General features: G+C 51.1%; 3 protein-coding genes, 1 long non-coding RNA gene and 1 pseudogene across 8 annotated transcripts; 4 read left to right on the top strand and 1 right to left on the bottom strand.

Annotated features, from left to right (window-relative positions):
* Positions 1–2,137: 2,137 nt before the first annotated feature.
* Positions 2,138–2,925, top strand: UBL4B (ubiquitin like 4B). Its single transcript, XM_012468005.2, has one exon. The coding sequence runs from the start codon at positions 2,368–2,370 to the stop codon at positions 2,923–2,925; it is 558 nt and encodes a 185-aa protein (XP_012323428.1). The 5' UTR covers positions 2,138–2,367.
* Positions 2,926–40,990: 38,065 nt separating this feature from the next.
* Positions 40,991–93,823, top strand: SLC6A17 (solute carrier family 6 member 17). Of its 2 annotated transcripts, none has more exons than XM_012468094.3 (12): positions 40,991–41,066; positions 57,698–58,070; positions 62,569–62,726; positions 64,895–65,021; positions 65,700–65,881; positions 67,926–68,036; positions 82,945–83,186; positions 83,461–83,653; positions 85,837–86,029; positions 86,801–86,960; positions 88,659–88,821; positions 89,308–93,823. In XM_012468094.3, the coding sequence occupies exons 2-12, from the start codon at positions 57,785–57,787 to the stop codon at positions 89,674–89,676; spliced, it is 2,184 nt and encodes a 727-aa protein (XP_012323517.2). In that variant the 5' UTR covers positions 40,991–41,066; positions 57,698–57,784; the 3' UTR covers positions 89,677–93,823. The 2 variants fall into 2 exon arrangements, with proteins under 2 accessions (XP_012323517.2, XP_012323518.2); XM_012468095.2 differs by lacking the exon at positions 40,991–41,066 and adding an exon at positions 42,731–42,773.
* On the top strand, positions 91,516–93,823 carry LOC110568502 (uncharacterized; annotated as a pseudogene).
* Positions 93,824–100,569: 6,746 nt separating this feature from the next.
* On the bottom strand, positions 100,570–104,447 carry LOC105727918 (uncharacterized). Its single transcript, XR_001109887.1, has 3 exons — positions 104,358–104,447; positions 101,255–101,315; positions 100,570–100,941 (listed from the first exon to the last, which is right to left on the bottom strand). It is a non-coding gene; the product is annotated as an uncharacterized LOC105727918 (long non-coding RNA).
* On the top strand, positions 102,389–126,106 carry KCNC4 (potassium voltage-gated channel subfamily C member 4). Of its 4 annotated transcripts, none has more exons than XM_012468096.2 (4): positions 102,389–104,262; positions 115,091–116,027; positions 118,074–118,277; positions 124,975–126,106. In XM_012468096.2, exons 1-4 carry the CDS (start codon positions 103,585–103,587, stop codon positions 125,034–125,036), a joined length of 1,881 nt encoding a protein of 626 aa, XP_012323519.1. In that variant the 5' UTR covers positions 102,389–103,584; the 3' UTR covers positions 125,037–126,106. The 4 variants fall into 4 exon arrangements, with proteins under 4 accessions (XP_012323519.1, XP_012323520.1, XP_012323521.1 ...); XM_012468097.2 differs by having other exon boundaries at positions 124,913–126,106; XM_012468098.2 differs by having other exon boundaries at positions 103,440–104,262; positions 124,293–126,106.
* The last annotated feature ends 14,854 nt before the right edge of the window (positions 126,107–140,960 follow it).

Below are 140,960 nucleotides of genomic sequence, written 5' to 3'. Positions count from 1 at the left end.
CCAAAAGCAGAGGAGACGAAACTGGATGGTGTTACTCAGAGGAGTCCACAACCTTGCTTTTATTTTGGGAAGATCCCCTTGGCTGTGGTATGAATGGACCCAGGGCGGTGGGACCGGTGGAGAACATGAACTAGGGGCTGGCGAGAGTTGACAGCCTGAACCGATGGGCAGTAGGGATGTGGAGGAGGAGGAGTGGGTTTCAGAGGCATTTTCAGGGAAGAGGGGAATAACAAGGGGGCTCACTTAGTGGGGGAAAGGAGAGGAGGAAGGAAGAGAGGAAGAGACAGAAGGTCAGGGAATTCCTGACTTGTGAGCTCTAGTTTCCCTATGGACTAGAATATGGGTCACCCAGCAAGAGTGAACATGGGACTGGGGTGGGAGGTGAGGACCAGCTGAGTTTGTGGCATCCATGGGTATTTTCATCAGCTGCCCTTGGCTTCCAGGTGCCCCTGATTCCAGGGGCAGAACTTGCAGCCACCTTAAGGGGGAGATCGGGGCTGGGTGCTGTGGGAGGGCAGGTCAGGAAAGTCTGAGGCTGTTGACAACAGCATCGTGCCGCTGTAGCTTCCAGGCGGGTGGAAAAGGAGAGAAGGTTAGGTGGGAGAGAGGGAGGGAGAGGGTGAGTGAGAAGAAAGTCACAGTCAAGCACAGAGCTGGTGAGAGTTGAGGGGATCCCTGACAAAATCAGCCCACCGACTGTGAGATGTTACCCAGGTCTTCTCCAAGGTTGCGTAATTCTAAAATGAGACAATACCTTCCTCCCAGGCTTAAATGTGACAACATATATAAAAGCCTTGACCTTGAAGGCCTTCAGCAATGTGTTGCACTGAAAACTGTCAAATGCAACAGAAGTTGCAGACCCAGAGGAGGCTCAGTCAGTGTCCTTTTTAATATTCACCTTTGAGCGGGGGGTGCCTGCTCAGGGCCTGGCCCACAGAAGGCACTGAGCAGAGGTTTGTTTAGGAGGCAACATGAGGTAACGGTGAAGACACGAGGGGCGCTGCCTGCTTGCTGTAGGATCAGCCGAGCCTCACTTTCTCTTGGCAGATGAAGATCATGGCAGTCCCTGCTTCGTAGGTTGAGAGGATTCAATGAGGCAGGGCTGAGACGCAGATGCTGTTGGTGATCCTGCCGTATCCCCTCAGCACCTCACATTCCCGAAGTTCCGATGGCTTCCCACTTTTCTCTGGTCACAGGTGCGTGCTGAGCACACCTGTGGACCAGAAGTGCCAAAGAGGTAGCACTTCCATTAGCCAAAGACAGAAGTCAGAGCATAAAGACACTGCTTTGGCTGGATGCGGTGGCTCATGCCTGTAATCTTAGCACTTTGAGAAGCCAAGGCAGGCAGATTGCTTGAGTCCAGGAGTTCGGGACCAGCCTGGGCAACATGGAGAAACCCCATCTCTACTAAAAATACAAAAATTAGCCAGGCATGGTGGCATGCACCTGTAGTCCCAGCTACTCAGGAGGCTGAGACAGGAGAATTACCTGAACCCAGGAAATGGAAGTTGCAGTGAACTGAGATGGTGCCACTGCACTCCAGCCTAGGTGACAGAGTGAGGCCCTGTCAAAAAAAAAAGAAAGAGAAAAAGACCCAGCTTATTTGCTTCACAGGTAATGCGACTCAAGTGTGTTCCATGCAGCCTCCCAGGCTCCCCAGCAGGATAAAATACCAGTTTCCCACAAGGGCAACCTGCTCATGAATGCACGTTTCGATTTCCCTCCCTTCTTCATCTCACTTCCTCACTCCCCTCCTGGTGCTTCCTGGGATCACCTCCTAATTGAGTACTTGTGCTCAAATTCCTGTCTCAGGGTCTACTGCTGGAATCCAATCCAAGAGAGCTTATAAAGTGCCTGACAGAAAGAGGGCACTTGATAAATGCTAGTCCGCTCACTAGTGTGAGCGTCACGAAGGCAGAAGGCATCCATTTGAATGTGACTGTCTCCCCAGGTCCAGGTGCTGGCACAGAGAGGGCACCTAATACATATGTGTGGAAGAAATCAATAGACATGCTCCTCCTGCCACCCTGTCCTTCCCAGCCCTCCCTTTCCCTAGTCGCACTCTCCTTTCTCCCAGTCCCACATTTTCTCTCCTGCTGCTCTTTTTGTCCTCTCCTGGAGGAAGGATGCTCTGGGCCCAAATATCCCTCTGCTGTCCCTAAAGTTCCACTCTGAAAAGGAGCCTTCCTGTAGAATTGTGACATCACTGTGCAGTAGCCAATAGCTGTCTGCCTAAGCTGGGTCCCTGGTCTCCTGGGACCACTAGCCCTCTGTTGACAGGGAGAAGCCAATATCTCCTGCAAGGACTCCTTAATCTTCAGGGCAGCTCCCAGAGCATGGACCCCTCCTGATTCCACGGTTAGCCTGATGTTCCTCACAGTCAAGCTGCTCCTGGGCCAGAGATGCAGTCTGAAGGTGTCAGGGCAAGAGAGTGTAGCCAGGCTGAAGAAACTGGTGTCCAAGCGGCTGGTGCCTGAGGAGCAGCAGCACCTGCTTTTCCACGGCCAGCTCCTGGAGGATGACAAGCGCCTCTCAGACTACTGCATCGGGCCCAATGCCTCTATCAATGTCATCATGAGGCCCGTGGAGAAGATGGCGCTAAAGGAGGCCCATCAGCCCCAGGCCCAGCCCCTGTGGCACTGGCTGGGACTGGTCCTAGCTAAACACTTTGAACCACAGGATGCCAAGGCCGTGCTGCAGCTGCTGAGGCAGGAGCACGAGGAGCGCCTGCAGAAGATAAGCCTGGAGGACCTGGAGCAGCTGGCCCAGTACCTCCTGGCAGAGGAGCAGCACGTGGAGCCAGGTGGAGAGAGGGAGCTCGAGGCCCAGGGACAGCCTCAGAGCTCCTGCAACGTGGAGGAGGAGGAGGAGGAGGAGGAGGAGGAGGAGGCAGCAGCCCCCGCAGCGGCAGCAGCTGATCAGTAAACAGGCAATCCTACCCATTTGCATGCTAAAATTCTTCCGGCCTCACCCTTCTGCGTTCCCTGGTGACTTTTCCTACTACTTCCTACTAATGTGGATGCATCCACACCCCTTTTCGAACCTTCGAAGCAGCTGGAGGGTTTTTGGATTCCTGTCCCCTTTTAGGCCTGGGATCTTCCCTCTGAAATGCAGAGTGACCCAACCCTCTTCACCATCCTTCCCCTAGAAGGGTTCTGATAACCGGAGGGCAGCCCCAAAGGCTGCAGTCCCCTTCTGTGCTGGCAGCTTTGCCCATGCACACCCAGCAGCTTCCCAGGCTGCCAGCGGCCCTGGCCCGAGTTCACCCTGGCTCTAGGCAGACCCTCTTTCTCCTTTGGAACAGAAAGACAGTGTGAGTTCATTTTCCTCCATCCTCAGACCATGATGCCCCTAGGCTCCCCAACAGCCAAGAGGAGAGGGATGTCAGGTAGCTGCCCCTTGCTTTCTGGGTCAGGCTGTCCCTGCTGTTTGCCCCCTTGTGCTTCCAGCATAAGGGACAGGCCCAGCAGAGGTGGGAGTGGGAGGAAAGCATCTACTGCGTGCCAGGCCTGGGGCCCTCAGGAAGACAGATATAGACCAAGAAATAGCAGTAAACTCAGCCTCGGCAGGAAAAGAGTTCAGCAAAGTCACACACTCCCTGTGGCCAGAGTGAACAGAGCCATGCCCCACACTCCCAGACTGATGAGTCAGTAGGTGTCACAGCTCCCATTACCTGCCCAGCACTGCCTAAGGCTCCCTGGAAGGAAAAGTGGTCTCTGTCAGTCAGGATTCTTGCCCTCACAGATCACACAGCCTAGACTCAGAGAACCAGTATACATGTGAAGAGTAAAGCAGCGACATGAAACTAGAGTCCAGTCTGTGTGACTGAATGCCCGGGGGCTTCACAGGGTCCTGGGTTCAGCACAGAAGGGCCAGCCCCTTGCAGACTATGAGAAAAGCCAGGCCCTTTACTCTGCTCCTGGAGTGAGAGTAGCCTTCGCCGAGGCTGCGGAGTCCCCACACTCTGCGTGTGGGTGGGAGGGAGCGCAGGCTGAGAGCCGTGGTCCTTCCTTCACTGCTGAAGCCCTGAAATGCTGTTATTGCAGAAGTTTGAGTCCTGAGTGATGGGGATGGAGGGAGGGTGTGAAGGAGAATGTCTTGAACGGAACAAGCAGGGCCTGCTTCCCTAGAAAGCATTCTGTCCTTGGCCTGCAGGCCCCCTCGTCCTCTCTTCCAGTCCAAGTCCAGCTGTGTGGGTAACATGCCTTTCCTGTCTGCTGTTCAGGTTTCCCACCTGTTACATGGGCATCCTTATAATAGCATCTACTTACCCCAGGGGTGTTTGTGAGGGTTAGAGGCAAAGACTGTCCAGCTGGGAGGGACGTCTTCTAGCGGTGGGCTCAGCAGCAGTGGAAAGCATTCTGTCCGTGGGAGCCTGCTTGGGAGTGCGCATTCCCTCACCTCCCAGAATAGGACAATCTCATTCAGCTTATGACCCAGCTTCTTTCCCGATGCCCCACGCTTGCCCCAGCCAAGAGAGGAAACCAGGGGCTCTGAGGAGATGAATGACCTCTTTCTGGGGCACCAAGGACCCAGCACGCACTGGCTGCAGCCAGCACTCCCAGGCTGGGGTTTAGGGGCCCCAGCCTGCTCCCTGGTTCCTGTCCTGGTCCTCCTCCTGGGCCCTGCACGTCCTCAGCAGGGGAGCCCTCTTGACAGCTCTGTGAGTGTTTTTGTGCTGGGGCTGTGCCATTTGCCAAGGGAGATGAGCCTATTATCTTTACATTAGCGGAACTAATAGCCCATTTCCCAGGAAATCCGCGAGCGATAAAAATAAGTGGGCTGTTTTATTCCTTTTGCTGAGAGAAGCTGGCATGAAGGACAGGGGAAGCCTTTGCTTCCTCTCTAGTTAGTGGGAGTGTCAGGGCTGGCTGAGAGCAGGCCAGGGGAGGCAGCCACCTCCACTTGTCTGTCCTCAGCGCTACAGGGGAGATGCCTCCAATCCCAAGCTGGGAAGAAGGAAAGTTGGTCTGCTCTTCCACGCGCCCCCCGACTACCCACCTCCCCCTTCCCAAGGGCTCTCCTGCCCGTGTCCCTCTCCTCAAAAGCTGAGCACAGGAGAGGATGCATTACCACTGGGAACTTAGCAGGAACTTGCATCTGTTTGTCACCACTCCCAGGAATAGTCTTACCCAGTGCTGTTTCTCACCGTGGGGTGACAGGCGTTGTTCCCTAAAGGAGGTTGTTATAGTTATCAGAGAACAGAAGGTGGGGGGCGTATCGAGAGGCTAGGGGCAGGATCAACCCCTAATACTGCAGCGACGGGTTTGGGTCCCATCTGTGTTGAGAACCCTAGCTCTAGGGCTGCCTGCCATGGGACCCCTCACTGCACCGAGTTTTGCCCTATATGAAACTGAAGCCTGTACCAGTGCCCCTGCTGAAGGCTCCCTATTTCTTCTCTGCTTCACTAACTGGGGGAAGGCACTCTTTCTAAACTTCAGCCTTGGGCAGATAACTCTTTCCCTTAACTCCCCACACCACCTCCCCCTACCACAAAAGGACATATGTGTCCCTACAGGTAACAACTTTGCTGGAGTCGGGGGCATTCAGGACAGCCTCCACAGCCGGTAGCCAGCTTTGTGTTTCTATCCACAGAGAAATCTGGCTCCTCATCTCAGCTCCTTCCTGGGTCACCTGCAAGCCAGCATTCCTCAGTCCACCGGCCCAATGCAAAACAGTCTTTCTGATGGAAATAGGCAGAGCGTCTGGTCCATGTGCTGTTTAGTCAGTCCTTTGCTCTTCAATCAATAAACATACATGGGCCTCTGTCTCAGTCTGTTTGTGTTGCTATAACAAAATACCTTAGACTGGGTAATTTACAAACAGAAATTTATTGTTCACAGTTCTGAAGGCTGGGGTTTCCAACAGGAGGGTGCCAGCAGACGTGGTGTCTGGTGAGGACCTGTTCCTTGTTGACAATGCCTGCTGTGTGTCCTCACATTGCAGAAGGACAAACACACTCCTTTCAATCTTTTTTTTTTTTCTTTGACAGGGTCTTACTCTGTCTCCCAGGCTGGAGTGCAGTGGCAGGATCTCAGCTCACTGCAGCCTTAACTTCCCAGGTTCCCACCTCAGCCTCCTGAGTAGCTGGGACTACAGGTGCACACCACCACACCCAGCTAATTTTTGTATTTTTTGTACAGATGGGGTTTCACCATGTGGCCCAGGCTGGTCTCGAACTCCTGGGCTCAAGTGATCTACCCACCTTAGCCTCCCAAAGTGCTGGGATTACAGGTGCCAGCCACCACACCTGGCCTTAATCTCCTTTACAAAGGTACTAATCCCATTCATGAGGATGAGCCCTTGTGATTTAATCACTTCCCCAAAGTTCCTACCTCTTAATACTATGACATTGGTGATTACGTTTCAACATGTGAATTTTGGGAGACACCAACATTCAGACCGCGGCATCCTACCATGTGTCAGGCTTTGTGCTGAGATTTAGGCCGGTAGACAAGGAGTTGTCTCCAGGACAGAGAGTAGTGCGCCCCCTGCTGTCTCTTGCAGCATGGTGCAGCAGAGGGGCTTGGGAAACTCCTGACGTCCTGCCTTGGCCTATGATTAGGATGCGGTGATGAGTTTGTAGGTAGCTGTGGTGCTTTTTATCACCAGTCTTGAAAGATAGGGCAGGCAGTGATGTGTCAGGATGAAGTCTTGCAGATGTGGAAGAAGCTTACAATGTTCCAGGGCTCCAGAAACCCCAGATGCCTGATTTTAGAAGCAAATCCAGTCCTCTCCTCTCCTTCCACTCTGACTTGCTCCCCTCCATCAGCCTTTGTTCAGGATTAAGTGAGATTTTAGTTATCATATAAAGCTTCCGACCATTTTAAACTGGGGAAGAGAGGCACGGGTAGAAGGAAGTGGAGGGAAAGGCTGCGTCTCCCCAGAAAAACAGCAGACTCCAGTTGAGGTGCCTGAGGGAAGACATGGCAACATTGTGTTGAGATGTGCACAGACAGGATGGGCAGGCTCTGGGCATCTCCCTTTTGTGCTGGGAGAGGTGCTGTTATAATGGGCAAGGACCAGGGGCAGAATATAAGCTTCTGGTTTTTTTTTTTTTTTTTTTTTGAGATAGGGTCTTGCTCTGTTGCCCAGGCTGGAGTGCAGTGGTGCAATCGTGGCTCACTGCAGCAGCCTTGAACTCTCAGGCTCAAGCAATTCTCCCACCTCAGCATCCTGAGTAGCTGGGATTACAGGTGTGCACTACCATGCCCAGATAATTTGTTTATTTTTCTTTTGTAGAGATGGTCTTGCCATGCTGACCAGGCTGATTTCAAACCCCTGGCCTCAAGCAATCCTCCTGTCTTGGCCTTCCAAAGTGTATCTCACAACCCAAAGTTGCGAGATACAGATGTGAGCCACTGCGCCCAGTTCAGTTTCTATTCCTATATCTGGGGCTTAGCTTGAACCCAACTTTGACTTTGCTAAATGAAAAATATTGACCATATTAAATAATAAATGCAATAAGCTCTCTTGGATGCAGTTCTAAAACTGTTGAATTCTTCATACTTTGGGCTGGCCCTGTTGGTGAGAGAATCACTGCAAATGTAAGTCCAGAGGTACTGAGTCTAGGTCTTCACATCAGGACTAATTTGACAAAAGCACCAGCCATAGAATGGAGTGATCAGGCAGTCCCCTGAACATACACTCTGTCATCCAGAGAGCCCCGTGTGGGAAGCCCTGCACTGGACACCATCACCATCACCAGTCTCAGCTCTACCATTTGTCTTGTGCCTTGGACAAGTCACTTCATATCTCTGGACCAGAGACTTCCTCATTTGCAAAATGGAAGAAGGGACCGGACTTGACCTCTAAAGTGCCTTCTGACACTAAGGTTCTGTAAGTCATGAACATGAGCTGCTGATGCCCCAGGCTGGGGTAAAGCAACAGGATCTGGCCCTCACGGGGGCACTGCGTATTTATTTTTGTACAAAAATAAATACATTTTTGTAATGAGATATGAAGCTCAAAATCACACTAAACATTATAGATATTATTTAGGGACACATACCTCAGAAAATATTAATAAATGTTTGGTAGGAAGGAAAATACAATCAAGGAAACTTTCACAAGGACTTCAGTTGTAAAGTTTATTGTGTCAAGTGGTGGGTACATGGGTGTTAGTTTTCAATTACTGTACAACAAACTACAGTCAGCCCTTAGTATACACAGGGGATTGGTTCCAGAACCACCGCCCCACCACATTATACCAAAATCCACACATATTCAGTGGGCCCTGAGGAACTCGGGTGTACATAAAGTCAGCCCTCTGTATACATGGGTTTTGCATTTTGTGAATATTGTATTCTTAATTTGCACTTGGTTGAAAAAAATCCATGTCTAAGCAGATCTACTCAGTTCAAACCCATGTTGTTCAAGGGTCAACTGCACTGCAAGTTTAGCAGTTTCAAACCACATGCATTATCGCACAGTTCAGCGCCATGTCTTACCTGAGTCCTCTACTTAGAATCTTAGGCTGCTGCCGTGAAGATATCGACTGGGCTGTGTTCTCCTCTGGAGGCTTGGCACGGGAGGAATTGGCTTCCAAATTCCTATGGTTGGCAGAATTGATTTTCTTGCAGTTGTGGGACCGAGGGCCTGGACTTCTTGCTGGATGTTGGTGGGAGGCACCCACAGTTCCTTGAGGCTGCCTGCAGTTCTTTGCCACGTGAGCTTTTCTAGCATGGCTGCTTGCCTTAGCAAGCCTGCAAGGAGAATCTCTAGAGTTAGCTGGTAAGGCCAAGTCACCTACAACGTAATGTAATCATGGGACTGACACCTCATTATGTTTGCCAGTTCTGCTAGTTAGAAGTGAGTCACAGGCCCTGCCCACATTCAGAGGGAGGGGATTATACAAAGGCTTGGATGCCAGCAAGTGCAGATCATGGGGCCCTCCTTATATTCTGTCCACTGCAGTAGCTGTTGGTTACGTCATTATGTAATTGTGTATGTACAAAACCATGAATCATAAACCAATTAAAGTGGTCTGCAGCCCAGGAGCTGTGGGAGGATGGCATAGATGAAGAGGGACTGCTCTCAGATGTGGCTCAGGTAGACTTCAAGGTGGCATCTGAGCTGGTGACAACCAAGTGACTTTTCCTGACACCCAGGGGCCCACATTTACACCTAGGCAGTTGTTACTTGGCTCAGCACGCCCAGCATATGACCTTGCTGGATGCCTCATGACACCCAGAGGCATAGGGACACACCCAAGGCACATATCCACAGACACACAGACAACCCCTCCCAACACCTCAGACCCGAAGCATGGGGTCTACTGTGGCAGAGTCGGGTTTGCCACAGTGAGCTTTAGGCTCGGCGGCACTTACGGTGTCAGTGGTCCAGACCTTGCCTTTTGGGTTTTAGGATGTTAGAGCCCCACTGACCCAACGTAGCCCAGGCAGCCCAGCCAGAAGATCTCACAGTGCAAATTCAAGGACAGAAAAGGAAGACTTTACAGAGCCAAGTTCAGGAACTGCCAGGGCTGCAGGAAGAGGTCACCTAGACCACCTTTGCCATCTTCAAGTGATGCATCATGTATTCAGGACAGGAGTGTTCATAAGAGCCTACAGGGGGTCCCCAAGCATATGGATACATGTGTGCACACCTTCGTGCAGTGGATGCCAGTGAGCTCTCAAGGGTATCTGCACATGCACATGAGCCCAGGTATGTCTGAGGGCAGAGACCACCTTCTCTGTGTGAACTCTCCGAGGTGGCATGTTTGCCTTCCTGATCCCTGCCCCAGTCTGGCTCACTCTCCCTGTGCTCTGGGCTGGATGTGGGTGCTGCTAGCCTGTGGCAGGGGAGTGGCCAGAGGACAGGCTGCCTTGGCTCCTGCTGCTGAGCTGGCTGTCACTCATGGAGGCGGCTGAGGTATGAACAGCTGCAAAGCCCAGTTCCTGGTGCCCTCTTGAGCGGATGGTGCTCCCTGCCGACTGCCTCACCCTACTCCCCTCTTGGGTCACCTTTCTCCTTTCTCTGTCTTTTTTGCTTTTCTTCTTGTACCTCTTCACTACCATTTCTCTCCTGTCCTCTCTAGCCACATTTGGGGCTAATTTGGCTGCGCTGTATAGCTATCTGGGTGCTTCCTTTCAGCTCTTTCTCTCTGCTCTTTATATATCACTTTCTACCCACCCCCCTCCACCTTTCTTTCTCCAATTTCCTTCATCCATCAGTAGCTTCCCTCCTGTTAAACACCATCACTACCATCACCACCACCACCATTACCACCAACAACACCACCATTACCATCACCACCACCACCATCACCATCACCACCACCATCACCACCACCACCATCACCACCACCACCAGCACTGTCAGCACAACCATCACCACCACCATCACCGCCACCATCACCATCACCACCACCACCAGCACCATCACCACCACCACCATCACCACCACCATCACCATCACCACCATCACCACCACCATCACCACCACCATCATCACCACCACCACCATTGTCACCATCACCACCACCACCACAATCACCACCACCACCACCATCACCACATCATCACCATCACCATCACCACCATCACCACCACAATCACCACCATCACCACCATCACCACCAACACCACCATCACCACAACCCTAACCACCATCACCATCACCAGCAGCATCAGCTCTTGTCCTTGTCCTCCTGTGTATCGTCTTTCTTTTATTTTCCCAGACTCACCTAGTGAGTAGGCATGTGCAGGGACTCAGAACCCGCTACCTTTGAGTACGTGTCTGACCCCCCAACCCCTGCTCATGTTCAGTACTAGTCCATAAGTATCCATAGTCAGCCCAGTGCTCCAGTACAATAAGAAATGGTCTTATTGCATGCATGCACCTATTTGCTGATATATACCCCAGAACAGACATGACGCATGCCCAGAGAAGGGTCACAGACACCTGCACACTCAGGGCAGCACCTACGCTGGGGGCGTCTGACCAGGCCACCTCTCACAGCCACAGCAGCCAGCAGGGTGGGTGCTGGTTTCCTCAACTTCCTTCCATGGCTCTGCCCCTGCCCGCCCAGCCCTCACTCTCTTGGCTCAGTTCCTGCAGTTCCTTCTGGTTCCTTCCCGGGGGTGCTGGGTGCTGTGTGGCTCTGCTGGGCTCCAGGGCTATAAATCCCCTTTGGAAGGGACTGTAACCTGAGAGGCCAGAAGGAAGCCTGAGCCCCCCGATGGCTCCTACCTGCCCCTCTGCTCTCTCCGACAGCATTTCCCATCACTGTGATTTAAGGGCTCCCTGGCAGCCTTTAGCAGTTCCCTCTGCCCTTGCAGGAGGGTGATAAATCTGAGGTAACTACTGTCGGTGGCTGGTCATAAACCCATCACAGCCTGCTGCAGAGGGGCCAGGCCTGCCTGCCGCAGCCCGGCAGAGTCTGCCTTGTCAGCCAGCTGCCTTTGGATCAGTCCCATGGCACCCGTGCCTGGGACATTATTTATGAGCCTCAGACCCCAGGATCAAAGTCACTGTCCATCAGAGAGGGCAGGGTGGAGGCCCTTGGAGCCGCCCTACTGGTCCTCCTCTCATCCGGACAACCTCAGGCTGCTGCTGCTACTTAACCTTGAATAGTAACACGTTAGACAAAGCCTCAGCACTCCTGGCTTCCCCTGAGCTCCCTTCCCCATCATCTCCAAGTGCACCCCCTCTTCTGTACCCATCAGGACAGGGAGTCTGGAGGAGCTTTGGTGACAGAGTTGGGGCCAGGGTTTCAGCTGGAGAGGGGCCTTTCCTGACCCACTGCTGCCCACCCCCCCTGCAGCCCAGCCTGGCTGGAAGGAAAGAAGCATTGGGCCCCCACTCCCCAGGATTTTGTCTAAGCAGCCTGTGGCTGACCTCACTGGGCAGGGAAGTTTGAGGAGGAGACCCTCATCCTAAACAAAAGAGGAGTGTTTCTCCAGGCTCCCACTCCCTGGGCAGCCTGATTTCCTGGGGCCGTTTTAGCTCCAGACCCTCCCTCATTTGTGCTGGGAAGATGGGAGCCCAGGAGGAGAAGGGGGCAAGGCGATGGCAGAGAACAGGGTTAGATCCGGAATCTGAAGACTTGGGAGTCAGTCTTAAGGTACACTTTCTACCTGTGCAACTTTGGGTGGGTCACTTGACTCTGACCCTCAGGGGTCTCATCCATACAGTGGGGATAATAGGGCCCTCTGAGTTGTAGGGTACTTAGAAGCACCTAGTGATGAGGTATGGGAAAGTGTTTTGTGAACCCTACGAGCTATGCAGAATTTAGCCTTATTTGTATCCCCCTCTTTCTCTACAAAGATCTCTATTGCAATCAACAGAATACACTTGCCAGTTTATACATAGAAAAATTTATTGCAGAGGTGGGTGGCTTACTGGGAGGGTCAAAGAACCAGGCTTGGACACTTAGCCAGAGCACTGCGACTAAGAGCAATGCCGGACACATGATGACCACCTTGCCGGCGGCTTGACCCTGTAGTTCCAGGGGTGAGAGCCCAAACCCCCAGCACGGGTTCTTAGGGGACTCCAGTGCCCCCAGTAGCACCCTGAAGAACCGTCTCTCCCCTGACTTTCTTCCACCCAGAGGTCACATGCAGGAGTGTCTGACTGGGAGCAGCCAGATTACAATGAACCTAGTTGAAAGGGAGTCCTGGAAATATAACTGCTAACTTTCCAACAAGCTGGAAAGGGGGTTGGGCTGTGGTAGTTGTGGAACAAATGACCCAGTTTCTTCATCCAATCAATTGCTATAGAAAGAAAGAAAAAAGAAAGAAAGAGACAGAGACAGAGAGAGAGAGAGAGAGAGAGAAGGGGGGGAATCTGTAGATTAAAAGAAACTGAACAGACGTATCAACTATTTGCAGTGCGTGGAGTTATTCCCATTGTGATTTGAACAAACTGTTTTAAAAAAGCAAGACAATCAGGGAAATCTGAACATTGATTCGACGTTTGACCGAATATTTGATGCTAGTAAATATTAGTATGCATTTTGAGGTGTGTAATGATAGTATTGTGGTTATGCTTTTAAAAAGTCATCTTTTAGAAATACACAGTGAAATATTTTTGGATGAAATGATACATAGAATTTGCTTCAGAATAATCTGGTGAAGTGGGACAGAGGCCGTTTCCGGAGCCATGGAGTGAGAGCATGATCACGTAGAAGCTGGGTACAAGGAGCGCGGGGTTGTTCATGCTACTCTCCTTTTGTGTGTGTTTCAAATGTTTGATAACACAAGATTTTGACAAGGTTTACCTGGGCGCCGCTCAGTCCGCTGAAGCCTGGCCTCTGACAGGTGCCATGCTGCACAGTCTCAGGCTCGTCAATAACTGTTTCATCACAGCAAGCCACCCACCACCGGCAGCCTGTCCTCTGATGCTGACCAGCTCCCTGATGCCTCAAAATGCAACGTGTTGGGAAAACCAGTCCCAGATTCTCATTTCCTCGAGGGGTTCTTGCTTGGAATCCCTTCTGGTATGAGTTACTGTTCCAAATTGGGGACAACAGATTTCACTCTGGCTGATTTAAGCAGAAAGGAATTTATTAGAGGATATTAGATAGAACCTTGGAGAGGGCCAAGATGCTACATGGCCTGGAAGAGCACAGTGAGGAGAAATATCCGAGTATCTCACAGGATGGATCTGGTGGAAATACTGCTCTGCTGCCCACTCCTCAGGGGTGACACGCTAGAAACCCCCACAGCTGGCCGGGGGGACTTACTCCCCTCGGCCTACCACTGCCTCCGATTTTTATTTTACTCTATAGCTCCTCTCTCCATCCCCTCCCCAGGCTCATGTGGGAATTATCTTGGTGAAACTGGGTCTCACATGGACCCTAGCTGCAAAGGAGTCTGGCAAATGTGGTTACACACTTTCCAGACTCTTTAGTGTGGGAAAACAAACTCTTTGTGTCTAAGACAGCTTTTTTCTTGGGTTTCCAGCTCCCAGCAGAGGGGCCTGCCCTCACCACTGGGCATTCTTTTGTTTTTGCCTGCCAAGGCTGAGGTCATTAAACACAGTCATTGTCGAGGCAGACATTCTGCCCCATGTCCTTAGCATGTAACATCTTCACAGGTGTAGTGCATACAAACAGCTCTCAAAACCTTTTCTCTTTTAGTCCTCTCAGTAAGCTTGAACAGTTGTCATTACCATCCCCACTTTATATTTAAGGAGATTGAAACTCAGAGAGGTTAAGTGAGTCCCCAAGGTCATAGAGCTGGCACATAGCAGATCCAGTATTCAAATCCTTTACTTCCCTACTCCGCACCCACACAGGGGGAACAACTAATTGCAATTTTAGTTTGTGGCTTGATCTTGCTTTTATAACTAATCATCCTTCCCCCATCTCAAGGCTGCAGCCAGTCATTTGTGCAGCCTTGTCGTATACCAGATTTTGGTGAGAGATGGCATAGAGCAGTTACGGCATAGGTCCTTGAGTCAGAATGCTGGGAGCACTTGTGAGCTGGGCTGACCTTGGGCATGTTACCTTAACCAAAGTAGCTAATAATAGTGGTGGTATGGTCTGTATATTTGACCTCACCAAACCTCATGTTGAAATTTGATTGCCAGAGTTGGAGATGGGGCCTAAAGGGAGTTGTTTGGGTCATCGGGATGGATCCTTCATGAATGGCTTGATGCCATCCTCATGGAAATGAATGAGTTCTCATTCTATTAGTTCCATGAGAACTGGTTGTTAAAAAGAGCTTGGCACCTTCCTTATCTCTTTGGTGATTTTGCTCTCTTGCTGTGCGATCTCTGCACATACCAGGCAGGGGTCCCGCCATGGCCATGAGTGGAAGTAGCTTGAGGCCCACACAGAAGTAAATGCCAGCAGCACCATGTTTCTTGTACAGCCTGCAGAATCATGAGCCACGTGAACCCAATTTTCTTTATAAACTCCCCAGCCTCAGGCATTCCCTGTATAGCAGCACAGACTGAGACAAGTAGCATCTATTGTTACCTTAGCGATTTATAGACAGGATCAAATGAATTATCACAAATGAAGAGCTTAGAACATAGTAAATGTGCAGTAAATTCTACTGTTGCTACTGTTTGGGGTGGTAGGGCCAAAAGCAGTAGTTGTTAATCACTCAAGGAAAGCTAAAGGGGATGTGTTGGAAGGGGTCCATGCTAGCTGGGACTGGAGCCATCCTTCCCTATGGGACCCAAGGGAGGTGACAGAGCCTTAAGACAATGGCTGCAGGGTACCCTGAGAAGGTTGACTCTCAGCAGAGACCCTTCCCCAAATTGGCCCAGAAACAGGGATTCCTCACCCTTCATGAACCATGAGAATTGGTCAATGATCATATCTGTGTAGACAGAATGTGCAGAGACCAGCAGACTCTCCTCTAAATGTTTTGCAACGTGGGAGACCCCAGAGTCTTTGCTTGCCTCTGATGGTGTGTGGGCAAGGAAGCTCTAACATGGGAAATTGAATTTCCCTCTGGACTGGTAGGATGCAGGCTTGGAGCACATTACACTTAATCTGGAGAAAGAAAGGAGACCTTTTAAACACCATATGTTGGAGAGCAAAATCTCTTACTCATGACACCCTATCTTGTTATCCAGAATGAAGTCCCAGCAGAAACAAAATTTAGGCAAAGATTGCCTTGGAAACCTAGGTGTCTATTCCTCTGGCCTTTTCTTAAGTACAGCCAGAAGCCAAAGCTCTTTTCTCTTCCCTCCCACTATCAGACCCACTCCCCACTGAGGACCTGATTGAGTCAGGTAAACACAGATTCAGATCCCAGCTCTGCCACTTACCAGCTGTGTGTGAGGTTAAGTCACCAGTAAAATGAAATAATTAAATTCCCTTCAAAGAGCTGTCATGAGGATGGTGCAAGACAATGGAACTCAAACGCTCTCTGCAAGCTATGCCTGCAGGTCGATGTGCAGTGTGGTAAAGTGCTTTTGTGCAGATTTAAGCCAGTGAGGTGTGTGAGGCCTTTGCAGTGTGTTAGCTTGGCCAGGCAAAATTACATTCCCCAGAATTCATTCTCTAGTGTGCTTCCAGATAGGGTGGGCCACAGGTGATAGTCTCTCATGAAAGTTGGAGGACAGAAGGAGGCAGGGCCATTTTGTCACATATACCCTTCTTTCTGTTATTCAGTCAAAGCTAATCTAGGTGCTGTTGTAAAGAGATTTTGCACATGTAACTACAGTCCCTAATCAGTTGACTTTAAATTAGGGAGATTATCCTGGGTGGACCTGACTCAATCAGTTGGAAGCCCTTTAAGAGAAGGCTTAGCCCTTCCCTGAGAGGGACTCATGCCTATGGGATTCAGACTGCCACGACTTTCCCTTCCTCACCACCTGTGCAGCCAGCTCCACACTTGCATTAGCCAATTTCCTGCAGCAAATCCATATACACTTCCTACCGGCTCTGCTTCTCTGTGGACCTTGGAGGGATAAGGGTGCCTCTCCTGGGACACAGAGTGGTAGGAGGTGTTGCAGAAGAAGGAATCAGGTGTGCCTGGTGGAAGAAGTCCTGTGGAAGCCCCTGCAGTGGTGCCAGAGGGATGCACAGGCTGTGGTAGGGCAAGCCCTGCCTCTGCCCACGTGTCTACAGTGTTTGTGGGGCCCTTGCTGTCTGTCTGCTGGCTTGGCACAAACACAGGGCCACATTATGGCATTTAAACAGTGGGTGAGACAGGCATCATTATCTCTGCTTTTCAGATAAAGAATCAGAGACTCAGAACTGAATGACTGGCCTGAAATCACTGGCTAATAGGTGGTGGAAGCAAGTCCTGGCTTACCCAAGGGGCCCTCACAGCCACCCTGCAGCAGCTTGTCTTGTTAGCTGCTTTAAAACTGCTCTGCACCTGTCTGCCAAGTGTCTCTCATGGGCCAGGCCTGAGCTGGGGATGGAGCTCTAATAATGTCGCCCAGATGCTTTCCCTGCCCTCCTGGGGCTTCTCGTCCAGGGATACCTCTCTGGGGGATGTATGGCTGTGTCAGGGCTGACACTGGACCTGCAGGAAGCCGCAGAGCTGGCTTTCCTAGCTGGTCCTGGTTGCCCTGAGCAGTACTCAGGCTCGCAGCCTTCAGATGAAGCCTCTGCAGAGGTAGGTGCTCTGGGCCTTGCAGGAAGAATGGAGCCTCCTGGCACCAGCAGGAACCAGGTGGCAGTCACCCAAGGTCCCCTGGGCCTTGTTAGAGGCACTGATGATGACTCCAGAAAGTGCTCTTACGAGGGAAGCCTTGAGGAAGAGGTGTGCAGGACCCGAGGGATTACCTTCCACCTTTCCCTGCACGCTGCCTCCAGCTAGGCACAGATGTGGGGAAACTGAGGCAGGTGGATCTTCAGCATCAACCAGAATGATGTGTCTCAACACACATCACAGCAAAACTGACAAGAAAGTATTCCCTGATCTGGGTGGTAAATTGCTTAGTTTTAAAACCTTAAAAGTCAGTCTATCTATTCTGGCTATCTGCATAAATCAAAGACTAGCTCCTGGCTTCTCCCTACTTACTATAGTATGTGTAGACCAGCCTCTTCCTCACTGATTCAGTAAATATTGTTTGAGGGTCCACCATGTGCATGCATCTCCGACCCAGGAACGGCCCCACACCCAGCTGAGGTGCTTGCTGAGGGCAAAGGGAGCATGGACTGGCCAGTGGGAGAGGTGGCCATAAGCCCCTGAGAGGGCCACATGGCCGGTTGTGGAAACAAGGACTGTATTTCCAGTTTTCACATGTATTTCCAGTAAGCACTTTTGTTGCCTTTCCCTCTCTCATTTCCTACTATTTAACATAAGCTGTCTTAACAGCAGTTAACCTTTTATCTCAGAACTTAAGTTACAGGATATTAAAGAGGGGAGTGCGAGTCAACCAGGAGAAGAATGAGTGTCAAACAGTTAAAGGTTCCTACTCTGATTCAGCTTACATTCTAGTCAGGGAGAGAAATAAAGAAACAAATAAAATATATAGGTATCGGTTAGTGATAAACGATAAAAAAAAGCAGGGAAGCGGGATGAGGAGCATGCACGTGCACGTGTGTGTGCATGTGTGTGTGCAAGTACAGGTGTGTGCATGTACGTGTGTGTGTGTAATTTCAAACAGGGTAGGTGGGCAGAGAAGACCTTTCTAGAGGTGACATTTGAGCAAAGGAGAGAGCAGGTGCCAAGGTCCTGGGGGAGTGGTGTTAGAGGAGACCTGCTGTGGCTGGAACAGGAAGAAGGAATCAGAGCACAGCCTGACATCAGTTGAGGGCTCACGGGGGCTGCACCACACAGGCTCATGCTGAGGACCTCGGTTTTTACCCCAAGTGAGATGAGGGGCAGGACAGGACCAGGACAGGACTTTGAGCTGAGGAGTGGCATGCTCTGACTTAGGTTTTCATTCTAACATCTTAGCTGCCCTGAAGCCTGACCTGCACATGGCCATCTAGACAAGGAGGATGTCCCCCTGGACACTCACATGGTACTGGCCACCTCCTGCTTCCCACCCAGACCTATTGTAGGAGTGTCAGAGGCCTGAGGTCTATGGCTTTGTGGATGAGTGGCCAGAGAAGGGGAGCGTGGGGGTGCCTCTGCTTCCTAGCCCAGGGCTCCAGCCCTTTGCTGGCTTTGTAAGGTTTTTGAAAGGCTGATGTGCAAATGAACCTTGTTTGATTTGATTCCATGAACATGAGTCAGGCCCTTCTTCTGGGCAGGGCTGAGCTGAACCCTGAGGTTGCAGAGATGACCAAGATGCCTCTCTACAAATAGGAGCCTTGTAGAAGGAGGCAGACCTGTCTGTGACACACCCACATGCAGTGTGAAGGGGCCCCTCTCATCAGAGGAGGGAGCAGCCAGGTGCTGGGGGTGGGGAGTGAGTGGGGGATTTCAACAGTGAACAACACGGGAGCTGGAGTGTTACAAAGAAAGGCTGGAAGGGCTGACCAGAAGGAGGGACACCACGAACAACACCCAGACATGAACGTGTGTGGAAGATAAGAGTCTCAACTTCAAATAGATGGGAAGTCAATCAAATGTTCCTTATTTTCTAAAACAGCTTAAATTCTCTCTCTCTCTTCTCCTCCCCCCCGCCCCCCCCCACCCCTTTTTCTTGAGACAGAGTCTCACTCTGTCACCCAGGCTGGAGTGCAGTGGTACAATCTCAGCTCACCGCAGCCTCCACCTCTCCGGTTCAAGTGATTCCCCTGCCTCAGCCTCTGGAGTTGCTGAGATTACAGGCATGTGCCACCACACCTGGCTAATTTTTGTATTTTAGTCGAGACGGGGTTTCCATTTTGGCCAGGCTGGTCTCCAACTCCTGGTCTCAAGTGATCCACCCACCTAGGCCTCCCAAAGTGCTGGGATTACAGGTGTGAGCCACCATGCCCAGCTGAAATTCTCTTTTGACTTTGTTGTGGCAGAGGAGTGAAAACTTAACTTTGGTAATTTGGGGTGGGGACATTTGCCTTTGCCATCGTCTGGTCCTGAAGGCCTGTTCTGGTTGTCTCGGAAAGCCCCATTCCCTGACTGGCCCCTGCAGCCTGTGGCTCCTCTGCTCCTCTGACCCCAGTCCTGGGGGATGCTGGGGCCTCTGAGAGCAAGCTGGAGGGGTCTGGTCTCTGAGAACCACATGCTGCAGGGGATTTGGCGGCCCTTCCTGACATCCACTGCTGTGACTCTCTGGGCCTTTTGGGTATCGTTTGGGAAGTCCTGTCCCCAGCACACTGTGTCCTAGCCAGATGCCCTGGGCAGGGGTGGGGGTGGGGAAGGGAGCATTGGACCAGCTGTAAGAAATTGCCCCATGGCCCCTGGTGTCCCTTCCTTCTCTAGGTGCTGGCCGCTCTCAGGAGTGTGTGTATGGTGGGAGCGGGGGAAGGGAGGGCGGTGTTTGCAGATGTTTTGGCCAAGGGAGCCTCTTAATGGGGCAGTGGGGACCCCGAGACCTCTCAGCGGGCATTCTAGAGGCTCCTCAGCTGCCCCTGCTGTTTGGAGACTCTAAAGAGCCGGGATTTATGTCCCGTCCCCGCTCCCACGCCTCTGGCTGGGGAGGGTGGCTCATTTTTCACGGGTGCCGCGTGACTTTCCAGACTGTATTTTCAGCCTCAGTTTGACGTCAGGCTCTCTCTCGGTCCCAAAGGATGGTCTTTGTACATTTCCAGGCCGCAGGCCGGAGCCTCCCACCCCTTTGGGCGTCTTGGGCGGTCCCTACGGCCACTTCCTGAAGCTCCCTGGGGGCGGGGGCGGGGCTGGGGGGCCGCTGGGTGAGGGAGGAGGGGAGGTAACGGTGGGGGTACAGGGCGATTGTCAGGAAGTCAGTCCAGCAGAGCCAGGCCCGCGTTGGGACGAGCGTGCGCGGTGTGCGGAGCCGGCAGGTGGGGGTGGTCCGGGCACAGGAGGCGGGCGGAGAGCAGGAGCCGCAGGGGGAGCCAGGCTGGCCAAGCTGGGAGGTGGGCACGTTTGTCTCTGGCAGCCGCCTGACACGCCCGGGAACAGGCTCTGCCCCAAGGCCTAAAATGAGGGGAGGGAAGATGAGGAAATGGGGGTGGGGAGGATGGAGAGGACGGAAGGGGCGGGGGCACGGTGGTGGGCGCGGTGTTGGTGGTGGGCGCCGTGCAGCAGCGTCCCTGTGTGTTCACTTCATTTAGTCCTCAAAACAACCTTGAAGCGGGCTGTGGTTGTCTCTTTTCACAGACAGAGAAAAATGGTTGCGGGGAGACCGCTCGTGGCCACCCCTCGGCTTTTGTTCAGCACTGAAGGGGCAGCGTCTGCTCTCAGAGTTGGGTGCCCAGGCGCGCCTGAACTTCATCACAGTGGCCCCAAAGTGGTGTCCATGGCTGTGTCTGGGTGTCTCCATCCTCATCCTGTCTGTGAACTAGCTCCGTCTGTGCCAGGCACCCCAAATACAGCCCGGAGACTTCAGTTCCAGTTTCTGCCCCAACACTTTCTGTGTGGCTCCAGGACAATCATTTACCTCTCTGGGCCTCGACTGCCTCATTGCTTTGTGCCTGATTAGGTGAGCAAGTCCTGAGCTGAGGAGATTTTCTCTGCAGCCCCCACACTTGGGCCTAGACCACATGCTGCTCCTCATCCCACACCTGCTCTCTGGTTAATGTCACCCTTGGCCCTTGGCAGTCCCCAAGGGCGCCACTTGACTGGCCTCTCGCTTCACCACCCTAGCCACCCCCCACCACCACCTGAAGCTCATCCTCTGGCTTAAAAAAAATCTCCTATTCACCCATGGAGTAAATTCATTACCTACCTCAGCAGGCAGTGGAGGGGATTAGGCAGGATGATGGACAGAAGGTATTGCACACCGTGCCCGGTGTTTGGTAGATGCTGAAGAAAGGCTAGTTCTTTATCTTATCAGTCCCTCTTTCTGCTATGAAAAGTATGAAGTGATCTGAAAATGTGAGTGTCAGCCTGGTACTTAATCCCAGCACTTTGCTAGGCCGAGGCGGGTGGATCACCTGAGGTCAGGAGTTTGAGAGACCAGTCTGACCAATATGGTGAAACCCTATCTCTACTAAAAACACAAAAATTAGCTGATCATGGTGGCGGGCGCCTGTAATCTCAGCTATTCAGGAGGCTGAGACAGGAGAATTGCTTGAACCTGGGAGGCGGAGGTTGCAGTGAGCCGAGATCATGCTACTATACTCCAGCCTGGGCAGACAGAGTGAGACTCCGTCTAAAAAAAGAAAGAACAAAAAGAAAGGAAAGAAAGACAGAAAGACAGAAGGACAGAAAGAAAGAAAGAAGAAAGAAAATGTGAGTGTCACTGTGATACAGCTGGATTCCTGAGTCTGCCTTCTCACCTCCCTACCCGTCATGTATCCCAATCCCCACCCCAGGGACTAGGGCTTTAAAACAGCCTATCACCCAGTCCCCATCACATGGCCTGGTGCCAGGCTCTCATGGCCCCCTGGGTGGTGGTATGCCAGAGTGGTTAAGCACAGAGGCTCCAACCCCAGTTCTGCCACTAACTAGCTGTGTGACCTGGACCAATTTGCTTAATCTCTGTGCTTCAGCCTCCTTATCTGTAAAATGGGGGTGATACTAGATACTATACTTCAGAGGCTTGTTATGAGAATTACATTAATTTATGTATGAAAAATAGTTAGAACAGTGCCTGGCCAAACAAAAAACAAAACAAACAAACAAAAAAACCAGAAAAAAGCATTCAACAAAATTAGCTTTTGTAATTATTGCCTAGAATATGATAATAACCTCCTAAATGGTGTCTTCCTGCTTCCAGTTTCGTCCCCTCTGAAACATTCTCCCCTCAGTGCCCAGATAACTTTCTCAGTTGTTCCTGGTTGCTCCTGTGCAGGACTGCCAGATAAAAGATAGGGAGGTCAGTTCACATTCAAACTTAACTGGAGGTCTGGTATTCCTATTTGCTAAATTTAGCAATTCTACACCCATGCTTAAAAATTGCCCCTGATTCTCCAATACCTTTAAAATAAAATCTAAGCTTTGTAGCATGATGTTCAAGCTCTCCATGATTCAAGCCCCTGCCCTCACCATTTAATCTCATCTCTTTATTTCTTATCACCCACAGCCCCCTCATCTTCTGCTTCAGCCACTTCCAACTGCCTTCCTGGAATCCCAGAGAATGAATTGGAGCATTTTGGGGCTAGGCAGACCATTTGCCACATTTTCAGCTAAGGCAGTTGGAGCCCAGAGAGGTTAAGGGCCTGCCCAATGCCACACAGCCAGTGGATAAAGTCTACAGTGCTCTTACCGGGACCTCAAACCTTCACTCTGAATCACCAAAAGCCGCTGTCAGGCCAGAGGAGGACCCTCTTGAAACAAACATATTAGCTTTGAAATCCCTGGCCTCAGGAGGACCAGCCATGTGCTTCTCATTTGGGGAATGGAGAGGAGGAGGCTGGATCTGCTGTCCTGAGCAGGTCCTGAGGCTGGATCTGCTGGCCTGGCAGGCTGGAATGCTCAAGAGGTTTTGAGGGGTCAGGAGAGATGACCCGGAAGTGTTCGGGACTCAGGTAAGGACACACCTAGAGTATAGGAGAGCGCTTCTGGGACTTGAGGCTGGAAAAGCAAGGCCCTATTTACAGACCTGTACTTGGTTCAGCCTGGAATGGAAACTTTTTTTTTTTTACTCCAGGCAGCTGAGAGTGAGGACTCGTTAGGCTGGGGACTCTGAAATGGGCAGGACAATCCTGACTGGCCCAGCTGCCTTGTGATGACCTCGGGGGCAAACACGGAGTGGAAGTCATCTTAATGGGAGTGGACACCTTTCCCACTAGGCACCTGGGAAGCAGGTCTCACCATTCTGCAGTCACCCCCAGCATAAAATATGAAGTGGAACAGCTTCCCTGCCAGATCCCTGGGAGGCTCTGGCTCCGTTACAGCAACTCGATGAAAATATCTCTGCTCAGTGCTGAGAATTTGGTCTTAGTAATTGACTTGTATAATGTCCAAAGACTGTGCATATAACTGGCCCAAAGTGATGCATCATCTTTAGCAAAAAGATTTATCATGAAATCTGCAGCAGCCTCCCGTTTGTCTGGAGCAGAAATAGGAACAACTCTCCTTGCCAGGAGTCATCCTTTGTCTTCAAAGCAAATTTCTCTATGGTTGGAAGCTTCCCGGGCCCAGGCTGAGGCCAATGGCCAACTCTCTGGCCAAGGTCCCAGAGTCCCAGCATCTCTATCTATCTCAGGAACCTCAGCCACAGGCAGCAGCTCTGCAGAAAGTGGAGCACTGGGTTTAAGAGTCCTGAGTTCTAGGACTGACTGCCACCAGCTGGCTTGTGACCTTGGACAAGTCACTTAATACTCCTGGGCTTTTCCTTCTCCATCTGTAAGATGGAATTTGTGATTTCTGCTTGAACTATCTCACAGGAGAAATGGATGAGGAATTACCCGTCACCCACTTTGCAGAGGGGCCCCATAGAATCATGGTTTAGAGTCTGGGCTTTGGGATCAGAAGGATCTAGGGTCAAATCCCAGCTCTGTTGTTTGGTTATATCACGTTAGACAAGTTTCGTAACCTGTTCAGAAAGTGGGGACACTCACAGTATCTACTTCAGAGCGTAGTAAGGAATAAAATGAAAGGATGCACGAGGAGCCCTTAGATTATGCTGATATGCACTCAGGTATTAGCTGGAGCTTTCACTGTGTACCCAGCTGCCAGGGAGCAAACAGGAAGGGAAGCCTGAGTGCAAATGTTTGTTGTTACAAGACAGCTCCATCACTACATGTCACTATTTAAACTGACTCTTTAGTAACTCTAGATGAGGAAACTGAGATTTAGAGAAGGTCAGGACTCACACAAGGTCACCCACCCAGTCAGTGGCAAAGGCAAGCTTTCCGTCCATTTTGAACTGACTCCAGGGGCTGTGCTTTTCCTGCCACGCCACACTGGCTTATAATGTAGCTGGAGAGAGTCAAGATGTTCATGTGAGTAACAGTAACAATGCAGAGTAGTGACGTGCAGCGTGTGTAAGCATGGGACTGGGGGACTTGGGCTTATTTTCCACTTTTGCCACCTTTTAGTTATGTAATCATGGACAAGTCACTTAGCCTCTCCAAGTCTTGTATATGTCAGGTTCTAAGCACAGTAAATGGTGTTCCATGTGACACTTCTCACTGTCGCTGTTAAAGGCAGGGTGTGCTATGTGCTGAAGGACGGTGCTGTGGCCACTCATAAGTGCTGGCAGAGTTGGCCTGTGGAAGATCACTCTGGGTTGGAGGTGATCAGGCAAGACAGGTAGGAATGACATTAAGTGGGACTTTGAAAGACAGAGGCTTTGGATGAGTGCAGCCAAGTGGGAGGACCTTCTGGGTAGAAGGGCGATGCACAGCAAGGCGCAAGGTATGAAGTCTTGGGAGAATTCGAGGTGAAGTGGAAGCTGGGAACCCATGAGGAAACGCTCCTATTCATCCGCCTAGTGTAATAGCAGCGACTGCCTTCAAAATCACTTCCTATGTGCCACTTTGTAATCATCATGTCTAATGTTCACAGCCATTCATCAGGGCAGGTGACATTATCCCCTTTTGCAAGATAAGCAATTGAGGCTCAGATAGACTAAAGAAGGTCCCCACAGCTGTGAGAGTAAGTGACATGGCCAGGACTGAGAGTCAGGTCTGTCTCTAAGGTGTTCCCTGTCTGCACCCACACCCTAAATACCAACCCCTCCCAGGCCCACCCAGATGACTTTGTGCTTCATTCAATGCCTGTTGTTACAAGCCAGGGGAGGGGCTTATAGAATTAGGCATTGTCTCAGGACTCCAGCAGCTTGCAGTTCTGGTAAACACACACAGCGTGGGTGCTCAGCTGGTTGGGAAGCACAGAGGAAGTGTGGCATTCACAAGGGCTGGCACAGCCTCCCTTATCAGACTAAGTGCTCTCGCCCTTCCAGATGGGACAAGCCGGTATGGACAGTCTACTCTGCTGGCAAACAGATGGTGGGGTGGGGGCAGGTGAGGCACTCTGCCCTCTGCTTCACCCCTGTCTTCTGCCCTTACCCCTAAGATCCACCAGGCTGGCATAAGTGAAGAAGGAGAGAGGCAGAGCCTCAGACTGGTACACTCTGGCTGCTACCAGACTCCAGCATGGGGGATTTTAACCTCCCTGAAGCCTGCTGGATCTCTGTCCCAAGACCAGGTGGTGACAGAGCTCACAACTGCTGCTGACGGTCTTCCGACCCCGTGATGATATCCGTTTCGTTCTTGGTCTCTTTCAGGAATATTTCAACGCAAGTGTTTCTTTGTCTTCTCTGAATCCATCTTCTCCTGGACCCTCACTGCCAGCTGCTTGCGTCCACGTGATTGAACCATGTGAATCAGCTATGCGGTTGGCAGCCGACCTATCTGAAGGCTTGGCCACCTCAGTCAAATATACTCTCTCCTACCCCGCCCACTCAATTCCTGCCCCACTCTCTGGTGCCCCTGAGAATGCTCCATCTCATCCTCCTGCCAAGGCTACTTCCTTCTCATCACCTCCTTCTGGAAGCCTTCCCCAACTCTGGTGGCCTGTCCTATTTCTAGACCTGACAACTCCCTGGAGCATAGCTTGTTGGTTAACAAGATTTCTACTTACTTATCCATATGTACGTAAGCATGGGAGGTCTGTGAAGGCAGGAAGCGTTCTTTTCCTGCCTCTTCATCTTATCCCCAACACCCAGCAAGGAAGGGTACAGGACTTGGTGATGTCTGAGGGATTCAGCAGGATGGAGGCAGATCTGAGAACTTCTGATCAAAAAGTAATTTCCATAGATTACCAAAGATGATGTCTAGATTTGCTCAATACTGCAAGGCCTCTCAGGATTCATAAGCCACTGTCTCCCACATTTATTAGCCGAGGGGCCAGGACTGATCCTTGGGCGTAGATGAAATGATCTGTTTTCACTCCCCTTGGAGAACCTCTGACTCCAGCTGTGTTGAATAACCTGGGTGCAAAGGTACCTAAAGTCCCACTATCAGAGTCACACTTAAATCTGTGGCCCACCACAGACCCCAGCCCAGAGGTGAGCCCCAGTTAGATGGAGAGGAATCTGACAATGACTCATAGCCTGGTTCTTGCCCCAGTTTTGCAACTGAGTTGCTGTGTGACCTTGGAAGAGTTAGTCCACCTTTCTGGGTCTTCCTTGTTTTCATCTGTACAAACAAGGGGAGTGGCCTAGAGGATTGTTACGGTGCTTTCCAGCTCTGAACCTTTGATTCTCTGGCAAGGATTTCTACTGCTTCTTGAATAAATATATTCCTCTCCTGACAGCCAGCCTGGGGAAATAGATAATTCTATCAGAGCACCCTTGCAGTAAACCTAGAGCTCTGCAGTCTCCCCCAAGACTGGAAACTTTATCTTTATTCATTGTTCATCCTCATTCTCCCTCTCCCCGGTCCTCCCTCCAGCCCTGCTTCACCACCCCACCCCCAATCCAGGACACAGCAACCTGCCATGAATGAAGAGTGGCTGGTCACATGTCCCGGTCACCATGGCGACGGATCCCCGCAGACGAGGTAGGCATAAAAGTCACATGAGAACCCCGGAAAACTGGCTGAGGTATTTATAGAAGCAGCGGCTGGTGTCTTTATGAAAATGGGTCTATTTTTGACTCTGGTACTGAAACCTCCATGCTGTCCCTGGGGCAAGGCAGGTTTGCATCTGATTCTCTCTCCTCAGGCTTAGTGGGGCAAACATTCCCTTCCCCTTCCTGTTGTCTCCCGGCTCAACCTCCCACCCCACTCCCAGCTGAAGCCGGTCCTGCCAGAGCTAACTCCCCTATTCTGTTTACATTGAATGATGCTTCCTTCCAGGCTGGAGTTTGGGGCCCCAGGATGTTGGGTGTGTTGGGAATTTGGGACACCCTTCTTCACCCTCCTCCCCAGGTACAAACTAGAGGAATGTCCTTGCTGCTCTCTGAATATTAGAGGGATACTGCTTTCCTCATAGCTTTTGCCATTTGCTTCTTCCTTAAGAGTTTGGAGGTCACTTGTAAAGGGAGGGGGGATATTTCTGAGTCTAAGCCACAGAAGGGTTCAGCCACCTCCGCCCTTCATGGGTGTGATAGTTGTGTTCCAGAAAGGTGTGCCAGCAGGAACTGTTGTTTATTGAGCACTCACTTCGTAAGTTATCTCATTTAATTTTCACCACACGCTATAACATAATGATACTGCCGCTATCCCCATTTTACAGATGAGGACAAGGACGCTCAGAGGCAGCGTGAGAACCCGGATCGTCCATTCTAAAGTCCCTGCTCTTCCCATGGTGCCCTGCCGTGGAGTGTGGCAGAGAGTGTGCCCAAAAGGAGAAGGCAGGACGGAAGGCTGATGCTGAGGACAGAGCCGCACACAGGGCCGTCTAGAGGACCAGGGAGAAATGCATTTTGTTACTTTCATGAGCAGGTAACACATGCACATAGTCAAGGAAAAAAATCAAACAAAATTAAAATAAGCCCAGTACTAAGTTTCCCTTCTCGGTGTCCCCTAGCCCGGTCCCCCTCTCAGAGGAAGTCACTGTGGCTGGTTTGGGGTATTCTCCTTCTAGAGATCTCATATGCATATAGGAGCAGATATGGATGTACTGAATATATATGGTACAGACATATGGCATGAAATTCAAAAGGCGGATGATGAAAAGTAATTCTTTCTCCCATGCCTGCCCCCACTCATGCAGTTCTTCACCCTAGAGGCAAGCACTAATGTTTCTTATGTACCATTCCAGAAGTATTCAACGCCTCTGTAAGTACATGTATCATATACAAATGGCCATACCCTCTCTACATTATTCTGCTGGGTTTTTTTTCACTTAACAATACCTCTTGGCTGAGCTCCGTGGCTCACGCCTGTAATCCCAGCTACTCAGAAGGCTGAGGCAGGTGAATTGCTTGAACCCAGGAGGTGGAAGTTGCAGTGAGCCAAGATCGCGCCACTACACTCCAGCCTGGGCGACAGAGCGAGACTGTGTCTCAAAAAAATAAATAAATAAATAAACATCTCTGATCCGGAGATGTTTCCGGATCAGAACCTATAGGGCAGACCTGTTCACTTTAATGGCTGCAAAGAATTTCATTGCTGGAGGTACCATAAATTATTTAAATGGTTTCTTGTTGACAGAGGTCTAATTGTTTCCACTTTTTTTTCTATTACAAACACCGCTGCCAGGAGTATCTTTAAATGAATGTCTTTAAACATTAAACACATGTGCAAAATGAGTATGTGACTTCATAATTTTGATAGATATGGCCAAATGGTCAATGGATATGTACCTTTATAATTTTAATAAATGTGGCCTAATTATCTTCCACAGAGATTGTTTAATTTAACTCTTCTCTAGTTAGGAACATGTGTGTTATTAACTTTTTCATTTGTTTTAATTATTTGCCAACATAATAGGTAAAAAGTGGAATCTCATTATTTTTCAATTTGCATTTCTCTGATTATGAATGAAATTGAACATCTTTTTACATGTGTAAGGGCCTTTATATTTCATTTTCTATGAGCTCTCTATTCATATCCTTTCCTATCTTTTTCTTACTGATTTTCAGGAGCTCTTTGTGCATTAAAGAAATCTCTCCCCTTTCTTTAACAACCACTCAATGAATATTTCTGAACACCTACTATGTGTCAAGACTGTTCTAGGTGCTGGTGATACGGCTTTCATCTAGTTTGCTTTCATCTTCAAACAAATGAACAGGAAACTGAATGGAATGCCAGATAGTGATACGTGATTTCAAGAGCAATAAAGCAGGATGAGGCAAAGGGAAAACCAGTGATGATGTCATATTTAGAGAGGTCTCACCACCCGTTTCACCCAACATGATTACAATTTTATCTGTGTTTTCTTTTTCCAGAGTATTTTTATGATTTTATTAAAAATAATTGGACTTGCAAAAAAACAAACTTTTTTGACACATAATAATTGTACATATTTCTGAGGTACATAGTGATGTTGTAATACATATAACGTATAGTGATCAGATCAGAGTAATTAGCATATCCATGATCTTAAACACTATTTCTTTGTGTTGGGAACATTCAATATCTTTCTTCTGGAGGTCTGAAATCATATAATATATTATTTTTAACTATAGCTAGAGTTTACTATAGTACTACAGATACTAGAGCTTATTTCTCCTATCTAGCTCCTATTCCTCCCTTCTCTCTACTCTTCCCAGTCTCTTTTGCAAAGAACAAAATTCTGACTTGGGTCATCCTTTCTATTGTATGTTTGCTTTCCTATTTCATTAATTTCTACATTGTCTTGATCATTTCCCTCCATTTCCTTTGGGTCTATTTTGTAGATCCTTCCCTGCGTTTTTGAGATGGTTGCTTGGTTCATTGATTTCAAACTTTCTTCTTCTCTATTTAAAGCTATAAATATCCCTCTACATACTGCTTTTGATGCATTTCTGTGGCTTAATTTTTTTCATTTATCAATATTGATACATGTACAATTTATTTTGGTGTGAAGAGTAAGATAAGGAGTCAAATTTACTTTTTTTCAGATAACCCAGTCAATATCATTGATTAAAAATCCATCTTTCATTGGCTGGGCGCTGTGGGTGGCTCATGCCTATAATCCCAGAACTTTGGGAGGCTGAGGCGGGTAGATCACGAGGTCAGGGGATCGAGACCATCCTGGCCAACATGGTGAAACCCCGTCTCTTAGGTGGGCCTGCTAGTGCACGCCTGTAGTCCCAGCTACTCAGGAGGCTGAGGTAGGGGAAATCACTTGAACCCAGGAGACGGAGGTTGCAGTGAGCTGAGATGACGCCACTGCACTCCAGCCTGGTGACAGAGCGAGACTCCATCTCAAAAAAAAATAAAAATAATAAAAATAAAAATCCATCTTTCCTCTACTCATTTAAAATATAATCTTTATCATATTCTAAGTGACTGTATCTGAATTTATTTCTGGACTGTGTCTTCTGCCTCATTCTATTTCTCGTGACTGAGTCCACACTAATTTATTTATTTTTGTTTGTTTATTTATTTTTGAGATGGGGTCTCACTCTGTCACCCAGGTTGGAGTGCAGTGGTGCCATCTCTGAGTCCACAGTAGTTTAGACTTGTAGCTTTGTAATGTGCTTCACCCTCTGGTAGGCTAATTCCTCACCTGACACCCACTAATTCTCCCCTTCCTGATTCCCCTGCTTCTTCATGGTTTCTTTCTCTGCATGAGTGTTCGTTTAACTAGCTCGTCTAGTTAAAAAGAAGAAAAGCTTTTGTTATTTTCACTGGGGTCATTTTAGAATTACGGATTAATTCTAAGTTAACACGCTTCTTATGTTTTGTCTCCCACTCTGAGAACATGGCATTTCTTTTCCTATGTTCACACCTTCTTTTGGATCTCTGAGTAGCATTTGGAAGCTTTCTTCACATCGATTTTCTACACATCTTTTAAAATTTATTCCTAAGTATTTTTCTTCTTTGTTGTTCTTGCTATTGTAACTGAAGCATTTTTTCTTATCTCTTATTTGCTGTTGTGTATCTGAAGGTATAGATATTTAATATGTTAATTTTGTATCCAACCATGTTACTAAATTATCTTGTATAAGTTTTTTAGTTGTAAATTGTTTTTTGTTTTTATTTTTATTTTTTGAGACAGAGTCTCACTCTGTGGCCCAGGCTGGAGTGCAGTGGTGCGATCTTAGCTCACTGCATTTCCATCTGTAGGCTTCAAGCAATTTTCGTGCCTCAGCCTGAATAGCTGGGATTACAGGCCGCACCACCACACCTGGCTAATTTATGTATTTTTAGTGGAGATGGGGTTTCACCATGTTGGCCAGATTGGTCTTGAACTCCTGACCTCAGGTGATCTGCCCACCTTAGCTTCCCAAGGTGCTGGGATTGCAGGTGTTAGCCATCGCACAGGCCAGTTGTAAACTATTTTTTAAATGAAACTTTCAGCCTTTAAGGGAAGAATGCACATTATATTTAAAACCCCCAGGGTAAATGGCTGTTTAAGGATTCAATGAACTGATAAATGTAAGTTGCTTAGAGTACTACTCTAAGTCTTAGAACACATCTTATGAGCTATCACTAATAGCAATAGTGATAATACTGCCTTCAATAAAAACAGTGATAATACAGAGTTTCATCTCATTTAATCTTTACTATGACCCCATGAGGTTAGAGGACAGATTTTATTTCCATTTGCCAAATAAAGATTCTGAAGGTTACACATAGTGATATGTCAAAAGTCACCTGTTAGGCCAGGCATGGTGGCTTATGCCTGTAATCCCAGCACTTTGGGAGGCCAAGGTGGGCGGATTGCTTGAGTCCAGCTGTTTGAGACCAGCCTGTACAACAAAGCAAAACCCCATCTCTATAAAAAATACAAAAAAATTGGCTGGGTGTGGTGGTGTGCACCTGTGGTCCCAGCTTCTTGGGAGGCTGAGGTGGGAGGATTGTTTGAATCTGGGGGGTGGAGGTTGCATTGAGCTAAGATCGAGCCCCTGAACTCCAGCCTGGACACAGAGTGAGAGTCTGTCTCAAAAAAAAAAAAAAAAAACAAGTCACCTGTCAAGGTAGTGCTTGGGTCAGAACCTGGGTTTTTCTCACTATATACATCACATTGTCTCGTGGAAAAGAAAGAGAGGTGAATCTTTTTGTAAAGTGAAGGGTCCCTTAGAATCACGCATTCCAAAGGTCGGCTTTGATTTCCACTCTGGATGTTCATACATAGGTATGTATAGCTAGGGGCATGCCTGCCCTGCTCAGTATGGATTCTATGGAGTCAGATTCTCCAGGGGGAATATTCTGTGCCTCTGAGCTCCAACAAGACAAAGAAGCACAGCTGCCTTGGGAGTTTGGGCAAGGGGGCCTGAACTCTGTTTGCGTGCACCTCTTGCTCCTGTGAAAAGTCATCCTGTCGTCTCCTTCCTCTTTGGGCATGGTGGTTCAGAGGCTTCTCTGAGTCATGATGGAGGAAGAGGAGGTGGCAGGCATGGGAAAGGATTTGGAGGCACTTCCTTTGGTCCTCCAGGGCCTCTGACCCTTCTCTGCCCCTCTTTGTCCTCACATTCCTACCCATTTCTCCTCCATCTCTCCCAGCCTTGCTCACCGCTGGGGTTTGTTAGTGTCAGGAATCCTCCTCCGGCCGTGCAGGGAGGCTTCTATTTTACAGTCTGAATGAAGAATTTTCTAGAAATTGCTGTGAGGTAGAATCTGGGAATAGAAATTGAGGTCTCCTCAATGGATGCTTCTGAAGGGTTCTGAAGTTTCCACCTCACATTTAAGCCTAGATAGAAAGTCATCCCTACAATGTCACTATCATGCTCTAAAACTTTCAATGGCTCCCTATGATCCTCTGACATAAGTAGAGGCCTTCCACCATGACATGCCAGGCCTCCACATTAGAGAATAAAGATCACCTTCCAACCTTATTTTCCACTTGTTCCCTAAGCCCACAGCTTCTAAACAGCCCACCTGGATCCAGGCCTGGGTCTGTGAGGTCGGGAACATGCTGATCTTCATGAGCTAATCTCTGCTTGTTCTCTGTTTCCTTATAGTGGTTCCCTAGCTCCAGATAGGAAGCTAGATGGACTCATGTTATCCTATTTAGTCTGAAAACTGTAATTCTATTAATGCACCTCAAATTTAAGTTAGCTGTTTTAGTGGCTGTTTCGCATTGATGCCTGGTTTTTCTTTAGCTTGAAATAAACTAGAACTCTAGGCAGTTTTCATATAAACTCTGACGGAACTGAGAGCTGTATATGGAAAGAGAGAAAGAGAGAGAAAGAATATCAATTGTATTTCTTTCTTCAAAGCAACATAATGAAGTCCCCTTGCCACTGCTTTAGGAAACATCAGGAAACACCTCTTAGATCTGAATGAAGCTTGTCATTGTTGCCTTTCCTCTAGAGCTGCTCTGGGGCTCGTAACAGGCCCTGGTTCCTACAGAGGAAAGTTGTTAGTTCCTTGACATCTTCCAAGTTGTCCTTGGCTGACCGTATAAACCCTTCCTCTGGATTCTGCCAGGGGCTGGTTGAACTTAGCACAGTACCCGACAGAGAGTAGACTTCCCCCAAGTATGACTTGTTGGACTTGAAACCCAGAACACTGCCTGCAGACAGGAGCAGGGGGCCAGGGGAGGAGCTGCCCACTGTCTCCTGACTCTGCTCGAGGAAGTCCCTGTCCCCTTTCAGATTTTCACTGCTCCTCACTCAACACATGGCTCATGTTGGGACAGGTGACTTTCTGGACAGCCTGGCTTGCAAGGCAGAGCTCCCTCTGTGGGATCAAAGTTCTGTCCCATCTACTCAGGATCCCAGGACGAAGAGCTCTGGCCTGAAGTATCCCCTCCACCCCCTTCCAGCCTCCTGATCCTGCTCCTCACAATATTGTCATCTTCATTTTCATCATCATTATCACAGCAGCACCAGTTTACATATACTGAGTCCTCACGGTGTACCAGGCTGCTGTCATAAATGCGTTGCTTGGAAAAATCTCATTTATTACTCGACTCCATTTCACAGGTGACGACGCACAGGCCCTGAGAGGTCCCAAACTGGTAATGATGGGGTGAGACTGTGAACCCTGGCGCCTCCACTCCTGGGCTGAGTTTTTAACCACACCCTCAGTGTGCTGTCACACTATGCTGCCCCCTCGTCCCTGCCTCTGAGAACTGAAGCTTCATGTCACCTCATTTCCCAACCCAGGATGGCAAACGTGCTTCATTTCTTCTGCTGACTCCAACTGATTGGTGACATGATAAGGCCAAGTAGGGTCTCAATGGGAAATCAAACCAAAATGTATTAGGGATGGTGGCCACGGGCAAGGAAAGGAATGAAGGGAACAGAAGTGTCACGGATGTGGGTTAGCCCTGCAGAAGCGTGGAGCTCGTGTTCCAGGTCCCAGATCCTACTTCCCCCAGGGAATGGCACTGGCACTCGCCTCTTCCTTCAGGTAGAATGCCACCTCCCCACACGGATCAGCTTCCTCCTCGGAGGCCACAACAGGATAACCATATCTCAAGGCACCATGTAGCCTAGCATTCATTCTACAAATACATTTATACAGTAACGATGGTGACTGGGGACTCTCTTATCAGCTGTGTTTGAGATTTTGAATGCTGATTTGGTGAGGTTTACTCATTCTCTTTGCTCATCTAACACCATCTGGGAGGCTGGGGTTCCTATGATGGCTATGGGAAGAGGCCCCACTTACTACTTCTAAACCAGGGGTGAGGGAAATCTCAATGGTGTGGAGGAGCAGGTGGATAAGTGGTCCCCAACCATCTTGCTACTTCCACACTTTTTCAATGATTCCATGGCTGTTCTGGTTATTTATTGCTGCCTAGCAAATCACCCTATATTGTAGAGGCTTAAAACAACAATCATTTTTTTCTCTCTCATGGTTTCTGTGGGTCAGATGTTTGGGAAAGCCTAAGGGGCAGTGGTTTCTGCTTCATGCAGTGTCAGCTGTGAGGCTTGGCTGGAGGATCTGCTTCCAAGATGACTCACACACATGGCTGGCAGATTGGGGATGGTTGTAGGTCAGGAGCTCAGCCAGGGTTGTGGGCTGAGTACCTCAGTTTCTCTCCTACAGGCCTCTCCATAGGTTGCTTGAGCTTCCTCACAGCATGGTAGGTAGATTCTAAGAGCAAGCGTACCAATCCAGAGATAATGGAAGCTACTGTGTTCTTATGGTCTGTGTCCAGAAATAGACATGATATTATTTCTCTTGTTCACATAGTCTCAGAGCCTAGAGTCAAAGGGAGGGAATGTAGATGTCACTTCTTGAAGACAGCATTGTCAAAGAATTTTGAGGCCATGTTTTAAAACATGCACAGTGAGGAAACTCTAATAATCGTGCCACCAAGAACAAAGGATAGGGCATATCTTAGCAACTGTATGTTTAAGACACTCAGAAACACAAACACGACTTAGGTGAATTGCAACTTGGGTTGTTTCCATGTCCTGGGAAAAGGCCAATACGTCCTCCTACATCTTCCTACGTAACATATTTGGGAATAGTATCTTTGAGGCTCATGTAGAAAGATAAACATTAGGAACATGGCTTCAGTATCTTTCCTTTCAGGAAAGCAGGCTTGAGTGGATGGGGGAAAGCTGGGAAAGGAAAGGTTAGCCAGTACACAATCTCCTCTTTCAAGGAGGACCAGTGCGGGGATGAATGGGTTAGGCCATCATGTTGGACCCGCCATGTTTGACAGGGCTGCCCAGCACGTAAGCTTTGACTGAACACTTACTATATGTAAGTCACCGTGATGGGGCTGTACGGCCTGAAGCTATGAATAAGAAAAGGTCCCTGCCCTGTAAGCAGTCACACTCTAAATTGAGAGGAAGGCATAGACACGTGAAGGCAGTTCTTTGTTATAAGGCTCTAAAGGTCAGGATTGAGAACAAGGACTTTAGATCCAGGAGGCATCTCACTGTGTGACTTGGACAGATTATTTAACCACACTAAGCCTTGATTTCCCCTGTAGTGAAATGGGAATATGAATAATACTGACCTTATAATATTACACTGTTTATCTATTTCCATATGCCATATAAAAGGAAGAACTTCTTTTCCAGATGCTCGGAAGAGAGTTGGCCACTGAGAGCTGGAGTGTTCAGGAAGATTTCATGGTGGAGGCCCTAGTTCCCGTTTCCATCTCAGCCCCTTCCTGTGGCTTCAGGCCCACCTCCCCATGAGTGCTGTCCTCAAGGATGCTTCTCAGCCTTCATCCCTGTAACTTTGCTGCAGATTTCAACACTGTGAACTACCTTTCCTTTTCGCAATTCTCTTTCTTCTGTGACACATGTCAGCCTCTCAGCTTTTGTCTCTTCTTCTCTGCCTTCTTTCCTGCCCCTCAGAAATGAGCACTTCCTGCCAAGCCTCCATCCTCATGACTGTCTTCTGTGTGCTTCCTCCGGAGGGTCTCATCTTCCCCCAACCCCTTTACGGTAATGACTTCCAAGTGTGTGTCTCCTGCCCTCTTTCCTGTACTTTATACCCATATTTCTAACCACACCTTATTCTTTCACCAACTATTTATGGACAGTCCACTGTGTGTTAAAGTTGGGCATGGCCTCTGTCCTGTGGAACTTCCACATCAACCAGGGAGACTGTCCCTAAGCGGCCAGTCGTGCCATTAGTACTTAATGACAACTGTGACAAGGGCTAAAAAGGAGGAGAAAAGTCCAGCTGGGAGGTTGACCCAGTTCTTCAACACGGTCAGGAGAGGATCCACTTCAAGGCGAACTCTTGGAGGAGTGGGCAGGGAGTGAGGGAAGAGGACAAGCGGGACTGAGCAGATCCCTGGCAGAGAGGGCTTATGGGCTAAAGTCTGAGTCAGGAAGGAGTGGGAGGGTAGGAAGAGCTGAGAGAAGGGCTCTTCCTGTATTAGTGGGCTACAGGGAAGGCCATGGGGGGAGGGGTGTGACATGAGGCTGGAGACAGGGAAGGGCCCTGAAAGACATGCTAAAGATGTAGGTGCAGCTCTGCAAGCTTGAAAAGGGTGCGATTATGTTTGTAACCCTGAAAGATCACTCTTGCTGCTGCTATGTGGAGAGAAGGGAGTAAGAGTTGGTGTCAGGAGGGGACTGTGAGAGTCCAGGTGAGTAATTATTATAGTTTGGAGTAGGCAGTAGGGGTGGGGGATGGTGGCAGCAGAATTAAAGAGAAACAGCCAGATTCCAGAGGTATGTAGCAGGTAAGATCTCCAGGATTCACTGGTAGATTTTATGAAGGGGGAGGTCTCAAGGGTGATGATTGGGGTTTTGGCTGGCTCAACTATTCACAGAGCCAGGGAGCACAGGAGGAGGAGCAAGAAGCCAAATGCTGAGTGTTCTGCACGGTAGATCTTTGAATGTTGAGCTCATTTCTTGAACATGTGTAGCTCTGTGGAGCCAAGTGGAAAGGAGAGTATGTGGAGCATAGAAGACTGTCCGGAACGGAGACAGGCATGCAGAAGTCATCGGTGTAGGAGATGGTCTAGGAAGGGTAGAGTGAGAAGAGGGCAGGGCTGGGAGACATCCAAAACTTAAAGATCACCAAGGGAAACTGAGGGCTGGGCAGAAGGCGAGGAAGAAAACCTGGAGTGCGGAGTTCCAGAAGGGGAGGGAGGAGAGTGTCAGAAGGATGGGGAGGGCAACCAAGGTAGCACCACAGGGAGGTCAGTGAGGTGAGGGCTGGAGACGTCCTGTGGATTTAGTGACACAGAAGGCACTGGTGACCTTAGTGAGACCCTTCTTGGCAGCGTGATGGGACAGAAGTGTGTTAAGGAGTGTGTTGGGGTGAGAAAATGGAGGCAGAGAATGCAAAAGAAATGAGGGATGAGAGCCTACTGACATTTTTTTTTTTTGAGACGGAGCCTGGTGACATTTTAAAGGGCGATATTTGCACATGCTCACCAGCTGCTAACAAGGATCCAGGAGAAAGGGAAAGTGGATGAGACAGACAGTAGAGACTGGATTAACTAATGGGTGGCTGAGGCTCTCAAGAAGGTGTGGGACCCAGAAGACAGCTGTGGGCTGGTCCAGAGAGGGAGAGACCCTCCCTATTGCATCCAGGGAAGGGGGAGAAGGAGGCGTGTGCAGATGGAAATGGTTTAATTCTCAGTGGAAAACCAAGGGGGCTTCCAAATGAAGTAAGGCAGTTCTGAGACAGCAGGAAGAATGCGGTGGGGGAAAGTTGGATGAATGTCTGGGGAGAGTTCTGGCTGGAGTGGCCTTGATCAGAGTAGTATGTTGACCGGAGAATCACAGGGAAGTCCTTAGGAAGTGTGAGGAGCCCACCTGAAGTTGGTGGCCATGAAGGCAGATGGAGATTGGTCTCTAGTGTGATTTTGTCTAGAGAACTTGGCACATAGAAACCAGGTACTGAGTTCATTCAAGGTTGGGGGTTCACTGGTTGGATGTGATAAAAGGCAGCGAGGCAGGGGCATCTTCTGGTTGTCGCCTTGATATCCCATGGACATGTCATTCTCAATATGTCCCAAAATCTGCTCCTCTTTCTAAATTCCCCATCTTGGTTAATAACCATATAATCATCTAATAATGTCTCTAATAACAGTTATTTATTAAGAACATGATATCAGATATGAAAACAGATATTTTTTTTTAGAGAGGAACACTTGCTATGTTGCCCAGGCTGGTCTCAAATTCCTGGGCTCAAGCAATTCTCCCAGCTTGGCCTCCCAAAGTGCTGGGATTACATGTGTGAGCCACCGTGCCTGGCCAATACCAGATATTTTAGAAGAATCATCTCACGATCATCCAACAACCTTATGGGGTAAGTATTATTCATTTTACAGACATGGCTCTATGAGGTTTTGTAACCAGCTCAAGGTCTCTAGTAAATGGCAGTCAGGATGAAAACTTAGGTCTGTGAGGCTCCAAAGTCCTTCCCCTTTCCCATGACCACACCACCTGTAAGTTCTGTTGCCTTAACACAGCCTGTCTCTGACATGTTCCTTCCTCCCACCTCCCACACCATGTCAGTTGTCATATTCTATTTGCTCATCTCTGTCCTGTCTCTTGCTACTTCCTACCATGCCACTCCACCCCATCTGCTTCCCTGGTTGATTCCACCAGAATGTAAACCCCACAAAGGCAGAGATTATTATCAGTCTCGTTTTCTGCTGTCTCTTCGAGGCCCGGAACAGCTTAAAGTAACCATTAGGCTCATTAAATAGTTGTTGAATAAATTTGTCTATCGGGAGATAATTCTCTGTGGGGGTCTTGTGTTTCCACCAGTCTTGTGGGCAGAGGCACTGATGGCTTTTTTGTTCCCACTATCTTTCGGAGGATGGTTGCATAGCAAACTCTCCCTCTGGCAGAGGGCAGTTCTGTTTGCTGTCCCGTAGTCTAGGGCCAATGTTGGGCAAGTTTGCTTGCAGTGCATTATAAGATTGGGGCTTCCTGACCATCCTGGTCAACATGGTGAAACCCCGTCTCTACTAAAAATACAAAAAATTAGCTGGGCATGGTGGCGCGTGCGTGTAATCCCAGCTACTCAGGAGGCTGAGGCAGGAGAATTGCCTGAACCCAGGAGGCAGAGGTTGCGATGAGCCGAGATCACGCCATTGCACTCCAGCCTGGGTAACAAGAGCGAAACTCTGTCTCAAAAAAAAAAAAAAAAAAAAAAGATTGGGGCTTCCTAAGCTCGGAGTTCCTCAGTGTGTGTGGTCCAGTCTCATGTCCCTTCCATGGGACTTCAGAGTTAAGGAAAGGTGATCTGAATGTGAAGCTCTTGCAGCCTGCTGTGCCATGAGTAATTAAAGTCCTTGTGTCTGGCCCAGAGTTTCCTATCTTCTGCTGGCATCCATGAAACTGCGGCAGGTTAACTTAGATAGCAAGTGTAAAATCTCAGACCCTTCAGAATTCTTGACAATGGCCCTTACCATCTTCCACTTCCTCCCAAACACCTGCCTCCAATGCCAAAGTTTCCCTTAGTGTTCACTAGAGGAGAGATAATTCATCCAGGCTCCTGTAACAGCCCCCCAAGGCCCTGGCAGGATGGCTCCTGCCTCCCTGTCTAACCTCACCTCTCATCACCCCCACCCCTGCTCCAGCTCAGGCAACCTTCCCCTGTGTAGGTTCCTTGCATCTATGCCCTTGTCATGCTGTCCACTCCACAGGGGTCATCCTTCTCCCCTTCTGACTGTCCATCCTTTAGGCCAGGATCCTCTAAGAGATCTACCCAGAGACCAGTCAGAATTTCTCTGTCACTGTACCCCCACTTTACTTATCCTTTTGCTTTATATTGTGAAGACCTGGGTCAACCCACGCTGCCTCTCCAGGAGGTTCCATTCCCTCACCTTGTGATCCTTTCAGCTTCTGTAGCCCCTGGCATACAGTAGGTGCTCAATAGATAAGCGATGTCCTGAAGAGTTGACCTGCACAGGGAACGGCCTTGCGGGATGGTAGGATGGAAGGACGGAGGCGTGGAAAAGACATCCCGAAGAAAGGGAACAGAAGCATGGAGGTGGAAATGTCTAGGGCAGGGGAAATAACCCCATGGAGTGAGATTGAGTTCATGAAGGAAGGCCGAAAGAGGTGAGTCTGAAAAGAAGAAAGCGAGGCCCAGGGCCCAGGAGGGCTTTAACCACTGGGGCCCCATTCCCCTCCGAGGGCAAAAGCCCTGGCAAGGGCTCCAGGGTCTGCGTCTCCTGACCAGGGGCCTCAAGAGACTAAGCCCCGTTGCAACTACCTCTCCCGCCTCCCTCCCCCCACCTACCGCCCACCCTCTCTGCCTACGTCGGCCATCAGAGCCTCGCTCGCGGCCCGAGAGCCTCGCATTGACGCGGGCCCGCGCGTGAGTCAAGCCTGCGTCACGGCGCCCCGCCGCCAGGGTGGCCTTTCGGAAAGCGAGGGAACAGTGCGCGCTGCGCTCCGCCCAGCTCCGTTCCGCTCCGCAGAGCCGGCACGACCAGGGCGCAGGGAGGGCGGCACTCGGCCACAGTCTTCGCAGCCCCGCGCGCTCCCTCCGCCTCGAGACCTGGGTCCCCGCGCCGCTCCCCTGAGCCCCGAGCGCGCGGCGGGCGGGAGCCGGGCTGGGACTGGCGGTGAGGCTGGGAGTGAGGAGCGAGTGGAGTCGCGTGCGCCGGCGCGCAGCTCCGGTCGCCCAGCCCCAGCTGGGGGCCTGTGGCCCGGGGGAGGAGCTGTGCGTCCGCGACCCGTCGGGGACCGCGGCTGCTCGGCGGGAGTGCACGGGCCGAGTCTGCGCGACTGCCCACGCGTGACAGGTGAGTCGCCGACCGCGCCCCGCCTGGCTTTACCGGGCCGGCCATTGCAACTTTCCCTGTTCCGGCCCCGCCCCAGCCAGGGAGGGCTGAGGACCAAGGTGCGAGGCGGCGCTCTCCCCGCATCCGCTCGACCCTGCGCGGGTCCCGGGCTCCTCTCGCTGCTCCAGCCGCCGTTGCCTGGCGACGGAGCCCCGGGGCCAGCTCTCCTTCGCGCATCGGGGTGCCCAGTGGCGCACGCACAGGTTGGACACCAGGCTTCAGCTTCTGGTGCTCAAGAGGGTCCAAGAACTCCGGAGGAAATTGGGCTGAGCTGCAGAGGCAAGCGCCTGCGGAGAACCGGGAGGGGGCCTGCCCAGCCCATCCGCGACTTGAAACTGCGCGCCCAGGGCGCAATTCCACTGGGAGCCTCCTGTGCAGCTGGAGACCCCAGCCTGAGCCGCTCGGCCTCAGGCCTGTGACCTTGACAGTAGCATTGGCAGCGAAGCAGAACGCTCAAGCCCGAGATGAATATTTAATTCCCAGTCCTGGGGTTGGTCCTCGCTGGATTCGGAGCCAGCAGAGAGCCCTTCCTCCCTTGTGGGAAGCGCATCTGGGGAACGGAATGGCTGAGATAGGGGACGTGCGTGGGGTGCCCATCTGGAGGGTGCGTCGTCCTGGCCGGGCGAGAGGCCTCTGCTACATTTATACCTGTGTGCGCCGTGCTCTGAAGCGATGCTGGATGCTCGCTTTACTACAGAGACGGCCGCTCCCCCAGGGGCGCGGCCGCCTCGGAAAGAAACGTGATGTTTCCTTTTAAAGGCCAGACAGCCCTGTCAGAAATCAAGTTCAGAAATCCCAAGGCCATTCACCTTACAGGGCCTAGGCCCTGTCAAGTTGGCTTTAAAAAATATTTTTTGATCCCATTCCTCTTTCCTTTTTTTTTTTTTTTTAAGAAATACTTTAACAGTCCTTTTGGATTTGGAGATTTCTAACCAGAGCTACCTTTGGGGCAATTCATCTGTGAACTTGCAGCAGATGGGGATGGGTTGGGGAGACAGGGAAGTGGTAATAAGAAGGAAGATTCTTTTTCCGGGCACTGTCCTTGTTAACTGGAACTTCAGGAACAAAGACAATCCTGTAATGGCTCCAAAAAAATTCAACCAAAACTTTAGTTAGCGCCTAACTGTGAAGGCCTTGCTGGCCACGCTGATTGATGTCTGGAGAACAAGGTCAGAGTGTGCTGAGGTTAACAGTGGGGGGTTCTTATATCTCGTTCTGTGCTTACATTATCCCATGGCTCTGTGAGGCAGACCCATCACCTGGGCAGGAAGAGCTTTGAGGTCACACCTGATTGTCCTTGGCCATGGCCCATCCACGGGGACCATCAGAAGCTTTAGCTCCGCTGCCGGATTTTTCTCTAATGGAACATCTGTGGCTAAGTAGGTGGTTGAGTTTCAGCGAATCCCTGCAGCTCAGCCTGGATGGTGACTCAGTGCAGGAGGCAAATCGTGCCCACCAGCTTTGATTGGAGTGAGTTTGTTTGGCCTGAGTCACTCACAGAGTCGTGTGTCAGCTGATTGTGAGTTGAATGGAGTTCTTTAGCAGGACTCGTGAGCAGGAATGGCCTGAGCCCAAGTGTTTCGGGCAGAGATGGGCAAGTTCTCTGAGGGAGCTAAGCACAACTTTGGCTGCTGAGCAAGTTTCCTGGAGCTCTGACTCCATGGGAAGGTGAGCAGGGCCAGGCTGGGCTGGGCAGGGAGATGGGGAGAGTTGAAGGGGAGGGAGTGGAAAGGCTCTGTGATTGTGGTCAGAACTGGGCCCAGTGTTCTGCCATGTGCCAGTGGGTGACCTTGGGCAAGTCACTTCACCTCGGGAGTCTCAATTTCCTCAGCTGTAAAACTGAGATGCCTATGATATTTTTTCTGCAGGCTTATTTTGAGCCAGGCGTTAGACACAGCAGGTGCTCATCAGATGTTAGTTCCCCATCCCTTCCCTTATGGGCCGTAACCAGAGGCAGTTCTTTCTCTCACTGCCCCTGCTCCACCATGAAAAGAGATGTGGAGACATGTGAAGGTTTGGTGCTTCCCACGTGATTAAGAAGGACCCATAACTCAGCTTCACATAGGCCTGTTTCCAACCCTCAAATCTCTCCATGAGACCCTAAATTGGGAAGCCTCATTAAGAGCAGGATTAGTGTTGGGGTAGGGTGGGGTTCAGCTATGCTGGGTCTGCTGGCTGCCCTTGGCCACCTGCAACAGCTCTGGGGTGACTCCAGGACAGACCTTGACTCCTTCGGGTTGCTTCTGACTGTGGCCTTGTCCCAAGCTGCAGCACATGCTGGGTGGACTTCAGGGGTCATTTCTCTTTGTTCAGATCTTGACATCCTCCTCCCCAGTCATTCTATCCATAATAGAATTGAAAGCTACAAGAGAACTGTTCAGGAGAACTGAGGCTGGCCTCTCCTGGAGAGGAAAAGGGAGGTGTGTGACTCCTGTTTTCCTGAAGGATCCTGAAGGCCCCTACTTTTCTCCTTCTGTAAAACGTCCAGATTTTGGTGCTGAGCTAAGATGTGTGTGCCTTAAGAGTGAAGAAGATAAGGGGATCCCCACTGCAGCAAGAAAGAAGCCATGCTGGCTCTGGGGACTCCAATCTGCTACTGGAAATGTGTGTGTGTGTGCGCGCGTGCGCTCACGTGCACATGTGTGTATGCATTGCCATTCATTTTGGAGCCAGTGTCCTCCCCATTGGATCTAGGAGCAAATTCCAAGGATGACAGAAACAGAGATGAGAAGATTCCAGAGAAGCAGTTTCCTTCTGCCTGTGCACCTTCCCTTCCCTTAGTCTCCTTTTCTGTCCAGGTTTGCTGCAGCAGGACAATTCATTATTAATCCCTTTAAAGCTGCTAAGATAAGCAGCAGAATAGTTTAAAGGGAATATGGGTTTAAGCTTTTTTGCTAGAACTAGCTCTGAGTTATCACTCGCTTCCAGGCTGAGCTTTAAGTCCTCACAGCCAAATATCTGGAGCACCAGGATGGGAAAACAAAACAAAAAACCTGTCACCTCAGCCCCTGACTGATGTTGCTGGCTGCAGAGGTCAGAAGCACAGTGCCGTAGGTAGATCTGATTGCTAGAGCACTATCCCAGACTCAAGTGGGACAGTGATCCGTGAGGAAATGCCTACTTTGCATGCTTTTAGGAGGGGTGAGTGCAGTTCCGGATTCCAGCAGCTCACACTGTACTTGGCACAAATTAATAATATCCAGTTGTTTATTGAGGCTTCTGTGCTGTGCTAAGTGCTTTATTCCCAGACCATCTCATTTAATCTTCACTACAATCCCAGAAGGCAGATATTCCTATCTGCACTTTATCTGCTATTTACACAGATTGTAAAATTTAAGGTTCAGAGAGGTTAACTAATTTGCTCACAGTCACACGGATAGTGAGTGGCAACCAAAGAATTGGAAGACTGTCAGTGCAAACTTCATGTTCCTAACCTCTATGTGATAGTTTTCTGCAGTACATTCTTAATAAATGCTGACAACCTAAGCATTTACCCAGACAAGATTGTCTAGACCTGCGGGTCCAGTTTTTTTAGGCCAGTGCCCTGGGAAAAGGGGAAATGGGCCTGCCCTAATTGCAAATTGGTGGGAAATGAACATAAGCAAATGTCCAAGGTTTGGGGAATCTGGTATTTGGCTCCAGGTGGGTTGAAATCCAGAAAAAGATCCCAGGCTCCATCTTGGTGCTTTTTTGTCCTTTCCCTGCCCTTCTCTTCCTGACCTCTACTGCCCTTGACCTCATTCCCTTAAAATTTGTCCAAGCCAGGGGTTTGTGTGTGGAGCAATGAGAGGAGTCAGAGCAGGGTGGATGTTGCCCTGAGAGTTTCTGCATATGCAGAATTAAGGACAGCCACTGGCTAATGGGAACTTGGTGGGTCAGGTTTCTCTGCTGAAGAGTGTATGCCAGCGATTTGCAGTAGTTTCTGGTGAGTCCCAGACCCCACAGCAAAACTGCTAACAGTTCAAGGTTATTTACAGCAGCTGCTGGCAGGGCTGCTTGGGGGAGATGGCGCATGCTTCTTCCTAGACTTCCTGATCTTGTCCCATGGAGAGCCCACTTTCTCCTCACTCCAGAGCTTTGCCACGTGTGTCCTTGGCCACTCTGGGAAACCTGGCACTGATTCCTCCAGCTTCTCTGTCTCTTCTCTTTCTCTGAAAAATTGCCAGCCCCAGAACAGGCCCATGCTGTCCTAGCCTGCCCATCATCTCCAGACCACCCGAGATCTCAGGAAGTTCCTGAAGGTGGATAACTGAATGTAAATATTAAGGCTCCTCACCCTCAGTGGATGACGAGGACTTCCCAGAAACCCTTGCTTCATAGGCAGCCATTTTGTGGAGATAAGTCCTTTGATAATTCTCTTTTTCTTCCTCCTCCTCCCCTGAGTGAATCTGAAAACATTGCTCATTTATGGGCAAATCCAGTTATTTTTTAAAAATATAGTTAGATATTTAATATGTACAGAAAATTCACATGTAAGAACAGAAGCTCAGATGCAGTATGAATTACTGTATACACTTATTCTCATATTCAGAACCAGATATGTTTTGGTAGAGACTAATTCTGGGTCAGGTGAGTCCTAGGCTGCCTGAGTCCCCATCTACAGAGCTGAGTCCATTCTATGGCCTCTTGTGGAGTGAGAGGGAGGCACATATAGAGCCCCAGCTCACAGGCCCTGGGGTCACCTCATTAGCTGCAGTTGTCCTACTGAGCTGCCACTCTCCCTTCCCAAGCCTACCTAGAAGTTTATTTGAAGATAACAAGTTGCCTGTCATTGTACTCCATCATTTCTAATTAATGATTTAATTAGAATTTCTGCTGGACTCTGCGTACCACTAATTTACCACCTGTTATTTGCTTGCAAATTGAATTCACTGGTCCACACCCCAAAATTCTACCAGCTACATTTTTCTTTAATTGTAAGACTCCTGGGTTTCTGAGGCTTTAAATCCCACACCAGCTCTAAATAGGGCAGAAGGAATGTTTGCTAAAGCTACCTTGCAAGAGGAATGAATAGTCACTTGATAGGGTGGTTCTGGAAGGTACTGCCAAGTGAGTATTCATTGAGGACTTGGGCCTCCCTTCCTTTGCCCAGATCTAAAGGAAGGAGAGCAGATGTTCTGTGCTGCGCAACCTGGGGCTGGCTCCCAGAATGACCTGGTGGGCGCTGTCCATGGTCCTGCCACACCACTGAGGCCATCTGCCTGCTAGTAATTTGGGACTCCTTTAGAACAGCTGGAAGAAAACTCCTTGACCAGTTCCCCAAATTGTTTTATATTGTGAATTTTGGAAGAGAACTTGGTTAAGTGAGCAAGTTCCTGACCTCTGGGAGAAATGATGGTAGATGGGCTCATTCCACTGTTGACTTCCTGAATGTATCATTTTGCACAGTGTATCATTTTGCAAGGCTGGATGGTACACTGCAAAACTTCCCAACCAGTGCCACAGATGGGTAGCATGTGGCCCAGAAATAATGATGCCCTCATCCTTTGGAGTAGCCTGTGATGGCCTAGCATGGTGGCGCTTCCTCCACTTACCCCGGTGTGCCATGCCAGTGTTATTTTCTGTGCCATGAAATGCAAAAGATTGGAACATACCAGTATGTCAGAAAATAAATACAGCTACAGTTTGGTGGATGACAGTCTGAATCCCTGCCCTTTCATTTTATGGTTGGGTAATCTTGTACATGATAGAGCCTTTTTTGTCTGAAAGATAAGAATTGTATTTTATCTCAAGTTTTTGGGAGGATAAATAACATATGTAAGCACAGTGGGTCACCTGTGGCTTGTCTCAATAGGATACTTTTCTGCCCAGCCCTCTACAAAGCTGCACTGAAGCCTGGTGAGGAAAGAGACACAAACCCTTCTCATTTTCAGGAAAGAGACATCATGTGGGGACTGTAATTAAGGGTTTCTGATCACTATTCCTTCAAGAGCTCTTCAGGAGTCTGTTTGGTAACTCAGGTAATTGGACACACTCGGTTCCCTCTGTCTCTTTCTGAGACAACAGAAAATAGTGACTTTAAGAAAATCCAGGTCAGATGATTTTGGCAGATGCTGTGAGGACTCATCTGTCCCCATAGTGGTCCCCCCCATGAATGAGGAAAGAAAGGAGGTTTTCACTAGTTGTTCCTGGACTTTTATTTGCACATCTGATTTTTAAATTTTTTCTTTTTCCAAATTGGTATACTCTCATGGGTCCTTTATCTGTCTGAGGCCTAGTGTGCCCTTCAGAAGCTCAGGGCCTCAGTTTCCCTTTCTTTCCAAAACTCAAGCCTCATCCAGTAGCCTGATCCACATCACCATCATTGCTTATCTACCCTCCCTGTTTCCTCACTTGTCCTACCAGCAGCTATTGATCCCTATACAAATAGTCGGGTCAGGCCAGGCGCGGTGGCTCACGCCTGTAATCCTAGCACTTTGGGAGGCCAAGGCGGGTGGGTCACTAGGTCAGGAGATCAAGACCATCCTGGCCAACATGGTGAAACCCCATCTCTACTAAAAATACAAAAATCAGCTGGGCGTGGTGGTGCACGCCTGTAGTCCCAGCTACTCAGGAAGCTGAAGCAGAAGAATCACTTGAACCCAGGGGGCGGAGGTTGCAGTGAACTCAGATTGCACCACTGCACTCCAGCCTGGGTGACAGAGCGAGACTACATGTCAAAAAATAAAATAAAATAAAATAAAAAAGTAAAAAATAAAATAAAATAAAAAACACTCAGGTCACATCACTCCTCTGCTTGAAAACCTCCAACAGCTTTCCATTAGCTTGAAAGAAAACCCTAACTCCTTTCCATGCTCCGTGAGTCCTGCCTGCTCGGGACTGTCGCTGTCTTACTAGCCCAACACCCTCCACTCTTCTGTTGTTCAGGGTGCTCTAGGCCTCTGGCTGTCTGTCTGTTCCTTGTACTCACCAGGCATGCAGGTTCTGCCTCAGTGCATTTGCACTTTCTGTTCCCTCTGCTCCGAACGCTTTCCCAGGACATCCACATGGCCCACTCCCTCACTCTGTTCAAGTCTTTATGTCGCCTTCTTAGAGCATGCTTCCTTAACCCCCAGCTCTGTTGTAGCATCCCTGCTCTGCTCTGCCCCCTCATACTCTATATTGTGTATGTTTATTTGAAATACTTATATGTACTATCAGATATGGTATACATCTATATATACACTATAAATTATATGTTTGTCTGATTTTTGTCCCTCTGCACTAGAATATAAATCTCATGGCTCAGGGACATTGTTTGCTCTGTTCTCTTTTGTACTAGAACAGGGCCTAGCACATAATGTTCAGCAAATATTTGTTGAAAGAAGTAAAGGAAAGGAAGGAAGGAAAGAGATTTAAAAAACAGCAAGAGGACTATTTTAAAATCCCATGTTTCAGGAGTACCTCTAGTTTATAGGAGTTGCTGGGCTCTATTTTCCTTCCAGGCCAAAAGGGAAGTATAAGTGGGAGAACTGAGCCCCAGCATCCCCCGCCAGCCCACTGTGTCCTTGAGCTCCACGTGCATGTCTGCGTGTCCCACCCAGCTCCAGGGCATTGTGGGATGTGGGTGAGTACACCTTGATTCCTGGTTAAGTCCATTTTTTCCCACGTGTTCTCACAGGAAGGTGGTAGCTGGCACTGGTTGATGGCACACCCCTGAGGGCCTGGCCTGAGTTGAGCACAACTCTTGTGTTACCTCATTTTATACTCGTGACAGCCCCACGAGGTGTAGCATCCTTTATCCCCATCTTTTCGGGTCCAGAAGGTAAAACCAAGAGGGGTTGCGTACTTTCCCAAAGACTAACGTCGCATAAATGGCAGAGCAGGACTTCACGTATCCCTGGCTCTAAAACCCATGATAGCATTGAGGTTGAGAGTCAGGCTCCAAGGTCAGTCTGTCAGTGCAGGTCCAGGGCTTTGGATGACTTGCCTTATTTCATCAGTTCCAAAATGTATACTTTTGCACATTGCCACATCTTAAAATCTGGACATGATATGCAATCAACAGCTGTTTCAGAATGACTGTGGGTCTATAGCAGCTCACCCTCGTTGGGTGGAAACCTTCAATGGACCCTTTCTGGTAAGTTCAAGAAAGTGCCAGCATCGAAGGATCCTAGTTTCAATGAAATATAGGCAATTATCCCTCTGAACTTCCATGTCTTCATTCATAGAATGGGAATAATAGTGGTATCTACACGATATAATTACTGGCAGGATTAAGGAGCTAATATCCATGTGGGGCTCAGCATGGTGGTTGCCACAGAGATGGTACCAAGAATTATGGCCTATGTGCTGTGTTGTCATTGTTATTATTACTACACCCCATTCTGCCTTCAGAAGTTCCCTCAGTACCTGAATTCCAGTAGAGAGAGAATGCAGGGGTGGGTTAGAGACAGAATGCAGTCCTGGGGCTGCCCTTGTTTACGGCACACAGAGCATGCGTTCTCCCGCGTGAGATGGTAAGATGGAACCACAAGATCTGTTTGCACTGGCCACACACACATTTTTCAGTGCCAGTTCCTCCCGCTCTGGACCATCTGCCCCCTTTCCTGCTTCTCTTCTCTCTTGACTAAGAAAACAAGATATCGACTGAAGAGAACAGACTTGGCAAATGAAACAGGAAGGGGAGAAAGGGCTGCAGAAGATGCCGCTGGCTCCTCAGCTAGATTTCTTGTTTGGAGCAGTCCTACCAGTCCCACGGCATGCTGTGTGTCAGGACCATGCCCACCCTAAGATTATTTCCCGGAGGTGAGGAGGGATTCTGTCTACAAAGTAGGGAAGGCGCAGCACAAATGCTGACTCTTTTGAAAGTGGCAAAAAGTCACAAAGGGATGGCCAGGCTTCTTAGTGTATCCTGGCTTTCACACTGTCACTTGGGGCATCCTTGGGACATGATATGGTCTTGGAGTCACAATGTTGCATCAGAAAATGGGAGAAACTGGAAGCTGGGTAAACAGATTCTGGAAACTTTGAGGAATTCAAGAATGGATCAATTCATTTGTGCACTCACTCAATTCAATCGTATCATATTTATCAAGCTCACATTATCATAAGCTACCAGGATTTGGCCTTGCAGAAGCAAAGATGGTGTCAATTGAGGTATGAAATAGAAGACCAAAAGAAACTCAACAAATCTGTGACAGGGAGTGACAAAAAATCACCACTCTGTTCATTTGACTTTCAATAAGCGTTTCTTTCTCTTTCTCCTTCCATCCATGTGGTAGCCAGATGCAGCTGGTAGGTAAGCAGGCAAGCAACACTCCTTATTTTACAGATGAATGAGAAACAGAAACTGGCTTCCAAGTCTTGGGGTTCTCCCCATGTGTGCTGCAGGGCTGCACTGGACGAGAGTCCCCCTGGCTGGGACTCGCAGACTTCTGGTAGGTTCAAATGTCTCTCTAGTCACTGCTGTTAGTGTTTTACCCCTGCCTCTGTGCTTCAAAGGTGAGACAGTAGTACGATTTCAACATGAGAAGCAGGTTGTTCTCAGAGGGTTGGAAGGAAGGGACCCTAGAACACCTGTAAGTACCATGTTCTGCCCACAGAAATGTGTAGGATCATCTGTGTGTGCGAGGCCCTGGGGGGGTAGGGAGCAGTGAAGGGTGGGCACAAAGCTGAGTACACCTTCGATCCTGCCTCAGGGAGCTTGCTGTTTATTTAGAAAAGGGATCAGGCGTAACAACAAGCAAATAGTAAAATAATGTAAAAGAGTGTTACGAGGAGTGTGCTGAGAAGGGCAGAGCATTAATGCTAAATCAGAGACTTGCAGGAGGTGTCACAGAGGCAATGCAGGGGACCTAGAAGGCCTTAGGCATCAGGGGATGGGAAGTGGTTAATCTAGAGTGAGTGGTGAGTGGGCTGGGAGGAAGTGGAAGCCGAGGCCCAGGAGATGGAGGGGGTCCAAATACCTCGGAAAGGGCCTTGGGCTCCGTTCAGTAGGCAGTGGGAGTGGGGCAGCGTGGCATTTCCAGAAGATGCCACGGAAGGCAGTGTGTAGGATGCTGGTGGGGAAAGTGAGCTGGGAGCCTACTGCCGGCGTCTAGCCAGAGAGCAGGCTTGAACTAGAGCAGGGGGTGGGAAGTGGACAGAGCTGAGCACACCGACAGGACTTGTGACACCTGGGTTGGGGTGGAGGAGAGAGAGGTCAAGAAGGGTGCAGGGTCCCTGCCTGTGTCCTGGGCCAGAACATCCAGGGGCAGTAGCCTCCAAGTCAAGGCCAGGCCCTGTCAGGAGCAGTTTGCCCCAGATGACTGTCAGCGGTTTTAATAAAACAACTAAAAATAATTTGCGTCTCTGATAACAGTCCGACCTGTTTTGGGCTCAGTAAAAGCTCAGAGGCTCTAAGGTAATTAGAAGAACAGTTTGGGCCATAACTGCCTGTCCTGCAGAAACCAGGAAGCTGCCAAGCATTCTCGGACACGGGTTCCTACTCCCTACCAATTATACCTGAGCTGGATGTTGGCTTTGAGGTCCCGAGTGGGGACCACCCCCACTGCTCTCCTCTGCTTGGGGGCTCTTAAGGATGTGCTTGGTCACAGCACTCTTTCCAGAGCCACAAGACCCAAGGGTAGCAGGGTCAGGAGCATCGGGAGGGGCCGGGCAGGGTGGGCACTGTGGTGTCTTTGGTTGTTGTAGTTAGATGACTGCCTGCTTCACCAGAGCTGGTGGCTCCTCCACTCACCTCCCCTGGGGAGTCTAACTCGGAAGATAAATTATTCTTTGTCCCTTGAGTTACCTGGTACAACTTTCCCCAGCAAGAAACACCCCAGGCCCAGGAGGCGGGTGCTCAGGGAGCTGCCGTCATCATTCCAGAAGGGCCCCTCTTCCCTTCTCTCTGGCTGCTGTGGGGTGGAGGGCCCCGGGCTTTGACCTGCTGCCAGGGTGAGAGCAGCCATCCCCCACCACCTTAAGCTAATTGCCGGATGCTGTGCTTGAAAATTTTTCTTGGAGCCACCACCCCTGTGGCAGGAGATATTTTTACCTGTCTGCCTCCCAGTCACACCATTTTTTTCTCCTTTTAAGAAGATTCGCAGTTCACTTGCTCAGACCTGCTTCTCTCACAGGAGCTATTCTGAGCTGCAAGCCACCTCTGTTGCTAAGTGACAAGCTGGCACCGAGGCCTTGCTCAGCACTCGTGCCCCTCTGTGCTGTGCTTCCAGAGATGGAGGTTCTCCTTTCAGAGTCGATGCAGCTTCATCATCCGACCTGTTGCTGGTGAAACCCACTTCACAACCCACCCCAGCTACTACAGGGGGATAATTACATATGGCTGGGCTGGCTGTCGTCACATCCCCAACGTGCTCCAGTGGGCTCTCAGCTGATGGAGGGAGGCAGGGTAGACAGAAATTACCTTTCAAATCCATTATTAACAGGTGCTTGGGGCAGGTGGCTCCTTGCTCACACTCACATGCGGGAGGGGCCCTCGATGGGTATATGCTGGAGCTGAAAGGGGTCTTGGCCGCTATCCATGCCAACCCATTTTACACAGAGGAAAACTGAGATCCAGGGAAGTTAGGGCAATGGTACCAGTTTGCACAGTAGGTTGGTCAGGACCAGTACCTAGCTGGCCTGCTAATGCCTGGATCGTGACTGGTTCTATGAGATGTTTGGGTATGGGAAGAGAAGAATCACCCCCCTCAGGGTCCTTCTCTGATCCTGGTGCTTCTCCCAGACAAAGCTTTGGGGTCATTGGCTGGATACACTTTGGATTCCCAGGCCTGCTCTGAAAGCTGACCTTTCACCAGCACATGGCTTCAGGGAACTGGAGGTGGGGCAGGGAGGGTTGTTCCAAGTCACTGCTTCCACCTTCCCTTTAAAAACCTTTTGGCCAGGCGCAGTGGCTCATGCCTGTAATCCTAGCACTTTGGGAAGCCGAGGTGGGTGGATCACCTGAGATCAGAAGTTCAAGTCCAGCCTGGCCAACATGGTGAAACCCCGTCTCTACTAAAATACAAAAATTAGCCAGGCACTGATGGCTGGTATTTGTCATCCCAGCTACCTGGGGGGCTGAAACAGGAGAATCACTTGAACCCAGGAGATGGTGGTTGCAGTGAGCCAAGATCGCGCCACTGCACTCCAGCCTGGGTGGCTGAGCAAGACTCCATCTCAAAAAACAAAAGCAAAGAAACAAAAAAACAAAAAACACCTTTCAACCTGGAGAATGGAGGGAGACCTGGTTGCCGACAGCTGTGTGGCATGAGCCACTCCCTGTGTCACCCTGGGCCTCAGTGTCCCCACCTGTAACCCAGAGTGATGGCAACACTAACCCACTTCCCTGGGCTGGGGTATGAATTGAATGAGAGCTAAAGAAAAGGCACCATTCGTGGGTCCTTCTTGAGTGCCCGCATGATTCTAAGACCAGTACAACCTATCCTCCTCACAGTACGGTGAGGTGGGCACCGCTGGTGCCCTCCCTTGACACATGAGGAAACTGCAGCTCAGGGAGGCTAGAAAAGTTGCCCAGGCCAGGTGGCTGGCACACAGTGAGCTGGGGTTGGAACCCAGGTCGGCTTACTCCTGAGCAGGATCCCCTTCCCATATTGCACCAGTAGGGTCTGTAAAAAAATGGTTTTAAATGGGCTCAAGCTATTCCAAGCATGAGGTACATTTTAATTAATAACAATAATGCTGAACTTTTAATACAAGGCCTTGTTTTTATTAATAATAATGTTGCTGGTCTTTTGGATCCAAGCTGGGAGCTGTGGGACCTTTGTCTGGCGTCCTTTGACACTGGAGTGTGGCATAGGGTAGAACTTTCTAGGGGCTGCTCTAGATGGATGCCGGTTCTGGAGAAGAAAGTGGGCATTGCTGAGATGGTGCAGGTTGCTTCTCTCCACCCACCTCCACTCCCACGGTCAGCTCCCTTTGGCCTTTCTTGGGGAGAAATGGGATTTATGGGACCAAATATCAATATAGGAACTTATATATTTTTTAAAATGTATAAAAGTAAACAAAGCAAGGCTTCCAGGCAGTGGCTGCTACCATTTGGGTCCTTTCTGTGTGCCAAGGTCTGTGCCAGGCACTCTATGTGCGACTGCTCACTGGACCCTCACAGTAGCCCTCCCTGGAAGATGGGAACCGTCATTAAATGCAACCTTTTCACCTGTGAGGAGATGGACGCTCACAAAATTAAGGATAGTACCTTGTTTAAGGGCACACAGCTAGTGTGTGGCCAAGGCTTCGGGGCTGCCCACTTCGCTCAGAGTGCCAGGACCAGTCCTCATGGCACAGCACGGCTGCATTCCTCCCTCCCCAGCACCCCTCTCCCTGTCTCTGCCTCTCATTCTGTCATTCACACCTCTGTTCAAATGTCACCTCCTCAGAGGTGCCCTTCCTGACTGCCCCTGCAACCCCTGTATCCAGCATAAAAGAGCCACCTGCCAGCTTGCTCCACCCTTCTGGCGTGAGTCTCTTTACAGCATGTGTCACCCCTGGCCATGGTATTATACGTCTATTTCTTTAGTATCCGGCCCTTCCACAATGAAATGCAAAGTCCACAAGAGGAGATACTTTGCGGGTTTTGCTCCTTGCTGTATTCCTCGCACCTAGAACAGAGGCTGGCATGTAGGAGGCACTCAGGAAATGTATGTCAGGTGAGTGAGTGAGTGATGAATGAATGAATGAATGAACTGAGAACCCTCAACTCCAGGCCTGTCTGGCTTCACAGCCTATGCCTCACACTCCCACACCTAGTGGTCACCCTGTGTCCCCCGCCTCTGCTGAGTCTGACTGCCCCAGGCAAGGCTCTGGTCAGGGTGTCAGGAGAACCTTAGTAGCTTTGGACAATTCAGTTCCTCAATCTGGGCCTCAGTTTCCAGAGAGATAATGGGAACGTTGAGTCGGACAATTGCTAGGGTCCTTCAAGCTTTAATTTCTGAGTCTGACCCTGCTGTCACCTGAGCATATTCACTGGGCACAAAGGGTTCCAGTCATGAATGCAGCCCAGCCAGTGCCTCAGCCTGCAGGTGTGTTCAAGCCCTTTGCATCCTACAGACCTAATGGCACAGGGGTCCTTGGGCCCCCATCCCTCAGGATGCGCATGGCATCAGTGACATCTTGGGAAGAAGGAGGAAGCTCATATTAGCTGATGCCCTGTGGTTGCCAGATGTTGCTGTAGGTATCCTTCTGCTTTACCAGAATGTCCTTGAGTCCTCCTTGTTTAAAATGATGCTTTTTTCCTCCTAGCCCTTTCTCATCTTGGTGACCGAAGCTGCCACTCACTAGGCTATTTATGGAGAAACGTGTGCTCCGATTGGTCAGCAGCAAGATAAATTCTGCAGACTTGCAGGAAACCCCCTTGGTTTTCTCTAGTTGTGGCGTGATGATCAGTAAATCATACCTAATGCACTGCAGATTGCTCTGATGAAACCCTGCTGCAGGCAGAGTGGCCGGAAATAGGCTCTGAGCCAAAGAACCCTAGTGATGGCAGGCTCCAGAGGGACCCTCACCCTTCTTCCTAGCTCTCATCTTTAGTAACAGCTCTGGATATAAGCAGCAGGGGATGGTGGGGGGGCTGCTTTCACAAGCAGCCATTTCTCTGTTTGTGTGCCCTGTAGACGGGGACCTGCTGAGTGAGGAGAGGCGCTCATCCTGGCAGCCCAGGCAAGGACACGGGCCTCTCCATTGTGTAACTCTTAGGGCCGCACTTCACTTGTGTAGCACATGCAACACAGCAGCCATGGGGGAGGCTGAGGGCTGCAAGTTCCACAGAGGCAAGTGTCACCCATGGGGCACCCTACAGGACACAATGGGATGTCCAACTGACCCACTGGGAAGTGAGTCCCAACAGATAGCTTCTTTTTTTTTTTTGAGACAGAATCTTACTCTGTCACACAGGCTGGAGTGCAGTGGCACAATCGCAGCCTACTGCAACCTCCGCCTCCCATGTTCAAGTGATTCTCCCACCTCAGCTTCCTGAGTAGCTGGGATTACAGGCACTCGCCACCACGCCCAGCTGTTTTTTGTATTTTTAGTAGAAATGGAGTTTCACCATGTTGGCCAGACTGGTCTCGAACTCCTGACCTCAGATGATCCACCCACCTCGGCCTCCTAAAGTGCTGGGATTACAGGTGTGAGCCACTGCACCCGGCCATAGAGCTTCTTATAGGGAATTCCGTGGTCTTCTAACCAGGCTGGCCCTGTCATAGTTACTCCAAAGCCTAACCCTGACTGTTCTTGAGGTGTGAGGGGGCAGTCACTAAAGACTCACTGTCCCCTTGGAAAGGGAGGGCAGCTGGTGTCACCTGCTAATGTGGTCCAAGACCTGGCCTGGGGAGGGCTAGCCAAACCCATAAACCTCCCAGCTTCATTACATGTATAACAGGGTCTGGCTGGCCAGGTCTCCTTGAAGGTCAGGGCTTTGCTGGGGTCAGCCAGGAGGTCTGGGTCAAGGCTGGCAGGAAGGGCGGGCCTGGCCCTTGTGCTGCACAGACTTGAGCTACCTCGCCTGTGCCATTCAGGTGGCATATACCTACGAGGAGAACAAACAAGGAGCCCGGCTTCCAGAGACACCTCTTTCCTTTAATAAAGTAATTACAGAGCTGGGTAAGTTACATCCCTAGAAAGATGCAGGGCAACCGCAGGCTAGGGTGTGTGTGTTTAATTTTAAATCCTCCAACCTTCCCTTAATGAGGGGGTGCCTTGAAATGTAACGGAATGGTGGAATTCTTCAAAGGATTCATTTTCTTGGTGCTTTATTTCTTTAAGGGAAAGCATGAAAGACAAATGAGGACTGGCAGGAGCAGGGGAGGGTTTTGCCTCCCCCGCCCGTGTTGTGCAGACATTATCTGCTGTAAAACTGTCGCTGAAGGATGGAGAACCAGCTCTTGGCTGCAGAAGTCCTCAGATAATGTCAATGCTGAGCAATGGCCTGAGATATGTTGGCACTGAGCAAACGGCTCTTGGCTTCTGGTGCCAGAATCTTTAGCTGAGCCTGGTCAGCCACTCCGGCCAGGGGACTGGAGATGCCATAGGTGCTGGTGTCCAGGGGCTCCATGGTGATGGCTCAAGGGTCTTCTTCTTTTTCTTTCTTTTTTTTTTTTTTTTTTGCAAATGTTAATGTCCCTTTGAATCACCTGGGATCCTGTAAAAAGGCAGAGATTGATTTAGGAGGTCTGGTGTGAGTCTGAGATGCTGCATTTCTAACCAGTTCCTGGTATAATCCCTGTGTTTTGAATAAAAAGGCCCCAGGGAAGGCAGGCACTGGCTTCCATGGCTCCCTCCAGGCGGTTTTGGCTAAGCAGAACACCTGGAAGGGGAAGGCCGTACGGAGCTCCAGAGGGCCTTGAGCACTCCAGACTCTGCAGTATGGAAGAGAGAGATGTCTTCGCGGATAGCTCTGTACTTGGGTTTGGTGTATGGCTTTGCCTATTTTGCCCCTTTAGGTTTACTTTCCAAATGATGCTCTTTGGGTAAAACCTATGGAGAAACCGAGTCTGTAGGCCTTGAGCTCCTCACTGGGCAGCCCCTGATGAGGATGGAGGCCAAGCTCAATATTTGAGGCCCTTGACCTGCCTCGGGGTGTGATGGGGAGTTGATTTGGGTTGCTTCTATGCTGGGCTTCTCACCTCCCTGGTGTGGTCAGATAATCCTTTCCTGCTCACCTGGTTTCCTAGGTCCCTGGATGAGAAGGAGCTGACAGCAGCTGAATTCCATCTTCTCTGTGTGCTGGGGAGCAGGGCTACACGGCCCAGGTGGCATCAATGCCGAAGAACAGCAAAGTGACCCAGCGTGAGCACAGCAGTGAGCATGTCACTGAGTCTGTGGCCGACCTGCTGGCCCTTGAGGAGCCTGTGGACTATAAGCAGAGCGTACTGAATGTGGCTGGCGAGGCAGGCGGCAAGCAAAAGGCAGCGGAGGAGGAGCTGGACGCAGAGGACCGGCCGGCCTGGAACAGCAAGCTGCAGTACATCCTGGCCCAGATTGGCTTCTCCGTGGGCCTCGGCAACATCTGGAGGTTCCCTTACCTGTGCCAGAAGAATGGAGGAGGTGAGAGACAGCTCTGTGTGCATCAGGGGTCCCCTGCAAATGGGCCGAGCTGAGGGGTGAAAAAGAACACCCCTTTGCTGAGGCAGAACTGGAGCCTTTGTAGGTTGGAGCTCAGGATTCCAGAGTAAGATGCCCCAGGAATAGCCATAATGATGGTTAGTAGCTGCCAAGAGACTACAGGACATGATAGGAAAGTGGGCTCTGGTCTCAGACTGCCTGGGTTCAGATTCCAGCCAATCAACTTTGGGACCTACTACAAGTTGCTTAACCTCGCCGTGCCTCATCTACAAAATGAGAATAATAATAGCTCCTGCCTCACAGTATAGTTGGAGGATTACATGAGCTTTACGTGCAGAGTGGGCAACACACTACCTGACACAGTAAGGAGCACCTGCTGGCCATTATTACTAAATGCTTATAAAGTGCTAGGCTCTGTTCTAAGGGCTTAGTGGATATTAGGGCTAAGTGCCTGAAACTGCTGATATTTGAGCATCTTAGAACAACCAAAGTGCCAATGTCATGTGATTCAACCATCGAATCCTCCCAACAGTCTTATCTGAAGAAGGAGTTGTTATCATCCTTGTTTTAGAGACTGCAATACTGAGGCACAAATTCGTTAGATAACTTGTTAGAGGTTGTGTGTGATCAAGGTTACAGCTAGTGATAAAGTCAGGATTCAAACCTGAAGCAGGCTAGCCCAGAGCCTGAGCACTACTGCCTCTGGGTAAGAGGGGCCTTCACGCTGCTCCCTAGGCTTGAATCTCTCGTGAGGATCTTGCCCCGGTATCAAACCACTACCACCACTTCCAGCCCCCAGAATTGTCCATAGGCAGCTTTCTCTGAAACCAGGGATCAACTAACTAAAAATAAACAAAGAAACCCCAATAGGCTGGAAACAAAGATATTTGCAAGTCCAGACCTGGTCCTGAGAAAGTCAACTATTGAGAGCTCTTGTGCTCCTGAGTCCCTGTGCCTGGGATGGTGTGCTCCAGCCTGCTGGGTGGCCCCGGCTTGGCAGGCATTTTACCCCAGCGCCTTCCTTCCTTGCTTGTAGAACTCTTGCCATGTAGCCTCTTCTAAAGACGCAGTCCCCTCCTCTCCAAGATACATCTTCCCCTGGTTCAGAAGGCCACGTTTCGCTGGGAGGCTTCTCCTCCCTTCCGGTTTCTGTTGAAGGGCAGGGAGTGAGAATGCCGACTTGAACTCTTATGATTGCATTAGGCCAAAGGCTTCCATCTTTCTCCCATAGCATGTTATATTAGCTGCATGGTCTCCTTGCTTGAAAGACTTTTGACTTTTTAGTAAGTAACTGTCAATCAGAGCTTATGGTCTTCGTGGCATGATAACTGAGTTTATGTTAGACCAGCCCAAAGTAAAGATATAAAAGTGTGTGGTTTCCTTATGCCCTGTGAGATGTTGAGAAGAGCTCCAAGGCACCTAAAATGACTTCAGAGGACATGTGGCATTGGAGGACTTATCTGGGAACCTCTAACCTTGTTCTTTCCGGCTTAGATGATCAGTTCTGCCTGGGCACTAGGTGATGAATTACAGAGTCCCTGTCTCTACCACACACAAGCACTCACACCGAGGGCGGTGTTCTTTCTGACTGTTCACAATGACGCCAATCACCATGGCACCAGACATAAAGAACCACCCTAAAAGAAAACCATTGTCAACTCTCAGAATTCTGAGCTTTCCATTCCACATTCCTGCCTTCCTTTCTCTGTCTTCTCTGATTTCTGCAATCCCTTTTTATATCTACTTTTAACTGTCCCGTATTTTTACAGATTTTTTTTTTGAGACAGAGTCTATAGCAAGTCATCTTAAGTATTTTTTAGGAGGAGGCAGATTATCACACGAGGGAGACAACCGTTTGGTCCTAGAGTTGAGTCTCTGTGCTTTTGAGCTGTAGCTAATCTAATCAGACTTTGCACAGTTCTGGACGGAAACTCTGGAACACCCTCCTTAGCTCCACAAAATGTCGGCATCTTTCTAGCTTGCTTTTTCTTCTGTTTATTTTTATGAGAAAAAGACAAATGTTCAACCAGTGCTTACTATGGGTAAGCCATTCATTCAATCTTCACAACAGCCCTGGTGATAGGTGTTGGGTTGAAGCTTATACAATGGCCATTTTTGTAAGTCAAAATGGTCAAATATCAGCAATTTCATACGTAATATTTTCATCCTCTTTACACAGATGAGAAAACAGCAGCACAGAGAGATCAAATAATTTTCCCAAAGTCACACAGCTAGTATGTCATTAAAGCCCAGGAGGTCTGACTTCAGGATCTGACTCTTAACTGCCTATGCTATCTATGCCTCTACAGGCCGAGGCCAAGAGTGTCTTTTAAATCCCAGGAATAATCTCAGGATTTGCCAGAAGTGAGGCTCAGAATACTGACCGAGGCATAGATGATTAGAGACCCAGAGGGCCTCAGAGGTCCTGGATCCTGGTCCTGTCCTGATAAATCTTCTAACATCCTAAATAGTGAGTGTTCCCTGCTATTCAGATGAACAACCTGAGGCTCTCGAATGCTGTTGAAACATAAAAGGAAATCCAGTTGTGTCCCCAAGTTGTATTTTCTAAGGCGGAAGAGAGTGCTGTTGTATTTCCAAGTGATGCAGCAAAGGTTGATATGAAAAAGTACCTCTGATCAGCCACAAATTCTGCCTACCTTGACCGCGGCCCCCTGAGCACCCTGGTTAGTTTAGGCCTTGGCACGATAGAGAGGCCTGCAGTCAACTCAGGGCCTGGCGGCCTGCCTGAGGCAGACAGAGCCTGGGTGGTGGTGGGGGCCAGTAGCTTGTCTTTGCACCCCCACCCGTCACTCTTTGGCAGCATTACCTGGAGGCTTTCCCTGATTCTTTGGGGAAAAAAAGAGGCATCCATAGAAGGTGCCAACCCACTTTGCAGACACCCTGAAGCCCACCTCCCTGCACAGCCTGCCCCACCTAGAACACTGGGGTGAAATACAGCATCAGTGAAGCTGTGTCCCTTTGCCTTCCTGCAGCAGATCACTTCACTCCTCTTCCACCTCCTAACACCCAAGACCAAGAGACCGAGTTAAAGACAGATGCAGGGGTCTAAGCATGTGGCCTTTTGGGCCCTCTCTCCGTCGAGCACCATGATGGGGCTACTTGTTAGTGACGAGTTGAATGTAGGTGCGCACGTGTGCATCTACTGAGTTAGATGCTGTCGTACAGGGCTTGGTGTGTTGCCTTTCTGATTAGCTCCATTGGACCCTGGCCCCTTCCTCAGCATGTATGTGCTTTGTTGGCCTGTGTGACTAGTCTGTGGTGTGTGTGTGTGTACACATGAGTGCTCACATTGCTCACGTGACTCTGCCTGCCTCCCTGATAGATCGTGAACTGTCCCAGGATGGTGTCTGCACCTTCTGTTACTCTGCTATCCCCTCGCTGCCTGTGCCTGGCACAGAGTGGACCTGCAGTAAATAGCTGATTGTTGCCAAGTGCCAGAATTTGTGCCTAGGAGATGTCTGATTGCCAGTGTTCATTGGCAGATTGGGCATATGTTGGTGAACATGTGGGATGCTATGTTATGGGGGCAGAGCAGTGTAGCTGGGTGTCTTCTGGAGACTCTGTACTTACAAGGCTTAGTCAGAGTGCTGGGTGACCATCGGGGCCCTGGTGACTGGGGCTGGCCTGACAGTGTTTGACAGACAGGCAGGGCCGCGCTAACAAGACTAGGTTGTTGGCACGGCTCTCAGCGGGGTGCACTCGTCTGTGTCCAGACATGGTTTTAATTCTCCTGCTAAATGCCCTGTCACTGGGAATTGAGATTGTTTCTGCAGTGTGGCCCAGGACAGCGAGATTAATTTATCATCCGGAATCTTTAGCGAGACCCGTTCTATCCTTTATGATCCTCCTGGCCACGCTTTCCTGAACTGCTAATTTCTCTGCCATTCCTCTCAATTAGCTGTAGATTAATGCAAAGCTGGTCAGATCCCCCCTCCCTGGAGATCTTCCAGGCTCTGCTTCCCTGGAGTTGCCCAGTCTGCTGCGTCAGCATCTGGTTCAGACTCCAGGAAGGCTGCATCCGGTGTCTGTGGCTCTGGGGGCGAGCGAGCCCCCATGCCATCTGGGGCTGCTTCTCTGTGGGCGGAGGGGGTGTGAACAGTTGTCCACGGAGCACCTCATGAGGTGAGTGTGTCTGCTGCATGTGACTTGACATGTGGATTCTGGAGAGGCAGTGCAATGTCTGTCTGTCTCTGAACCTAGCCTTGTGAGTTGACATACATACAGTTTTTCGCTTAGTGTTTTGGGTCAGGGGAGTCAAGGAGGAGAAGGAGGGTCTGGGTGTGCTGCTGTGTGATAGGCCACACGTATGGCCAGATCATTCATGGAGGAGCACCGGGACTGGTACCAATTTGCAGATGACCAGAGAGGCGTCTGAGACTGGAAGACACGGCTACTGCCCCTTCCCTCGCTCTGCTGCTGTGCTCCAGAGCCCCCTGCCATCCCTCCGCTCTCCCCACAGGTGCCTACCTGGTGCCCTACCTGGTGCTGCTGATCATCATCGGGATCCCGCTCTTCTTCCTGGAGCTGGCTGTGGGCCAGAGGATACGCCGCGGCAGCATTGGTGTCTGGCACTATGTGTGTCCCCGCCTGGGAGGCATCGGCTTCTCCAGCTGCATAGTGAGTTAGGGCAGACGCTGAGCGGGAGGCAGGGGGCTGCTCCTGGGCATTGGCGAGGAGGTCACCGAGTTTCCAGGCCAGAGTCCTACGTCAGGACGAGGGCAGGGAAGGGGATCCTCAACATGGGAATTACTTGCAGCCGGGGTTTCAGGACTCAGTCACTGTGTTTCCTAAACTGAAAGTCGACCACATTACCTGAAACAGCATGAAGATTTGCCATTGGTGCTAAGGAGGAAAAGCTGGGACATATTCACAAGGGGCCACCTGGGACAGCTCAGCCAGAGTTCTCTGGGGACATATGGACTAGTCCAGATGCCCTTCTCTGCTTGCTGGTCCCTCAGCTCCCCATGAGGGAGGTCCCTCCTCTTTCCTCGGTCAAAGACTATTTTATTGATTTATTTACTTATTTTTAGAGACGGGATTTCACCACATTGGTCAGGAGGGTCTTGAACTTCTGACCTTAGATGATTCACCCGCCTCAGCCTCCCAGAGTGTTGGGATTACAGATGTGAGCCACTGCACCCAGCCAGTCAAAGACTATTTTAATGGGGCAAGGAGGGGCTCAAGAAAAGGCAGGCCTGGGGCTCAGGGTCTCCTTGCCATTTTGCTGTGCCAAAGAGCAGAGTTGCAGGACTCACACAGGAAACTTAGTGTCAACCCAAGGAGGGTGAGGCTTTGGAACAGCGAGAGACAGGGAGACCCCACTGGCCCCGGATGGAGAACTCTGTGAGGGCTCCAGCCTCATCCACAAGTTACAGATGAAACCCTGCTCAGAGCTCTAAGTTAGAAAATTGAGCATCCCTTAAGGGAAAAGCCTACAGGGGCCCATGCTCACTGCTCACACGTGGGATAAAGACTGGCATGAACTTCTGGAAGGGACTAAGGATTCCACCAGCTGGCAGTAGGGCCAGCCCAAACCTGCCTCACTGAGAGACTGGGAGAGGGCCGTCACATCCTCCCTGCTCTCATGCCAGCCATCAGCTTTACACTGGCCAATGCCGTGTATTCTGCTGGGACCGGCTGTGTGCTGAGACACAGGAGCATGTGTGTGGTCTCCCACTTGGACTGAAAGGACCCAAGTAAAGGAAGTGGGTGTCTCACTCTGTGCTCCCAGTACGTTCTGCTGTATGAGCAGCTGCTCCTGCACACAGGTGAGACTGATGAAGCAAGTGGCCCTCAGCTCTCACACTGACACCGCCTGTCTCACTGATGCAAGAGAGAGCCAGGCCTCTGGAAGGGGCCTCTCTGTGTCCAGAGTGGATGCAGCAAATACCTGCCCATAGAAACATTGCTTGAACCTTCAGGCCGAGTCCATGTTCTCCTATTTTAAATAAAATTCTACCAATGTTACTGTGTTTCCTGGAAATGAGCAGTGCCATCTTTCTAGAGGCAGGATGCTAACATGCCCGAGAGAGAGCAGAATCCACAAGAAACACCCATAAAGTCTCTAAAAGCACAGCAGTCTGGCTCTGTTTACCATAGGGGCCAAAGCCGTGTGTACCTTCACAGCCCTAGAGGGCATCTCTGTCATTTTTTTTTTTTTTTTTTTTTGAGACGGAGTTTCGCTCTTGTTACCCAGGCTGGAGTGCAATGGCATGATCTCGGCTCACCGCAACCTCCGTCTCCTGGGTTCAAGCAATTCTCCTGCCTCAGCCTCCCGAGTAGCTGGGACTACAGGTGTGCATCACCATGCCCAGCTAATTTTTGTATTTTTAGTAGAGACGGGGTTTCACCATGTTGACCAGGATGGTCTCGATCTCTTGACCTCGTGATCCACCAGTCTCAGCCTCCCAAAGTGCTGGAATTACAGGCATGAGCCACCACGCCCGGCCCATTACAATCTTGAGTCATCAGGAAGGGAGGAGGAGAAAGTACTTCACGTATCTTAGAAGAATTTCAAAGTGGAAAGGATTAAAATTTTAAGAGTTTGTTGCTTAAAAGAGAGAACTTTAACATCTGAAAAATTCCTTTGTGGATTCCCTGAATACCAGATGAATGGAGGGCGAGGGGAGCTCCTCCACGGCCCACAGCCCATCCCTCCTGTGCCTCCCTGGAGGCTGTGCTGCTGTGTTCTTTGGCACTGTCCACGTGCTGGGCCTTGGGTCAAGTGTAGGGGCAGGGCGGATTTGCCTGCAGCCTCGGTGACCCCGCGGTGGGCTTGTCCCCAGGTCTGTCTCTTTGTGGGGCTGTATTATAACGTGATCATTGGGTGGAGCATCTTCTACTTCTTCAAGTCCTTCCAGTACCCTCTGCCCTGGAGCGAATGTCCTGTCGTCAGGAACGGGAGCATGGCAGGCAAGTATGGGGCCCAGATGGGGATGCCAGCTAGCTCTGACCCGGGAAGGGGTCTCACAGGCTTAGTGCACACATTTGAAATTTCAGACTTGTTGTGTCACCTTGGATAAGTCACTTAACATCTCTGATCCTCATTTCCCCTTCCCCAGGGAAATGGTCTCTTTTCCAGCCTATTTCTTATGGAGATTGAGTAAAATAATGAGTGTAGGTAAAACTCTGGAAATTGTGACTTTAGTTGTTATTACCCACCCTGTTATTCCACTTCACAGATGAGGAAACTGAGGCCCAGAAGCAACTTTCCCATGTTCACACCACTCCTCTAACCAATGATCTGGGATGAGAATCCAGGTCTCTAGCCCCCAGCTCAGGACCTTTCCCAAGGAACTTTAGGCCAATTCAGCCTCACCTTTCCTACCTCCCATGGAGAGACATGGGCAGGAGGAGGCAAGGGTGGGAATCAGCCAGGCCAGTGTGTCCTGAAGCCTCCCAGACCCCACTGGGAACCTAGGATTCCTTGGGGTCTGCCAGATCCTAGCTAACCCAGAATGAGCACGGCCCCTCCCAGCTGCCCACCCTCAGCTGCTCCCTTGTCCACTGCTGCCCTGATTGGGGTCCAGCAGAGGAAGTGACCCCATAGGCCCCACCACTGAGGCCCTGTGACCTTTGCTGCTATTTCAGTGGTGGAGGCAGAGTGTGAAAAGAGCTCAGCTACTACCTACTTCTGGTACCGAGAGGCCTTGGACATCTCTGACTCCATCTCGGAGAGTGGGGGCCTCAACTGGAAGATGACCCTGTGCCTCCTCGTGGCCTGGAGCATCGTGGGCATGGCTGTTGTTAAGGGCATCCAGTCCTCGGGGAAGGTGAGTGCTGGGGGGCACCTAGGACCCAAATGGGGAGCAGCAGAAAGGCTTAGAGGGCACAGGGCTGAGAATTCCAGGCTGCCTCCTGCAGGGTCTTCCAGGTGGGCTTGGGCTCCGATGGCTCTGGATGATGACACAGGCTCCCGGAGGAGGGCATGGGAGTATCACTGCTGTAGTATTGTTCATCATAGACAGCCCACCTGGAATGGAATAGCTGGGAAGTCATTGCCCTGAACCCCAGCTGCTTCCATGCTCAGATAACTCAGGCCTGCTCTGCAAACATTAGTGAGGAGGAAAACTAGAAGTACGGACCCAGGGACATCTGTCTAGATTCTAGACCATCAGGTTCCCAAGAGCCAGAGCCCCAGAAGAGCCTGCTTTGGGCAGGTTTTGGTGAAAACCAGCAACTTGCCATGGCTACAGCTAAAGGGCCCTTTGAGCAGGTAGATGCTATGAGTGAAGGGGGCAGCTCCATAGATGTCTCCGAGGGGCAGAACAGCCAATTCCCACACCTCTTCCTAGCATTTCAGATGCCCTTTAAATAAGGGCTCTTTCAGCAGGCGCGGTGGCTCACACCTGTAATCCCAGCACTTTGGGAGGCTGAGGAGTGTGGATGACAAGGTCAAGAGATCGAGACCATCCTGGCCAACATGGTGAAACCCGTCTCTACTAAAAATACAAAAATTAGCTGGGTGTGGTGTCTGTCTCTACTAAAATTACAAAAATTAGCTGGGCGTGCACCTGTAGTCCCAGCTACTTGGGAGGCTGAGGCAGGGGGATTGCTTGAACCTGGGAGGCAGAGGTTGCAGTTAACCAAGATCATGCCACTGCACTCCAGCCTGGTGACAGAGCGAGACTCCATCTCAAGAAAAAAAATCAATAAATAAGGACCCTTTCTTACTTGTCACCTATCAGTATTCATGTGCTGCCAGGGATGGAAAGGCTTAGATTAGAGATCCTGTATCCCAGTCTACTCATTTTACAGATGAGGAAAATGAGGCCCAGAGAGTGAAAAGCACCTTAGCTAACATCATGCAGCCAGTCAGTCTCAGAGCTGCAACTAGAACCCTGGCTGTTTGAGGCTTCAGGTTCTTTACCAGAATTGATGAGCAAGGAAGCTAAGCTCTAAAAAGGTAGAATGCAGGGTCTTCTAGGTGGGAAGAGAGAATTTAAAGCCACTGACCTCTTCCTTTCCAGAGGCCGAAATAGTAGCTGATGCTTCTTGGCACTTCTCAGGTACTGCCACCTGTATGAAGGCGTTTGGTCCACAGCGTCATGAGTTAGGGATGATTACACCCATTTTAGAGATGAGGAGGTGGAGGTACATGGAGGTTAAATGAAATGCCTGAGGTCACATGTTAATACATGGTAGAGCCAGGCTCAGAACTCAGGCAGTCTAACGGCAGATGTGTATTCTCATGGCCTTTACACCACCCTGTCTGCACAGCCCTCTTCATTTGTTTCAGTGCAGCAAACATTGTGAGCATCTTTTTCACGTGAGGCTGTGTGCCAGGCATGCAGGGATATAGAAATGTGCAAGAAATGCTGTGCTAGAGACGAGCACACGGTTCATCCTCACAGGTGCTGGGGACTTCTTCAGATGTCTTCTGCTTGGGGACCATGTCTGTAACCTCCTGGAAGTCTTCCGTCAAGGGAGCTCTAAGGACGGGAGATTCTTAGGAGGTCCACTGGGGGAATGAGACATGGGAGAATGAGGAGGGGGGACCACAGGACTCCCTTACCCCTTTGGCAGCCCTGTGGGGTGAGGAGGCTGTTAGCTCAGCCCTATCAGCTCTGGAAAGGAGAAAACCAACCCCAGGCCCAGCCATGCAGACTCCAGCTTGTCCTGTTCCTGCCACTGCCTTGGCTCCATGCCAGATGTGTGGCGGGTCTGGCCCTGTGCCCAGGGGTTCCAGAGCTCTGCTTTCTGCTGCCCTGGAAAGCAGAAAGAGAGGCAGCTCATGCACCCCAAATGTGAGCAGGGATGGGGGTGCCAGCTGCAGGAAGGGCTCTGCCTGATGGTGGGTCCCTGTCTTCTCTGCAGGTGATGTATTTCAGCTCCCTCTTCCCCTACGTGGTGCTGGCCTGCTTCCTGGTCCGGGGGCTGTTGCTGCGAGGGGCAGTTGATGGCATCCTACACATGTTCACTCCCAAGGTAAGGGTTTGAGGCTCCCACAGGCCAGGGAACAGCGACAGGTCTACCTGGCCTGGTCAGCTTCATGCAATTTAATGCACTCTAAACACCTGCTGTGTGTTGTTGGGTATTGTGCCAGGCCCTGAAGAGATGCACAGGGAAGCGGGCATGGGCCCTGCCCTCGAGGTTCCCAGGAGAGGCATGTCACATCAATTTGGGTGAAACTGGAAAAAGCTTCAGCAAGGAGGTAACATTTGAAAGAGCCTTAGGGAGAAGGTAGGATTGCAGTGAGTAGCCATAGGACATAATCAAAGGGAACTGCATGAGCAAAGGTGTGGGAAAACACTGGGCGTGCTTGAAGCAACAGTGGGAAGTCAGGTTTGGCTGGGGCATGAGAGCAGGGATCTTCATTCATTCATATTCATTCATTCATTCATGGGGGCTTTCATTGCATGGCAGTAGGAACCAAGAAGATGCCTGAGAGAAAAAAGCTCCCCCTGGGAATCTCCCCTTGTACCCAAATCAGAGGAAAGAAGTTACTATTTTATCAAAGATAATAGACTACATGAATGGTGATTTTAACCTTACCAAAGTCATTCATACTTCCTCCTAATTCTCTGAATAGCCCAGGGAGCAAGATGAGTAGGATCACCGTTCACATTTCACAGAGGGTGCAGCAGAGGCATGGGCATCCTGAAGATGTATACCCAGTTTCCCTAAAGATGGTCTGTTTCCACTCATGGCCTTGCCTCTCAATGACGCTTCAGACCACTGGGCACAACTGGCATGCCTCAGTCCATGGAGGAATAAAAGATGCAGATTGGCACTCCCTTCAAGTTGCCCCAAGTCATGTACATTAGAAACCCCAGCTGGTCAGGCTGAGAGTCTACCTCTAAATGCAAGCTGATCAGTAGCAACCAGCAGGGGCCTGGTGAGACTGTAGCCCATGGGCACAGGGTCAGAGCTCAGCCAGGCCAGCTTGAAGACCTCAGTGTTCATTGGTGTCACCTTGCACATGTATGTACACACACACACACCCCCCTTTACACAAACAGTTCATGCAGGATGATACAGGAAGAAGAACCCAGATCTGATAGGGTTGGAAATCCCCTAGACTCCTGATGTTTGGTGGGTAGCACTAGCTACAGCATATACTACTCCATAGTCATAAGACAGTGCCTAAATGGTCCCTCATTGTTCTTGGTTATAACATCTGAGGTTTACACATGACCAAGTTCAAAGGTCCACTTTATGAAGCACTTAAATCTCCTGAGGCATGAACGTGAATCCTGTGCCGTGTAGCTCACCATAGGGTTGTTGTAAACACGTGATATCTGACAAAGAAAAAATAAAACCCTGGTTTCTCTGGGGGAAAATAGCCATGAAAAGAAAGCCAACTGCTTTTAAGGAATTCCAGCTGTATCTCTAGAACTATGATCAGTCTAAAATGTTCTAAATGTACTAAACTTTAGTAGGAAATTAGTTGCTTTGGCGTTGTTCCTAAGTGAGGAACTTCACAAAGGCCTCCAGATGGGCCCCTCGATGGTGTTAAGAGCCCCCTATATGTAACTCTAGGAGCAAGAGGAACAGATTCACAGGAGCAGCTACTGGTCTCAACACGCAAAATACTTCTCCCCACTGGGTTTGGACACACTTTAAATGATGTCTTTAATGATGAAATATCTCATGCACTTAAACACATATCTAATAATATAATAAAAATTCTTAAGAAATAAAGTATTACAGATGCCACTGAAGTGCCAGTGTAGCTCTCCCTGGTCCCATTCCCTTCCCTTCCCAAAGAGAGCGACTGTCTTACTCCATTCCTGCTGCTACAACAAAAATACCTTAGACTAGATAATTTATAAACAATTGAAATTTATTGCTCACAGTTCTGGAGGCTAGGAAGTCCAAGATCAAGGCACCAAGCTTCAGTGTCTGGTGAGGACTCTCTGCTTCAAAGATGGCACTTTCTCACTGCGTCCTCACATGGCAGAAGTTCAAGGAAGCTCAGTTGAGCCTCTTTTATAGGGGCGGTAATCCCGTCAGGGCGCCACTGTCATGACCTAATTACTTCCCAAAGACCCCCACCTCTTAATACTATCACACTGAATATTAGGTTCTATCATGGGAATTTTGAAGGGACACCAACATTCAGATCGTAGCAATCACTACCCTGAATTTGGGATTTGTCTTGCTCATACAGTCTTTGAAATTTGTTATGCATATATGTGTATCCGTAAACAATGTTTAGTATTTCTGCATACTTTTAACCTTTACACAAGTGGCATTATATTATATGTATTCTGCAACTTGCTTTTATTTTTGCTTAACATGATTTTCTAAGATTTACTGATTGTGGTATGTCACTCTAGTGCATCAATTTTCATGGATGGATAGTATTTCACTGTAGGACTAAACTGAAGTTTATTCATTCTCTAGTTAATGATCATTTGTTTCCAGTTTTCACCATTGGTAATAATGCTGCAATAAACACCACACAGGCCTTTGTGCATACATGTTTTTCAGGGTATATATGTTTAGGAGTGGAATTGCTGTCTCAGAGGGTATGCATATCTTCAGTCTTATTAGAGGTTGACTAAATTGCACTCCCAAATGGTTGTATCTGCTAACACTCCCACAAGATGCACATGAAAATCCCAGTTGTTCCACATTTGTCAGACTTCAATTTTTGCCAATTAGATGGATGCAAAACGGTTTATGCACACTTTGAGCAGTAGGGGGTGTTTCTTTCTAAAACAGTTTCCTGGATGTTCGGGAAACCATGTGAATCTACTTTGGCATTTGCAGAGGCCAGGGTCTTCATGAGACTTTAAAAAATCAAATCCAGGAGCCAGGTGAAGTGGTGTGTGCCTGTAATTTCAGCTACTTGGAGGCTGAGGTGGGAGGATCCCTTGAGTCTAAGAGTTAGATACCAGCCTGGGTAACAGTAGTGAAACCCCATCTCCAAAAAATAATTAATTAATTAAAAATAAACATAAAAATAAAGTGATTCTCCTGAAGCTATACAGCGGCAAAAAGCAGAGGCAAACCTGAACCCAGGTCCATGGACTCCACATCCATGCTCTCCAGCTGATAAACTGGCTTCATAAAAATTGGTGGCTGCGTATGCACCTATGCAACAACCTTGCATGTTTTTCACATGTACCCCAAAACCTAAAATGCAATTAAAAAAATTAAAAAAAAAATTGGTGGCTGAAGGCAAGGTGGCAGGAGTGGAGGGTTAAATAGAAATGTCCCCTGGTCTACAATTTCATCTAAAATCATTCCTTCTTATATTCCTGGGAATGGCTAAAAACAAACCCATATTTTGGGGGATGGGCAGGAAAGGTTTTTTAGGAACAAAAACCCCATCACACTACTGCTACTCTGCCTTTGCCCATCCCATACCCCACGGTTGAGCTAAGCTGGCTGAGAAGGAAGCTCTATGGGGCTCCATCCAAGCCCCCTCAGGGAGTCAGGCAAGTGAGGCCAATGGTGATAGCTGGGATGAGGTTCCTATTTACAAATCCCTCCAAATCATCTGCAGAAAGAGTGGGCTGACTCTCAGAAACAATTGCCTGACAGTCTGTAGGTGGCAAACTACTGTTGCAGAGCCATGACTGTTTCAGCACAAGACTGGGGAGCTATGAGGGGTCCTAGGAGCCATTTCAATGAGTTCTTGCCATAGAATGGTGCTGTAAAGTACCAGGTCACTGTCCTAGCTGTCTATGCTGTGCACTGCTCCATTCGTAACATCCCCAGGGGTCATGCTGTTTGGTACCCCTGGCAGAGTCCAAAAGTTTTTGGCCAGGGCATCTCCAAACCCCTGTGGGAGAAGCATAGGCACTCCATAGATTATGCTAAATGACCTGGAAGGTCTTCCCTTCCACAGAGCCTTCTAACATCAGAAATAATTCAGACTATAAGAGCTGGCCTTTGCAATTCATGTCTTCAAGCAGTTACCGGGTATAATGAATGCAATGTGGCCAGGCTGCCATGATGCTCCATTCGCATCGTTGACGGGTCAGTAACTCACATTGACGGCTAATGAACTTCTCGAATTCCTTGGGCAGCTTTTCTCCTGATTACTTTCTCTCCATGTAGTTAAAAACCCAGGTCAGCATGGGCTACCATGCAATTAATCATGTGATTTGTTCAATGTAAAGTGGTAGATTTTGGTAGAATTTTTAACTACCAAAACATTCAGGGAATGTTTATAAAAGTTACAACTGTTCATGTCCTTCAGCCCAGCAATTTAACTTCTACATGTTTGTCCTACAGATGTCCTCATGCATAAGCAAAATGATCATTGTACAGTGTTGATCATTACAGCATTTGTTTAGTGGAAAAACATTGAAAACAGCCCAAATAACCATCATTCACTTATTCATTCAACAAAGGTTTATTGAATGCCCATTACATGCCAGGCACTGTTCTGAGTCCCGGGATCCAGCAGTGAATAAAAAAGACAGACTTCCCAGTCCTCATGGAGCTTACGTTCTGGTGGAGGGAGACAGATATTGATAGATAATATAAGATTAAAAAATTGTCATTAACTGTTGATGCCAAGGGGAAAAATAAAGCAGAGAAAGAAGATTAAGGGCATTTGGGGAGAAGAGTTGCAATTATGGACATTATGGTCAAGGAATGCCTCGCTGAGAAGTGACATATGAGTGAAGACCTGAAGGAGATCAGGGAATAGGCTCTGTGGATATTTGGAAGTAATACATTCCATTCTGAACAGAGGGAACAATGAGTGAAAAGGGCTTGGCTTGAGACTGGCTGTGGCTGGCATATTCAAGGAGGCCAGTGTGGCTTGAACAGGAGGGGAAAGAGGTAGGACATATGGTGGGTGGTAATGTACACCCGCATCATGAGGGTCCTGGAGGTGAAGGTAAGAAGTTTGACATTTACTCTGGTGAAAAGGGAACCACTGAGAGTTCTGAGCAGAGAAGCAGCATGATCTGACTTCTGTCTTAGGACGATCACTCTAAGCCTCTTAAATGGCTTCTGTAGAAAATCTAAGGGAGTAAGGACAGGACAGGGAGGCCTGCTAGGAGGTCCTCCAGGTAAGAAAGGACTGGGGTTTGAGCCCAGGTGATGGCAATGTGAGTGATGAGTGTTGGTTCGATGGAAGATACGTTTCGGAAGCAGAGTCAACAGGATTTGCTGTTGAATTGGTTGTGAGGTGTAAGAGGAAGAGAGGAATCAAGGATGACTGTGGCCCTTTACGTGAGCAGTTGGAAGGATGGAGTTGACATTTATGGAGATGAGAAAGACAGTGGAGGGAGCAGATTTGGTGGGGAACATCAAGAGTACTTTTTTGGACATGACAGGCTTAAGATATCAAATAGATCTCCACATGGAGATGCTGAGGAGGCAGTTGGATGTATGGATCTAGAGATCAGGTGTGGAAGTCTACATTTGGGAGTCTGGGATAACAGAGAGAATTTAAAGCCATGGATTTGTTCACAATCACCTAGAGAATGAACAAAGACAGAGAAGAGAGCTGAGCACTGGGGTCCTGGTGTTTAGAGGTTGAGGGAGGGATGGGTGGGCTGAGGGTGTGTGAAGAATAGGAGCAGAGAGAGAGACAGGCAGGCTGACAGACAGACAGACATTCTAGAGGCAGAATGAAGAAAATGTTTTAAGAAAGAGGGAATGATCAGCCATATCCAAAGCTGCTGAGAGGTCAGGTGATGAGGTCTGAGAAATGACCGAGGCACTTGGCAACAAAGGAGTCACTGGTGACCTCAACAGAGCTACTTTGGTGGAGTGCTGAGGACAAAGCTAACAATGGGTTGAAGGGAAAATGGGAGGTGAGGAATTGGAGACAAGAAATAGATGCCAGTTATTCTCAGGAGTTTTGCTGTAGAGGAGCAGAGAAACAAGAAATGGGATGGTAACTGGAGAGGGCCATGGGGTCGAGGGTGTTATTTCACCATTTATATGATACAAATAATCCATCATACACCACTGGTGGGCATGTGAATGGTATAATGGCTTTGGAAAACAGTCTGGTGGTTCCTCAAAAGGTTGAACAGAGTTAGCATATGATGCAGCAGTTCCAGCACTAGGCACATATCCAAGAGAACTAAAAGCATATTCACACAAAAACTTGTACACAAATGTTCATAGCAGCATGTGCATTACAGCCAGAAAGTAGAAACAACCCAATGTCCATCAACTGATGAATACATTTTTAAAAGATGGTGTATCCATACAATGGGATATCGTCCAGCCATAAAAAGGACTGAGGCAGTGATACACACTGCAATGCAGCTCCTGAAAACCTTAAGCTAAGTGAAAGAAGCCAAACACAAAAGACCTCACACGGTATGATTCCAATGATATGAAATGTCCAGAATAGGTGAATCCATAGAGACAGAACGTGGATTAGCAGTTAGGACTGGATTGTGGGAGGTTGGGGGAGTCATGGGGACTGACTCTATGTGTATGGGTTTTCTCTTTGGGGTGATAAAGAGATTTTAAAGTTGAGTGTGATAATAGTTACACAACATATTAAAACAACTGAATTGTTCACTTAAAATTTTTGAAAAAGAGGAGGAAGTTTACGTTGTAGGAGAGGAGAAATAAGCAGGAGGGAGAGACTGCAGTACTCAGCTGCGGGAGTTGGTCTCAGCTAGGACCACACACAGGCCCCACAGTAGCTGGAGGGAAAGGCCGGCCCATGGCATGGATGCTGGCAGGTGAGATGCTGTGGGGAAGAGCTCTCTTGATTGTGACATTTTTCTCAGCGAAGTAGGAGACAAGGTGATCATCTGAGAGCAGGAATGGAGGAGGAGGACTTGGAGGGCTGAGGAGCAGTGAGTGTAGAGTAATTGTGTAAGAGATGGGGGGAATGTGTGGGCAGCAGCAGCAAGAAGGGCCCCTGGAGGCTAGGGGTCAGGGGTGAGCAGTGGACTCGCCAGCGTGGAGATCGCTAACACTTCCGCAACTCCAAGATTGACAGTTTTTCACATTTGAACGTCTCTGAAAGCAGACTGTTTCCAACAATCAGTGAGGTACTTACACAGCCTGTGTGTTACAATGAATGGTGTTTATTCTGTGCCAGGCACTGTTGTGTGCTCCTTGCATGTATTAACCCATTTAAACCTTCTAACAACCCGGGAGAGGTTGGTACTCTCATTATCACCACTGAGTAGATGAGAAAACTGAAGCGCAGAGAGAGTGGGTAACTGTAGCGAGGAGGCTGAGTGGGCAAGAGCAGAAGGGGCAGTGTGCCAGGAGCTCTGGGACTCTGTGGGTTCCCAACTCAGCGCATCAAGGAAGTGCCGAGTCTGGGAGCAAGGGCAATGGCCCCAGGAGTGTGGAGAGCTCCATGACAACTCTGGTGTGGACAGTAGGGAAAAGAGGAAGACACTCACACATACTCACATGCGTGTATGTATATGTGTATGTAACGTCTATGTGTGTATACTGCTGGTATATGCATAAAATATCACAGGAGGGGACACGGGAAACTGACATCATGGGTACATCTGGAGAGGAAGAACCAGGTGTTCAGGATATAGGGATGAGAAAAAGGAGACAGAGGGAGCAGGGGTGTGCATCAACTCCTAGAGAAGAGAAGTGGGACCTCTGCAAGTTCTAAAGGCCTAAGGGTGGCGGTTAGGGGTGGAGTTTCTTGACTCCCACAGTTAGAGAGAGGGCTTCTCAGCAGGATGATGAAGGTGGCCCAGCCTTATTACCAGAGTGTGGGCTCTGGAGCCAGATAATCTGGTTCAGACTGTAGCTCATCACTCAGTAGTTGTTGGGCAAGTTCCTTTGCCCTCAGGGCCTCAGTTTCCACAACGGCAAGATGGGTGGACAGTGGTAGCTCCCCAATGGGGTTGTCGGGAAAGTGCTTGGGACAGCTCCTGGCAAGTGGAGAGCATGTGGTAAATGTTAGCTATTATTATCCTCGTTCCTTGTGAAGGTGACACTTTTCTTGGGCAGCAGGAGCCCGGTGCTCCAGTGCCATCTGGTGCCTCGTGGCCCCGGCTGGCTCCACACCAGCAGGTGCACAGCAGTGCTGACAAGCAAGGGTGTGTGCTCCCGTCACACATGCGCGCAGGCTAGGGCGCAGCAGCTACTTGTGGATTCAAAAGTATCATCATTCCCCTGAGTCTAATGCCTTGATACACTTTGTCTCCCTATTCGAGGAAGTAGTTCAGCCATTGTGCTGAAGAAGTGGCAGGAAGCTGTTGCTCTGTTTTAGAGCAGACACACCGAGGAGGAGGTGTGCCTTGTTTTCTGAGGGAAAGGCCCATTGCCTATCTTCCTCTTGCAGTCACATCCTGATGCCTGGAAGGGGGATGGGGCTTTCTGAGTCTGGCCAGAACTTCATCCTCTGTTGTCACTTGTTAGAATCATGCACCATCACCCTGGGAGTCCTGGAAAGAGCCTCTTTAAATGCAAAGAACAATAGGCATTCTGTACTGAAGGTGCCAGGCTCAATTTACCCCCAGATCAGTGCTGGGCATCTGTGGTCATCTTCATCAGCAAGAGTACCCCTCCCAGCTGCAGGCTGAAAGGGAGTGTGCCCAGGGACCACTTGCACCAAGCATTTTTCTCCTCATAGGTCAAGTTCACTCTCAGATGCTTCCCTGGGCTCTATCAATGTCAGATTTGGTTCCATCAATTTGCTGGGTGATGCATATGTAGGTGATGGGTATTCATCACACTGTCTTCTCTACTTTTGTAGGATAATAATAAATATTCCATAATTTTTAGTGGAAAAAGAGCAATCTCAACAAACAAACAAATTTTTGTTTCATCCAAAATCGTCCAATATTCCATCCTCCAAGAAATCTCCAAGCTATAGGGCCAGCTCTGATCTGCAGTTTAGGACTGTGGTATCCTCCCAGGAGTGGCTGCCTCCATTTATGAAATTTGGCCCTGAACTCTTACTAGGCTGAGGAATGTATTCACGTCTTCATTCATCCTAAACTTTTTTGGTTTAGGGAGCGATGGAAATCCTAATGATGATATGAATTTGGGTCTCACAGGTAGCCTGGACTTTTTGTAAAAATGATTGAAATAGATACAAAAGGAAATAATTACTAAAAAAAAAAAAAGGAAAGAAAGAGGAGAGGAAAGGAGAATAAGATGAAGCCAGTGTTAAAATAGCCTTGTTTTAGAAAGTAGAACTTTGAAGTCCTAAGATCATCCTCTTGTTCTAAAAGACAGCATCTTAGACCAAAAGTCTGCTACAACTTCACAGCCCCGTGTCTGGTCCCTCCTGCTCAGCTCACAACTCATAACAAAAGGTTGGCTTTTGTCCAATCTCTCTCTTGCTCCCAACTCGCCTTCTGTCCCACGTGCCAGGCACTGTTCACACAAACACGAGCAGGAGATGGGCTGCACCCCTAAGCACAAAGTGTTGAAAGGAAGACGAGACACATAAACCTGTGACACGGATATTGACAAAAGCTGCGAGAATCCAAGGACCAGAGGCAATCAGGAAAAGTTTTAAAGAAGAGATGATAGTCATGCTGGGTTTTGAGAACTATGTAGGAGTTCACCAGAAAGTAAATAGGAGGAAGGGGATTTCAGGCAAAAATTCCAGCCCAGGCAAAGGCCAGAGGTGTGAAAGACCGTGGTGCTTTTGGAGAGTAGTAAGTTACTTGCACTTAGAGTGCTCAGAACCTAAAGGAATGAAAAAAGATTTTCTAGAAGACAGTGAGGAACCATCAAACATTTTTCAACATGCAAGCGACATGACTAGAACTGTGCTCATCTTGTTTAAAAAACAAAAACAAAAACAAAAAAACCCAAAACTTCAGCTGGATTAAATGTAAAAGTTTAATTGAGCAATGAACGATTGGCGAATTGGGCAGCCTTCCGAGCCAGAGTAGGCTCAGAGACTCCAGTGCAGAGCCACGTGATGGAAGAAGATTTATGGACAGAAAAAGGAAAGTGACTTACAGAAAACAGAAGTGAGGTACAGAAACAGCTGGATCGGTGACAGCTCGGCGTTTGCCTCGTTTGAACTCGAGTCAAACAGTTGGCCACATTTGATTGGCTGAAACTCAGTGACTGGCACAAGAGCAGGCTGCGGTCTGTGCACGCCTCCACTTGTAGTCTGGCCAGAAGTTCATCCTCCGTTCTCACTTGTCTTGTTCACGATGTACAGAGAAACCTTTAGGCCAAACTTAAAATATGTGAGGAGGCAGCTTTAGGCTAAACTAAATAATCTCAATATTCCTCCTCTTAGAAAATTTCATACTTCTTCCTAGTTAGAACTCACCAAACTGCTCAGAACCCTCCCGTGAGGTCCTGGTGTCTAGCCTGGGAAAAGCGCCCAGGCTCCAGCAGATTGCGGTAGGGCTGCTGTGACTGACGTTTGCGAATACCGGAGAAGGCCAGCCAGCACGCCTTCCAGGCATAAGTCACCTCTTTGCCCATTTCTGGAGCACTCTTGAAAGATTATTTTTCAAAAACTCACCCAAGAGATGGGAATTCACACAAGTCCTGTCCCAGTGGAACTATGACTATTTTCTTCTCCTTTTCTAGTCTCCAAATTTCTATTAAGCTCAGTACAAGCCCCTATTTCCTTCTCCACAATATCAAAATCCAAATAGCCCCACAAGCAAAAGTTGGTTTTGATCCTCCGGAACTCATTTGGAAGCAAAATGACCTGCACAGATGTGAGGCTATTTATAGTCTTTATTGATTCACTTGGTGTGAATATTCATATTTTGCAGCAGAAATACTAATGTGTTTGATTACGGGGTGCTGCCCAGACCCCGCTGGGGGTGTTATGTAATTAAGTAGCATATGCAGCACATTACCTTTCTCAAATTAAATTAGAACAAAAGCTTGTATTCCAGAACCAGTCAGCCCCCAGGGCTTTTAGATAAGGATCCTTGGGCCTGTATTACTTTTGTAAAGAAGCTAACGTTTCATCTTACTTTAAAAACCAGACATCTGCCTGTGCGAGGGTGGTGGGCCCCCAGCAGTACTGGACAGCCCGGCCCTGTTTCTCTGGTCACCTGGTTCTCCCACGCTCCGCTGTGGCTATTTTAAACCCTTCCAATCCTCCACACCCTCTGACCTCCCTTCCGGCACACTCATCCCCAGCAGATGATTTTGCCTCCTGCTTTACAGGAAAAACAGAAGCTGCCAAGAAACTCCCTCAGATGACAGAGACAGAAACCAACCATAAAGCCTGCCTGCAGCTGCCCCATCCTGTCCTCCCTCTCTCCTCTCTCACATCAGCAGCCCAAGGGTGGGCCTATGAAGGACAGCTCCCCCCCGCATCCCTGCCCTCCAGCTTTTCAAGACACTGCATTGAAAAGAAAAACAAAAACGAAATCAAGACAACATAACAAAATGCAACCCTTTGATGATTTCATAGCTTTCTCCTGATACTGCCCTTCTGCTGATCCCGGGCTTGCTTCCCCAAGGACCTGCTTATCCACATTGCCTCCAGTTCCTCTCCACATTGCCTCCAGTTCCTCTCCTCTGCCTCTCCTTTCTTCACTTCACCTGGCTTCTCTCCAGGGAGCAACTCTGAGGATGCCCCTGAAGCCCTGTGCGGACTCCCTCAGGGTCTTTCACTGGCGGCACTGACTCTTTCTCCTCCGCCACCCAGGCCTCTCTGGGTTTTCCTCTTGCCTCTGCTACTTCTCCTTCTCTGTCCTTCTCAGGAGACTCCCTCTTCCCTGCATTCAGTGTTGGAGACGGACGCAGCCCCAGGCTCTTGCCTCTCCCTCTGTAACTGCAGCCACAGCCTCCGCTGCTGCCCCACACCTGCTACTCAGAAAATCTATCTCCAGCTTGCCTCTCTCTGACTCCCAGCTCATCTGTCCAGCGGACCACTTAGCATTTCGTTTTAGATGCCTTAAAGACACATTCAGTTCAACCTTTCTAGAACTAATGTCTTGATCCTCCCTGCCCAACGCCATCGACCTGTTTCTCTCCCACTGTCCCCGTCGTCGCCACCTGCTCAGGTTCGCAGGCCAGAAACATGGCCCTCACCTCAGCCTCGGCCTCTTCCTCTCCAGCATCTCCCATCTCCAGTCCATCCCTAAGGTCTCTCCACTGGCACCACCCACCCCTTGGCAAAGCCACTGTCCCCTCCAGCCTAGACCCCAGAAGGCGCTTCCTGGAAGGTGTGCTGCATCCACTTATTTCTTTTGGAAATGCAGATGGTTGTGTCTCTGCTTCTTCAAACCCCATGGTGGCTTCTCAGGTTGGGTGCTTTCTCAGGGTGAAGACAGGATCTGTACAGGCCTTTGATCTAACTTCTCTCCTCTCCCAGCCCCACCCATGCCACCCCCACTTCGCCCTCACTGCCCCAGCCACCCTGGCATCTTCCACTCCCTTTTACACACCAGCCTCTGTCCCATATCAGGACATCTGCCCATGCTGTTCCTTCTGCCCAATGCTCTTCCCTCCCGTCATAGCCTCACTTTCATCAGCTTTCAGACGTCAGCTTGAGGACCCCTTCCTCTAGGAAGTCTCCCCAGGCCTCCCCACTTGTTCAAACCCCCTTGTTATGTGCTCTCCGAGCACTGGGTGCCCAGCCTTCACAGCCCTTGTCACATTTGCAATTTAGCATTTGTTTGTGGGACCATTTGACCAATGTGCCTCTCTCCAACTAGAATGTAAACTTCACAAGGATGGAGGCCCTGCTTGCCTCTGTTCCTGGGTCTCTGCATTACCTAGCACCAGGCCTGGCCCACAGCAGGTGCTCAGAGACTGATGGATGAGTGGCTGCATGTCATTGCTACAGGGAGGCCTTGACTCCTTACACCTAATAAGTACCCAGGGGTGGTCTGGGGAGAGGGTCTCCTCGTGGATGCCAAGGGCCCTTAGATCCTTAAGGCCTGTGTTCTGGGCTTTCTTGGTGGACTAAAGATGGTTTTCCTTATTCTGTGCTGGATGGGGTGCCTTGACCTCCCCTGGAGTACACGTACTCTCTGACCAGACAGTCCTCCTGGGTCTCCATTTGTGCCCAGGCCCTGAAGCTCAAAGGCTCAACTGCCATCCCCCACCTCTTTCCCCTCAGCATGGGGGTGCCACCCTCAGCCTCACTGCCCCGCAAGCCCTCTGAGCATGCCAATATCTTCTCAGCTGGTGGAGGGTCGCCAGATGTTCAGATGTGCCTAGGAAGCTGCTGAGATGGCGGCAGGTGCACCCTGTGTCCTGGTTGTTATTTAGGGCTGTGATATTAAAGACAGCTAAAGTCCAGACAGACCCTAAAGTCCAGCACCTCACTGTTCGGATGAGGACTTACCCACAGGTACTCAGAAGGGGCAGCCAGGCCCAGACCCACACAGGGCTTGTCACCACAGGGAAGTGAACTCTCTAGCGGGCTCCTTGCCTCCCTCAGTCTGTCTGGAGTGAGGTCACTTAGGTTCACCTCAGCAGCAAAGGTCACAGGGGAAAACGCTTTAAAGAGTATAGGTGATAGGCAGCTGGGTGAGGTGGCTCACGCCTGTAATCCCAGCACTTTGGGAGGCCGAGGCAGCTGGATCACGAGGTCAGGGGTACAAGACAAGCCTGGCCAAGATGATGAAATCCCATCTCTGCCAAAAATACAAAAATTAGCTGGGCGTGGTGGTGGGTTCCTGTAATCGCAGCTACTCAGAAGGCTGAGGCAGAGAATTGCTTGAAACTGGGAGGCGGAGGTTACAGTGGAGATCACGCCACTGCACTCCAGCCTAGGCGACAGAGTGAGACTCCATCTCAAAAAAAAAAAAGAAAGAAAGAAAAAGAAAAGAAAAAAGAGTGTAGGTGATAGGCAAACTGAGTCAGAAGCTGGTGCTGGGGTTGGGGATAGAGGCCTGACCCAGAATATCTATATTTTAGTGATCACTTTGCCCTGACTAACCAGCTCTATTACCTTGAGCAAGTAATTTCATCTTTGGGTTCTCAGTTTACCCTTTAAAAATGTGAATAGTAAGCCCTGCTCCCTGCCTTGCTCAAAGCACAAAATACCCTGTCCTGCCTAGGCCAGCGTCATTTTGTCAGGATTAAGCGCCACCATGCACAGACATTACTTGTTGCTATACGTTTGACCCTCACATTCACTCTAAGACCGAGACGCTATTACTATTCCTTTTCAGAGGAGTAAACTAAGGCTCATAACACAGTCACTGCCACCTCCCTAAGGCTTCATAACCATTTAAAGACGGGAGTCAGGATTTGGATCTGGATCTGTCTGAGACTCTAAAGCTCTGTGCTGGGTCCAAGACTTGGTCCCTGTCCCAAGGAACAAACAGTAAAAGAGAAATGAGTTTGAAAGGGGCTTTGGAAATTGCCCCATGCCATCCAGATGCTGTCGCAGTTCAGGCTCCTGTCAGGTCTGAGGGCAGATGGAGCCTTAGGTGGGGGCTCTTTCTCCAGGAAGCATCTGGGTTCTGTGCTTCAGGTTGGGTAATGGTGGGCGGGGGTCGGTGTGGGAGAGAACTAAGTGGTTTGGGGTTTTTTCTTCCATGAAGTAGAGGAGTTTGAGACGGAGGAGGCGTCAGGGAGGTTCTGGTATTCTCAGTTTTCTTGTGCTGCTGTGCAGGCTGTTCCCTGCAGGACTCTAGGAGGCACCTGTCACACTGTAGCCTATGGCACTCTCTAGAGCTGTGCACTACCTGAGTGTATGCGACGGCCTTGATGATGTTCCTTAGCATGATGGCTGCATGGTAGCAGTGGCAGCAGTTAAAATCACTATGTGAGCACTCAGCTATGTTATCTTACCGAGGCCTCACCATCATCCTCTGAAGTTGATGCTCTTGTTACTGCGTATTGGGGAAACTGAGGCTCAGAAGAGTTAGGGAAGTTGCCCAAGGTCACACAGCTTCTTACCACCATGGCCTGCTGCCTCTGAACTCCCCTGAGGCCGCGAAAGGGGGTATGCCTGTGAATAAAACCATCTTCTCTGTGTCTCTTTTCTTCCTCCTGCCTTGGCCCTCCACCATAGCTGGACAAGATGCTGGACCCCCAGGTGTGGCGGGAGGCAGCCACCCAGGTCTTCTTTGCCCTGGGCCTGGGCTTTGGTGGTGTCATCGCCTTCTCCAGCTACAACAAGCAGGACAACAACTGCCACTTCGATGCCGCCCTGGTGTCCTTCATCAACTTCTTCACGTCGGTGCTGGCCACGCTCGTGGTGTTTGCTGTGCTGGGCTTCAAGGCCAACATCATGAATGAGAAGTGTGTGGTCGAGTAGGTGGCATCTCTCCTGTCCCTCCTTCTCCCCGTCTACCTTACCCAGGAGTGGGCAGGGGGCTGTACATGGGGAGAGGTCCTCTCCACTCGGGCTGAGGAATGGAGATCAGAGGAGCACTCTGTCCCCAGCTCCAGGCCACAAGGACAAGCTCAGAGATGTCTCTGTCGGTGGCCCATAAGGGTCTCACTTGGAGCCTGGGAGGAGCCTCCAGGATCTCACCCATTGCCCACCCCTGCCTTCTTACCTGGCCCTCTCTGTTTTGTGCTGCAGAAATGCTGAGAAAATCCTAGGGTACCTCAACACCAACGTCCTGAGCCGGGACCTAATCCCACCCCACGTCAACTTCTCCCACCTGACCACGAAGGACTACATGGAGATGTATAATGTCATCATGACCGTGAAGGAGGACCAGTTCTCAGCCCTGGGCCTTGACCCCTGCCTTCTGGAGGACGAGCTGGACAAGGTGTGGGGATAGGCTGCCCTTCCCAGGACAGGCAGGAAACCAGAGAGCAGCTGGGGCCGGCTGGAGCTTGCACTCAGGCCTTAGGATGCTGACAGGCGGTGATTAGTTTATTTAGTAAGCAAGGACCTGCTATGTGTCCAGAGGGAGAGAAAGGGAAGAAAGGTATTGGCCAAAGTCCCTGCTCAGAGATAGACTTGAGCCTAGACAAGGAGTAAGACAGACACACACCTCTCCGAAATCACAGTAAGTGTATGGGATGGTGTTTCCATTTACTGAGTGGGCTTCTCATGCACCAGTCACTGCCATAGGTAATGCACCCAGAACGGTGCCTTGACATGGTATGCATCAAAGAAGTGTTGAAGTTAGTGTCTGCCCATTGCTATCTGTCTCCTTTGACGCTCATGACAGCTCTGTGAGTTGAGTATTCATATTGTTTTCTACCTTACAGATGAGTAGCCTAGGAGGTGGGTGTCTTGATCGAGGTCTCACAACTAGTAAGTGAGCGAGGCAGGTTCAAATCCAGGTAGTTGGGTCCAGAGCCAATGCTCAGAACCACCCCTGATGCTTCTGCCCCTCTCCCAGCTGTCCCCACTTCAGTCTCCCTGCCACGATGACACTTAGACTTTAGGGTGGGGCTGGCGGATGCTGACTCCTTCTTAATGCTCAGGCCCAAGTTAGGACACCTTGCTTCTATTTATACTTGCATAGCTAGACACATTCAAAATGACTGTTCTGTTAGAAGGGGTAACAGGAAAGAGATACACCTACAGCATCTTGGGAACCAGGCTGGAACCAAGGCTCACATGGGGTGGAGCCAGCTCCTGTCAGCCTGGGCCAACCCTGTCCTTCATGGGACTGGTGGGAGGGGTGCTTTCCCTGGGCTCCATATTAAAAGTCTGAGCTCCATGTTAAAGGTCAGCTCCAGGCCAGGCACAGTAGCTCATGCCTGTAATCCCAGCACTTTGGGAGGCCGAGGCAGGCAGATCACCTTAGGTTAGGCGTTCAAGACAAGCCTGACCAACATGGAGAAACCCCATCTCTACTAAAAATACAAAATTAGCTGGATGTGGTTGCCCGTGCCTGTAGGCCCAGCTACTTGGGAGGCTGAGGCAGGAGAATCACTTGAACTGGCAGGCAGAGGCTGCAGTGAGCTGAGATCACGCCATTGCACGCCAGCCTGGGCAACAAGGGTGAAACTCCATCTCAAAAATAAATAAATAAATAAATACAAATAAAAATAAAAGTTAGTTCCATCGGACTGGCACCGTCCTAACGCTGAGGGAGCTGCATCCTGCACCCCAGCCCCTTCCCAGGTGATCAAGAGGAAAAAAGCCTAATCTCAGGACCCCTGCCCTAGCGCATAAAGGACCTCCCCTTTCTACATACGCTGAAACCCTGCCCAGTTATCATGGGCATGGCCTGGTTCTCTGAATAAAACTAGGTTTATAGCAGCATTTTCATACAATACAACTCCGATAGCATTCAAATGACAAGAATTATACACTCACTTAGGGAAAAAATACACCCTGACAATGACTGAACATTGCAGGGCAATGTATAAGTGACAGGGGGCAGTGTGTGGTCACTTGACCCACAAGCAGGAGCCCAACCATTAAAGCAGTGATTCTTTACCTTGGCTACCCATTAGAGTTCCTGGGTTTAAAAAAACTCCGACACCCAGCTTCACCCCAGACCCAATCCAGGCATTGTCCCTGGGGTGAGACCCAGGTGTCGGTGTTTTTAAAGGCTCTAGTGTGCTTCCATTGAGAGCTGAGGTTGGGACCACGGCATCAAGATCTGCAGTTCAGAAGTTCTGAGCTGGGAGCGCCACAGTGTGGCTGGAGCAATCAGGGAAGACATCGTAGAGGAGGAGGGTCCTGAGCTGGGTGTATTTCTAAACATGAGCATCTTCGTCTGAATCACCTGGGCTCCCAGTACAACCTGTAGATTCAGGTCCCACAGGTGAACTCCCAAGTTGGTGTTTTTGAGCTACCCCTAGGAGATTCTGATGCCTGCTAAAGTTCGAGACCCACTGGCCAAAATCAACAGGATTTAGGTGGGGGTGGGAACCCCTGTGAAAGAGGGAATCATAATTCCAAAAGCTCGAAGGGCGGAGGGGAGAAAACGGTGGGCTCCCTGAGGAGGGGTGGCCTCATGGGTCCTGCTCTCCACCCCTCCCTCAGTCCGTGCAGGGCACAGGCCTGGCCTTCATCGCCTTCACTGAGGCCATGACGCACTTCCCCGCCTCCCCGTTCTGGTCTGTCATGTTCTTCCTGATGCTCATCAACCTGGGCCTGGGCAGCATGATCGGGACCATGGCGGGCATCACGACGCCCATCATCGACACCTTCAAGGTGCCCAAGGAGATGTTCACAGGTAACTCCTCCCTGCCCCCGACGCCCAGCCCTGCAGGCCGCCCTTGTGAACAACAGTCCCGTTCTGGCTTCTGACTGGGTCCTTCCAGACCCCACACCCAGAAAGCTCCACCTGCCACCGGGACACAGCTGGAGCCTGGCTGTGCCACTCAGTGACTCAAAAGCGGGGAATAGAAAGCTACTTGGAAATCTGGACCAAACAGGAGCCGGGCGGCCTAGGTCCCTTTGTTGGTGCACCTGCCCCTCTCCCCAAGGGCCCGCTGAGTCGTCTTGGGCAGGGGCGCTCACTGGCCTTGCACCCTGTTCCATCTTTGTCACTCCTGGTCCCAGGTTGTGTCCACAGTTCCCTTCGGTGTCTGCTGAGTTGGTCTGGGCTCCATACAGGAATACCTCTCAGCTGCATCCCCAGAGGGGATGTCTTTCTGTTTTCCAATGGGGAAACTAGGGTGGAGAAAAAGACAACAACCAGATGAATCATTGAAGTTAAATGCAGCAATTAAGTAGAGCACATACCACAGGCACTGTGCTAGGGTAGAGACATGGGATGAAACTTAGACACCACGCCTTCCTCAGCTGCTCCCCGACTAGTAGAGCGGGGCTCACAACATCAGCATCTGGATCCCTGGTGCCGGACCGGGCCTGCTGGCAGGGGGGCTGCTGGCCTGCTTGGGGGAGGGATGTGATGGGAGGGGCCTGGGTGCCCCCGAGACCCCCCCGGGGCCCCACCCACCCTGCACCTTTGCCCCCACACCGGCCTCCCGGCTCTCTGTAGTGGGCTGCTGTGTCTTTGCATTCTTCGTGGGGCTGTTGTTCGTCCAGCGCTCCGGAAACTACTTTGTCACCATGTTCGATGACTACTCCGCCACCCTGCCACTCACTGTCATTGTCATCCTTGAGAACATCGCTGTGGCCTGGATTTATGGAACCAAGAAGTAAGGGGGACGTGGGGGAAAGGTGGGACGGGAGGGGTGGTCTGTCCTATCATGACTTCCTGGAGAGGCAGATCATAGAGTCACAATGGCAGAGCTGAAAGTGCCCTTACAGATATTTAGGGAAACTGAGGCATTGTGTAAGAACATGACTGCCTAAGGCCACTTGTCCAGGGAGAGACAGAGCCAGGCTCTGGTGTCCAGGGTGTCCTGGGTACAGGCCCTGGCATCATTCTTAAATTACCATAGTACCTTTCCTGGGTACCAACTCTTCAGAATTCTGTTATGTTTGTGAAGGGCTTAGTGGGTCTACAAGAGGCCCTGGCCCTCAGAGAATGCAGATTTCAGCAGCCTGGTTCACAATGTTAAGGACCTAGATAAGGGTATGAGATGAGGTGTGGTTTCGGCCTCTAGTGTGGGGTGGTGCCGAAAGAGGGTAAGAGGATTCAGCCATAAGAAAGGATTGGGTCTCACAGCCTAAGCCTAGGGCAGTCGTACACTTGCAGTCAGCTCTTGGCCTCATCCCTCATGTTAGGGCACATAGGTGTTCCCAGGAATTCTAGAACTAGGTCTCTCTGACTCAGTCAGCGTTGGCTGTGGCCACATTGTCCTTGGCAAGACCCACCTCCACTAACCCACTCGGTCTGAGCCTCCCTGATGCCTGGACCTGGTTTGGCAGTGGGGCTCTTTCACAGGGGCCATCTGCTTCCTAGGAGAGCATGGGAGGGGCCAGGGAGTGGGGGAAAAGGATACACCTCTGCTTCCTCCCATGGTGGGCCAGGGCTGCAGACACTACCAGAAGGTACTCGGGCTAGTTTTTGTGTCCCAGACTCCTTCAGCAGTCTGGTGATGCCCCTGTCCTCCTCCTCAGGATGTTATTTTAAATGCATAAGATAAAATGTGTAGGATTATATAAGAAACTAATTATATCGAAAAATAGCGAAATACTGTTTAAAATCTGTGATATAGTAATTAATGTATGAGCACTTTAATGCATTGTTGTAAGATCAGCTATAGAGCTAATAACAATGGTAACTCTGAAGTAGTGATGAAAATCAATGATGATCAATATATATCTTCAATAACGTGATGTAATATGAGACTATCTGTAATTTAATCTATTGGTGACAGTCACAGGTATTGTTAATACTACTGTAGTTGCTTGCATTCATAATATAATAGAAAGTAATGCAAGATTTCAGATAGGTGTTATTGAGGTAGAGAGGATTCTTTTGTATGTCATTCAAGCACAAACCTGGCTGCCTCCCTGGATTCTGCTCACTCCTTGGTTAGAAACCCCTGAATCAGGGCAGCTCTCTCCCTTTGGACACTAGAGAAGTGCAGTTCTACCGCTTTGCCAGCAGGGGAAGTCTTGAGCCAGGCCAGGGTGAAGGGGCTAGGCACTCCCTGAACACACAAGCTGTCGATACAAAAAAACAGACGTGCACCTGCCCAGGCTGTGTCTGGTGGGCTGTATCATATCCCTGGATGGGGCGTGATGTGACAGAATGAGAGGCTTAGAGGAGGACAGTAGAGCCTTCCCAGAGGCCAGCCGGACCACACAAATGAGCACTGAATGTGAAGAATAGAAGAGCCCAGGAGGGAGGGACTGGGAAGACTTTCTGGAGGAGATGGTGATGGGGGAAGAGGGAGGTGTGACTGAGGGATGCCAACTGCTGGACCCTCTGCGATGCCCGGCAGGTTCATGCAGGAGCTGACGGAGATGCTGGGCTTCCGCCCCTACCGCTTCTATTTCTACATGTGGAAGTTCGTGTCTCCACTCTGCATGGCTGTGCTCACCACGGCCAGCGTCATCCAGCTGGGGGTCACGCCCCCGGGCTACAGCGCCTGGATCAAGGAGGAGGTGAGGGGTGGGGTTCCAAACCCCCGGGACACTTGCATCTTCCCAGGCCTTTAATGCAACCACTGATAGGGATACCCCTTTCTAGGGCAACCGCTGTGTGTCAGGCCCTGCCAGGGCCTTCACATCTAAACCGCAATCTTATAACAACCCAAAGACAGGGGTGGCATCATCCCTGTAGCACAAATGGGGACACCGAGGCTCAGAAAGATTAATGCACTTATCCAGTCTTTCTAACCCATAGTCTCTCTCCATGCCTGTGGAGTGAAATTAGTCCATTTTATAGATGTAGAAACCACCCTAGACCCTTTCACTAAGGTGACCAGGTAAACTCCTGTTGACCTCCATCCCTGCCTGTGCCTGGCCAGGATGGTGGGAGGGGAGAGGAGGGGAAGGCCATCGGTGAGGGCAGGAGAGGGGTCTTGGAGGGCCTGGGAGGAGAGGGCTGTCGCAGTGCCGGCAGCAGCCCTCAAGGCGGCCCATCCGCAGGCTGCCGAGCGCTACCTGTATTTCCCCAACTGGGCCATGGCGCTCCTGATCACCCTCATCGTCGTGGCGGCACTGCCCATCCCTGTGGTGTTCGTCCTGCGGCACTTCCACCTGCTCTCTGATGGCTCCAACACCCTCTCCGTGTCCTACAAGAAGGGCCGCATGATGAAGGACATCTCCAACCTGGAGGAGAATGATGAGACCCGCTTCATCCTCAGCAAGGTGCCCAGCGAGGCACCTTCCCCCATGCCCACTCACCGTTCCTATCTGGGGCCTGGCAGCACATCGCCCCTGGAGACCAGCGGTAACCCCAATGGACGCTATGGGAGCGGCTACCTCCTGGCCAGCACCCCTGAGTCGGAGCTGTGACCACTGCCCCAGCCCTGCCCACCTCTCCCCCAATGCTCAACCTGCCCACTTGTCCAGGCCTGGCCTCTTCCACCAGGTGGCCACCAGGCCCAGGCCAGGCCCTTTGCCCAAGAAGAGAGGGTCTGCCCTGCCTCACTCTCCTCTTCAGTCCCAGTAGACTCTACTCCCTAGCCCTGAGCAGGAAGCTGGGAGCAGCTCGGTTTCCCAATTCAGGACCCCACTCATCTAGTCCTCCAAAAGCCTCTGCCAGATTGCAGCCGTGTAATTGAAACAACCCATCAGTCCTGCTTCCCAGTCCATGGGAGACTGCAGGTGGCCACTGCAGAAGTCCCTCACCTCCCTCTCTCTCTGTAACTTGCCACCTGCAGTTCTTAGGGCTCTGGGGTCCACTGAGCTGCCAGATGGTGGTGGTGAGGGCCTTGGGGCTGGGGAAGGAGAGTGGACTTTGGCTCACTCCACCATGAGAGCAGGACACCATCCTGCCCAGCCCAGACGGGGATGTTCCCAGCCCAAAAGGCTACCTGCTCGAAGGCGGAGGTGGAAGCAGGTGTGCCAGGGCTCAGGGCTCAGACTGGGGAGGACATACACAGAAGCCCCAAGTTCTGTTGTCTAAGGTGGGTGCTGTCCTCGGCTTGAACTTGAGCCTTGGTAGCAGGTGAGGAACCTCCTCTGCCCTGGTCCCTGGGTGGAATCTTCCCATATCCTTGGCCCTGCCTGGGTTGGGTGGTGTGAGCTCTTGCATCTTGCCTGGGAGTGCAGTGACTGGGACCAGAACCTTGCCCACCTCAATTAGGGCTTAGCCATCTCCCTGTCCCCAGCACCCCTCCCCCTCTGCCTCTTTCCTGGAGAGAGAAGGAAACAGTGCAAGGAGAGGTTTCCAGAGCACAAATTGTTGGTTCTCAGCACAAATTAGATGGTTAGGAGCACCATTGTGAAGCACACTCCCTGCCCTCCTCACCTGGGGCCCAATGTTCTGTCTAGTGGCAGCTTTTTCCCTGGAACAGGGGTCCCCGGAGTTCAGGGGCTTGTCACCAGGAAGCCTCACTCCTGGGGAAAGACAGATAATTTCACTGCCCCTTTGAACCACCACTCACTCTCCTTATTGCAAAAGCACAGCCACCCCATGTGCACATCATGTGCAGACACCTTAGAAACCTTTCCCAAGCCTTCCTGGCCCATAGTGGCCAGCACCACAGGCAGTGCTGTGGACAGTAGGGCTGCCAAAGGCAAGGGCTGGTCTTCAGGATGGAGGCCAGCCCATGAAGGAGGCTGCAGCTGACAACAGTGACCCTACCCGCCATTATCTTCAGGGCTTCCTCTGGAAGAGAGCCCATTCTCAGAGTGCAGCCAGGGAGGAACCTGACCCAAGAGTAAATGTCTGCAGAGAGATGGATGGATGGATGGATGATGGATGGATGAATGAAGGATGGATGGATGATGGATGGATGATGGATGGATGGATGGATGGATGATGGATGATGGATGGATGAATGAGGAATGGATGGATGATGGATGGATAGATGGATGGATGGATGATGGATGGATGGATGATGGATGGATGGATAGATGAATGATGGATGATGGATGGATGAATGAAGGATGGATGAATGATGGATGGATGATGGCTGGATGAATGAAGGATGGATGGATGATGGATGGATGGATGATGGATGGATGGATGGATGATGGATGATGGATGGATGAATGAGGGATGGATGGATGATGGATGGATGGATGGATGATGGATGGATGGATGGATGGATGGATGATGGATGATGGATGGATGAATGAGGGATGGATGGATGATGGATGGATGGATGATGGATGATGGATGGATGAATGAGGGATGGATGGATGGATGGATGGATGATGGATGGATGGATGATGGATGGATGGATGATGAATGGATGGATGGATGGATGATGGATGGATGTTGGGTGGGGGGAGGAAGGAAGGAAGGGAGGGAGAAATAAGGGAATACTGGCTCCATCTTTGAGAGCTCTGGTGGGAAGGGCAGAAACAGGCCACAGTGCTCAACCTGGACACCTTCACAAAGGGTCCCGAGTCACTCTTGTGGCTCAGATTGCTCTTAGGACCTGGAGGGACAGACCAGAATCAGGGTCCCCTTCTTTACCCCCAAGTTCCTTACTCTCTCCCCAAGGCTGGGAGCGGTCTATCCCCCAACCTACCATCTCCCTCACTCATCCCTCTTCCACACCTTCCCCTTTCTAGCCCCTTCTCCCCTACCTGTTCTTCCTGAGTGTTTGAGGGGAGAGAGACCCACATCTCCCCAAAGAGATGAGCTTTTGGGGCACAACATCCCGCCATAGGCCCCCTCACCTGACAACATCTCCTACCTGGCGCCTTGCAGAATCCCAAGCAGAATTAGCAACAGGAAAGCAAAGCCCCAGGAGAGACACTCTACTATATATACTCTTCTATATATTCTGTTTCTATTGTATATTCACTCTGTACATGTGGGTGTAAATGCTGTTAAATGACAAACCCAATATTATACTGTGGCTGGTGGACTATTTTCATCCTCAGTGCTGTACAGATCTATTTTCATTGTATATTTGATATATTTTTAATTTTGTAGCGTGTGGCTGGGCCAGGCCCCAGCGGGAGGGGCTGAGCTGGGGCTGTGTGCTTGCTAAGTGTGGGCTCGCTAGTGCTCGATGTAGCCTTCTGCTGTGTCTTTGCCGTGTGTTAGACGTAGGGCCCAGAGCTTGGGGTGTGTGTGTATGTGTGTGTGTGTGTGGTGTGCACATACATGGGTGTGGGTGTGTGTAGTGTGCTGATCTGTGACTCCCAGTGTTCACCATCTTCCTGAAGACCGCGGTCCCTCCCCCTGCCTCCTCTTTCTCCTCTCGGCTCTATCAGCAGGCAGCCTCAGGGCCGGCAAGGTGCCTTGGGAGCCCCCTGCTATGGGGAAAGGCATGTCTTTCTTGCTGGTGACTCACTGCCTTCACACCACTGGGTTTGCCAGAAACAAGGAAGGAGGGCGTTAGGGGAAAAAAAACTCCTCAAATGTATTTACCAGTCAGCTTCTTGCTGTTCCCAGTAGAATCAAACCTCTTCTGCAGAGGAAGAGTATTGGGATTTTTAGGATGGCAAGGCCCCAAGAGGGATCTCATTGAACTACTGCATTTGCCTTGACACAGTCCTGACCGTGTTTGGAAGGGGCCGCCTGCCCCCTCCCCACTGTGCTTCTGACGCCTTTGGAGTCAAGGGCAGGTGTAGTCATCTGATGAGCTAAGACCCAGCCCCAGAATCCTGGAGGAACAGGAGGCAGCAGGAGAGGACCGCGTCCCCAAGTCCCTGCACAGGGTCCCCACCCCCACTGGCTTTGGTGCTGTCCACACAGTGCCCGCCAGAAGGCAGAGGGAACTCCAGGGCAGGGATGTGCCTGAAAGAGTCAACAGTCCCCTGATCCCCTACCCGTGCCTTCCCTCCAGCCCCATCACCAGCTTCTTGCTCAGGGAGCCTTCCGCCCTCTGCACTGAGGCAACTTGAAGCCCGAGGCCCAGATGGGGGCTGAACAGGGAGGGTACATCAGTTAATGCCAGTGAGGTTGGCTTCTGCCCTCCAGCACTACATCTGCAGGGCCTGCTGCTTTCCCAGTGCCAGGAGAACCCCCAGTCCGAGTTAGCCTGTGTGGGTCATGAGGCTGGGGCCCAGGAGCCATGGCCCCAGGCACTGCAGTATTATCAGGCAGGGGACTGCTTTTCTGCCCTTCCTCCCCTCACTCCTCACCCCACTCCCCCAGAGTACTCCCCACTGTGAAGAGAGCCAACTGAATCAGTCAGAATGCACCTGGCTCCCTGAGCATCCCTGGGTCCTTCAAATAGGCCCTGAGATGTGAGGTCTGCTGTTTCACTGGGGTCTGATGACTGTGGCTGGGGAGGGGGACCAGGGCCCCTTCTTATTGAAAGCTCTGCTCTGTACAGACCCAAGCACACACACCGGGCGTCACTTTGGGTTCTGGCGTAAGTTCAGAACAATTCAAGACCATGTGTCCCATGGCTGATCAGAGCCCTGGGTCCAAACCACTCAGCCCAGGGGAGGGGAGGAGGCATTGTCACCCTAGACCCCTCTTCCTCTCTCCCCCGCCATGGTGTACAATAAAGTGTCTGTTCTTACCAAACCCTTCTTGCCTTTCTCCCCTGCTCTTGCAATCAGGGAGAGGGATGGGTGGCCAAGGATCCTGCGGGAAGCTTTGGGGGAAAAGCCTGGACTGGGATGGGTGGACAGGCTGCTGAGGAGGTTGTGGGTGCTGGCTGGCTGAGGAGCAGCGTGGGGAGTGTAGGCAGGGTCATATCTGTATTTTCCTAGGAATTGACCTACATAGTAGCAATGCACACTTGTAGCGGGCCCTATTGGGGTCCAGCGATTCCTCAGATCTAACTTTCTGTCATCTTTGCAACAGTTTCCTGAGGGAGATCCTTTGCTGTCTAGATTTTTCCAGGTGAAGCTGCATCTGAAATGAGGACGGTATTTGGTGGTCTCTTATGGGACCCTGCAGGGGAAACTCCTGTCCTGCCTGCCTGCCAGGAAAAGCTACACTTGTCAGCCTGGCAAGGGTCGGGTGTGTGGAGGCCCACCTCAGCGAAGGACAGGGGTGGGAAGGTGCCAGTGCCCAGAGGTCTGAGTGTGAGGATGAGGAGACAGGGGACTCTCAGGTGCTGGGGTGGCGGGGTGGGCCCCCCGGAACAGGCATATTCTAAGTTCTGCCCCTCTCTTCAAGATAGCTATCTCTTTTGCACACTTCAGTAGAAGGTAAAGATGAACTAGGGGATCTGACATCACCTCTGTTCTAACATCCCAGTACCAAGTATTCATTTATTAAACACCCACTGAATACTCAGCACCCTGAAGAACAGAATGTGCTGGTGGCTGGGGAAGCTCTTCTTCCTGCCTCACCCTCCAGCAGCACCGACATTGAAAGAGGCAAGAAGTCTGGCTCCTGGAGGAGGCCTCACCCCAACTCACTCAGCTCCAGGCTGGAACGATGATGCTTGCACTCAGACACACACAGCCAAGGACCCTGAAGGAGCCTGCCATTTTCTTCTCTTGCCATAGAAAGTGTTGTTCCAGGAATAGCCACCAGATGGCAGGAAAACCTTTCTCACCAGAACGTAGCCTGCTTGCCTTTCTCTCCTCTCTCATTTATTCCTTTGTGGGTTAGTTTATTTGTTGAACAAACATTTATTATGTACCCACTCTGGACAGGCTGCATGCCAGCTATAGATGAATAAAGATGTGAAAATCGGCTCTGCTGTCCTGAGTTTGGCAGAGGGAGGAGCTCCGCCCGACGACTCCACATCTCCCTATGTATCTTTCAAACAGGGAAATGGCTTGGTGCTGGGAAAGTCACTCCTTGTATTCAGTCTTTTGGTTGAAGGTAATGTTTTTGGTTGAGATGCGAGCCTCCTGCCAGGAGGGGCACACAGACCCATCAAGACGCGCAGCATAACAAGGACTTTGGTGCGAAGGAGATCTAGAATCATACTTGTCAAATTCAAGTTCAAATGCCACCCAGCTTTCTGCTTCCTGTGAGGCCTTGAGCAAGTCACTTAATTCATCTGAGCTTAAATGTCCTAGTCTGTAAAATAGAGATAATAAATAGATTCAACGAGATAACATATGTTGGTCCAGTTATCTATTGCTGTGTTCCAAGTTACCACAAATCTGAGTGGCTTAAAACCATTCTATCTCACAGTTTAGTGAGTAAGGAATTCAACAGGACTTGTCTGAGCAACTCTTCTGGTGGCAACTAGGTCATTCAGTGATATTCAACTAGCAGCGAACTAGTCTGGAGGGCCCAAGGCAGCTGCCCTCACATTCACTCAAATGCCTGGCACCCCAGTGAGAATGGCTGGAAGACTGGGTTCGGCTGGGCCTCCCGGCCAGAGTAAGCACCTATGACTACCTCTCCAGCATGGCTACTCAGCCAGACTTCTGACTGAGGGGCTCAGGGTCCCCAGAGACACCATTTCAAGAAACAGGAGGTGGAAGCTGCCAGGTTTTTAAGGCCTGGGTCTGGAAAATGGCACAGTACCTCCACCACCTTCTGTGGGTCACAGCATCTGCCGGAATAAAGGGGAGGGCACACAGAAGCCCCCACTTGTTGATGGGGAGCAGGGAGAATCTGTGGCTGCCCATGTAATGGGCTGATTCTTGAGTGTTAGGGACCTTTGTCATCAGTCACCAGCACCTGGGTGGAAGCTTTCTCCTGGGGGGATATCAGCTTGGAGCCACTGAACTGGGACGCACAACAAGTCATTTCTGGTGGGGAGGTGAGTGGGTAAGTTCGGGCCTTGGGTGGAGGGAGCAAGCACGGAGGAGGATGAGAAGGGCAGGTGGGAGGGCATGTGAAGCTGCTGCTTCTGCCTCCGGTGTGTCCCAGGGCAGGTGGCACGAGTGGTTTGAATCATGGGTCTGTCACCCATCATACCACCTTGGGGAAGTCACTTAAACCCCGGAAGCTTCATTTTCTGATCTGTAAAAGAAGGATGACAATAAAATATCTTCCTTAGAGATGGTATCAGGGAAAAAATGAACTTCATCAGTAATATCTACTGGAATACAATATAGACTTCTTTCCATATGGGGATACAATAGGTGCTCATTAAATATTTCCTTCCTTCCTGCTTGCAATACTGGGCAAGGCCATGGGGCCTGCTTCATTCTGGGGGCCCCATCACCTATGCAATGACCCGTATCCTAAAGTTATTTGCAAAGGACATTTTCAACGTAAAATCTGTAGAAGTCAAGGAAGGAGGGGAGAAAAGGTACTCTCTCCAGGAAAGGGAGTAGCAGGGTGTGGGGGTCTCACCGACCCTGTACATTATCCTGTTAAGCAGTCACCACCAGACAGCTCCAGCCACAGGACTTGGGTCAAGGCTAAAGTATTCCACAGACCACGAGGTTATGGTGGGGTTTTGTTTTTGTTTTCTTGTTGTTGTTGTTTGTTTAAAAAAAAGAAAAGGTCAGGCGCGGTGGCTCATGCCTGTAATCCCAGCACTTTGGGAGGCTGAGGCGGGTGGATCACTTGAGGTCAGAAGTTTGAGACCAGCCTGGCCAACATGGTGAAACCCTGTATCTATTAAAAATACAAAAATTAGCTGGGCATGGTGGCAGACGCCTATAATCTCAGCTACTTGGGAGGCTGAGGCAGGAGAATCGCTTGAACCTGGGAGGTGGAGGTTGCAGTGAGCCAAGATTGAGCCACTGCAGTCCAGCTTGGGAGACAGAGTGAGATATCCTCACACACACAAAAAAAAGGCCCCCAAATTCTTTTTAATACTTCTCCCATCAAAAGTGGAGTCTATGCTCCTCCTCTTGATTCTGGGTGAGCAAATGCCTCCTCTGACCAACAAGGTATAGCAGAAGTGATGCTATGTGACTTCCAAGGCTAGATTAGGAAAGGCTGTGCCACTTCCGCCTGGTATTCTAGGGATACTGGTTCTAGAGGCAACCAGCTGCCATGTAAGACGGCCAACCACCCTGAGACTGCCATGCTAGGGAAGCGATATGTTTGCAGATGCTTAGGGTGACAGCTTCAGCTGAGCGTCTAGCCAACAGCCAGTGTCAACTGCCAGCCACATGAACATTCGTACTGAACCTACAGCCCAGCTGAGCTTCAGATGTTTGCAGCCTGCTGATATCTGATTGTAGCTGAGTAAGAGACCCAAAGCAAGAACTGTCCAACTGAGCACTTCCTAATTTCCTGACCCATAAAATAATGAGCAAAATTAAATGGCTGTTGGATTTATGCCACTACACACTGGGGGTAATTTGTTTCACAACAATAGTGACTGGAACATGAACCTTAGTGATTATCTGGCCAAACCTCCTTGTATAACAATGGGGGAAACTGAGGCTCAAAGGGGAAAAGACATTTAACCAGAATTCCCACAACCAAACAAGGGGAAGACTGGGGCCAGTGCCTGGGTTTCTTGACTCCCGATCTAGTACACACAGCCACACAGCAAGAAACTGACAGGGAGGACTCCTCTCCACCCCCCTGCCTCATTAATTCCATGCATCAAGTATGAATCAGGTATTCTGAGTGCCTGGGATTGTGCTAAGCACTGGGAATATACAAAGGACCAGGCAAGAGTCCCTGCCTTGAAGAGGCAGTCACAATCTGACTTGGGTGTTTCCCCCACTGACACACTCACTGGTGCCAGGCACTCTGCTATTTTTCTTTTTCGAGACAAAGTCTCATTCTGTTGCCCAAGCTGGGGTGCAGTGGCGCCATCTCAGCTCACTGCAACCTCCACCTCCTGGGTTCAAGCGATTCTCCTGCCTCAGCCTCCCAAGTAGCTGGGACTACAGGCACACCACGCCTGGCTAATTGTATTCTTTATTTACATCATCTTAGGTGGAAAGAAACCTTTGAGACGGCAGAAGACTATGCCTGTTATTCATCCACAAACCCTTACGAAGATTGATCCATGCCAGGCACAGTGCTGGCTGCGGAGCAGAAAGACTCAGTGGGGATCTGCCCTCTGTCCTGGGCTCTGAACTGACTGGGTTCTGGGTCCCTCCATTCTGCCCAGGGCTGACTCAAGCAGGGAAGAATCCCTGGACTTCAGGAGCACCCAAGAGGAACCTGAGTTTGGCCTGCCTCTCCAGATAGCTGCTTCCCCTTTCCCCAGGACATTGCTGGAGGGGACTGAGCCCATCAGGACTAATTAACTACCCTAATGGAATGAACCAGTTTTTCTGGAACTTAGCCCAGGTGGGAGGAATCTGTATTTTTTTAGATGGAGAAATGCCAAGTGTCAAGGAGTCTTGCCAGCTGGACCCTGGGCTACCGTGTGTGTGTGTGTGTGTGTGTGTGTGTGTGTGTGTGTGTGTGTGTGTGTGTGTGTCTTGGGGGGGATGCTCTCTGGATGCAGGCTGAGAAATGCTAAGTGTCAAGAAGTCTTGCCAGCCAGATCCTGGGCGTGTGTGTGTGTTGTGGGGGTGCTCTCTGGATGCAGGCCGAGTTCCCAGCCCAGCAGCCTTAAACAAGGAGGCCTCTGGGGTCCAGTCAGCTAGTGGCCCCCAACATCATTCTCTGTCCTTGATCCAACCCCAGCCCTAGTTCAGCCTCTCAGAGTTCGCTGCTGCTGCTTAGGCCTGACATCCCTAAGAGAGGGATGTCCCCTCCAACCCTATGACTCCAGGTCCGTAGTGTATGAGGCCCTGAACCCTGGCCAGGCCTGAGCTCCTGCTCTCTTCTCTTTAAGAGCTGGGCCCTCAAAGCCTGCCTTTGAACCTGAGACACAACTTCACTGGGATTATCATAGCAACCCAACCCTGCTTTCAGTCCTGAGCAGAGCCATTCTACTGACCTTCACAAGACCTGAATCACTAGGGCTAGGTTCTCCCCAGAGGCAAGCGTCTGCAGGCTGCTTGGGGTGGGGGGAGGCAGGGTGAAATGAGCTGAGACGCAGACAGGAGGCTGCCAGCCTGCTCTTGCCCTCCTTTCTCTTGTTCCCCCATGAGCAGGGAGGCCCTATCACCCTCGAATGAATCTGATAAAGCAATTCAATTTTCCAGGCTGGGAGAGGACGGGGCATGCTGGGAAAGGATGCTGGCTCCTTGGCCTGGACCTGAAGGAGGAGGGTCAGTCCCTGGCAGGAGCCAGAATGCCAAAAAGGGAAAGTGGATAGCCTTGCCTTGGCCTGGAGCCCCTCAAAACAAAGGGGTGGCAAAGAGGGAAGATGGAGAGGAGATTGGATGGCCACAGGCATCCTAAAGAGGCTGAGCCCATACAAAACCCGAGTGGGGCAAGGGGAAGGGCGAATGGCTGATTCCAGGCTCTCAGCTTCCCACGGACAGGGTCAGCCTCAGCATTCAGAAGGTGAGGACCTTATTGTGGCAGGCGGGCCTGGAAAGGGTCCAGGTGCTTGAGAGCCCCCATTGGTGCCCGTCTGGAATCTCCCATGACCCTTTCTTTCTGTTCTTTCGCCACACCCTCACTCCTGATGAGGGAAACCCGCTGTGGCTGACACCTTCTGTGAACTGGCTCTCAGATAGGTGCTCTTCCCTGACAGCCTGAAGAAACCAGGGCACCCAGGAGAGGACAACAGAGAAAAGGTGAAAATGGGAGAAAGAAGCTTGGGGAACTAGGAATTTCCAATAGTGGCTGATTTGTGGTCTTGCTTAAGTCTGTCAGGTATCAAGGTCTTGGAAGAATAAAGAAGAGAGGGAGTAGGCAGAGTCCCAGTGGCAGAGTTAGGCTGAGAGAAGTACTTGAGGTTCTGGAATCAAAAAGAAGCTTAGAATCAGCCGCATGTCCATCTGCCCACATCACAGCCTAGAGCCCAGGGCGAGGTCCGGAGCCAGGACATCCTAGCACCACCAGGGGGCAGCACCCTCCCATCCACGATAGGTTGTGCCAGAGGACTGGGCAGGGGGCTCTCCTCTCCTTCCCGAGCTCCGCGTTTTGGGGGAACACCAAGACCTCATGCAAAGAACTGATGGGGACAAGTCCCATGTGCTAACTGCAGCATATCGACTCCCCAGAAAGGCAAAGGTAACAGATGAGCTCAGAGCTCTAGAATAAAACCTTCGGCAAGGGTGAGGCACTCTCTGGAGGCCTGGGACTGAGGCTGAGCTCCTGTCTCTGGAGCTGGTTACTGCACTGAGCACGGGACCCTGGTCCCATTCACCTTTACCCAGCTGCCTCTCCCAGGCTGGGCCCTATGTTTTTGTCAGCTCTTCCTAGGTTCCCATGTCTGCACCCCAACTTTCTGATCTCCCTCCCTTCCCTCCTGGTCTTTTTCCCTGGCAGCTTTCTCCCTCTACCCAGCTCCCCAGGTGCTCATCATCATCCACAAGCACTGTAGAATGGAAGCACCAGTTGGGCAGATTTACTGGGGCAAGTGGCTGTTTTATTTACTGATGTATTTCCAGTGCCTGGAACTGCTTCTGGCATATCGTAGGTATTCAGTAAGTATTCAGTGAGTGAATAAGTCAATCTCAGGTGGGATACTATGGGTTTTTTTCCCCTGGCCCACTATACTCCCTTTCTTACAGTGACTGAGTTTAGTCATCCTGATGAATAGAAAGCAGGGGAGAGACCCTGAGGGACTCTGCCAGGACACGGACTGGATAGGACTTGAAAGTTATTCATTACAGATGATTTTTTAATATTCTGTGCTTCCTTCTTCCTCACTCCAGCTTCTGACCTGTCCCGGGTCTTCTCTTCCTAGTCACACTTGGGATATTTCTTTTCACGGCAGCAAGCTCAAAGCCAGCTAAACTCTGAAATATAAATATCATTTTGAGGAGCGGGGACTGGGCACAGAGCAGGTGCCAGTAAATGTGTGTTTCTAATTAACTCACGTTCCCCGCATATCAGTACAGATCATCAAAGATCATTGTCATTTTGGTTTTCTGGCCTCATTAATAATGAGACTTGCTTGTAAAACTCCCTTGCGTTGGCACTGGGCTTTTAACCTTTCCTGAGAGCACACATAGACCCTTGTCTTGTTTTTCCCAGTTGAGCTAGGTACTGCCTGATCCGGAAATGGTAAATGAGATGGTGACAGGTGTCTAGGGTAGGCGTGTCATTCACCTTTCATTTCTGCCTCAAGATCTCCTGACATCATCTAGACAAGCATGGAGGCTGCTTGAAGCTGTAAAAAAGAAAAAGAAAAAAAACCCAATGGGGATTAATATGAAGATGTAAAATAGGTTCTGGACTTAACAAAAACAAATGAATCTGGAAGTTGCTTTTGGGATAGGGCCAGTAAAATCCAGTTGGTGACTAATGTTTTGGGTATGGAAGCTTCTCAATCACTTAGCAAACAGGTTCTCAGAGGCAGGCACGGTGGGAGCTACCAAGATGAAAAAACACAACACAGCCTGTAGGAGCTCAGGGTTGGGGAGGGGAGAGGAGAAATATACACAGGCAAAGTCAAATTGCAATGGGTGGAATAAGAGTAGAAGCAGGAGGGGTCACGAGGCAGGACACAGGCACTTCCTATGTGGCCCCCAGAGCAATGACGAGTAAAAGCTTTAATTCATGGTCTTTCAGGGCCACCCACCCAGCCCATATCCATAACACGTTTCGCTACGAACAGAGCCAGAGCTACGGTTTCCTTTCATCGGGCGCTTCTCTGCCCAAGGCCACCACGTCCCCCATTCCATCGCGGAGACTGTGGTGGCTGGGACAGAGGCGGAGAGCATCAAGACCATGGGTCTCCGAGGCGCAGGATGCGGGGCGGGGTGCTCAGAAGGCCCCAACACGGTGCCTGGGAAAGGAAAGAGCAGCCTGATCCTCGCGACAGCGTCTCTACCCTCTTTCTTCCTTGGCCTTCCGTCAGCCGCAGTGAAACATGCAACCAGCTTGGCGAGGAGGGGGCGACGGACGCAGCAAGAAGAGACCGGCGGAGGTTAGAGGTCAGGGGTCGAGAGCGCTCCGGTGTCAGCGGGCTGCAGTAGGAGGAGCTGCGGGCCGGGGGGAGGCGGGAGCAGGGCCGAGAGGGGCGGGAGGGGCTGCCGGCAGAGGCGTGCAGGGGCGGTGCGCTGGGTTGGGCACTGGCGGCGAGGAGGTGACGCGCCTCGGCGGGCCTCGGCTCCCGGGAGGAAGGCTGCGCTGGGTCGCCGGGGCCTGCAGCGAGCCGGGTCAGCCCCGCGCCGCGCCCCGCCCACCCCGCCCCACGGAGGGCGCGCCTGGGTGAGGCGGGGCCCGGGAGGAAAAGGCGCCACTAGAGCGTGGCGGCTGCTGCGGGAAGCTGAACTAGAGCCCCCAGGGCCTCAGCCCACCGGCGCCGAGGTGCCCCCTCCCCTATGCCACCTCGCGCCCGCCCCCTGCCGCGCGCTTGCGAAGGCCGGCGCCCCGCCCGGAGATGAGGAGACGCGTAGATGGCGTGGCTCCCGGCGCCACCAGATCGCAGGAGCCCGGCGCCGGGGCGTTGCGCTGAAGCTCCCTTTCCGCGCGGCCCGGGAAGCCTGCAGGTGTCCTTGGCCACTCGGCCGCCGCCCCGGGTGCTCCTTCGCCAGTGCCCAGAGGCCCGCTCTCCGGAGTGGCCCCGCCCCCCAGGCTCGGCGCCGCGCAGGACGCCCCGTCTGAGGCCCCCCCGCCCCAGCGCGGCCCCCGCAGCGCTGCGCCCGGTCCAGCGCAGCTCCCAGCCGCGGACGCAGGACCCGAGACTCGCTTCTGCGGGTGCGCTTGTTTTCCAGCTGCCGCCTCGCCCTGAGCAGCCTCCGCCAGCCCGGCCGCAGCGCTCTGCTCTGCCCCGCCCGCCTTCCTCGCCCGGCGCTGGATTTATGAATGGGGGGAAGAGGCCACATGCCGCCGCCGCCGCCTCGTATTGACCGCACGCAGCCCGGGCCCGCGGAGCTCCGGCTGCCGTGAGAGTGTCGGCCCGGCCCCGGCAGCCGCTCGGAGGACTTGTTGCTGTTGCGCTGCCGCCGCTGCGGGGAAGCCGGCTGCTCCGGGGCTTGGTGCGGTCTGGGAGCCGGAGGGTGGCCGGTGTGAGTGTGAGCGCGCGCGCCCCGGACCCTCACGGTGCGCTCGGACTGTGCGCTTCCTCGTCTGGTAGGGGTGAAGCGGGGGCGTGTCTCCGGCCCAGAGAGTCTGTGTGTCCCGTCCTAGCGGGGGACCGCGTGTGTGCCTGCTTCTACCTCCCGGGGTCCTCCCTCTCTCCGCCTCCCTCTCTCCGACGCTTCCTACCCTAACCCCAACCACCTGTGCACCGGAGAAACCCAACTCCTCCCGCTCTGCGTCCCGGGGGGGGGGGGTGTGGGTAGGCAGAGGCAGGGCCACGCCGCAGAGGGGGCCGCCGCCGCCGCCTCCTGCCTCTTCCTCGTTTCTTCCCCTCCCCCGTCTGACGCTACCTCCTCGAGAAGGGTGTTTGGAGGGCAGCGGCCGCCCCAAGCCGGAGCCCCGCAGCGCTTCTTATGATCAGCTCGGTGTGTGTCTCCTCCTACCGCGGGCGCAAGTCGGGGAACAAGCCTCCGTCCAAAACATGTCTGAAGGAGGAGATGGCCAAGGGCGAGGCGTCGGAGAAGATCATCATCAACGTGGGTGGCACGCGACATGAGACCTACCGCAGTACCCTGCGCACCCTACCGGGAACCCGCCTCGCCTGGCTGGCCGACCCCGACGGCGGGGGCCGGCCGGCGACCGATGGCGGCGGTGCGGGCAGCAGCGGCAGCAGCGGCGGCGGGGGCTGCGAGTTCTTCTTCGACAGGCACCCGGGCGTCTTCGCCTACGTGCTCAATTACTACCGCACCGGCAAGCTGCACTGCCCCGCCGACGTGTGCGGGCCGCTCTTCGAGGAGGAGCTCACCTTCTGGGGCATCGACGAGACCGACGTGGAGCCCTGCTGCTGGATGACCTATCGGCAGCACCGCGACGCCGAGGAGGCGCTCGACATCTTCGAGAGCCCGGACGGAGGCGGCAGCGGCGCGGGGCCAGGCGACGAGGCCGGCGACGATGAGCGGGAGCTGGCCCTGCAGCGACTGGGCCCCCACGAGGGAGGCGCAGGCCACGGCGCCGGGTCTGGGGGCTGCCGCGGCTGGCAGCCCCGCATGTGGGCGCTCTTCGAGGATCCCTACTCCTCCCGGGCGGCTAGGGTGAGTGGCAGGAGCCCGGGTCTCCCCCTCGCTTCTGCATGGGGTCCCTGGTGGTGGTGGTGGGTAGGGACAGGGAGGAGCAGGGACCGACTTACCTTACCACCCCGGGTTGTTCCCGCCTTCCTCTCAACCCCTTTCGTGGCCCGCAGGAAAATTACACACTCCTACCCTCTCCCCTGCACGCTCCATCAGGAGATTGCACACACTTGACTTACTACTTGGACCTAGTCCCAGCTGCCTGCTTTGCCGCATCCCCTCCAGTGAGTGGGGTGCCCAGCTCAGCTCCTCCACCCACTTCTTTGGTCTGCCAGGCCGCCCTATCTTCGGCTGCCCTCCACTCCGCACAGGACTACGGTCCTGGAGAGCTCGAATTTGGCCTTCTGCTGGGGGCAGGGTTGAGAGGAAGGAAACTGGGGTGGGTTTTGTTAGATGCTTCCATGCCGTGCCACCTCATTTACATCCTCCCAGCAGCTCAGTGTGCTCACAACTATGCACTTCAGAGAGGGGGACATAGGCTTCAGCATCTTCAGCTCGTAAGAGGCCAAGCTGAGACCACAATTCAGCCTCCTTTCCAGGCCTTCTTTCTTCCAGGGAGCATGCCATGCCCCCAAGGCTTCCTGCACACCTGGGATGTCCTGGCTTCAGCTGAGGTGAGGGCAGAATTCAACAGGAAGGGCCTAATGTTCTAGGTCCTGCAGGCTCCCTTGGCCAGTGGCCAGCCACAGACTTCCTGGTGATGATACCAGATTTTTGTTGCCGCTTCTTTTCTTTCTGCTGCAGCACAGTCTTTCCAGAAAGCCCTGGTTCAGGTTACTGCTTGAAATGGGTGTATGGGGGAAGGTGGAAGCACGGATTGATTTAGGCAAGACCTAATCCCTACCTACCACCTCCTCCCCAAGTAGATCCAGTTTCCCTGATCCTTTTGGGTGGAAGAAGGGAATGGGGGAGATACTCACCCCATTATGCTTGGACAGCTAAAAAAAAAATTCCTGAAGGATGACTTTAGATTCTTTAAAGAAGGAAAGCTCTGGAGGCTGGTGTCTGATCTTATGGTCAGCAGCCTAAAGCCTGGCTGGGGTCTGTCTGGGAGACAGGAAAGAGCAATGTAACTTGTTGGGTCTGGGGACTGCTGCTTGCTGTGGAACCTGGTTGGTTCCTCTGGCACCCCAAATTACCATGTTAATGAGTCTCAGAGCACCCTCCTTTTCCCAGCACCCCTGTGCTGGATTTCTTCCTAGTCACAGAAGAAGGCAGAGTAGGGAATTGAGGAACAGGCCTGCAGGGAAAAGCCAGGCGGATGCATCTTTTGCCTGGAAGAAAAGGGAGGAGCAGAGGTCTCAGGGGCCATGGCATACTAGGCTGGGGCTGCAGGCAGCCACAAGAAGGCAGGGACCTTTCTCAGGACTGAGAACAAAACTAGAGGGAGCTGCCTGGGTTTCTTTCCTTGCAGCCCTGAGACCGGCTCAGAAGGTGAGGGCACAGTGATGCCCCTGGACTGAGTCTGCTGTGAGTTCTGTGGGTTTCTCATGTAGATCACTAACCTTGCTAGTGTTAGCACTTGGCTGTCTGCATTAGAGGAGAGAGACAGGCACATATCATTCAGACTGTTTCAAAGTTGAGGGTGGGGGAGGAGAGATAGAGATAGGGATGGGGAAAGGGGACAAACTAGAGAAGCAGGGATGAGATGAGGTGGTTAGGGGAGCTAGGCCCTATTTCGAAGCATTCTAGGATTTCTGAGGGTTTTTCACCAGCTCTTCTTCCCTCCTGGAATTCCAAGTGGCAGCCCACGTATCATTGAGTTTATGTATCATTGAGTTTATTTTCTCCCTAACTCACTGTTGAATGACCAAGCCAGGCGGCCTCTTTGAGTAAGCTCAGAGCCTGACATGCCCCTTGATGTCTTCCAGGAACCCAAGGTGTTTTGCCCCTTTGACCTGAAATCACGTCAGCCCAGGCATTCCAGTTGAGGTCTTGAAGTTTGTGACGGGGCAGGGTTAATTCTTCCATTTAAACATTGAGAAAACCAGGATGCAGAGACATTTAAGTTTCTTGATGTGAACATCTGGATGGAGCTCTGGCCAGCACGTGCGCCAAAAGAGGACTTGCCTCCTGCTGAGGAGCACAGGCAAAGGCAAGCCCCACCTGCTCCCGGGACATACAAGTGGGAATACATCATTTTTAAAAATTAATGAATAACTGCTCGTTATTGAGCACCCCAGACAGATACATTGCTGTATATACTTTACATTAATCTCTAATCCTCCCAGTAATCCTAAAACCCGATGATTATCCCCGTTTAATAGATTGAGGCTGTGAGAAGGTAAACAACTTGCCCAAGATCACATAGCCAGATAGTGGCCGGGCTTTGAATCAAAGCCAGAGTCCCTGGCTCCTAAGCCTTTGCTCTTGTGATTACAACACGTTCTTTCCACTGACCTAGGCTCCTGTTGAGATGGAGAGCTTGTTTCTTACTCTGGCCTGAGTGGTGTACTTCTGAGGTTCTGTACCTCCTGTGGATGGCATCAGAAAACCCAGGGGCAGTTGGAGATGTGAGAAGGAAGACTTATTCTATTACCCTCCAGCCCTGAGAGTATATGCCATATGGGGAGTTCTAGGGCTGCACTTTCACCTCTACATTTGTCCCTGGCTAGTCACCCTGTCCCTTCCTTCCCAGCCCAGGTATGTGTGCTACCTTCCCTCGCTCACAGCTGCCTCCTCCCTGGAAGGGCCTGCAGCACTGTGGGGCAGTGGGCAAAGGAGGGCAGAGGAACAGTGCTCTGCCGTGAGGCCTCCTTTCTCACACAGCAGCCTGGTCATTTGAGTAGTGCATTATGACAGGAGCAAAATGATGCAAATGGAAAGTGAACTGAGCTGATTATGAGAGCCTGTTGCCTAGTTACAGGCCTGGCCCAAGGAGCTGTTCCACTCAGGCAGGCTCCTGGGCTGGGATGCTCACCCCTGCTCCATTAACTGGCTGGGCCCATGGGCGGCTGCTGCTGGTGGTTCTGTTTCTGTGGCCTGAGCTGGGAACAGGCACAAGGAGCAGATTGGTCCTGTCCTTACCTGCCCACTGCCTGCTGCCCAGGGCAGGTGAAGGCTCACCAGGGTGCCTTCACAGCCTGAAGGGGCCCAGTGGAGGTTTGGCAGCATCAAAAGCTATAGAATCCTGCACCTTCTCTTCTGAGAGCAGACAAGAGGCCTGAAGAATGGGCCCAGGTCGCCCTTCCACTACCCTAGTCTCCAAGGTCTCTGGGGCAGGGCTGGCTTTAGCTCAGCTGTCAGCCTTATTAAAGATTACAGTTCCTCTCCTTTGGCTAAATCAGTGCATTTTTCCTCTGATGTTTCCCTTCTGAGTAGAGGAGGGGACCCCCAGGAACTCCCTGCACCAGGAAGGCAGCTCCAGCCAGGTCCTCCCCTTTGTTCCATGTCAGTTACTATGTAGGAGGCTTGGCCTGTGCTTGGCCTAGGTGAGGCAGGTGTTGTTCACATCTGCATGTCAGTATACAGATGAGGAAACAGGCCCGATGGCGCTTGCTCAAGGTCACACCGCTTATGGTAGCGCTAGCATCCAAACCCAGGTTCCCTGAGTCTAAGTCTGTGCTCCTCCTACAGCCTCTGGCTCCTTCCTGGAGAGGACCTCTGGCTTCCAGAGGGTGGCCCCTCACTAGAGAGCTGCCGCTTCCACTCTGCTCTAAACTCTCCCTTTACTTCTCACTCCCTAGTGTTACTCAAGTCTAACCTCTCTTCTTGCTGTGGGATTTCCATAGGAAAAATGAAGGGAGGCGTGGTTAGGAGAAAAGACTAGGGGAAGTTCCCTGGCCCAGGCAGAGAGTGGAACCAACTTGGCCTTCTAGGAAAGGTGCAGAGCTCCATTCCTGCCCACCCCCTTCGGAAGTTCCCTGGCTTCTCTGGTCTGGGCATTGCCTGGAGGACAGGTCCGTGGTCATGACAAGCTTTAGAGTGAGGGCCGGGATTCACTGATGCTGTGCTCTCTGAGCTAGGGTGAGTCAGGAACCCAAGCCCGGGAGGGCAGTACCCTGGCTTTCTGAGCTCCCCGGGAGGGCAGTGCCAGCCTGCCTTGGGTAGCCCCTCCGCCCCGTTCCTGAAGTGCAGGAAGGGGGCAGGCTGAAGGCTGCAGGCCTCCCTCCCTGCAGACCCTGCCCTCAGGGCAGCCTCCCAGTTTCCTCTTGGGTTTGTTTTCTTCTCCTGTTCTGAACAGACCAACATTTGTCTCTGAACATGTTGTCTCTGAATGCTGAGGTGTTTCTGATTGTCACATTTGGGGTGGGGTGTGGAGTGGGGGAAGGGGAGAAAATAAACGAGCTATTTTGGTGAGTTGAGGGAAGAGCCGGTAGGAGCAGAGCCAGGCAGCTTGGCTTTTGGGGTAGGAGACCCTGGGCCCTTCACCTCCACCCATGGGCAGTATCAGCCTGGGATGCTGGGCACCAGAGCTCTGTACCACCCTGTTCCCTGTGTATAACTGACCTGCCATGACCTCTGCCCCTGCTCCCTGCTGGAATTTTCTTAAGGCTAAGGGGTGGCTACCTGGCACCTAGCAAGGGTTCCTATCAGAACGTGGACCTGGCTCACCCTGCAGGGCAGCAGAGGTCCTAAGGCCCCAGCACCTAGAGGTATTAGTGGGCATACTCTTGTCACTTTGTCCCAGTCAGTGGGTCTGATGACCTCTTCTTATGACAGACTCACCAGGACCAGGAGAGAGCAGGCGGTCACCTTGGACTCAGTCATTCAGAAAACACTGTGCACTTACTATACACATGCCAGACACATGTGGGGATCTAGAAATCCAAACATGAGTCAGAGGGGGTCCCCCGCTCCTGACAAAAGCCAAGTCAGGTGGCGTAGGTGGCAGTCAAGGGAAATTAGGTGACAAGAAATGGCAACAGTAATACAAGATGGATCATGAGAGGTGCCATAGGAGCCATAAAAAAATAAAGTTCAATAGGAAGTGAGAGGAGGAATCAACAAATCCCACCTCTACGTGGGATGGGGTTGGCAGGGCTGTTCAGGGAGGCTTCCGCAAGGAAATAGAAGTTGAGTTGGGTGGGCCTTGTAAGGTACTGACTTAGCGCCCTTCGATAAGTTTTGGAAATAGGCACGTTATAAATAAATATGTAAATAAAATTTCACTGTGGGTAGTGCTAAACCATGCAGTGTTAGGAAAAGGGGAAGTTTTCTGGTCAGGAGGCCAGCCCAAGCAGAGCGAGGACAGCATAGGCCCCGGACGGGCAATAACCAGGAATTCCGTTTGACTAAATAGTGGGTTCTTGGATAGTGATCCGGGCTAGACTGAATTCCTTCTGGGACTGGGACTCATTAGTTCTGGGCAAACCAGAGGCCCTGAGAGGCCCCAGGTGGTGGCTCATCAGAGGGCAAGCGTAGGTAGAGATGGGCTCTGGACACGGACCAGAAGGTCCTGGCTCAGCACAGGGTGGGGGCAGGGCCAGGTCCTGTTCCTAGGGGTGCCCATGGAGGGGAGAGGAGGGGATGTTTCTCTACTGGGACCTGGGCCTTAGTGCAGGCCCTCAGCCAGGAGCCAGGGTTAGCTCAGACATGCTTTGTTTGGCAGACCCTCTCATTTCCTGCCTCTTAACCCCGGAGTTGCCCCACTGTCCTCCAGCACTGCCTGGGCATGAGGATCTGGCTTCCCCGGAAAGCTCAGTCCCTCACCCCATCTCCCTAGATCTTACTCTGCCAGTGTCTTTGACTGTGTTCTCAATTTTCGCTTCTCCTACACTTCATCCTTAATATAGGTTTTTGGGTCTGAGTCTCCTTATGTTTATGTGTCCATCTGTCTCCCTGGCCCTTCTTCCCTGGGCTCTCCCCTGCCCCCGCTGATTGTGTTCAGTTCCCAATGATCGGTGTCTGTCACCTCTCCCCTCGACCCAGCCTGCCCCAGATTCCTGGAATGCTCTAGGCTTTGTGCTGAGTTTTACAGGTGTCGTTTATTTCCATCCTCAAAACAACCGTACAAGGTAGATACTACCCTCATTCATACAAGGTAGATACTGCCCTTTTCCTCTCAGACGTAGCAAGCAGATTGTTGCCCCAGGACCTTTGCACTACTTGTCCCTTCTGCCTCGAACTCTCTGGGTCTTCCTGTGACTTACTCCCTCACTGTTGAGGGCTGTTCAGGTGTCATCTCGCCATTAAGGCCTTACCTGACCTCTCTGCTGGAAGCAACTCCCCTATCCCCACACCCCTTATCTCCCTTTTCTCTTTATTTTTTTCATAACACTTAGAACAGCTGACATACTGTGTATTTTGCTTGTTTATTTGTTAACAGTCTGCCTCCATTAGAATGTAAGGTCCGAAGGGCAAGGGTGGTTGCCTGGTATTTTCCCCAACACAGTTTCTGGTACGTAGTAGGTGCTCCTTTTTCCATTTTATAAATGAAGACCTTAAGGCTTGGAGAGGTGAAGGAACTCATGCAGGGTCTCATAAGCAGTCAGTAGCAGAGCCCAACTTGAACCCGGAAGTGTGTGACTTTACATTTCTACAAGGACAGTCCACCGGTGGGGTTTGTGGAGGACTCTGGCAATAGGGCTGAACACCTGGGCCTTTGAAGATGGGTGGGTTTTCAACAGGGCACAGCCAGCCAGTGTGTCTGAGGAGCCCAGGGGCACAGGGAGCTGTGAGGAGAGGCACTCTCCAGCATAGAGGATGGGAGCCTACTGTCCAGAGTGCTGAGACCCTCCTGCATCCTTCTAGCAGGAGAGGAAGTGCTGCTGCTGGAGCCAGCTCACTGGCAGTTTTCTACTTAGAAGCTTTGACCTCCAGTAGAATCCATGCCCTTTGTGGTGGAAAGAACTGACAGCTTCAGCCATGAAAACCAGGACAAGTCACTCCTCCCTGGGCCTCAGTTTCTTCATCTGTAAAACAGCAGAAATGGAGTTGAACTGGATAACTTTCTCAGTCTTTTTCACTTCTAAAAAGCAAAGATTCTGTGCTATTTTGGCTCGAGATTCAGCTCACCTTCAGAAGCTGCACAGAGGGGACCCCACCCCTCCTCAGCTCTTATCTCCATTTTATGGAGCACTTATTGGGTGCCAGGCATTTACCATGTAGAGGCTCATTTAATTCTACGGTAACACTGTGAAACAGGTGCTAGCACTGGCCCCATTTTGTATAGAGGAAACAGGTGCAGAGAGGACCTTTACCTGGTCTAGTGGCAGGGCCAGGATGAGGAATCCAGGAAGTCTAAACCTGGGGCCAAGGCTTCTAGCGTAGGGTTCCTTAGCTCTCTCTCCCTTTAGTCTGTCCGCACAGGGGCACGTGAGAGGGAGGCTCAGATGTCCATGCCAGCTCTGCAGGATGGCAGGATGGCCCAGTGGGACATGAATAGAAGGCTCGAGGCTGAGGCTTTGGCCTCTAAGCAGGGTGGTGTTACTGCAGCCACCTCTCCTTCCCTTGGCCCCCTTTTGTGCTAGGAAGTCCAGGGAGCTGTGAGGAAGAAAGCAGTATCCCTGCCCCCAGAGGAAGGCCTGGTGGAAAGCGCCATTTGCAAGCAGGATCAACCACCTGTGAAATAGCTCAGTTTGGGAGCAACTTAGGGCAGAAGGAATAATTTGGGCCCCGAAGGGGAACTTGTAACCTCAGGACCCACCTGGAGCAATGTGCCACAGCTCAGGCCGCAGCTCTGTCTCCCTGGGGAGTGAGGGCTTCATGGGGCTTGCTGGGTGCCTGCTGCCCCAGCCCTGGAGAGGCCACAGTGAAGATTGAGGCCACACCAAGGTTTCAGCAAAGGAGGAGGGGATTGTCCCCTCCTGCTTAGTCAGAAGGGCCAACTGGAAAGAGCTTTGGGCTGAGAGTCAGGAGACTTGGCCTCAGTGTGATCCTGAGCAAATCATCTGCCCTCTCTTGTGCCTCTCTTTCCCCTAAAAAATGGGCACACATGGCCACTCTTTAGCTCACCTCCTCTTCTAGAGGGTGGAGGTGGAGGGTAGCAGTTAATAGTAGATGGGACAGTCTTGTGTTTTGAAAAAAAAAGCAAAGATGAGTGGACAGACAGGAATCCAGGGGGTTGTTCCCTAATCCAGGATGCGGCTGGTACCCACTGGGCCTGAAGGACTCTCTTGCCTGATGCAGAATGAGCCCATGGTGGTGGCAGTTGAGGAGGGCAGTGAGTCAAGCATCCCTGCTGTGAGAGGATGGCCAGGGCCACGCTGGCCTCCCTCCCTCCCTCTGCTCACCCCCTTGGCAGCTCTTCCTGAACTTGTTTTTCCAAGTCACTAATTAACTTCATGCTCAGTCTCCCAGGTGAAGCTGCTCTCCTGGCTAACTTTTCCTCAGAGAGCCAGCTTCTGCTTCCCATGTTTCCTGGCAGAATTAGGTTATGCTGTCCCTGCCCCTTACCTCAACCTCTCTGTTTTTCAGGGGAGAGGGTGGTGCCAGGACTGGATTCCCAGCATGACCATGGCCACGGACAGGCAGTTTTGCCAACTCACCTCTGGATGGCCATGGAGAGCCCACGGCTGGAGCCATTTACTTAATGCCCATATCAGCCTGTATTGACTTGGCAGCCCCTTTCTTCAGAGGAGGAAGAATGAGGCCAGAAAAGGAACTTAAATTTACCTTCACTGGGGAGAAACGGGCAAGAAAAGCTCCAGCAGTGGTGTAAAATAGGGAAAGTGTGTGTAATTGTTATTATACATGCATTTCATTGCCATTCATCCCCGGGCCCAGCCTTCTCCTAACATGCTGTTTCTGATCAACCCATCCAAGTTAAAGTGTAAAAGAGGTACACTGAGGTGTGTGATGGGGGATCTGTCCTAAGCCCAAGGCACACATCCCTATGGGTGAAATAGCAGTCATCAGGGAGCTAACTGGGAACAGGATCAGTGATTCAGAGATGGCTTTCCCAGGCCTGTGAATTGACCCTGCCTGGGAGGTGTTGAAAACATTGTGGTATGAAGAAAAGGTACAGCCTTTGGGGTTAAACAGCTCTGAGTCCAAATCTGGTTTTCATCCCTTCCAGGCTGTGTGACCTTAGGCAAGTATGTAACCTCTCTGATCTTCAGTTGATCCTGCATAAAATGAGATAAGGCCTACCTCACAGGGTCATTGGGAGCATTGAAGGCAATTGAAGCATATACAGAGTACTTAACAGTTCCAGGCACAGAAGAGACAGCTGATGACTACTCATTCCCAGATTTCCCCCCTTGAACTTGCTCCCGCTCCTAGTGGCAGGGCCAGGATGAGGAATCCAGGAAGTCTAAACCTGGGGCCAAGGCTTCTAGCGTAGAGTTCCTTAGCTCTCTCTCCCTTTAGTCTGTCCGCACAGGGGCACGTGAGAGGGAGGCTCAGATGTCCATGCCAGCTCTGCAGGATGGCAGGATGGAAGCCCTGGAGGTGCTGCTTCTTGCTTCATTTTCCCAGGTTCCCTTGTATTCTTCATTGGTGTTTTGCAGTATGGAGTACAAGGTGTGCCCTCCCCATCCCAGTGCAGACTCCGAGGGAGGAAAACCTCTCTGAGTCCTCACTAGACAGGGGACAGGGACATGCCAGTGCCTGTCTACATAGCCAGGTGGAAATCAGGATGGGTCAGGCAGGCATAGGGATTACCAAATGGTACCATGAGGCCACAGACCTCCCTTACCCACCTATTCAGGCTCAGCCATCTGGTCAAGGAGGAAGTGCAGTCCAGCCATCATGCAGGACAGGCGGCAGCAGGAGACATGAGACTGGACCCCATCAGTGGGCACCCTGACAGTAGTGAATGGCACGGCATGAATAACACATGAAGGCTCCGTAATTGGTGTTATTACACATGCATTTCATCTCCATTCATAATGATTGGACACTTAAACCCAGCCGTTCCTCTGCCGCGTGCTGCTGTCATCCTTCTAGCCGAGATCCCAGCAGCTGTCGGGATCAGCCCCTGCCAATCTGATGCTGATGGGTGTGCTTCCTTTTTCTTTGGAGCTCGAGTTCCAGGAAATGTCTGTTTGTGGGAAGGAGTGGAACTGGTTCTTGTGATCAGACCACCCTGTCAACTGCCACGGTGCATGTTGTCCACCTTCAGGGACTTCCTCACCATCTAGGCAGTCAGCAGGGACATCCTGAGGTGAAGGCAGAAGAGACTATGGCTCATAGGCTCAGCCAGCAGAAAGTGGTCTAGGGTCATTCCTCGTAGCAACCTGCCTCTAGGCGTCCCTTCATACAGTGAAACTCAAACTGTAGTGTGCATTAGGATTACTTAGAAGGTTTAGTAAAACATTGCTGGACCTTACCCTCAGCATTTCTCACTCAGTAGGTTTAGGTAAAGTTTGAAATTTGCGTTTCTAACCAAAGGACCAGAGACCTAATGCTTCTAGTCCAGGACCACACTTTGAGGACCGCTGCCTTAAAGCCTAGTTACTGCAACTGCGGTGCGTGGACAAAGAGCCTCACCTGAGTGCTTGTTACAAGTGCAGAATCACAGGACCTGCTGCAAGCTTCTGGATCAGGAGTGCATTGTGATGAGATTCCCAAGTGGTTTTTACACCCATTGCAGCTTGAGAAGCATTAAAACGCAAATGGGTCGGAGGTGGGCAGAGCTATGGAACGCAGGTCTGGCAGCTGTACATCTCTGACCAGTTGCTTCTTCTCTCTTCTGTGATAAAGATTGGGAAACATTGTCCTAGAGCCCCCGAGCAGATGAATAAAGACCCTCTGAGGAGGGACTTCCAGCCCCTGACTCCATATGTTAATCCCACCTCTTACCCTGGCATGCCCTTCCTGGTAACCTTCATGCAGAAGTCCATGTCTGCAGCCGGGCCTATCCATCCCTGTCTGACAGCTGCCCCCTGCTCTCCTCCCCTGCCCATAGGTAGTGGCCTTTGCCTCTCTCTTCTTCATCCTGGTCTCCATCACCACCTTCTGTCTGGAGACCCATGAGGCCTTTAATATCGACCGCAATGTGACGGAGATCCTCCGCGTGGGGAACATCACCAGCGTGCACTTCCGGCGGGAGGTAGAGACGGAGCCCATCCTGACCTACATCGAGGGCGTGTGCGTGCTGTGGTTCACGCTGGAGTTTCTGGTGCGCATCGTGTGCTGCCCCGACACGCTGGACTTCATCAAGAATCTGCTCAACATCATCGACTTTGTGGCCATCCTGCCCTTCTACCTGGAGGTGGGGCTGAGCGGCCTGTCTTCCAAGGCGGCCCGAGACGTGCTGGGCTTCCTGCGTGTGGTGCGCTTCGTGCGCATCCTACGTATCTTCAAGCTCACTCGCCACTTTGTGGGGCTGCGTGTGCTGGGCCACACCCTGCGGGCCAGCACCAATGAGTTCCTGCTGCTTATCATCTTCCTGGCCCTGGGCGTGCTCATCTTTGCCACCATGATCTACTACGCCGAGCGCATCGGGGCCAGGCCCTCCGACCCTCGGGGCAATGACCACACCGACTTCAAGAACATCCCCATTGGCTTCTGGTGGGCTGTGGTCACCATGACGACACTGGGCTATGGGGACATGTACCCCAAGACGTGGTCAGGCATGCTGGTGGGGGCGCTGTGTGCGCTGGCTGGCGTGCTCACCATCGCTATGCCAGTGCCCGTCATTGTCAACAACTTCGGCATGTACTACTCCCTGGCCATGGCCAAGCAGAAGCTGCCCAAGAAACGGAAGAAGCACATGCCACGGCCGGCCCAGCTGGAGTCACCCATGTACTGCAAGTCTGAGGAGACCTCCCCCCGGGACAGCACCTACAGTGATACCAGCCCCCCTGCCCGGGAAGAGGGTATGATGGAGAGGAAACGGGCAGGTGAGATTAGGGGTTGGGAAGGAAAATCCCTTTTCCCCCAGTGGCCGAGGGAGTTTCCAGGTGAACTTCAGCCCTTGGGATTTGGGCCGGTGTTTTATTGTGTTGGGATAAGCATAAGATATGCCTTTATGAGAGTAAAGTGTTGAGGCTGAATTTCTCTATCCTCTGGCTGGGTCTCCCATAGCTTCCTAAACATCAGATCTTTGGAGTGAGTATTCCACCCAGTGTAGGCTGTGAGGGGCAGTGCATGGGGCTGTATATTAGATGCCCTGGTTTCTAATCCCATTTTGGCCACTGTGCTGTGTGCCCTGAGGCCAGTCACTCACCCTCTCTAGGCACCTGTAAAATAGGAGTGATATTATATCCTACCCTTGAGACTTTGAAAGGCCCAAATGAATGACAGATATGAAAGTACTCTGAGAAGTTAAAACCACTTTACAAATGTCAGGCACTGTCATTATTAGCCAAAGATCAGGGCAGCTGTTCTTCCAAGGTACATCAACACATGAATCACTTCTTTGCAAACGTTCGAGTCTGGTATCTTGGCCTAATAAATGTGATAACGTAATAGCAGTGGGAGGCTGCCTTCTGTTCAGCACAAGCTAGAGTGAGTCCTGGGCTCAGGGTTTGGCATGGGATGGAAAGGAACTGAGGAAGGAGTGGCCCAGACAGTGTTGGGAAGGGGAGGAACATGGAAGAAACTGGTATCTGTGCCCTGGAAGAGGAGAGCCTGGGCATCTGAATCCTGTCCCTCAAGGACAGGAAAGGCCATCACAAGAAAGCTCATCTCCTCCCCTGAATCAGGAGATGGGGAATGAAAAACAGTTTAATCCCAAGCAACATGAACTTAGGTTGGAGAGCGGGAAAGGCATCCTGACTGTTATGTGGAGGCTGGGCTCCTGGGAAAGGAATGGAATTCTGGTATGGGGAGCTGGACTGGAGCCAGGAGACTAAGGCTAGGCTCTGGAGCAAAGTGGGACTGACCCTGCAGGAGAGACACCTGGCTCGGGACACTCACCCATGGCCTTTGACATGTGCCCATCATACATGCCTGGGTCCTCTCATTCCCTAGGGTCATGTCAGGGGCCTGGGTCTTGATAGAATAGCACCCATCAGACTTCCCATTTCTCCCCTACTAAAGTGATACCCCTTCCTAATTCCTGAATATTAATCTCCCAGGGAATTTCAACTGCACTCTTGAGTCCCATTCAGGGCTTAGAGAGAATCCTAATGTTAACATGTGGAAGTCCTTAGGTCAGCTCCTCAAGGTACACTTCACAGTGGCCCTATCAGCCTTGCCCTTAGCCTGACCCTGACAGCAGCCACATTAAGGGCATGCCTGGCCAATGGCGGGGCCACTGTCTTTGCATAGAGCAGCACCCCCTTCTCCAGATCCCAGGGCCAAGCTTCACCTGTGCTGCTGCCTGACAGAGGCAAGGGGTGGGGACTAAGCCCATAGCTCTTGGGAGCTGCATCGGAGTATTTTCCCACGGTATCCTCCCCAGACAAAGGTCAGCCCTAATTGCAAAGGGCTCTAGGTCTTTGGGGCACAGGACTCTGACCTAGATGCCTAGTGAACCAGAATGACTGTCATCCAGAGAGAAAGCATGGACACCACTTTATAGATTTAACCCTTGCTGTGCCACCCCTCACCCCTAGCAAGCTAGGCATTCTCCATGGGAGTGCAGACTCATCCAAGAACCAGCCTGAGCCAGACCCAAGGAGGAAGTAGAGTCTGCAGGCTGCGCTGGGCTGATCTCCTGGGGCAGCCGTCAGCAGGCAGATTTGGGGAGTCACCGTTGTAGCGCATCTGTGCTGTGACTTCATCTCTGAGGAAAGACCTTAGGCTGAGGCTGGGAGGGAAGCCAGCCTTCAAAGCAAGCACAGCATCCTGCCTTTGCCCTGGTGACACAGACTCCCAGGTAGATGCTAGGCCCCTCCTGAGGTTGAGGGAGTGACACTCTGGGTCTGGGAGACCCCAGATGACCCCATGACCAAGGCCCAGGCAGCCCCTCACGCAGCCTCCTTTCTGTGTGCCCCCTTCAGACTCTAAGCAGAATGGCGATGCCAACGCAGTGCTGTCTGATGAGGAGGGAGCTGGCCTCACGCAGCCCCTGGCCTCCTCCCCCACCCCTGAGGAGCGCCGGGCCCTGCGACGCTCCACCACTCGAGACAGAAACAAGAAGGCAGCTGCCTGCTTCCTGCTCAGCGCTGGGGACTATGCCTGCGCCGATGGTAGTGTCCGGAAAGGTATGGCTTCCCAAGCTGGACAGGTGGGGAGCCCCCCAAGAGCTGAGTCTCCCCAGTCCCCCCCAAAGAGCTTGAGGTCCCCCCCTCCCCTGAGACCGTGGCCACCATCTCCTCTGCCTTGGATGCATCCCCGCTTTTAGAATGGGTACCTGATCTCCAGTCCCTGGATTAGAAAGGCCACCTCCATCACAAAAGGGCATATGGCTCCTGTCCAGCTGTCCACGGGAAAGAGCAGCACTAGAGGGTTGAGGGCACACAAGGCCAGGGCCCCGCCCCATGCGTTCATTGCATCTCTTCCTCTGGTTCCTGCTGCTGCCTTCAGGCCCCGTTCCACAGGGTCACTGCCAGCCTCTCCCTAGGCCTCCTTTAAACACAGCTAAGGCTTCCCAAGTAGGTCACCCCTCGAGGTGCCAACAACGTTCAGGAGTCAGGGAGCCCCTTACAGCCCTGCAGCCTCCCATCCTGCCCTGGGGGTCCTGGAGCACAGGATGGGCAGACCTCCATGTGCAAGTGCCTAGGGTGAGACTGTCCTCTTGAGGGAGTGCCAGAGGTGACCAGGGAGTGGGGCAGGTGGGCAGGAAGAGTGGGTCCCATCTGAGGAATGCTCTGAGGATTTGGAGAGGTAGAGGGAGCAGCCCATTCTCTGCTTGTCAGAAAAGCCTGAAATTCCATCCCCGGGCCCCAAGCCTGTGGCAAGGCAATGGCAGAAGTTGGGCTGTGGAGCTAAGGGATTCCAGGCCTCGGAAGGGGGGCAGGAATGAACAAGGATGGTGGAGGGCCTGTGGTAACTGAGAACCAGGGGTCTTAGGACCAGACGCTCCTACCTGGTTTTCCATCACTTATTCATTTCTCTTGCCCTGTCCCTGTTATCTAATCTCTCTCAACATTCTGCCTATTTCTAGAATAAACCCTGATTCCTTTTTTTTTTTTTTTTTTTACCATGATTGACCGGGAATTTATAAACCCTGATTCCCTCCAAAACAAACTCTTCCCCAGGTTCTCTGCCACTTCTTAACCAGCTGGATTTCCCATCCTCCATTTCTCTCTGTCCCCAAACCCCAGACCCGAACTAAGTTGAGTGAGGCAGGGGCAGTGGCAGCTACAGGAATGGCCTGTGATGCCTCTATCCCTCCGAACATGTCCCCGGCCTGCCAGCCCATGCAGGCTCCCTGGGCATCTTCTAGTTCCTTTCCCAGCCTTTCCAGTACACTGTTCCCACAGAAGCCCCAGGCTCCCGAGTCTAACCAGGCCCTGAAAGGCATGTGTCCAGCTTTGCTGGGTATATATTCTGTGGGCTGGCAGAAGCAGAAACAGTGATCTGGTGCCTGGAAGGAGGTGGTCCAGCAACCCCAGCAAAAGGCTGCAGATGGAGAATGCTCAGACCTTGTACCCTCACCTGTGTTCCTTTGTTCACCTCCATGTCCTATCCTTGGGCCCTGGATGTGCCCTTCTCTACTGCTTACCATCCCAAACAGGCAGTGGCTTCCACTGTGTCCTTGTTCAGTGCCCAAAGCCTTGCTTTGGCTGGACTATGCTAAGCGGACAGTCTAGAACGAGCGGTCCCTGCGTAGGACTCAAGAACACGGAGCTGAGTGCTATGCACACGTGCTTTCCTCCCTGGGCAGTGAGGGCTCAGTGGAAACAGATGTGGAAGAGGCCATGAGGGTGCCAGTCAGGAGGGACCACGAGGTACAGGGAGTGGGCCGCACCTGGGGAAGGTGGTGCACGTGCACTGGGGAGGGGAGCCAGCGTCCCACCCTTCAATAATATCCCTGGGGCGCCTGTGGGGCTTGGCTGCTCTGTTTTCAAGATGTCTCCACAGTGCTTCTTGGCAACAAGCATGTAGCTCAGCCAATTAGGGTGACCTTCAAGAGGGAACAGGTGGGTTGCTGGGAAACAGGCCCTGCTAGGCAAGCGTGGCAATTAACATCGCCAAACTCCCAGTGCACACTCGGCAACTTTCCCCACACCATACCGTGCTGCACTTCTCCACACTCGGGTCACATTTAAGATCAGGAGTGAGTGGGCCCGGGCCTCCCCACACAGGCCCATGTGGCAGAGTGCCAGTTCCCTGGGAGGATGGTGGCAGGTGCTAATTAGGGCTTCTTAGGGTCGAGAAGGTCAATGCTGGCAGCTGTGGGGTCTTTGTGCAGCTGGACTATAAGGAGCTGGGGGGGCGGGTGGCAGGGAAGCTTACCTGGGGACGGGACAGGACAAAAGTCAGCTGGGTGTGGGGCCCTAGAGTCTGTCCTCAGGAGTCCAGACCTAGACAGTGAAAGAGGGCCCAGGAGGGCCAGGCCCCTCCACCCCTGCCCAGGGCCGCCGCCCTGCAGTGTTCCCTGGAACGTGGCCCCTGAGGAGCTGCGCCCACTGACCCGTGTGCCTTTTCTTCACCAAGGCTGTGGAAAGTCCCGGAGTCTAAACAACATAGCTGGAGCAGCTGGAACCAGCCTGGGGCTGTCTCCACTGGCATCGCGATACAGCTCGCCCTACCCTCTGAGAAAGTTTCTGCTCACCCCCTTCCAGCCCCTCACCGGCCCACCCCCTGGTCACTCTGCCCTTTAGCTGCACCTTCCCCTCCAGGCACAGGCGCACAAACAGGCGCCTTCCATGCCCTCAGCGCTCACTCCCCGAGGGCCCGTGGGGACAGCCGGAGGGAGCAGTCAGGAGAGGAGAACGTAGGCCCCTGAGCCTCTCCTCCATAGCTCCCAGCTTCCCGAAAGGTTCAGCTCTAGAACGGGAGAGCAAAGGGGAGCTCAGTCCCAGGGCTTCTCCCCACCCATAACCGCCTCTTCCTGGGCTGTAGGTGCACACTCTGGACCTGTCTCTCGGCCTTGCCTCCCTGTTGGGGTCCCACCAAGGCCAGTCTCAGCCACCAGGCGTGTATGTGCACACAGTGCGCCTGGGCCAGTTAGCCTTGCTGGGGAGCTGGGCCTATGTTAATTATTTTTAATCACTGCAAATTTAACCAGTAGCCAAACAGCCTGTCTGTCTGTCTGTCTGTCCACCCCACACCCAGACCAGCAAGGAACAAGGCTGTCATGTGGGGCATCTCTGCTCGTGTAAAGGTGGTTTGACTCCTTGGAAGAGCAGTGCTGCCCTGGGAGAAGAGGCCTGATGTTTTCTGTCTCTGGCTTGGGGCGCAGGCGGGGGTCCCTAGCGCTGTAGCCTCAGGCTTGGTGCAGGTCCCTAGGCAAGGGAGACCCTTCCCTCGGGAAGCCTCTGCCCAGATTCAGTGGTGACTCCCACTGGCGGCACCTGGTGTCCCTTCTGCGCCCCGAGCTGCTGCGGCATCACTCTCCACGCTGCTTCCTCTGCTTCTGCGACAGTTTTTCTTCCCTCTCCTGCTCCCTCAAACTCCCAGCCCTGCCTCTGAGTCACCTGCCATTCCCACCCAGCCTCTGCGCTTTGTATTCCTGCCAGAACCGGAGACTCATCTAATTTCTATAATTAAGTGTATTCATTTACCTAACAAGCCCAGGAGCACAACAGGTTTGTGAGTCACTGGGTGAGCAGGGGTACACCTCGCGCAAGGGCAGCTGAGGGGAAGTGTGGGGACAGAAGCCATCCTGCCCCCACCTGCTCCTGCCACTTCCAGGAAGGGGGCCCTCCACAGCCTGAGGAACAAGACTGCCTCAGCCAAGACGTTTCCTGTTTCACCTGATGGGAATTAGACCTGACAGCAGAGCCTTGCGCCTGGCAATTTTTAGAGTCAGATTATGCAACTTTGTGGAGAGAATGACTAAGTAAGGTCCAGATCTGCTCCTTCCATGGTCGACAAAGATAGGATGGCAGGGCAGCGTCAGGGCTGGGCAGAGGCTGGGAAATCTGGGGCTGTCCGAAAGGTGAATTGGGCAGAGCAGATTATTGCATGGGGTTGGGGGTATTGTGTAAAGCCTGTGCCTGGAGCGTCCCCACCTCAGTGCCTCCTTCAGTCTTGAGCAGACACAGAAATGTCCTTCTGGAAAGGTCTGTCCTAAGTGGGCACTGGGATACCCCACCCTGCAGTGCTTTGTGGGGCCCACCTCCTGCTTGCTCTCAGAATGAAGTGATCCCTAAAAGTGGAGAAGAGGGAATTCAGAGGCCTCCATACAACTGCCCTTCAGAAGGAAGCAGGCCTTTGAAGTGACAGGGATGGGGAAGCCTGTGGAGCAGGATGGAGACATAAGGGCCCGCCCCCAGCAGCGACAGGGCTCCCTGCACAGAGGGCCTGGGCTCTGACCGGGACACAGCAAGCCTGGTGTGCAGGTTAGCAGGGGTGCCACTGCTCTTTTCTCCTCTGACTTGCCTTTCTGGTTCAGGGAACCGAGGCCGCTATTTCTGTGGCAGCCCTCAAGTTGTCAGGAGCCCAAGTTTCCACGGCACCCACCGCCCCCTTCCCTCTCTTCCCTCCCACAGGGCTGGGCCTGCTCATGGCACCCCTCTGGTGGGCACAGATGTCCCTGGGCGACAAGATGCAGCAGTGCCAGGCTGGAGCCCTAATGCCTCAGGGAGCTGGCTCCCACACATCCCTCCTAGGTCTCTGGCTTCATCTGGGAGAGAGAACCCAGATAACAGGAGGGCTGAGTAGACTGTCTGCCCTTACAACCTCTCAGCACCTCTGGTCCTGCCCAGGGCCCTAGGAAAGGGCAGGGTGAGCCCTGGCATTTGCAGAAACCCTGGATACCAGGCACTGCCACAGGAAGTGGCTGCCTGCACAAGCGTCAGGCTTACCCAGGCCTTGGGCCTCCCTCCTTGGGAGAAGGCTCTCTCCCACCCACCATCTGAGAGTGGAGTTTGTTTTCCTTCGGCTAGACTTGGACCTGCACCCATTCCTTGGCTGTCAGACGCCTTTCCCCTGCAGCTGGAGCTCCACCCCTTCCCACAGATCTGGGAGGCAGTCTGGGTAGAAGTTCACAACCTCACCTTCCAGTCTGTAGCAGGGCTACTGGCAACCCTAGAGGCCACTTTTCAGGGCTTCTGAGGGGTAGAACCAGAGGAGGGAACGCTGCAGCCTAGAGCCTGGCTGACAGGAGCCAGAGGGGAGGAGGTCGTGGACTGGCCACAGGCCCTAGGCTGCACTTTCACAGAGCTTCCTGGGAGAGGAGCGCCAGCTCTGCTCTGGCCAGTGTCACTCTCTGAAATCCCTGCCCCACCCCTGGTGGGTCAAATAGGTAAGAATCCAGGGTGAGATTCCTAGGAAGACCCCTCCCCAACTCTCAGAAGTCCCTGAGGATGCAGAGTCCATGGAGGCCAGTGAAAAAGCAGTCTAAGGCCGTTATCTCAGTATGGGCTGCTCTGCTCTCTGGCTTCTGGGACACTCGACAGCCTTGCTGTGACTCCTGTCTCATACAGAAGACCCCTCAGTGGCCCAGGCATTCTCCCCAGTGCATCTTAGGGCCTAATTGCCTACAGGGAGCCCAGAGGCACTTCCCTGTCCCCTAGTGAGTGGGAGCAGTGGCAGGTATTGCTTAAGTTACGTAGACAGGAGTACAGGGCAAGAACACAGCTCTGTCTGCTTGTCCTCAGAAATGGGGCTCCGAAAAACCCTGAGCTCCTCTGATTTCAAGGCTAGTACTCAGAGGCTCAGAACACTTGTAGACCAAGGCACAGTGTTTAAGGAGGTGACTGGGGCATATAGTCTTCAGAAGATGGAAACAGCATTACCCCAAGCTGAGAACACCCCTTCCCTATAAAGTTGGTGGAGGCACCCCAAAGCCCAGGGTGGAAGCTGTGAGGTCTGGATGCCACATCTTCGCCCACCTTGAAAGAGGAGGCCTAGCCCTAGACCTCAGACCCGAGAGCTGCAGGGATTGTCCCAACGGGTCTGGAACTCCCACCTCCACTATTGACCCAGATCTGTAGCTGAGATGGCGGCACTCTTCCCTGCCCTAACTGTGGTCCCACTGGTAAGATATCAGAAGGAAAGGCCCAGGTCACAGACATCCCAGGCTGAGGATGGGGTCCCAGAAGGGCTCTCTGAGGGGTTGGGTTTCTCAATAAGGTACTATTTCCTGACCTTCTCTCCTGAGACAGGCACATTCGTCCTCCGTGACCTTCCCCTTCAGCACTGACCTGAGGCTGCATGCCCTCCAACTGCTGGGACTCTTTTCCTGCCACATTGAGGAAGGGGGCTGGGCACGACATGGCATCACACTCAGGAGCCTTCTTCACCAGCTCCTTGGGACAATGGAATATCCCAGGGTGGTGACAGCAGATGGAGCTACTTGGGGGAGAGCTTGAGTTGGGCAGGCAGCAGCTGGGGTGATGGCCTGTGAGCCACAGCCACTCAGGAGCTTTCCCCACTGCCTCCATGCAAGGCTGCAGAGCTATGGTCCTTTTCTCCACTGCAGTGGAGCTCTGAAGACCTAAGAGGCTAGTGGTTTCTGGAGCTAGTGGTTACCTGAACAAGTATGGAGATGAGCTGCATCACCTGAGTCACCAGAGTTGGGATGGCAGAAGGGTGAAGGGTTCACCCTATTCCCTGACCCATCCCTGCCCTTCCTGGCCTTTTAGCCCTGGGTTCCTCATGCCTTCCAGCTCTGCTTCTGGCCTGCTCCTCAGCCCACACCTTGTGGGTCAGCAGCTGGCTTCCTTCTAACATCTCATTCTTTGTTTCTCCCTTTCTTTTGCTGAACTCCCTGTCCTCCCCCCAGAAGGCAATGTTGAGCCGAAAGCGTGCGTCCCAGTGTCTCACACCTGTGCTCTTTAAACACAGAGACCTGCCAAGACGCCCTCTCGTCCAACTATGCCCAGGCTGAAGTCCTCACCCTCTCTTAAAGCGGCACCAACGTGAGAGAGACAGGCAGACAGACAGAAAGCCAGAGGCTTAGGGAAACTCTGGAACCCAGACAAGAATCTTTTCGCTGGGGAAGACTCAGATATCCTTGTTTGCACAGGACTGGTGGAAAACCTCCCATGTGACCCTCGGAGCCCAGAGCCATCTGGGCCTGATGTTGTTCTACTGTACATTGAAGAGATATATATGCACATATAGTATCTATATTCATACATACTATACTCTTGTGTGTAGTGCACGTGCTATTGGTGGTTTGTCTTCTTTGTTAGGCTGTGTCTCCCTAAGCCCTTGCCCCACCTGGAGTTTCCCGTCCCCTTCACTGATTTCTGTTGTTTCTGCTGACTGTGTGGGTGGAATGTCCCAAGAAAAGTGCATCTGGGAATCGCCAGTCCAGCTGGGTGGTCCCAGGCTCCTGTCTTGAGGGTGTTTTCCCTGTCAGTAAGTAACCTGGTGAAGTCTATTGAAGGCCAGACTGCCCCCCAGGGTCACTGCCTCACTAGCCCCACCCCACCCCAGATTGGGGTTCTACCTCCCACCCCACACCCTCGTTGTGGGGGAACTTCCAGGGGCTCTTCTGCAGCCTCCTCCCCTCCTTCCTCCACCCCATCTATGTCCTTGACTAAGGGGGGCATTTTGTCTTTTTTTATTTTTGACTTTGTTCTGTCTCCTTCGTCTGTTTGTTTTTAAAGATGCTGCTGGGCAGACGGGCAGGGAAAGGATCTGTCTGCCCATCTGGCTCAGGGGTCTGAGAAGGGAAGCCTTGGGCGAGAGGAGACCAGTTGCAATACTGTACTTCCTGGCCAGTGGCCAGAGGATGCGTGCAATAGCAGAGGCCAGGTGACCCCTTCGGCCTTGGCCTCTGCCCCTCCCTCGGCCCTTCCTCCCTGCTCCTCCCTGGTGTTGGTCGGTCGTTTTCTAAAGCTGTCCACTCGTGTGTGTCTGGGGCATGCCCAGGCCGGGCCCTGTGCCCCGTCCGCCTGCCTCCAACTGTCATGCTGTGCTCAAGCCCCAATAAAGACATCTGGAGCATCGTGCTGCTCCTGCCGTGTGAGCACCTGCCTCTGCCTCTCCTTTCTGGCTCTGTGTCTGTCGGGACCTCCTGGGGCTCTCTCTCCTGACTCCTGAGGAGTGCACACACTCAGCATAACCCCACTCCAGCAGGAATCATCAGTGTGGCCCAACCCCTGCATTTTACAGCGGGAGACTAGTGCTCAGAGAGGACAAGTCATCTGCCCAAAGCCACACAAAGAGGCCTAACCCAGGACCCTGAGTCCCAGACAGTGTTCTCATCTCCACTGCTGTCCCCAAGGCCCTGTCGTAGCATGGAAGAAAAGACTGTTATTTGTTTAAGGAATTCCACTGTATTCCATGTGTGCAGGGGGCCTCCCCTCCTCCCTGCAATTGTACCAGTTCTAAATGGGCCAAGGCCCTGGGGATGCCAAAGTCGTTGCAATGACTGTATGGCTGACAAACTGAGGCCGACTAGGGACTGGTAGCACAACTGGGGACCACTTAGGGACGGAGAGTGAACACATCCTGGGCCTGGATAAGATGGGAAAATGGCCAGTGATGGTCAGACGAGGCCCTTGGCTCTCACTGTGGTTATCCCTCTCACCGTCACATAGGGGCACATGCAGGGCCAGCCTCATGGACGTGCAACTTGCACAGCCGCTCAGAAGGGCCCCACGCTGGGTTTAATGTTGAGCTGTCACCATCATGGAATTAATAATGGTTGAAGGAGGGGCCCTGCGTTTCCATCTTGCATGGGGCTCTGGCGGGTCTGGTGGCCTGCTCACCTCTCCTCATTCTTGTCTTACTCCTCACTCTTACACTCTTACTCTGGGCGTCCACATAGGGCCATAGGTGCCTCAATTCAAAGTCTTGCTTTGCTGCTTGCTAGCTGGGTAAGTTGGGGGCGACTTACTGAACCTGTTTCCCTGTTTGTTACAGGATAATGATGGCCCCTGTTTCAGAGACAGTGAGAGTGAAGAGCCTGGCCCTGTGTCACGTGTCTACCTGTGACAAGACATACAGTAGTGGCATAGTGTCAGCTCCCTCCCTGCCCTGTTCGCGTCACTCAGGCTTTTCTCCACAGATTTCTGAGGTCTCTGTGTCTAGCTGCTCCAAGAAAGGACAAGAACACACCCGGGAGCTGTCTGGGGCAGTGTAGAACAGCAGGGTGAGGACAGCATGGCCAAGGAGAGGGAAGAAGCCAGGGGTAGCCTGTTCCTGAAGTGTAAGGGAAGATCGGGCTTGGAACCTGGGCCAGCTGAGGCAAGGGGGTGGCAGGCAGCCAGTGTCAATTAAAGATAAAATCTCTCCTCCAGTAGTGGAGGGCAAACAGCAACTGTGGCCCGCTAGACAGGAGAAAGCCATTTGCAGCCAGCCTGGCCTCGGAAAAGCTTGGCCAGGCGATAATGGACGGGATGCACTGCTGACTCCATAACGATATTACGCATCAGGGCCCACGGCCAAAGTGGCTGTTTTTTCTGTAGATCGATGTGGAACCATTTCATGGTCAGGGGCTGAGAACCCAGCCAGCGGCAGGGGTACCAGATGCCAGAGTGGTCCTGAGGGGACTGAAGGGGTGGCAGCTGGGGTCCCCAGTGACCCTTTCAGGCTGCTGGAAGAGGAGGGAGCAGTGTGCAGAGTGCAGAGGGGTGGGCGAGAGAGGCAGCAGGCCACCCCTCCTCCCCACCTCACAGAGACAGCAGGCTGCCGTGTTGTCAAGCAAGAAAGGGCTCTGGCTTCCTCCTGTCCCCCAAGCTGGAGTCGAGCCCAAAATAGGGAGCTGGTGAAAAGAGCAGGACATTGTTTAAAAGAACAAGACAGACTTTTGGAGTCAGGCAGACTCAGGTTTGGGTCCTGACTCCATCACTTCCTTGTGGTGTGACCCTGGGCAAGTTACTCAACCTGTCTGAACCTCTATTTCCTCATCTTTTAAATGGGAGTACAGAAGCGTCTACCTCATTGAGCTATGAGGAGAAATGAGTCGGTGCCTAAAAGCCTTGAGCACAGTGCCTAGCACATAACCATTGCTAGGCGGAGAGGGGAGGATCTGGGGGCAACTCACTCCAGGAACAGATGACCAGTTTGGTTTGATGTCCTCACTTTTCAGTGAATCAACCTCATTTCAGTGAAGTCCTTATCTCCTTACGAAGGAGTAAGAGTAGGGACGATTATACCAAACAGCGAGCGTTTATTGAGTGCTAGGCGGTACATTTCATGCTTATAAAATACATTCCAAGATTGATGTTATCATTACCTTTGTTTTACAGAGGAGAAAACCAGCACAGCAATGTCAGGCCATTTCTCCAAAGTCACACAGCCACTAAGTAGCAAAGCTGGGATTCGAACTTAAACAGTCTGGCTCTGTGCGTCCAATTCTTACCCACTCTCTGAACTGAATGGGGCTTGTGAGTTATAACCCCCAGTGTAGGAGTTTGTGCTTTTAATGTTACTTCCTTAGCTGCAATTGATTCTCATAGCAAAGATACTGTTTTCCCCTTTTATAGATAAGAAAAGCAAGGCTTGGGGAAGTGAGTCATTCAACTCTGTCTCCCTTTTATGTGTGTGTACCCCACCCCACATACACATACAGTGGGGAGGGATGTCCTCTCTGGATTCATTCATTAATTAGCAGGAGGTAATACCCAGCTCAGTGACCGGTTCCTTCCCTCTGCGACGCCACTGGAATTTTATTCTCTGACACACACAAGCGGGTAAGTGGGGTAGGACTGCTCTGGAACCCAAGTTATATGAGGAGCCGCTCAAGCTGGAGACGTCTTGGAAACCTGATCTCAACTACCTGGTGTTTAAAGGGTGCCTGTGGGGAAGTGGGTTTAGATTATTCTCTGATTGCAGATCTGGAACTAATAGTGGCGTGTTAGGAAGGTAGGTTGGGCTTAAATTTTTAAAATCATTTTTAAAATGAAATTTTTGTTTGTAATTTTTGTGGGTACATAGTAGGTATATATATAAGAAACTTATTTTCTGTTGTTTCACTTGCTATTATAAATTTAATACTGCCGGCATGGTGGTTCATGCTGTAATCCTAACACTTTGTGAAGCTGAGGAAAGTGGATTGCTTGAGCTCAAAAGTTGGAGACCAGCCTGGACAACATAGTGAGACCGCATCTCTACAAAAAGAAAAAGAAAATATTAGCCAGGTGTGATGGCATGTGCCTATAGTCCCAGCTTCTCTGGAGGATAAGACAGGAGGATCTTCTGAGCTCAGGCGGTTGAGGCTGCAGTGAGCTATGATCACACTAAAGCACTCCAGCCTGCATGACAGAGGGAGACTCTGTCTCAAAGAAACAAACATTATTTAACACAAGGTATTAGAAACCATCCCCATACTAAATCAGCAGGGAATCCCCTGTCACCCTTCCTCAGTCCCACTTTCCTCTGCAGAGGTGACACTGTTAACATCTGGTGTGGGTCCTCCCAGGCTTTCTGAAAAAGAAGCTTTCTAACAAAATTACCAAATAGAAATAGGCTTCCCTGCGGGGTAGTGAAGTTCCCTTCCCTGAAAATGTTTGGAGACACAGTGGATGATCATGTGCTGTACCAGGGTTTGTGGGAAGGATTTCTGCTTGGCGTGGGAGGTGGAATGAGAAGACTGTTTCCAATCCTAAGACTTTCTGACTCACGTGGCACACACAGCTAGTTAGTGGGGGAGGCAGGTCGGGAACACAGGTATTCCAAACGGAGTTCAACTAAACTCCTTTCCTTTCCTAGCAAGATTTTCTTCAAATTCTTCTCTGCCTCTTCCCAGCCCATCAGTGGTGTAGGACAGGGCAGAGAGACATCTGTGGCTCCTCTAGCTTGGAACGAGGGGGTGTCCTGGACCTGGGTTGTGATGCCATCCAGTGCCCACCCTCGTAGGGTCCCTGTGGCATTATTGCAGTGACCACTTCCCTTTCTTTCCTGGCACCAAGCCCTGTGTGCACACACTGGCACACACACAAGAGGTGGTACATGAGCTGGCTCAGTCACTTGGGGCCATGGTAACCACATTCAAAATGCAAAATCACACTAAAAGGCTGCCTGGGACACTGGGGACAGTCTCCCAGACAGCTTCAGCTGGGCCTGGCCCAGCTTTAGGACCTGAGGAGAGGGAGCCAAATGGCTGCAGCTGCAAGTCAAAGGGGTCAGAGGCCTTCTGATGTTGGCACTGGAAGCCTCTCCTTTCTTTCCCCACAGGGTTATGGGGGCTTCTCCACTCCCCACTCTTATTTACCTGCTTCTCCAGGATCCCTGGAAGAGCAGGATTAGCAAGCACTTACTATAGCCATTCAAATCAAGTCTACCAGAAATGTGGGCTTCCACTTCCAGCCGAGTTAGGGTCTTGGATTCTGAAATTAGCAAGCTCTGGTTGCTGGTGGAGCTAGGGGTTGCTCCTTTTCTCTCTCCACATACTCTTTGCTGGGTGACCTCATTCCCTCCCATTGCCTTAAACATCTTCCAGTTACTGGTGACATCCACATTTATAGTCCCAGTCCAGAAATCCTCTCTCAGGTCCATTCATTCATTTGTTCATTCATTCAGCAAACACATGTGGCATCTCTGTCTGAGGTATTGCTCTATATGCTGGGTATACAACAGGGACCCAAATAGACACCCCCTCCTCATGCTCTCCCTGCTCACTGATTTGCCTGTGTGGCTGTCCCTAGGTGTCTTCATGGCTCCCTGATGCTGAGCTGTGATTCCACCCTTTTGTCTCCCTGGTCCCCCTCTCAGTGTGTGGCGAGCATCCACCTTGAAGTTGAAACAGATGTTGTCAAAACCATCCTCCCATTCCTTAATTCACTCACTCATTTTTCGTGCATCAAATGTTAAGTAAACACCCATACTCTGTCATTGGGGAAACAGTGGTGAACAAGACCAACAGGATCCCTGCCCTCATAGGACTTACATTCTAATCAGGGAGAGAGGCCAGAAGACCAATAGACAAAAATAGTCTCCCACTCATATTCCAACCTGTTACCAAGTTCCACATTTCTAGCTCTGAAATACATGTTAGGGATTTCCCACTTCCTGCTCTTCACTCCACTCCTGCAGCTGGACTCCTGCAGGAGCCTCCTCCCAGGTATCCCCGGGTCCCATCCGCCCTTCTGCCACCAATCTCCACCCAGCCACCAGAGAGAGTGTCTTGCAATGGAAACTGGATCAGATTCATGTCATCCCTGCTTAGAACACTTTCAATGGCTGGGTTCCCACTGAGTGTACAATCCAGACTCCTTAGGAGGGCCTGTGAGGCCCTGCTGCTCGTGAGGCCCTTCTTGCCTCTGCAGACCCATTCATGCCTCTGCTCTCAGCCCCTGGGACCAGCAGCTCACCTTCCTGTCAGTTTCCCACACATCCCCGGCCCTCTCACCTTCACTGTTTTTGTACTTGCTGTCCCCTCACAGGGACTACTTTAACCCAGCCCAGCCCCACCTGACCTCCTTCTCGTGGCTGAGAAGGCCTGGTTGTACATGTCACTTTGTTGGTGAGGCGTTTCCCCCCTCACACATCCATGCCCCTCTGCCTCTGTCAGTTTCCATCACTGCAGCCAGTGCATTTTCTTGAAGGGACTTGCAGTCCTCTGTTACTATCAATTGTGAGTTCCTGCTTCCCTGTAAGTTGCTAGGCCTGTAGGGGCTCAGTAAATATGAACAAATGAATGAATGGGCAGGAGATAGGCCTGGCGTGAGAAGCTGCTGAATTCCATCCTCTCTTATGCCTTGCAGGCTCTGTCTCCAGCTGGCTTTTGCACCTCACTTCTAGGGCATTCCTGGGAGTCCTTGGGGAATAACGTGAAAGCTCTTCTTTTTATATTATGCATTTCCTGCCTGAGAAACTGTCGGAATAATGAGGAAGCCTTAGAGAGTTCCCATAGCTCTTCCCTTCTCTTCCTTTTAGAACCTACCATTTTCTACCTGGTATGTGGTACTTGTCAAATTCCCACTCCAGCAGCAGTGAGCTGCTCAGAGGAGCTGGTTCCTCCCAGCTCCCCCTCGAGGGCCTAGCCTGGTGCTGCATGGAGAGTAGGCGCTCAGCGAAATGCTGAAATGAATGAAGAAGGTGCTGGGAAAGGAAGAAAGAGTAAGAAGGCAGAGGGAGAAAGAAGGAAAGAGGAAGAGGAGGGAGAGGCAAAGGGGGTGATGAAGAGTGAAGAAGAGAAGGAGGGAGGGAAGTGAGGTCGGGGAGTGGGAAAGAGGAAAAGAGAACCTGGTCCTGTGTCCACCTGGAGTCAGCACCCCACTCCACCCACCGCTTCCAGTCGTCCTGGACTCAGAGCCTCCTGGGCCTGCTCTGGCCTCAGGTGGGACTGCAGGGCTCCTCCAGCCTGCCACTGACACCAAGGGCACCCTGAGCTCTCAGCTCACAGACCCTGGCCACCCCGAGAGACTGCTCCTTAGGAGACCTCAGCAGGGACCAGAGCCCAGGATTCCTTAGCCTGAGGCCCAGCGGCCACCTGCAAGATCCCTAGAGACTCCCCTCAGCTCCCCTCCCCTCAGCTCCTCATTTTGAGCCCCTGGTCCAAGGACGATTCACTCCAAATCCAGCATCAGTGATCAGATGTTCTTAGGGAACGAAGGAAAACAAACACCAGCTTTCCTCCATGCCTCAGCCTCGGGCCCCAGAGGCTCGGCGGCTCAGAGACAGGTGCCCCACCTCCTCCCCACACCTGGCCCAGGCCTGCCAGCTGCCCCTCGGGAAGACCAGGGACCAGCCTTGGAGGCCCGGAGGATCTGTTCCCAGAGTAGCTGTTGCCACGGTGACCCTCCCTGGGGTGCCGGCTCCTAAGCTCCCATGAGAAGCAGAACTGTGCCACTGCCACAGCCACCACCACCAGGGCTGCCACCACGGTAAAGCTGCTCCTGGGGCCTCCCTCCTAGTTAGGCTGCTGAGAGACCAGTCTGTGTCATCCTCTCACTGCACCAGGCAGCCACAGTACCAGGGAACAGGAGTCACCATCAGCCCTCTCCCAGCATCCCTCTGTGTGCCCAGGACCCGCTCCTCCCGTGAGGGGACGACACTGTTTGCACTCCTAGCAGATCGATTAGGGACCTCATTTCTTTCAGGACCCCACTAGAGATGGCAGCCAGCTCCCAGGGAGCCCGGGGACAGGATGCTGAGGGCAGCAGGGAGGTAAGAAGGCTCCGCTGATACCAGGCTCCCTCTGGGCCTCAGTGCTAGGTGGTGACAAGCTGGGTTTCCCTGCACAGGACTTTCTTCTCGGGTTCTTCCCCACCCCTGCCAGAGGTTCTCGCTGACTACTGTCCCCTTGCTTACTGGCCCCCAAACATACACACACATTTCCAGGGTCCTTCTGCTCTCTTCGCAGAGGTGACATTCTTCATTTTCTGATCTATGCACAAGAAAGTATCTTGTGTTAGTCATTAGCACTCTAGTGTGAATTGAGGGTCCATGTATGTTTCCTAGGAGATAGAACTGTTGACCATCTGTCAACTCTTAGAGTGAGAGCCTTGTTCTCTGTGATGGGAAGTCCTAGCACCAGAGAGCTCCAAGCAGGATAGGCAACTGGATTAGGAGAGGAAGAAATCCAAAACTTCCTTGTGTGGGTCAAATTAGAGGCCAGGGCTATACAAGGAATTCTGGCCTGGCTCCAGTTAACAAGGACATGGAGCACAAAAGAGAAATCCAAAGGGATATGCAACAGAAGCTGCCTCTGTCTGGAAATCTTCCCTCTCCTTGTGCTCCCCTCTTACGTCCCACTGCTGTGTCCTCAGCCTGGCAAACTCTTACTCATCCCTCAAGGCCCACTCCACTGTCACCTCTGAGAATCTTTCCTGGGCTCTCCCAGATAGAGTTCCTCTGTCCTTTATGCTCGCACGGAACCTTGCGTATTCCTCCATTATTGCACAGTGCTAATTTATTGCTTGTTTACTCATTTGTGGATGCTTTCCTTATTCATGTTTTTACCTCCAACCCCTGCTCAGTGCTCAGGAGCCCAAAGGTGAACAAAGCAATGAGCGAATGAATAAGGAGTGAATGAATTAGCTGCCCTCTGCTGACTTCTGTTGTTCACCTCTGTCATTCAGGTCCATGGTTGGGTTGTAAGATTTGTCCAGAATAATTCTCAGGGATGCTGGGCCTGTCACTCTACCATCCCACCGCCATGAGCCAGCCAAGTCTCCTCTCACCCACACCACCCTCACCATCAGTGCTCCCTTCCACAGTCCTCATCCCCTCAGCTCTCCAGGCTTCAGCCATCTGGGCCCTTCTTTCCCGATGTTAGTAGCTGCAGTTTGCGTCACAGTTAACGTGGAACAGCGCGGGGTTCATGTTCCGGGTCCTTTCTGTCTCCATTCTTCTTCCTTCTCAGTCTGCGTTAGTGGTGTTCTGTGGGCCTCCCACCCACCCCGACTCTCCAAGTGCTAGTTAGGTGCTCAGGTTTGCGCTCTTGGACGAAACTACTGCCACATAGTTGACAAAGAAAAAGAGGCGGCAAGGGCTGTTTCCGCAGGGAGACGTCTGAGCCGATCCCATGCTATTACTGCGCTTGAAGTTCCACATCTGTGAATGGGAATAAGCCTCCCCGTCTTCCTTCAAGGTGGGATGATAATTACGTGAGAAAGTGGATGGATGGGTCCTTTGGAACTCCTGAAGAGCCACTGAAGGTAAGGGGCTAACATTCTTCCGACTTTCTCTCGTGGACTTGGGTGTTCCTCCAGAGTCAGAGGGCATTAACCCCGACATGGCAATGGATCAGAACAACCCCTGGAGGTAAGGGCTTTTTTTAATCACTCACATTTTGCAGGCGAAGAAACCAGAGAGTAATTTGATGGAGATCTCACAGATAGATTTCACAGGCCGATTTTGACCATGCTTCTACACTGGCTCTGTGGCCAGACGCAGCCACAGTGAGGAGCCAGCCCCTTGGCACCAGCACCACCACTAGCGTCGATTCCTGTCGTTTCCCAGTCCACGGCCAGACCGCTATTTCTGGCTCCACTGGCTTTGCCACTTGTGAGCTGCGTGACCTTGGCCAAATGACTTAACCTCTCTAAGCACGGTCTGTGAAATGGAGATAATGATACATCTTTAGATTTTGCCCAGAGGAGTAAATGGAGGTGGAATATGTGAAGCGGCTCTAGACCCAGGCAGGAAACAGTGCTGAGTGTGTGTCCTTCCACATTGACACTGAGAGACCCTGCCCTGGCAGGCATGACTTGCACAACAGAAGCACTAGAAGCCCTTTTTCAGAGGGGTTGAGAGGGTGGAGGCGGGTCCAGCTCGACGTAGGGCCTTGGGACACCAGTGCTCATGAGACAACTCACTGTCATGCCCATTTCCCCCTTGACGACCCGGAAACAGTGGCACCCGTATGCTTGCTTCCTGAAGCAGTGAGAGGCCAGAGGGAAACGCACACAGCTGCTTGCTCGGGAGTCTGCTCCCTGTGTGTGGGCACCTTGGCCCCACCTTCCATTCCCCTCTCTCCCCTCCCCCAGGGCCAGTCCTTTCTACACACACCTGTGAGCTCCTGGGAATGGGATTCAAGGAGGCAGGGAGGTGAGAGGAAGCACAGGGGAACACTGAAAGCAGGATCTCAGAAGCTGAGAAGGGGAAGACGAAGAGGAGGAGAAGGAGGGGGACAGGGAGAGTGGCAGAGCGAGGAGCAGGAGCCTCAGAGCCAGCCGGGAGAGAAAAAGCAGGCAGGGAAGGGGGAGGGACCTCGCCCGGCTGTGAGCAGAGGCTGCGGGGCCTAAAATGAACTGAACAGCCTGGAAATAGAACAGCTGGGCAAACCCCAAACGCTCTGTTTGGGTGTCTGCTGAGTGAGCACGTGAATGAGCAGAACGGGGCAACAATGCAAGGAAGAGGTGGCGCATTTCACCCTGGAGGTAGGTCAGAACAAGAGGCACGTATTCCAGTCCAGCACAGATTAGTCGGGCTTCTTTTTCCGCAATGTTTTCTTTAGGTAATCGTTATTTTTAACAGGCTGGTTTGGGATGGGATTAGCCTGACGCCACCCCATTGTTGGCAGGTGGAGGTTTTGGGTTTCTTTGAGACCAAGACCACTCTGGGTTCTTATTTTAACTGTGGATGCCACTGGTTTGGGGAGAAGAGATCTTAATCCACTTTCCAATGGGAGGCTTAGGAATCTAAGCTGTGTAATGGAATACCATTTCCCTTATTGGAACAAACCCTAACTCGGGTGCGGTGGCACACGTCTGTAGTCCCAGCTACTGAACAGGCTGAGACAGGAGGATGGCTTGAGCTCAGGAGTTTGAGGTTGCAGTGCACTATGATGGCAACTCTAAATTAGTCATGGCACTGCAGCCTGGGCAACATAGCGAGACTCTGTCTAAAAATAAAAAATAAAAAGAAAGAACAAAAAGTCCAGTTCCAGGACGGGTCAGGACTAGCCTGGGGGGCCCTGCCTCTCTCAGCTCACAGAACCGCGCCATGCCTCACACACACCAACACACTTCGTCCTGGGAGGTGCCCAGGCCACCTGTGGTTCTGCCATGGGCTGGTTCCTTCCCTGATCACCAGCAGCACCACCTCTCTGATTCTCCCCTCCTCTCCCCGCAACCCCCTGACACACAATATGAAGAACTTTCAGTCTAGAAATTAGACATGGGACCAGCAGAGGCTATGAAGATAACTGGAACCACGTGGCCCCGACGGCTGCCATTTAGCTCAATCCGAGGCATCCACACTGTGGGGGGTTTGCTCCATCACTGATTTCTCTAGAATTCAATTCTAGAGAATTGAATCTAGTACTTGAGACTGAATGTGGACAGGAATTGGGGGCCTGAACTCCAGCCTCACTTCCGCCATGGGCGGCGCAGTCTGGTAACTTGCTTAACCTGGCTGAGCTGCAGTTCCCCATTTGGGATAAAATTAGGGATGACACTGCCCACCTCAGCAGGTTCACACAAAGCTCCAATAGACCCTGTACCTCTCCTACTTAGCTCAATAACTTGACATTTTATAAGGTTTAATTTCCTTCCTTCTTCTCTTCCTTCTTTTCTGGATGAGCTCTAAGAACCTTTCCCAATTCAATAGGTAGATTCCACTAGAGACCCTTTCAGGAAAGCTAAATTGGGGAGAAAAGGAACATAGGCTAGCGCACAGCCTCCCCATGAGGGGCTGGGGCTGGAGGGGTAGGTCTGACAGAGGAGAGAAGGGGAGAGACGAGTGATCAGAGGGTCTCAGCCTAAATGGTGGCTTCTGTGGCAGAGAGGCAACTGAACCTGTATGTGGTATTTGGATCACAGCTGGAATTCAGACTGGATTTTGGCTTTAATAAAATATTTGACATTTTGTGGAGCTCAGTTTTAAACATGGGGCTGAGAGCTGGCAGATCTATGTCCATTTAGGATCATTCTCCAAGTTCTAACTCAGTTTCCTCTGCTGCTCTGGGCGTCAGTGTTCTCTGCTCTTCCTGTCATCAGAAGGCATTCACACGAAGTCCCTGCTGGTGATCGATTAATGGCAAGAAGCGTCAGAAGCAAGAAGACTTATCTCTAAGCATTCAGGCCAGAGTTGTCAACTGGGTAGTTATCCTGCACTTGGTGATTGTACAACCCTAAGTGGAAATGGGACCCTAAAGTCCACTTTCTTCCAAGACTAGTCACTTGGAAACACAGCAGCCATAAGGAAGCTGATTTAAGACCCTTTGGTTCTGCTTCCATAATGCACCCCCAACAGAGCTGGCTTGACTATGGAACCATCCCGAAATCTCTCATTCTCCACACTGCCTCTTTTCTTCCTGTTAGGCAGGGCTCTTGGCCTGAAGAAACTTGCCCAGTGCACGTGTCTTGTCTTCAGGTTGAACTAGAAGTTCAACAAGTCAGTTTCCTCTTTCTGACATTGAGAGGGTGGGGATCAAGGAGGATGTTTCAGAGAACGAAGGAGTTCTTGGCTCTTTGTATTATCTGTGCCTGTTCCAGCTCTAGCTGCCCTTGTTTGACCTGCTTCTTGCAGGAGGTAGAGACCAGCATTATAGGGAATGCCCACGAAGTACTCCAGGCTTCTCGGATATAAAGGGCAGAAAAATCAAAGCTGGCTCTTACCTCCATCCAGATGGATGGGGATAAAAATAGTCCAAGCCCATTTCTTGCCTCACTTGTCCAGTGGCTAAGTTAATGCCAAACTGGGATTTCTGTGACCTCATGTTAACCCAACCTCAAGGCTGCCAGAGTATCAGCTACTAAATCACCAATCTATAAAAGTCATCTTGCAGCCTTTTTCAGATCCCTGAAGGAGGCTTTAATCCATCCTGACCTCAGAAGCCACCTTGCACCCTCTACCTGTATTTGGGAATCACCTCTATCCCTTGGTGCCCAGAAAATATTTTTAGCTACCAATGATGACTCAGACTTCATCCCCATTTACAACTGGGGTGATGAGGGTAGGGAGTTGGAAAAGATTCCACCAGCCACAGGTCTAACAGCTCCTTGAATGAGTTTGCTAAAAGACAAGACTGGTCATGCCCTTCCTTTTCTGAAAAGTCTTCTCTGACTCCCTGCTGGATAAAGGTGAGATGCCTCAGCGCAGCTTCCCAGAACCTTCACCAACTGGTCCCAGCCTCTCTTTTGGGACTCAGTCAGTCCCTGCCACACACTCGGACTCCAATCTCATATACACAGGAGTGTTTGAATGTGTGCACTTTCCTGCGTTGGGTCACACACTTCCCTGTGCTTGGAGTGTCCCCTACCTTCCTCCACCTTGTGAACCTGCTCATCCTTTGTGAAGTCTTTTCTTTCTTTCTTTCTTTTCTTTTTTTTGGTATACATTTATTGGGTACAAGTGCAATTTTGTCACATGCATAGACTGCACAGTAGTAACATCAGGGCTTTTAGTGTGTCGGTCACTGAAATAACATACATTGTACCCAGGAAGTAATTTCTCATGATCCACCCCTCTCCTGCCCTCTCTCCCTCTGAGTGTCCATTGTTCGTCATTCCACTCTCTACATCCATGTGTGCACATTTATAAGCTCCAACTTATGAGTGAGAACATGAGATATTTGTCTTTCTGTGTTTAACTTATTTCACCTCTTGTTCCATCTACGTTGCTACAAAAGACATAATTTCATTCTCTTTGTGGCTGCATAGTATTCCATGTGTATGTGTATCACGTTTTCTTTATCTACTAATCATCTGTTGGTGGGCAGGGCATTAAGGTTGAGTCCATGTCTTTGCTCTGAATAGTACTGCAATAAACATATGAGTGCATGTATCTTTTTTTTTTTTTTAACACAAGGTCTAGCTCTGTCACCAAGACTAGAGTGCAGTGGTGTCATCACAGCTTACTGCAGCTTTGACCTCTCAGGCCCAAGTGATCCTCCTCTGAGTAGCTGGGACCACAGGGACATGCCACCATGCCTGGCTAATTTTTAATTGTTGTAGAGATGGGATGTTGCTATGTTACCCAGGCTGATCTGGAGCTTCTGTGCTTAGGCAATCTTCCTGCCTTAGCCTCCCAAAGTGTAGGGATTACAGGTGTGAGCCACCGGCCCTGGCCTTTCTTTTTGATACATTGATTTCTTTTATGAAGTTTTTCCTTCCCTTTCCCTTTCCCTTTCTCTTTCCTTTCCAAGACCTAATCTGGCTCTGTCACCCAGGCTGGAATGCAGTGGCGTGATCTCGGCTCACTGCAACCTCTGCCTTCTGGGTTCAAGCAATTCTTCTGCCTAAACCTCCCAAGTAGCTGGGACTACAGGCGTGCACCACCATGTCCAGCTAGTTTTTGTATTTTTAGTAGAGACGGGGTTTCACCATGTTGGCCAGGCTGGTCTTGAACCCCTGACCTCGCGATCCACCTGCCTCAGCCTCCCAAAGTGCTGGGATTACAGGTATGAGCCACCGCGCCGGACCTTGTGAAGTCTCTTCTAATCCACCTTGCCCCGCCAGCAGAACGTCTTGTTCCTCAGCCAGTGACATACCTTTACAAGACCACTTGTTGCACTAGATGTTTACTAGACTGCTTTCCACAGGCCCTTTCAAGCCTCATAGATTAGACTCTCCTTTCCTGTAGTCCTGGCCAACTAGATCACGGGGATCTGTGTAGATATGGTAGGAAAAATGATCCAAAATATAGCTGTGGCCTAGAGGATGCCTGCATTTCCTTCAATATCATACTGAGGCTTTGACATGAAGATTACTAATTCTCTAGAAGTGTGCTTTCAACAGATGGCTATTGAACGCTTGAAATGTGACTAGTGCCCTTGTCAAAATGACGATATTTTGAATGTGTTGGGTTAAATAAATTATTAAAATGAATTTCACCTGTTTGTTTTTACTTTTTAATGTGGCTACTAGAAAAGTTAAATTATGCACCTGATTCACATTACATATCCACTGGAAAGTGCTGCAGTAGAAGACAGTAATTGCTTGACTTTGTCATTTGCTATCGATGAAGGGCTCAGACTGTGAAGTTACATATTAACTTACGGGGTTTTTGTTGTTTGTTTGCCTGATAGTCAAATGATTTGTATTCTATAGGAAAGATAACCCCAGTTTTATTTCCTTGTAGGACATTAACTAAATATGTATTTATTTTTTAAAAAATTATTTTGGTGTGCATTTCTTTTAAAACCCAGTTCCTCAAATGCTCTTTGAATCAACTTTATTATTGTATTGCTTGAGTTCAATAAAATCTTTAATGCATAAAATCTTTAATACATATTCATACTATAACTGTATGAGACTCGTGTTTCTAACTTTTTGGAAATTATACTTTGACATATCTCTGTCTCCCGTTCGGCTTGAGGGCAGAGACTCAATTATTGACATACCTAATATTAAGTAGGGACTCAGTCGGTGTTGAATGAATAAAAAGCATGTGTTTCTAATTGAGGCTGAAAGTTTAAACTGCCAGCTAAACTTCCTAGTGGGATCTCTATCAGCCACATGTCTAGAGAGTGGCAGATGTAGGAG

Source organism: Aotus nancymaae, unplaced genomic scaffold (genome assembly GCF_030222135.1).
Source record: "Aotus nancymaae isolate 86718 unplaced genomic scaffold, 86718_ANA_hifiasm-v0.15.2.pri h1tg000007l, whole genome shotgun sequence".
Lineage (NCBI taxonomy): Eukaryota > Metazoa > Chordata > Mammalia > Primates > Aotidae > Aotus > Aotus nancymaae.
Note: the sequence above shows the minus strand (reverse complement) of the source record. Positions and strands in the feature narration are given on the sequence as shown.

Bases quoted from the DNA above. Each gene is read 5' to 3' on its own strand.
- UBL4B (XM_012468005.2), top strand. From the start codon at position 2,368: ATGTTCCTCACAGTCAAGCTGCTCCTGGGCCAGAGATGCAGTCTGAAG.
- SLC6A17 (XM_012468094.3), top strand. From the start codon at position 57,785: ATGCCGAAGAACAGCAAAGTGACCCAGCGTGAGCACAGCAGTGAGCAT. The intron at 65,022-65,699 runs GCAAGTATGGGG...CTGCTATTTCAG, and splicing joins CAGGAACGGGAGCATGGCAG to TGGTGGAGGCAGAGTGTGAA. The intron at 68,037-82,944 runs GTAAGGGTTTGA...CCTCCACCATAG, and splicing joins TACACATGTTCACTCCCAAG to CTGGACAAGATGCTGGACCC.
- KCNC4 (XM_021671928.2), top strand. From the start codon at position 103,585: ATGATCAGCTCGGTGTGTGTCTCCTCCTACCGCGGGCGCAAGTCGGGG. The intron at 116,028-118,073 runs GTGAGATTAGGG...TGCCCCCTTCAG, and splicing joins GATGGAGAGGAAACGGGCAG to ACTCTAAGCAGAATGGCGAT. The intron at 118,278-120,675 runs GTATGGCTTCCC...TTCTTCACCAAG, and splicing joins CGATGGTAGTGTCCGGAAAG to GCTGTGGAAAGTCCCGGAGT.